The following is a 144179-nucleotide window of genomic DNA, read 5'->3' as shown; positions in this document are numbered from 1 at the left end:
CTAATACCTCTCTTATCTCCATGACTAACCCTCCTCACGTCTCTTTATCACCTCGCACCGCTAGGGCAAACGATTCGAGTACGCGGAACGCTATTCCTGATCTGAAACCACGCTCCAAACTACATGTAGGAGCTTTTAACGTCCGAACACTGCCAAATAGGACAGCAGGCTTCCTTAGCTAGGACTTTAGAATCCCGCCTCATCGATGTGTGCTGCGTCTCGGAAACGCGCATACAGGATCCGAGTAGCGTCATTCACTTGATCTCGCCATGCCAAAACAAAGAACCGACTCGATTCACACTTCGCGTATCTGGAAGCCCTGATTCTGCTTCCCGTGGCCTCGCCGGCGTAGGTATAGCATTGAGTCCTAGGGCAGAACTAGCTCTCTTAGACTGGATTCCAGTAGACAGTCGTTTGTGCGCTGTCCGACTGAACGGAACAGTAAGGACTCGGAAAGATAGGGACACTCGTCGTTATCTCTTCGTCGTCTCTGCCTATTCTCCCACTGACTGCAGCGCAGATGATGTATAAGATGAGTTTTACAGAAAGCTCTCCGACCTCCGGAAAGATAACCGCCTGTTCCTTGCAAATACTAACTTTAAGCATAAGCAAAAACATCTTTTAACATGGCGACCCCCTAATTCGTCCCAACGTTGAACCCAAATAGATCAAATCACTATCAGCCACCGATGAAGGGGCTCGATAGAAGACTGTCGCTCATTCTGGAGCACATACTTAGATTCAGATCATGTTCTAGTGCGAGCGCGTATACGTCTGCGTCTTACTGGACGTAGGAAAGACACTGCAAATAAACCTCTTGGGGCCATACTTAATGATAGTCAAGCTAAGAGTATATTTCAGGGACAACTAGGAAAACAGTTAGGCAGCCATGTATGTGATGCCCACCCCGATACAGCATGGAATGATATCCGAAAAGCTGTGGAAACAGCAGTGATATCTGCTAGTACGGTAACCCGTAAGGTTAGGGAGCAACACTGGATCTCAGCAGCATCTATCGCACTAATAGATGCTCGGAAACTCATTCCATCTGGCTCTGAACATAATGAAGAGCGGAGTCAGCTTAAGCGCAAGCTGATAAGAAGCCTACGCAATGATGGTGAACAGTGGTGGGTAGCGAAGGCAAGAGAGATGGAGAAGGCAGTGGCAATAGGTAATAGCAGACAACTGTTAAGACTTGTTAAGGAAACCGGTATTAGGAACCCGACTGTTAGCGAAAATATCTCCGAAAAAGAGGGACATATTATACATTTTAAATTCAGGAGATTGGATCGATGGACAGAACACTTTGAGGTTCAGTTCAACTAGCCTTCAGCCACACTTCTGTTTCCCACGATCTCTAGTCAACCTGAATGGCAAGTTAATGTAGGTCCTCCGACTCTATATAAAGTTGAAAAAGCAATAGGAAATCTGAAGTGTGGGAGAGCAGCAGGCCCTGACAGGTTTACTCCTGAGATTTTTAAGGATGGTGGTTCAATATTAGCAGTGAGATTAACTGAGGTCTTAGGTAGAATCTGGGAACTGGACGTAATCCCGTCTGAATGGTCTCAACCACTGATTGTGCCAGTCTATAAGAAAGGACAAATGTCCTCTTGTGACAATCACAGAGGAATCAGTTTGACAAATATAGTGTCTAAAATATTAACTTCAATAATACTTCGACGCCTAACTGAAGCTCGTGAAGAGCAGGCTGGTTTTCGACCTGGACGTGGTTGTATAGATCAGATATTCACACTACATCAGGTTCTAGAACACAGACACACATTCAGACGCCCCACAATGGTAATATTTCTCGACCTTAAGGCGGAATTCGACTCTGTTGATCGTAAGGTTCTATGGCAGTGTTTGTCATTGAAAGGAGTACCAAAGAAGTACATTAACCTTGTAAAGGCTCTCTACTCGAACACAACTGGTCGAGTGAGAGCTTATGGCGAACTGTCATCAGAATTGAACACCTCAAGTGGTGTTCGTCAGGGTTGTTCACTCTCTCCATTCTTGTTTAACTTTGTCGTTGACGTGCTTTTAGAGATAACACCTTCCTCATCTAAATTTCTAGGGGTTGAACTTCTACCAGGAGATTCCCTTTTTGACCTAGAATATGCTGATGACACAGTTCTATTTTGTGAAGACGCTGACAAAATGCAGAGTCTTCTGCCCACTATAAGCAACAATGCAAGCATGTTCGGGATGCGATTCTCCCTCTCGAAATGAAAAATATTACTCCAGGATTGGGTAGCATCGACACCCGAACTAATGATAGGGAGTGAAGCAGTTGAGCGTGTCGACCGCTTCAATTATCTTGGAAGTCTCATCAGCCCTTGTGGTCTGGTGTGTGACGAAATCTCAGCACGGACACAAAAGGCTCGACTAGCTTTTGCCAACCTGCGTCATTTATGGCGTGGGCGAAATATCCATCTACCAACCGAAGGACGGGTTTACTGTGCAGTAGTTCATTCCGTCCTACTTTATTGCAGTGAAACATGGCCGGTAAGAGTAGAGGACATTCATAGGTTACTAGTATTTGATCATAGGCGTCTTCGAAACATTGCTTGTATATTCTGGGACTATCGAGTAAGTAACGCAGTTGTAAGGAAACGGGTACTAGGTAAGGATGGCAAACCAATTGATGAAGTAATGAAACTTCATCAGTTGAGATGGCTGGGACACGTGTTACGTATGTCCAACGACCAACCGCCCCGACGAGCGATATTTTGTGGTGTAGGAGTAGGTTGGAAGAAAGCTAGGGGAGGTCAGACCAAAACATGGCACAAACCTATGAAGTCACTGACAAGTGGACTGAGCCATATTTATAGGTGTAGACTACCTGGTTGGGATCTGAGAGACGATAGCAACCGATGGTTAGAGACCCTGAATGACATGACTCAAAATCGTTTGCAATGGTGCAGGTGCATCCACTCTTTATGTTCTCCCAAATTCTAATCTTCTGAATTTATCATGTCCCTTTTCTTTTCCTCTTTCCAAACTTATTTCACTGGATTATACTCGTTGAATAACATCTTTAAATCATAATCTTTCCGATTACTGCTTATACTCTTACTACCTCTACCACTGTGGGGTTTGAATCGACAACTGCATCTCTGTGTTAAGGTAAAGGGCAACTCGAACCGATGTGTGTACGTACGAAGTTCTACGTTGTTACTGACTGACTGACTGGAGTAGAAGTAAATCAGTTGAGTTTCGACTATTTAATAGAAGAAATTGGACAACTACACCAGTCTTTACACGAATGATATGACTGTCGAGTCACATTTACTAGTGTTTTAATTTGTTATCTCATTACATACCAGAACTGTGTGTAAGAAAATTTCATTACAGAAGTTTCAATAGTAGTTGTAAATAATAATTGAAAATCCTTAATCAACCTAACTAAACAGATTTTTAACTATATACCAAATCGGACATTGTTAAAGCGTTTCTGTTATAGAAATATGTGTTAATGTCTAAATTCAACCAATCCACGAAATTGAGCAACATATCCGTCATTGTCTTCAATGAGTTACTATCTCACGACACACCTGCTTGAACTCCACTGGTCGCTACTTCTCACTAGAACTCCAGGAAATACCTCTTGAAGCCAGTCACTAATGAGCATATGTTGATTCATAACAGAAGGGTTTTTTTGTGGATATTATAGTAATTTCATTGGTTGAGATCATGAGTCAGTTGAAGCTAGACCATCATGGAAAACCTGGATGGTCGTTTCGTCTTAATGTGGGACTCCTCAGCCGATAGTTAGAACAAAATAATCAAAATAAAATTCACTATTCTGTATAATTTAAGAATATAATGTCATTATTCGAAAAAAATTTCTAAATAGTATTATTCCAAATCAATAATACGAAAGAGCAAATACAATTGCTCTCAAACTAATCATGAAAGCATTTACACCAATCATGTATTGCCGGTAGTGTTGAAAATCACTGTGCTCTTAATATTTTTTTCCGTACGTTGTAAACAATATGCTTCAATGAATATTTTCTTAATGTGTTTATGGGCATGTGAGTACGCTTATAGATGTAGGCATTCACCCAAGCATAATAGAATTTTTTTTAGTTTTTACCCATATGCATTAGTGACTATTGTTTTTGGACAAATTTCATATAGTTGTTTAGAAAAAGCAGTGAGGTAAGGTGATGGAAGAGATTAAGTTTAGTCAACAACTCGAAGAAGCTTCTATTATGTTGAAAAAAAATTAGAGTTTGAATAAAATTTCGTAAGAACTTTAAAGTTTCGAAGCTGATTGTATTCTTATTATTTCATGTAACTGACGCCAAGTATAATAATAATAATCCAACTTTATATACATGTCTTTACATTTATGTGTAAAGTTCCACACATAAATTAAGTTGTTATTTTATTTGGAGTGCTTTATTTTAGAAAACAACCGTTATCTGATTAATAGATAATCCCCACTCAGCTTTACTATTGTTATGTAATGTTATAGTACTTGCTTATGTAGTATAGGGAAGGAGGGTTAAATAACCATTCAATTATTCTTGAGTAGGTTTTGGTTGATTCCTAGAATTTATCTTCATATATGAAATCCCTGATAATCAATATTATATATGTATATATTCCAGGAATTACTTGTTTGATTGTCCGTTCAAATTCTTTTTTACTCAAGTCATAATTAATATAAATACTGTTTATCTGACCAAAATAGAACAAATAGGAAGTAATAAGGCAAATTTTTCTTTAGACAGTCTGAAAAAATGAACAAACTGAAAGAGTATTTCCTGTTATTTACCTTTCATCATGACTTTGCTATAGTATGTTTCTTTTAAATGATAGTATAATCCATACCAAACACTTAGTGGTGTTTCATATAACCACATTACAAATATAAACTGGATTATAACATTATTGTGTAATGTTGTAACTGGTCGCATAGATTTTTATGTATGTGGTTGTAACACGATTCAAAGTCATTGAAACTAATTAAACTTTTAGTGATGGTTGATTGAAGAAAGTGCGAATGATTTTTTCGGAGGAATAATTAAACAAATGAGGAAAGTAATAAAGAATGGTCAACGAAGTGATTACGAAACAATCTTAATGATATCGATGATAATAATAATAATAATAATATTTGATAATGAGACTATAATAGTATCTAAAAGTATTAATTAGTAAACCAGTTGAAACATGGAATTATGGAGTTTATAAATTATGTAATAACTAGTGAAAAAATTTAGATTTCCTTTATTACAAACTGAATATGAGTAAACCGAACACTTCAATAGCGTGCGAAAGATGTACACATGGGCCATACAGTAAATTTGATGGAATTTAATAGATGACTCTTGAGACCTTGTTTCAGTTCACTTGATCACCTAAGTTAATCAAGTGTGGAGTTATGGAGCTCTTATTTATACTTTAAGAGACCAGATAGACTGGTGAGCTGATGAACTTACCTAATTGTAACTATACTGTAACTATCTTTACAAGAGCAGTTGAATTGGTAAATTAAGTTCCAGGTAGTTTATCATTATTCCTGGTTTTTATTTGTTAGATTGTGAAATGAATGTTAATGAAATAAAAGCAATCTATTGGAAAATTATCTGTTACATATAAGTAATGTAGAATTCAGCATGATTATTTATCACTTCGCTGACTTTGCAGATAATTACATAGTGTTAGTATAACCTACATACGCAAAATAAAAACATATATATCATCGTAATTAGATTGATTTACAGAATTATTTTCACCGAATTCACAGCTCATAATACTATTTCATTTTGTTGACAGAATATTATATTTCTATGCCAAGAATGTTTAAAGTTTATGTCATACTAAAGTCCACAGAGGAGAAAATAAACTATTTCTCTGAAATCTTTCATTATTTAATTTTATCAACATTACTGAGATCTTAAGCTGTTAAAATTTAGTGCAGAGTTCGGGTAACCGAGATATCATTGGTGGGCTAATGGCATAATAGTCAAAGTATGCGACTTTCAAGGATTAGATCCCAGGTACGAATTTCATCCCATATATTTCAAGCTAGGAAACCGAATTTTACACTAGCTGTCATACAAACAGTGTTTCTTGAAATTGAATAAACAGACGTGTACCTGGTAAACGGATTGTATTTATACATTATTGAAATTTGACTTTTTTAAAATCTCAGTAATTATAATTATATGTCATTGTCCCTTTGAGTCAACTTTATTAACTTTAGTGAACTGACTTTTTATTTTTATAAATATATAAGTAAAAATCAATCGGCTTGGTGGTATTTACTGCAGTAATAAAGCCGTAAGTCATGATCAACTGACTTTAAACGTGTGTAGAGTGAGAAAGTCGTCACCAATAACTGGATGTTCGTCACGTTGTATCATAAAACGACTGAAGTTATAAACTTGTAGTTCTAAGAGTTGGGTGTTTGCATAGAGATCAGAAGATATGACTTCGACCGCTAGCGGGGTCGTACTTGGACATTAATTAGTAACGCTGCATTCGGATGGGGCGATTCTTTAATCCTCCATGGTTTTAAACTGTATCCTAATTGGTGTCAAACATCTAAAAAGTGAAGTTAATTTCATATACCCTCTTCATCTAAAAAGGATAAGTGCTTTTTATGAAGTAGACTTCAGTGAATCCCTCAACAATGGTACCAAGTAGACAAATTCATCTCTTTGTGCTATTGAGGTATGGCAATGTGAACCCGTTTACATATATTCTTGGTTCTATATTGGTTTTGATTACCTAACTGAATGACTACTACTGATAACATTAACAGCAATAATAGTTTTAATGATATTATGGTGAATGAAAAAGTCGAGTGGAAAGAACCGATTTCGTAAGGCATGAAAACCATACATCATATAGTTCACTTGCACGTCTTCCATCAGTTGTCTCCTACAAACATCATCGTTCCTTCATTTCTGTTGTTATTAGAATTTCTGTTTGTATACACTTCTGTTCTCTTCAATTCAATTTTCTCAACCTTCTGCTGTCAGGCATTCCACTTCTGATTGGTGTTACATACTACTTATGTCAACAGTTACAAGTAGCATACACCACAGTATGAGTATTTAACAAAAATGTTTTATTGATGACAGAGTAAATAGAATAAAAAAAGAAACCGGTTGGTGCCAGTTTCTTAATCCTAGTGGTGAGCAACGTGGTATACGTATAGATTGGTTTAAGGTTTTGAGTATCTTAATCTACTGAATCGTACGAATGGCTGTAACTTTCTAATTTAAGCATTTATACGATCCGATCACTGAAAAATGCAAATAAATGGAATCGAGGAATTTTAGGAAGTATTTTGGGCATCTCTTAATTTTTTAAGGGATTCAGACATAAATACTGAGGTTTTTTCATAATAAACTAAGTGAAAATAATTTGTCATAATAAGTTACACAGAAAGTATGCAAAATGTTCAGTAGTTTCCAGAGTGTATAAATCATTTTCATGCGAGCTTGACCCAGCAGATTGATTCTAATGCAATTTTTGAAATCGTGTTGGCACATATGTTATAATACACAACATTAGTTTATTAACTATGAACTGACTCATAGAAAGATTTGCTATTTTTTACTGAATCAGGAATTACTAGACAAATGTTTCATTCTAGAATGGGTCTCCTCATTAGTGCTCACTCACAACCCTACCAGGGTCCAAATCCAGCACTTTAGACCCCGCGTCGGTGACTGGGTTTGTAGACAGCTGATTCAGTATTCGGTGATTTACACTTCTAACTCCAACCAATTCTGTATGTTTTACAGCGATTATCTACTTTTGATTGTTTAGATTTATCTTATGTTAGACATGTGGAAATTCTACTGGTCATAGGCTCTCATTAAAACTACAGGAATTAGTTCTGGAAGTGAATCACTAGTAAATGCATGATGACTGCTATTATAAGATGTATTCAGTTAAGATTAAAAAAGGTTTTGAATAGTTGCACACAGCAATAAATAACACATTTATTCAATATTTTACCAACATTTTACCAAGAAGTGTTCGCATATGAAAAGCTCCATTTAATCGATTCACATCAATATATATATATATATATATATATATATATATACATCATCCTATATAAATGTGATTATGTTTATTTCCAACTGTCTTTCTCCATATTTACCTCCAGGTAAACATACAACATAAGAACACTTGAAACACCAACGATAAGTAAACCAAATGGACTGTTCATCATAAAATTAAATTTTTTTCTAAAAAAAATGAGGAAATAGTGTTTGTCCGGAATTGTGTTTTATTTTTTTTACGTAGAGGTAGTCGGCTTATTTTAAATTAAAAATAAATGTTAAGAAGAAACGGAATTAGAAGAAAAAACACAACCGATTTCAGCCTGAAAAACTATTTGATTTCTAACATACATATAGATCTATCTTGTGAAATAAATCAAGCGTAAAAATAAGAAAGAAGATGATTGATTTTTTGTTGGTAAATTTGAAAGATCACAATTTACCACATTTTTATCATGATATATATATATTTGTCACAGTTTGGGTTTTGATTATAACAATTACTCAAACTATAAGTGAATATATCTAAGAAAATAATACAATGACAGTATGGGTGTATCAAAAAGAATAGACGAGAAGAATTAATCATTGGTGATGGTGGTGATGATAAAGAAAAGGATTTTCACAGGGAAGTAGTTGTATGTATGTGTGTGTGTGGGTGGGTGGTTTATTTGTTTAAGGCTCTGGTTTGTGTTGTTGTATGATGTAGGAAAGAATTGTAATTCAATTAAAAAGACAGATAAATTACGATACTTTCTTATTAAACATAAACAGAGTTCAATTATGAAGCAAGTGATGATATGAAATTGTGCTATCAATAAAACAATTTACCTTCTTAAATAAATACTGATATTCGTTTTAACCAATTTCTTTTTTTAAAATAGAAAAACACATCTGAAATAATCTTATTTCGTTCACAATAGACGACACTTATATTCTATGGTTTTTATCAATCATAACTGATGAGTATCTGTCAATTTTGATAGAACATTGTTTTTCATCTGAAATCTTTGTCTTTTATTATTTAAACTAATAATCTTATGAAATTAAGTCAATTTGAGAATTGAAAATTTTGTATCAATTAACCATTAACATTTACTAACAGGTTAATCCGAAGCTGACTACACTTAATCAACTATATTTCATTTCATTCATCAAGTTGAATTGAATAAAGCTTTTAAGGTTATCTACAATATCCCATCAAATTTGCTACATGGTTTACGAGTGCACCTCTTGTACATTGCGGAAGCCATCGCAATCCATGTTCACAAACCTGATCTTTGCATTCAAAAGAGATTCGTACAACCACTTTCTCTGCCCTGGCCATCAGTATAAGATTTCCTTCAAAAGAACTATTTTTCATACTTCCACTTTTTTAAAAAATTTTCTAAACTTTTGTAATTTTGTTTCTGTTGCTTTTGAACTTTATACATTCTCAACATTCATCTCTTGATTCTTACGTAACTACTATCCTATTGACCATCCATTAAAAAATTCTGTTCCTTCTCTTTTCATATATTACGCAACGTAGCGACTTCTTGATATATTTCATCTTATTTATTGTTTTATGTACAGTGTTCTAAGTCTGTTATTACTATTGTTTAGGATGAACAAATGAATAAATGAGTATACTTTAACTATAGAAATGATGTTAATGACTAAAATACTTCACAACTGATAGTTGAAGTAAAAAGTTTTACTTTCATTTTAAAAATCTACTGTAATCAAATGGGAAATTACATTTTTGACTAAACCAATGGAATAAGATTTATTCATTTGTTTTGCGGTCTCCCTTCAGCTGTTTACAACTTATAAACAATATTATTACTTACAACTAATGTATATACTTTATATTACATTATTGAAGATTAATAGAATAATGATTACGAGTATGGAGGAATTATAAAGTTATACTGAGATCATCACTACTGTAAAGTTAAAATAAAATCGATGTACTTAATAGGACATAGTTACAAGTCTCTCACTATTCTTGTAACTTGTATTTTTCATTAATCAATTAGGCAATAGCTTATTTCACATTTTCTATGATAAATTCCCTTTCATTCTTTGGTCATTTTTGAGTTTCACTGATCTTATTTTGTTAATCTACCCAATTTTATGGTTGTTCTAACGTAAATATGACACTCGTTTCTATCCCTTAGAAACATTTTTCCATGTTTTAAAATTTGTAATGTAGAATTTACATATTTAGTAACATATAAATATTCACCCAGTTTACTTTATAATCCTTCCTTACCGATCATTATCATTCTACTAATCTTGAATGATATAATGTAAGGTATTTACATTAGTTGTATGTAATATTATTGTTTCTAGATTATAATCAGCTGAATAGATGCTGGGAATTAAATGAATGTATCTTATTCTATTACGCTTTTAGTACTTGCTTTGTTCAAATTTGTCGATGCTAAAAAGCTTATGTAATTGTTTCTTTTTTTATTGATTCAAAACAGGGAATTCGAAGATTCATCCATGTAAATAAAGTTTGACTGTCAATAAATTTAAGCTAATATTAACTCATTCAACAATGATCAGTTTTTTAATAGTGGATTTTAAACTCAGATTAAATTAGTTAAATGATCTGTTTTCGATTGGAGTAAGTTTTAGTGAAGAATAATTAGATCAGGGCAAATCCCGATCTAAACGGCTAAATGTTGTGCATCCTATGTGTATTTATTTCACTTGTGAAAACCTTTGATTCAAATCGAAATTTTTCAACGATCGTATTTAAAAACATGGAAGATTGTTTCATTTTATTTCATGTATATTCTCTGTATTACAATTGTAAATGTATGGCTTTATATTTAATGCATGGAAAACTATTTGTATATTTTGGATTTATTGTATCAATATAAACTATTGCCTTTTACTTTCATTTCAGCTTCAGTACTTCATATTTTCAATGACACAGTAAACAAGGTTTCTCTTTAGCTCATTTCTATGTAATATAATCGTACTGAAATTCGCACTGTAATATTTTAAGCGTAGGTATGCAGTTTTTAATCCGATTTGTTTTCGACGTTTCCTTATTGAGCACTCTTCAATTTTATTACTTATCTGAATTCATTCCACTTTCTGTATCAATTAAGAAACTGCCTTGATTTCCTCATGTTCTCTGTCACCAGTTACCGATAGATTACATTATTGGATGCACGTGAATTAAATAAATTTATTAGGCTCTCCGATATTTCTTTACAATAATCTCTCCGATAGATTCACATGCTAACTAACCAGTTTATTAAATTTCTAAAAAGGACTCCGACAATAAGGTACCTGTAGGTTAGGTGTAAGCTTATTAAGTGAATTTAAGGTGTTTTGTATTGAAAAATATTACAGACATTTTGGAATCCAGTTTTTATTATGCCAGACCGAGAATGAAACCGACTTATCAAAAGTTTGGTAATTTGAAAAGTTAATTTGACGTAATAATTTTAAATAACAACATTTTGAATAATCGATTTAGACCAGCTCTAGAAACGATCTCACATATACCACATTTGTCACTACTGAGTGATCAACTAATTATATATATCGTAATTATAGTCAAATAATCATTGTGAAATGACAAATTTGAAAGTGTACACAATTACATTTAGAATCACTGATTTTTCATTATACTGTACACTTCGTTTAATCGAAAAGCGACAACTGCTAAATTATTCAAAGTTAAAAATCGTGAATTAATTGAAGATAGACATTAAATCCATCGAATGCCGGCTTAGTAATCTACAGTTTGAGTGTTTGCGCAAGATCGAAGGTCATGGGTTTGAGTCTCACGTGCTGGGTAGTAGATGCGCACTACAGAAAAGTTTCATACTAGAGTACAACGACCGATCAATGCTTTCAGGTATTTAATAATGGTTTAACATTGATCAGTACATAATTTCAATGAGACTCAACAATCTTCACCGCCCTATACTAGTAGTAGTATCATCTTACAATAAAATTATTTAAGTACCATATAAATAGCACAAAATTCTTTCCATAAGATTCTTCTTAAGTGTTTATATCTGTTTTAATATAATGACAAGCGGAAAGTATGAATAAATTGCGGGAAAAAACAAAAACATTAAAATTTAACTATTCAAAAATTAACTGACTGTTAATACACATTTAAAAGAGTAAAATTTCTATTTGAAGAAGCCATTTATCTTCATTTATCTTAATACATTTAACCATGTTGATAAAAATATTTAATTTTATTTATTTGTTTTTTTTCTTCATGAAAGTTTAGATAAAAAAGATTTTCCCTTTTGTCATCGTATAATTTTAAACATTTTGGTATTTAACTTAATTTATATATGACAGATAATATAAAGCTAAGCGGCAGTCACTAGTTTCTAGGTAATTTTTGTTGTTGTTGTTGTTGTTTTTCTTTGTGAATACATTATACATGAAATCAATTAGGACTAGTTATTACTTTCAATGTCTTTTAATTAGTTCTTTTTAGGTTTTATTCAAATATAATTCATATTTCATGAATTACGAAACAATCATATAAATACTAATTCAATATTTTTGTATATCATATATTATCAGAAGGGGTTTTGTGGAGCAGATGATGATAAGCCGTTACCAATGGAATTCAACCAGGTCTGTTGTGAGATATCAACTCGCCGAAGACTATGATGTACGGTGGCGCAACTTCGTGGATTCGTTGAAGTTAGATATTAAAATCGTTGGATACGGGCTCAGTGGTCTAGTTGGTTAAGCTCTTGGCGTGAGACTGATAGATCCTGGGTTCGAATCACGCGGGGTGCGGGATCGTGGATGCGCACTGTTGAGGAGTCCTATACTAGGACGAAACGGCCGTCCAGTGATTCCAGGTTTTCTATGGTGGTATAGCTTTAATTGAATCATGATTTCAATCAGTGAAATATCATATATTATTTAATCGGATTACAATTTACAAAATATTAAGGTTTAATGGCACATTAAATAAAAGCAAATTATTTTAAAAGTTGTATATGTATATATTTAAGTCTGAGTTTTTCTTTTTATTTGAATGCTTCATCTAAATGTGCCTTAATTTCAATGCTGATTTTTTTACTCTTAAACCTATTACTTTAGATACTATTATTCTACTAGATCTTGATAGTCGCTAACCTGTTTCATAGGTATAAGTGTAAATTTAAAGTTTCAAATTTTCCCTCTGTTAATATTGAGGATGATAACTGATCACTCCCTATTAGTATATGTCCTTCTTAAGTGAATTAGATCAATAGTTCATTTGGTTATAAGTTTTATGAAATGGGTATTTTGGACTTCATTTCTAGTCATAATCCAAATATGCCAAATATATATAATTAGTAGTTAAACCGAGAAAAAACTAACTAGAGTGCACGTACTAAGATAGACACTAATTATGCACTGTTCTTAATACCAATAAGGAGAAAATTCAAACACTTACATGTACTAAATATCTATTAGTGTAGAGCAGTTTTGGAACATCTGGACATATGCAAACGGTTTACCATTTTGGTCAATTTAGTTTTCTATTGTTTTGTTTTATGATCGGTACTCATCTTTTCTTGTTAATTCTGTCAAGTTGCATCCTTGAATAAGATTTTGTAAAACACTGTGTTGTATAGTGCTTTTTTTTCACTCGATGAGTTCATTTTCTTCATTACTGTTTACTGATTTCTTCTTAAAGTGAAATAGTTTTACGAATATATCAACAGTTCTTCTACATTCATTAAATTTAATTCAAAGATAAATATTTAAAATAGAATTTTTAAACTTTTAATTGTTTAAAATGTCTTCTAAACTTAATTGTGTAAAGAAAAAGTATTATTTCATTCACAGGTGTTAACTACTAATGACTTTTATGTTGGTAAACATAGAGACAAATCAGACCAGGAAGGAACATATCAACCTATAATAACAATATTATTGATTTGAACCAGATTAAGAGATCGTTGCGTAAACAACTATAATCTAAAATTGTAAGTTTATATGACTGAAGATAAATTGAACTAAGACAGACACTTGTTTTTATAAATTTCACTGAATCATGAAGTTAATACGATCCGAAATTGTACATTCTATATTCCATTTGAATTTCATTTCTTTTTCATTTTCTCATTGATACAGTGCTTTTTCTATGTTCATTTTTCCCATCCCATTAAGTTCTTGTTTTGAATCAAATGTGATAACCTAGAACAGAGCACTGAGTTATACTTTGTTCACATTTAAATATCTATATATGACTGAGGATTTCTTAGAAATACAATAAGGTTAATCATTTGTTTTTAGGGTTATGTAATAACTTTCAAGTTGAATTTTAATTAGGTAAATTTATTTTAACATTGTTTATATTACAACTTTTTTCTCCTGGGAACTATTTGATTCTTAATTGTGATTATATGATTTATATATTTATATAACTTGATTATCTTAAATAAATCAGCTTTTACTGAACTTTCATCAAGTCACATAGAAGTTCATACTAAACAACAATTTTTCTTTACCTAAATTCAATCAAATATAGACTTTAATTATCATTTCACTTACTTTCCATGTATAAATAATGTATTTTATTCAGAAGTCGTTATTCTTATATACAGTTTTCTCTATACAGATTTATTTAAGAATGATAAGTTCTAAGAGTAAATGTTCTAGGTGAATTATTGTTTATAAGAAATAAATGAAGTTGATAAGTTAAACTTAAAAAAGAACACATTAACTTTGGATCATGTATTGAGCTTATGAAATCAATATGTGGTGCGTGCTACTTATATTGATATAGGTAGTATATGACCTGAGTCAGGAATGTAATGTCTGTCAGCAGAAGATGGGGGAGATCAAGAAAGGAAGAGTGGGAATAGAAAGCAATTAGTGTGGAAATGCAAGAACAACGAGGTTCGAGACAATTATTGAACAGTTTGCAAATTAAGTATTATAGTATGGTTTTTCTAGTTTGCCAAGTAACTCTGTAATTCGGTTGTCCCGACGGGTGTTCTTGTTCACTGCAAATATATGAGATATGATATTAATTAAACAAATAAACTTTTACATTATTTAGAGACAAATTAGTTTATTCAGTTTAAGGTAACATGAAAGGAATCATGGTTTAAAGAACTCATTGAAATTGTTTCCTAATATAATGTTAAGTAACACATTTTGTAATTTTCGTTGAGAAATAAAAATAAATTTGACCTATTATGTTTTGTAATAAGTTGCCAAAAAAATTTTTATAATCATCATTTCAATGAAGTTTTTTCTTATAGTAGTCAGATAATATTAACTACCGTAGAACACACTACGTTGGGAATAGGAAGTAGACATGAAAAAAGATGAATAGCAACTAGAAAGAACAGGAAAGAATTGCCCTAGATAAGGTTGAATAAAGAGTGCTGGTGGGCGGTCTATGCTCTTCTACGAGAGGTAACAACTGTAAGTAAGTAAGCAAGTAAGTCAGTAAGTAGTATTGATCAATAATAAGTAAGTGTAAATAGAATTGTCTTTTTTTACTTTTAGAAACAAATCATAAAAAAAAAGTGAACTTGTGAACTAGGATTTATTTAAGAAAAAACATATAAATCATTTTAATCTTCCAAGTTGGCTTAAATAAATAGTTTTATTAAAAGACCATTATTTGAACGAAGAATATGCTTTAAACGATGTATTTTGCCCTTAACCTGGCCATTTTTTCGGATTATTAATTTGGATATATAATTGTAGAACCTGAAGAGAATTTATCGAAAAGAATATTCTTTGCTCAAATTGTAGATTTTTAATATGACGGGGACATTTAAACGATTAAATAGTTTTATTCTTTATAATATAGTAGACAATTGAAAAAAGAACAAGAACAACAACTGGAAAATATAACCCCAACATTTCAATCAATTATGAAGTGAAAATGAATATTGAATCCATTAGAAAAGTAAATATCAATAATTTATATTGAGTAATACAACATAAATTTTATAAATTAATCAACATACATTTTCTGCTTGAATGATACATGCAGAAACCTTTTTTTTCCTCTCTTGTTTTTATTAATATAAAATTTAACTTTAGATTTGTCAGTATAATTTACGTTCAATTTCAGTTATTCTATGCTTCATTGAATAAATATAATGCTTAGTAAACAAATTAATCAGAATTAAATTTATAACATATTGTGAACAAACAAAAACAATGGAGATTGTTTTCTATTTATATGAAGAATCATATAATAAATAACTGTTTATTTTTCATTATTTACTGAATAATCTAAAAGATATAACTTGTGTTACTGAACATGAACTTAATGTTGTCAGTTGTTAAAGTTGAACAGAATAAGTTGAAAAAGTGTAGTTCAGTAATGATGGATAGTGGTTAGCAACTGAATCCAGGACGGGTGTTTTATCTTATTTGGGACTCGTCAGTTGGATGTATCTGAATATTAGAGTTGATGTTCACTCTGGAACTTTAATCTAGTATCGTTCGCTTCAAACGTCATCGCGTTATCTACTTAACTACTGATTTTTGATAAGCACTTGCTTGTATAATGGGGTGAAGTTTAAATTCACTTGGTATTGTTTACTTGAATCTTCCCATTGATTTTCAGTTAATTGAGTTCTGTTTTCTACAAACTTCATTATGTATAGTTATTTTATTACTACTGACCTTATGGAAATGAAAATGCAAGTAATAACTGACATAATTCTTCCTTCTGCAAGAAATGAAATGAAAATTACAGGTGTACATGTGGGTAAAAGTAATTATGGTTTCTAAAGGAGATATCCTTTAAAATGAATAATTCAGAAAAGTAGATTGATAAAATTTCGATTCTAAACTACTTATTATCACACTAGATTGCAGTTATTGCTAGTTGTAGAGAACATACTTGACTATCATTATGAAAATCTAGTTAGCATAATAATGGATTTAAACAGGAATAATAAAAAAACATTTTATTTTAATTATATAGTCATTTATAACTTTTACTTCGCTAGATCTTATTATACTCATTTTCAACACATTGCTAGTGTCTTACTACAATATTATCGTATTATTGTACTTGAAACAATGCATATATACTTCCATATACATCGCTCTTCTAAAACAATTCAGACTATAAATTCATTATTAATATAATACCATTAGCAGCTAGCTCATTCAAACAGGGAAGAAATCATCAGTACTAGATTACTATCTCTTTAGTAGTCGAACACTGAAACTTAAGGTTTTCAATTTTGTTTAGATACGGTGTTGTTTTCTTTAAATAACACTGCGTTTAAGAAGCTGTTATAGAATTTTCATTCACATGAATGTATCTTCTTTTCGAAAAGTATTTCATCCTTTATGAATTATTTTTAATTGTTTAAATTTCAGATTATTGATTGGCCGGATATCTACTGGTTTAACATTGCATACAACATAATTATTTGTAAATATATGCATACACATTGAGTGATGATACATTACAATATTGTCTAAAAAAAGAACAGTCTGTCTATTATTTTCAGTCGAGTTCGACTGTGTTTGTTGTACAGGCAGTTACTCACTGAAGACAATGGTGGACGGTTGCACAATTTTGTGGATTGGTTGAAGTTAGACATTAACACCACTGGATATCGGCCATCTCAGTGGTCTATAGGTTAGGCGTTTGTACAAGACCGACGGTCTTGCGTTCAAATCATGCAAGCGGTATTGTAGATGCTCACTACTGAGAAGTCTTACACTAGGATGAAACGGCATCCAGTGCTTCCGAGTTTTTCATGGTGATATAACTTATATTGACCCATGAATTGAACTCTTAAATAATTATTACAATCCACAAAAATTTCATTCTGATAATATATTCAAGTTGTTTCATAACTGACAACAATAATGATATGATGGAAAGAAAAGTTAATTTTCGATTGATTTACTACTATTAGTTTTGTTAAACATTACTTCCGTTCTGATTCAATTAGGATGATCATTCTGTGTATTATTCGGTTTTCTTTTGTCGCATGATATTTTATTCTGTATAATATACAGTATTCTTGTATTCCATTAACATGAACTGTGCTCTATATGTGATTTGTTATAACTGAGTATTTTTATGTATGTGATTTCATCCTAATTATTAATCAAAGCGTGTGTACAATCAATATATGAGTGTATTTTCTGCCAGGGTCGTCGTGTTTTGGGGTTAATAAATCATCACTTATACCAGTCTTTGTGTTCTTACTTTCGCTTCGTGGGAATTGCAGAAGTCCCTCGTTCCGAGTATAAGTGATAAGCGTTTCCGACATAGCAATCAGCGACGACCAGATACAAAAAGTAGCATTATAAGAGCCAAGACAATCAGTATTCAACTGACAAGTTATAACAAATAATAACATTGGTAACAATAGTCAATACTATTAATTACATCTATTAATAATATATTCAAGAAAAATAAGAAATCCTATTCATGGGGGTTATTTTGTTTGTTTGTTTTTTCTCTTGACAATAGACTCTTAAATAAATGTTTCCATCAAAACAGACTATTAATAAACCATAGATTTGTGAGTTGTCATTACTTTTAACTAATTAACTAACTACCCGTCATTTAATTGTTATTAGTATAGTTACCAATTAAGTAACACAAACATTAACATATCTATAAGAGTTATAACAGTAAGCTAATTTATGTGATTCATATTTACTTTTTAAAATATGTAAAAAAATGTTTAAATATGAATGGGAGATTTAAAATTAATATCAGACGGGTTTTGTGGATATTATAGTAATTTCAACGGTTAAGATCATGAATCAATTGAAGCTAGACCACCATGGAAAACCTGGAAGCGCGCAGAACCAGTAGGTCCTGGGTTTCAATCTCTCAGGGGGCGAGGTCGTGAATGTGCACTGCTGAGGAGTCCTACAATAGGACGAAATGGCCGTCCAGTGCTTCCAGGTTTTCTATGGTGATCTAGCTTCAATTGATTCATGATCTTAACCACTGAACTTTGAACTTGTTTAAATTCATTGAACTCATTTATTATGTCATACTATTTCAATGAATAATGTAAATTATTTAAGAAATTCAAGGTATAGTTAAATTTAATTTTAATAAATTGAAAAGGAAAAAATAATAATAAACGAATGATTTAATCACAGTAACCACGAAAATAGTAAATAAATTATAACAGTATGGAGTCTTGGTTGATTTTTTCTCCTCTCTCTCTCTGTGTGTGTTTGTTTGTTTTGAAAGCTAAAACTTGAACCACACACACACACACAGACATACATAAACATAAACATCAATATCTCAATTAAAATTTGGAAGAAAATAAACTTTCAATTAGTGCATGAATGAATTATTTATGATAGTTGAATTTATATAAAAATAAATATATAGTAGCCTGATCTAATTCATTAATGATCTAACATTAAATTGATGATTTCCAGTTTATGCAACAATACATTTTAATGAAAAATAAAATTTATTTAGGTATCATTTATGTTTATACATTGTTCAAGTTTATTTTGACAGTGTACAATGAATGGAAACAATAATAATAATAACAACAACAATAAGAATCCTATCTGAATAATAATAATTACCCATTTAGACTATGTATTAGATTAATTTGTAAATTACGTTTATTTACCAAATATTTGCAAATAGTTTAATAGTTATGGAAGTTGTCATTGATTTAAAGGAAGTTTAATGTTATATGTCTTATTCTATTGTAATGAACAAGAATACAAATGGAAACAATCGAATGTATTTGAATACAAAATTACAGGACATCGTAGTAAAATCTGAAAACTATATAATAAATATTTTCTTTACAAAATGTCAATCAATCATTTCAAACTTTAATGTTCTTTTATTTCCAAACCAATCATTTATTGTTCTCATTTTATTTTCTTCGATCTTCTTAACCTTCTGCTGCTAGATATTTCACTTGATTGATGATACATACTACTTATATGTATAGACAGAACTAGCACATATCACCAAATAAATTGGAAAGGTTAGTGTTGTTTATTTTTTCTGAAGTAATTAATATATATTCACATCAAATAGAAATAAATTTTGTAAACAGTTAAAAATGTTCTTTTGAATATCATTATTTTTGTACTCTGTTACTTTAAACTAAGGTATTCTAATTTTTCTCTTCATATTCAAAATGATTAATCCTAAACAACATACAGTATAAGCATATTATTATTATTAATTTATGTATTAAGTTTTGGTTTGAATACTTTTATCAGACGGCACATTGAGTAGCATTTAAAGTAAAAAGCTTATATTGAAATTTAAATTGGTATTGTAGTGAACAAGAACACGGGTGGGGACAATCGAATGTATATAGCACAGAAATTACAGACTATCTCAATAAAATCTGAATACCATATAGTAAATCGTCTATTTGCAAAATATTAATGCATCATATCAAAATGGACTGTTTCTGTTGCAAACACCGATTCATTGTCTCCCATTCCATTGTTCATGCGTTTTCTTACAAATTTCATTGTTCTCGCTCTTCTTTTCTTGATCTTCTACTCATCTTCTGCTGCCAGACATTACGTTTTAACTCGCGTCATATACTACTTATATCTATATAAGTAGCACGCACCACAGTATGATTTCGTAATCAATAAAATAATTGCTATAGTCTACCTGATTTAATAAATAAAATCAATTATTTACTTTTAAAACTTTTTCTCTTTTATAAAATCAATTAAAGGACACTGATTATTGAGCATTTATATTATTAAAATATTTAACTTTTCTATAATCATTTATTTAGTTCATGTTCATGGAATCATAAACTTTATATACATCATTGTATTTAATAAAAAAATATTTATTTAATAGATGATTTATTAAAAATTAATTAACATCATTTAAACGTTGATTAAGCTATTTCGTTCCGGAAATCAAAACCAAAAAGGATATGATTTACTATGAGCAATATATATATAATTACAGGAGAAATGATACACGGTAAATATATAATGATTTAGTTATGATGTATTCTTTGAACAAAGATTAAATAATTAAGCTGATATTATTTTATTAAACAATATTATCAGTATGAACGTCCAATAAAAGTTAACTATTAATATTTGTCTGCCGGCTCAGTGGTCTAGTTGGTTAAGCGCTTGGCGTGAGACTGATAGGTCCTGGGTTCGGATCACTCGGGGTGCGGGATCGTGAATGCGCACTGCTGAGGAGTCCCATACTAGAACGAAACAGCCGTCCAGTGATTCCAGGTTTTCCATGGTGATCTAGCTTCAACTGACTCATGATTTCAATATGTGAACTTTCTAAAATCACAAACCTTTTCTGATATTAATATTTGTGTTTGTTGGACGATTCAACTTGTTCAGTAGGTAAAGAAATTTTTATAAGATTATTGAAGTTTGTACTGATGATCATGTCTTAAAAGTAAATGAAATTGCATAACTCCTATTGTTAAAAAATGTAGTAGACAGAAGGAATGTAAGTTTATCGAGAGATTACAAAGTATTTATGAAATATACGTTAATAACCTTTAATCGTCCATTTGTATTTTTTGGTGTATTTTGAAATTTGAATACTGTTCTCATCTGGTCTTTCATTGTTCTGTTGATGTCGTGCTTTTGCTGTTCTGAAACTCTTTACTCCTTCAAACAATTTCGAGGTCACGTTTCGCAACATACAAATTATTAGCAATCCTGTAAGTAGCATCTACTACATTATGTAATTCTTTTTAACGAAATGTGGATTAATTTAAGTCATTTTAGACACCAGTTTATAGTAATGTTGACAATTGTTTATCATAAGATACTGCACCAAATTTTGTATTAACTAATAGAAAACTCAACCATGTTGTTCTTTATACATGTTTTTTTCAATGCTGTTTTTAGTTTCAAGGAACACTTATGAATGGAAAAAAAAACATTCTTCCTAATGTACTTCATGAAATCTTGATTAAAATAACTAGTGTGCAATTTTGTTTTTGTCTGTTTTTTTACAGGAAATTCAATCTTGACAACCAATTCACATAATGTAAAATCAAACAATCCATATTGAAAGTGTTTATCACTATTGGTCAGTATAATACACTTTAACTACTTAACATTATTTCAATATTTTATTTTATTACGATCAACTTAGATTAAATATAATGTCCAGAAATAGAGCATTATCAAATTGAACTTATCATTTTAATTAAACATGAGGTGAAATGAAAAAGCGTATCATTAATGGTTTTATACAAACTTGTCATGTGTTTTTCTCGTTTTGGATGAGATAAAATGAGAATAAAATTTAGAATATAACTAAATATATTCGTAAACATTTTTAATAGCGATGAAAACTTTCTGTCTATATTTAATAAATGCATTGTAGTTTATGTCACTAACATCTGTTGAATAATCAAATAAAAAACAGTTATGGTTGGTTGAGTGTTTTAGCAGAATGAATAAGAAAATAAGAAATGGTATACCTAAACTGTTAAACTGACATATATATATATATATATAATACTGTGTAGATAATTGATTTTATTGTTCTAGATTACTATTAGGTATGTAAAGCAATTTTTATTGTTAAGTAGGAAAAATAACTCCGCTTGTAGCCCTTCTTGGGTTACTACAGGTCATAATAAGCCTGGATAAAGGAGGAGAGTTAGGCATGGGGTATGTAACCTCATCTCGTAGGAAACAAACTTGCTACAAAGGGTCAGCTAGTAAGCAGAAATATAGTAAATAGTATGTTAAAGGAATTTTAAAATGTCTCGGTTAATTTAAAATTGGTCTATATAGATTTCCTTTAAGTCCTAGAAGATGTCAGTTATTCAACTGGTTGATCATAGTGTTATTTATAGAATAACTCTTTTGATACAGTGAGAAATAGTATAACTTAAAATCGATTGACAAAAACATATGAACCACTTCTCAAATAGCAATCAAGGTGAAATATCGGGATAATGTAGTGAACTAAGACTTGGTGAAGACAACCGATCCATTGTTAAATACAAATATGTAAATATGAAAACCATGCATTAACTACTTTATTTTCACATCTTACATCACTTGTCTTTTACAAAGTTCATCGTTCCTCCATTCTTGTAGTGATTACAATTATTCACTTTACATTCTTGTTATCCTCAGTTTGATATACTTAACCTTCTTCTGATAGTTATTCCATTGACGTTTGGTGTTACATACTACTTATGTTGACAGATAAGTAGCATACACCACAATACGCCATAATAAATCCATTATAATAATAGTGGTTTCATTATCATGATTGAGTTATAATATAGTTATATGTATCACAACTTATAGTTTTCGTATTAGAGAGGAAAAGCGTAAAATTAGTAAGGGTTATCAATGGGTGAGGGTTGGTTAATTGATAAACTTCATAGCAAGCATCAATATTTTGTACATAGATCTTTATATTTGTCTTACTATGACAGTATAACGTCTGATGAAGTAATTAATTTTTGTTCACCCATTCTCACCACTGAATGTCAAGTACTTTTTTCAACAAGATTAAAATATTTATGGATATAAAAGTAGACATTATTACGAAATGAATGTACAAACAAACAAACAAAAACCTACTTGAAAACATGAAGAATTGAAAATAAACTTTTTAACATTTTAGGAACTTCATAGTGGTTAGAGTATCTCAAAACAGAATAGCTGTCTGATTTGATGATTTTCTGACTTAGTCTGTACATCACGGAGAATTGAACATACTATTTCTTATCATGTTTAATTTGATCTATCCATTCCAAACATTCATTATAGTCAGCAATAATAAACCGGGTCTGTTGTAAGATAGTAACTCACTGAAGACAATAGTGGATGTGTCACTCAATTTTGTGGATTGGTTGAAGTTAAACATTACCATCGGTGGGTGCCGGCTCAATGGTCTAGTGGTGAAGCGCTCACGCACGAGACTGATATGTCCTTGATTCAAATCTCGGGGAGCGGGACCGCGGATGCGCATTGCTGAGGAGTCCCACAATAGGACGAAACGGCCGTCCAGTGCTTCCAGGTTTCCAACGGTGATCTAACATCAATTGGTTCATGATCTCAATCAAAAATTTAATAATCTCCACAACCCATATACTGGTTATTTAATTCAGTTGAAATTATTTAAAACAATCTATAGCAATAAATTACATTAAATTTATTGGAATTTAAAATGTTCTTTGATTGTTCACTGACAAATTTACAATTAAATGTATGAATATTTTTTCATAAAATTACACTTATCATTTTGTAATCAAATGAAATGGTCTATTGTCGTGATAAACAATAATAAACTTATAAACATTTAGAAATCAATCATATAACTAGGTAAGTTTAATAGAATTATTTATATGTTATATCGTGATAAATGGTTATAATTGTAATAGAATTTAATTTTGGACTACAGTAATTATGAATTAGGAACGATATAGATTATTTCTAATACAAATGGATTATGTTATATACTTGATTGTATGGTATTTGACAGACAACAGTGCAATATTAATTCAAAGTGATGGCAATGAGAAGGATGGGAGGTTGTAGTACATAAGAAACTTAATGTTTAATAAAAACAAATTAAAATGGAATAACTATATAAACGGTGACCAGGATGATCTTGAAACACAGAGAAATTAACAAATTAAAATGACAACGAAAGTTTACTAAAAGCTATTTCCTGTAGTTATATGGTTAGATAATTTCTTTTTGGGGAAGATTGTACATTTTAGGATTCACTATAACTGGTTAAATTATATACACAAAAGAAAACCCAAAAAGAAATGTTGTTAATGAACAATATAAAGTGGGGAAATCGCACAAAAAGTTGGTTCATTTACAGTTTAGTTGTATTTTTACCAGATGCACAATTCATAAAAAGAAACAAATTTATAACTGTGAACGTTTGCATTTTTTGTCATTCTTGTATAAACTAATCTAATCAAGTACTTCTTTGAAAAAGTTCAGGTAGATATAAGGGAACTGATCAAAGCACTCGTTCTTAAAATATAAACACAGTGGTTTATAAATCCATACATAGGTAACATCAAAGCCTGTTTTTACATTCATTTAGAATAAAAAACAGGTTTACATTCTAAATTTGTACACACAGAAGGGGGGTGGTCAAAAAGTGAAATCTTGAATAAGAAGTTTATAACAGGCATCTGAGAGATTTATCTTACAATTAAGATTATATTCAGTCAGGTTAAATTCATAGATTTATATAGACTTCAAAGTTATAAACACGTATTCATACCACATTAATTATTTCTGGTAGGTCATATATACTTGAAGACACATATAAAGGCCTAAGAAATAAAGCTGTGTGGTTGAAGATAATGAAGTGAGCACCTAAAGACTACTTGTTCAGTTAAAACAGTATTCTCTGACAAATGTGCAGGGTGGAAATGAATGCTGAACTGTAGATAAACATAAATTAGGAGTAAGTAACAGAGTTGAACTTAAAGCTAACTTCAAAAAACTATTTACGGTACATTCTTTAGTAATATGGTTTATTTGACTTTTAATTACAAAAGGAAAATAAAATTACTTTCAGGATCTTTATAATTTATATGAAAACACTGATATCATAAAAGAGAATTTATGAGTTGTTCAAATCTTTTTAAGTAAATTGTCAAACGAAAGTATAAGTTATATTGATGGAACTGGATATAAATGTTCCAATATTTATTATATATAAGTGATATAAGATTTCTTCCACATACAGTAAGCTACACAGCATATTTGTAAATGTGTAACAAACAAGTATAAACACTTGATTTACTTACCCACTCATTTACAACAACAAAAAAGGTTTATTTTCTAAATTACCGGTAACCATTTGGTGATTAACTGATATAAGTTTCTTTTCTCTTTTCGTTTTTCTTTTTCTTTCTTTTGAATAAACGCCAACTTCAAATTTGATCAGTAAATTATTTTTGTTTTTCATTTCAATTTTATAAATATGTAAATTAGAGAAATTCACTCAATGAATGAAACAAAACGGAGACACCTATTTAAACGAAACTACAACTAATTTATTTTGTGGTTATTGTATATTCATTTTTTAATTTATAATATGTCATATTAGTTATAGGACACAATGAGTAGATGAAAATGTATAGTGAATAGTTGCTTTTGTAAGAAGAATAGTATTATATTTTATTTATTTGATCTTTCCCCAGGACAGTATAATGAAAACTAACATATAAAAAGTGAAATTTCTAGATGTGATCTTTGAACAGCCTTTTCATTTGATCTATTATTAAATGAATGATGATAGCCAAGATTGTATGTGTTATTAAAATGTAACTGAGGAATATTAGAGTTTATTTATGTTAAACTGAATCTCTATTATAAAACAGGAGAAAGTTTGCAAGGATTGACTTTATTGAAGAAAACAAACGATTTTATCTTTTTATTTATCTTTGATACAATTGGTTTTATATTGGTCAAAGAGAGACAAAATTCTGATGATTCATTGAACAATGTAAAGCTTTAACTAAAAACATTGCGATCAAATAACTCAAGAGGAAAAATAACAAAGACACGGGCACATTATTTATTCCTACTGAATGTGTATTGGGATACTTTGCACTTAATTGGGAAATGTATTAGTCAATGATTAGATATAAGTGAATAAAATTGAAGTTAAGTAATATTGAGTATTTTATGATGTAGAAACGTAATAACAAAGGATACTTGGGGGAATTCGGCCTAGAAAACACATTTTCACTGATAAACTTGCTACTAAGACTCAAATCAGATCAATAAATTTCTGGGGGCAGTTTACAATGATTGATGAAATCAGCAGTATATCGTAAACTGTTATTCACTAATTTATGCTGATAACAGACATTTTCCTTCAAAATACTTTTTACACAAATTAAGCTTTTCATAAATAATGCTTTTCAAATAATTGATTGACTTTCTTTCGTCTTGCCTCATTTTTTTTTCTTTAAAGATTTAACATAAATTTAAGTGTTGTAGAATAATGAAGTTTAATACGATTCTCCTATTTTCTTAATTGAAGTAGTACCCATAAAAGTGCTTTTATTTTTATCTCTTATGGTAGTAGTAGTAGTGTAGTGAACGAGAATCTCTTAGTAAAATCTGAGAATCATACAGTAAATACTTCATTTGCAAAATGTCCATCAGTTAACGCAGACTTGATTGTTCCTTCATTTTTATGTCAATCACTCTCTGTTCTCGTTCTCTTCTCTTCAATGTCCTCAATCTTCTGCCTCCAGGCATTTCACTTTCGATTGGTGATATTTGGTGGTCGGTATTCGATATAATCCTTAAACTTCGTATACAGCTCGTCTTGATAACCGTTCTATATAACGTCCCAACGGTATATTAATCAGAAGGCAAATACGAAGTGTTGATTACGTTTATTGCGAGATCACACATATATATACCAATGTACAGATGCGTTAAACAAGCATAGAAGAGTTGTGCCGAAAGGCAAGCAAGCGACCGAGCGAGTGAGCGAATATGAGTAAGCGAATATAATCAAGCGACCGAGAGGGAGAGCCAGAGCAAGAGCGAGACGACAATGTGTGTGTTGAATATGAATAACATGGACATATATATACCTAGTGACATGAATGAGTAATCGAATCAAATAAGCAATTAGTAGTAAGACTAGCAGAGTGAATAAATGCGTAGGCCGTAAGCAATATTCAAGCATACGTATTTCAAACAAGCACAAAATAATAAGGGTACAATAAGTTGTTATAATGCGTATGACTTTGTCCGCTAAATGAGTTAGCAAAAGGGCTTAACTGAGTTAAATGAGAATAAACTCAATTGCACCTGAGTCACTATAGATAGATACTATTTGCATCTGTCGACATCAGTAACACACTACAGCAGGAGTAGTTGTTGTGGTAACAAAAGTAGTTGTAGAAATAATCATGGCTCCCTCACTAAACATTGTAATTTTCTAAGAAGTAAATAAACTAGTTCATGAAAGTTCATTTTATCCTTAACTGAATATTGAATCTATTTTTTGTTCTGTAAACAAAAGAGAAGAATGTACACGATGGTGCATAAAATGTAAAAAAATAAATTTTAATTGATTTTTAATAAAGAAAAATATCTCACAGCTATAAACTAAATATCACAAAGGTAAGTTATGTATTGGTCAACATATTGAAAGATTTCACAGAATGTAACTTCAATTGTACCTTGACGACAATGTCACATTATTTTCTAATTGTGTGTTTGTATTAGTTTCACTTTTTCTATGACCATTAAGAATTGTCTAAAATAGCTAATGAAAAAAAACAAATATTCCCATAGAATAAAAGGACAAAATATCAATCATCAACATAATGGTTTTTGTTTTCAGTGTTAACATTTTTGTTTTAGTTTTACAATCGTATTCAGATATAACATTTATGTGGTAATGAAACAATAAACTAACTGTAAGCAAAATTCCTTATGAAAACAAAAATTCAACCATATAGCCATGATTGGGTAATGGAAGTGACAGGTCTTAAAAATATGAAGATAAGGAATGTAATAAGTTGTTTAAATGAATGATAGAATAAATTCAAATGAATGATGTGTAAAATTGTAATGTAAACTGATGTCTAATAAAAATATGTGAAAGCTGAAAGTAGCACTACCATGATAAAAAATTGTTTTAAACGAAATAATCATCCAATAAGTTTAAATTCAATGAAAATCGAAATCTTAGACATTCTGTTTCTGTATAGGTGATTGGGAACTGAAAATATTGATTATACTGGTCAAACATTTAGAAAAAACAGGTAGTATAATACAGACCTAGCCATGCTTTAAACAAGATGGTCATTTGTAAATGTACATAATAAAGGATCGGAAATGTAATAATTTTAAATTATTTCAGGGGGAACTTGGATTTTATACTAAAACCTTTCATGCAATATTTTATTAAATAGATTGGAAAGTGGTTCGAGATGATTTTTACTGGCAGATTTATCCTCTATCTTATCAGGCAGTTTTATTCCTTACAGCTTAGTTAAGGGTTTTAAGCATATTTATGTGAGGTAGTAAAATGCGACTAATCTTGTAGACCGAAATTTGATTAGTATGTATTGAATCCTAATTTCCTACATCTTATAAAAGATTGTAATTAAGTCATGGTAAATCCGGGTCTTAACGTCATCTGCAGCTCTTCTAGGGTTATTACCCGTCCCGAATGAGGAGATACAACTTGATGGTTATCGGAGTAAGTGAAACCCGTAGGAATGAAGCTGGACAAAAAATTGCCTTCGAGAGAGGTGTTGTTGTACTATAGTCATGAAGATGAAAATGCATCGCGCACACAAGAATTTTCACTGATGCTGTTCAAAGACCCATTAAAGTCACTTACGGTATGGGAATCCCATGGACCCAGGACCACCAAGCATCCTTGAAAACACAGAAAGAGGGATCACAGTAGATGATATCTAATGTTATGCATCCACCAATGATAGCAATGAAGTTGTTAAAGACCAGTCTTACGAGAGACTGCAATCGATCATAGCGAAGTGCTCAGGAAACGACCTGACCATCCTGATGGGAGAACTAAACGCTAAAAAGGGAATCGACAACACCGGATATGAAGGTATCATGGGACGGCATGGACTGACCAATGGAAAGGGAAGAAAATGACGATAAATTTGCAAACCTATGTGCCTTCGCTAAAATGGTTATAGGTGGCACAATATTCCCTGACGAACGCATACACAGAACTACATGGGTCTCACCGAACCACACTACTCAGAACCAGATACATGATATTTGCTCCACTAACAGTTTCAGAAGGTCAATGGAAGGTGTGAGAGCCAGGAGAGAACATGACATAGCTTCAGAACACCATCTGGTGGTGGCGAAGATAAACCTGAATCTAAAGAAACACTGGACAACTGGAGGAACAGCATTACAACGGTTCGATTTAGCCTTCCTTCGAGATACTAACAAAGTGAACGAATTCAAAGAAGGTCTCAAAAACAGGTTCCGAGCCTCACAAGATCTATTCAAAGAAGATGAAACTAATATCAGGGGTAACCACATACAATATCAAAGAAGCACCAACTTCAACGTGTCAGGAGGTTTTGAGCCTCAAGAGGCATCATCATAAGGAAAGGGTCTCTATCGAGACGCTGGACAAAATTCAGAAAAGGAAGAACAAGGAGACAGTAATTAACAACAGCCAAAGAAGAATAGAGAAAGTTAAGCCACAAGCTGAATACACTAAAGCAAACAAGAAGTTGAAGAGGAGCATTAGAACTGACGAACAGTAATACCTGGAAGACCTAGCAACGACAGCGGAAAAAGTCGCAACAGAAGGAATTATGAGACGACTATGTGACTTAACAAAAAAGCTAGCAAGGAAATATGGTAAACCAGAGAGGCCAGTCAGGGACAAAGTACGCAAGCCAATCACTGAGATTCAAGAACTGAAGAACATATGAGTAGAACACATTGAGGAACTCTCGAAAGGACCAGCTTCAATGAAATCACCAGATATTGAAACAGCGTACACAGACCTTCCTATCATTGTTAATTCACCAACGATCGAGGAAGTCAGGATGGTCATCAGACAAATCAGGAGTGGGATAGCAGTACGGCCTGACAATGCACCACCTGAGGCATTGAAGTCACATGTAAAATCAACTGCAAAAATGCTCCACTTTCTACTCAAAAAGAGTAGTTGATTAGTTTAGAAAATCGTCAGTATCATCCGGAATTCATACTATAGACTACACTGTAAAGTCTTGCATGAAGGACAGCTGACGGATGTATTTCATTTGAAGATTGGTGTCAGGCAAGGCTGCATACTCCCACCTCTTCTCTTTCATCTGGGTCATTTGGGTTCTGAAGACCTTCAGATTTCAGGAAAGCACGGAACACAGTGGAGAACTTTGATAAAGCCAAACGATTCGGACTTTGCATATGACCTAGCCCTTCTATCCAGCACACACCAACAAGTACAGGTCAAAACAACTAGTTTAGCAGAAGCATCTACATCAGTAGGTCCCAACATATAAAGGGAAAAAGCAAGATCCTCAAATACAATATGTAGAGCACTGACCCAATCACGCTCGATGGAGAAACTCTGGAAGACGTGGAAACTATCACGTACCTGGATAGCATCATCAATGAACAAGGAGGATCTGACGCAGACGTAAAAGCAAGGATTTGTACAACAAGGGCAGCATTCCTACAATTGAAGAACATATGGAACTTGAAACAACTGGTCAGCTGAATGTTCATTTTCACTTTCGGATTTGAATTTTTAATTAAACTAATCGTAACAATGGATATTTAGACAAACTGAATATTGACTCAAAAATCCTTCTTAATACAAATATTTAAAGCTACTTTGTATATTACATACAACATTAAATTAAAATACGATTGCATTTCAAAAACTTTGACAATAATCTAATTGTTGCCTATCAATGACAGGTAAAAAGGAAAGATTAAAAACAGAATATATAAAAGATCACTATCAAAATTCGTCGATATGAGGTGTTGCATTAAGGTAGTTTTTTGAAATGACCACACTTTTGATTAATGGATTTGCTTTCTTGTCCGGTATGAAAAACACTGGATACCCAAATATCCGTATAGTATTCTAATTAAATAAACCTGTCTATATTTCTACCATCATTCGGCAATATAATCTAATTCAATTTTACACATACACTCGTTATCGCTGGCTTAATGAATGCTATCAGTCATCTATCAACCATATATGGGGATTTCTTATGTTAATAGAATTTGTCTTGCCAAATGAGAAACAAACTTAACAAGATTCATTTAGTTAATTAGTATTACACACTTCTATACAAGTATACATCACATCTCTTTTTTGTGTTTGAAGTGAGTAGACAAAATCTTCCAGTAGTTTGTTATAAAACTACGATTTATTCGTATTTCTCTTTTTAAAACTAGAAGTGGGAAATGAATTCTGAGATGTACTCTGTTAAGTGACTAAAAGATAATCATTTAGTTATTCGTGAGACTGTACAACACATACTGTACAAATGACTAATAGGTCGAATTACCTCAAAGAATTAAATAAAAAGCGACAATAGTTAAAATTACACATATCTCTTTATCTAAATTATACACAGAATGAGTAATAATTCTATCCGTATTGTCTATTCTTCAATAGTGCTATAAGATGTTGTGAAAATATCTTATGAGATGATGGAGAAGATTTGTAGCTCAGGTCAATAATTTAGGTAGAAACATCTTATCGATTGATTATTGACAGTTTTTAGTGTCATAGTTTATTATTATTATGAATTTTTAATAGATACTATCCAAATCCAATATTCTCTATAAAAAAGATTCCGACTCCACAGTCTACTCGTCATAAATTTCGTCAAACAACAAAAGAAAATGATAAATCCACTTCCCAATAAGTAGTTAATAAATGATAAATTCTCATAGATGTAAAAAAATTCTGTTATGATTACTTAGTATAGATAAAGTATGTTGGGTATATTCGCCTATAAAATAATTTATAGTTGTGTATTATCAGAATAGAAATCATTTTTATGTATAGAACATAATGGCGAATAAAATCCCTTCAATATTAGCCAAACATTATTTACATTTAATAAGTTGAATAATTATTGGATCTCATACAAGTCGTAGACTTAAACGTAAACAAGTACTTACTTACGCCCGTTACTCCTCGTGGAGTAGCATAGGCTGCCCACCAGCACTCTTTATTTAACCCTGTCCTGAGCAATCCTTTCTAGTTCTTCCTAGTTGTTATTCATCCTTCTCATGTCTGCTTCTATTTACCGATGTAATGTGTTCTTAGGCCCTCCACTTTTCTGTTTCCCTTCAAGATTCCAAGTTAGGGCTTGTCTGGTGATGTAGTTCGGTGATTTCCGTAATGTATGTCCTATCCATTTCCATCGTATTTTCCTAATTTTCTTTTCAGCTGAAAGCTGGTTTGTTCTCTGCCACAGTAGTCTGTTACTGATGGTATCCGGCTAATGAATGTTGAATATCTTGTATAGACAAGTATTTATAAGCACTTACATCTTCTTGATGATGGTTGTAGTAGTTCTCCAAATTAAAAAAAAAAACGCCAACCAGATTCAACAAATTAAACATAAACACGTAGACACCTTAAAGTAAGTTATTTGTTACATCCGAAAATACTGTATTTCACCGTCTTACATATACATATATAGATCCTATTAAGAAACACGTAATATTAGAACTTTTGCTGTTCTGATCGTTTCAATGACCACACAATTAGATTATGGTGTTAATCTAGGGATAGATTGTTTTTTTCTTCACTATTCACCAAGAATTTTGATTTCACGTTTAAATTGTGTTGAATAAAACAATACTGTATTCAATATTAGATTGTTTTAGTGTTACGTTAAGATACAGTTTTCATATACATAAAGAGTATAAACAATTCATATCATATAAATATGTATCCTTTGTGTATTTTTTCTTCTTAAATTTAAAATAAATAAAGTATATAAACTTGAATAGTTCTAATAACGTTTAATTTAATACTATAATAAAGAATATCATAAGATTACTATGATCATTGCATGATCGGTTCGTTGAAATGATTTGAAGTGTGTGGTCGCGTGACAATAACTCATATAGATCGAATCAATGAAATTGAATCCATAGAATGAAATTATATCAAGTTACAGATTTGTTTTAAAAAAGCCAACAAAATTTAATTATTTTTTTAAAAATTTATTTGATAAACCTCTTTACTTACAAAAACATTGAATGAATCAAAAGTCATTGAAAACATTAATATGATTATTGGATAAAGATTATTAAGGTTATCAACTATCTTATAATAGTAGGTTTAGAATATTTTCTTAATTCATGCTCGAAATCAATATAGAAAAGTGAATATTATAATATTACGAACTCTAGTAAAATGATATGTCCCCAAATGCTCTGGTACGGCCGAGAGCGGGGAGAGACAACCCCTACTCTGGAAAAGCTCTCACATGACCACGTGCATACAACCATTGCCAGAGAAGTCCTACTCACTGCTTTCTCGCAGCAGGGGTGTTGTTTACAAAATTGAGAGGAAGAAGAGTGATTGTTCGGCGCTTTGACCAGGTTGGTGGACACGGAGAGTTCATCTAGGGGAGTTCGAAAACCCTGATTTCAAACCAATGGTGCACATGGGCTCCAGTATCCTAAAGGAGCAAATGGCGTATGAATCAATCGTTGGTCACCGGTTACCACGGGACTGCATCTTCTGACATTACTTCACTGCCTTTTGTATCAGACCTTTAGGTCGAAGGCTACGGGTGTGGCCCTCTAAGAACACCATCTGCTTCGGTTTGGGCAGCTGGACAGTATTTTGGCTCTCACACAGATCAAATGATTTGTGTGACGCATACCTATTTGTTGCCTTCTTGTACCTATGTTTATGTGTTTAAATGAAATAAATAAGCAAAGTGATGTTGAAGAAGCTTAAAATCTGAAAATATGTCATTGTGTTTATTCAGATATATTTATACAAGTTTCTTTAAGTAACAAATCCAAAATTTTAATTTGCAAACCTTTTAAATTATGCTTTTGAAAAAAGAATTATTTGAAAAATACTTAAGTGTAAATGGTAGTGGTTGTTTGTAGTTTCTAAAATCTCTTTTAAAAACTGAATTTCTTCGCCGATCGCCATATGATCAACATCCAATGTGTTAGAACTAGTCTCAATCTTAAATATTTTGTACAGTTTGACAACTGTTCATTATTTTTTGCTATCATATTTATTGTACAATGTATATTAGAAAAAACTCTAAATTTCCTGATAAGAATAAGCAATCAATATTAGCACAGACGACATTTTATAGGTAAATTAGACGAATAGTTTTTGAAATATAAATAATCAAGTCTAATTCAATCTCACCTTATTACTTTAGTAATTATATCTATAGAGCAGTGGGTCACTGAATTACTAATGTATTTTGGATATAGTCATAAGAAGGACCTAACATACATGACATTAATCACTACACAGTAATCAACCATTTGTAAATATAGTCATAATACTTAGCCCCTAATATATTAAAACAATTTATACCACATAAATGAATTAATTTGATTCATATTTTTGCCTTGGTAAGTTTTCTTTTCATCTAAAATGAATTGTTAATAAACGAATAGCTCATTAGGTGTATTTTACCCTGACATTTGACAAAATTACTAATTTTATTATTGAAAATATAATAGATCGTACAGAATTTTAAAAAACTTGAATTTATGAGGGAGTTAGAAAGATTAAATTATAAGTACAATTTTCTAGCACATGGAAGTGCAATATATATAATGATGATCAATCACAGATATATTAGTATTCTTCAGCGTTATATTCATAAAAATGATTTGGTAAATCAGTGATGAACTCAAAAAATCTACTATGAAGGTTTTATTTATTTCAACAAGTATTAATAAAAATGTACTATACTTGGAAAGAGCTGGAAAGAATTGTCCTGGATAAGGTTGGATGGAGAGTGTTGGTGGGTGGCTTATGCTCCTCCACGAGGAGTAACAGACGTAAGTAATTATGTATGTAAGTACTTGGCAACATAATCTGTAGGTAGGTTAACTAGTGAGTAGACTTACTTCCATGTTGATAGACATTTGAGTATATCTAAAATTGTTTATGAGAGTTAAATGGTACTTTCATATATTTGTAGAACTAACTATTAAAGTATTATAAATACTCTATTACAATTTTATTTTCATTTCCATTATCATCTTATTATAAACAATTCTTTGATGAATAATTCATTTCTTAATTTACAATTATGTTAATATTTACAATTTGTATATACCCGAAGAGTAACCAATAAAATACAATAAATTCATTATACTTTATAAGTACTATTGTGATGCGTGCTACTTATATTGATATGAGTAGTATATGACGTGAGTCAGGAATGTAATTTCTGGTAGCAGAGGATGAGGAAGATCAAGAAAGGAAGAGAGAGAATAGAAAGCAATTAATATGGAAATGCAAGAACATCGAAGTTCGAGACAATTATTGAACAGTTTGCAAATTAAGTACTATAGTATGATTTTTCTATTTTACCAAGTAACTCTGTAATTTTGTGCTAAATATAATTCGGTTGTCCTCATCTGTGTTCTCCCTCACTACACTATCATCCTTGATGTATTGAAATTTGTGAACGGAACATATTCTACAGAAGAATAAGAGATAAAGTATTGACTATACAAACAAAATATTCAATTTTATTCAAATTCAAAGTAATTTATTCTTTAAACATATTGGTTGATCGACTTTCCTTTTTTAAAATCTCATTTATATTATTTTTATTGATTTATAAACAGAGATAATTTTCTTCAATATAACTTACTAAAAGAGATATGATATATAAGAACGTTCGTCCAAATTTTAACGAATAGTTTCACGATATTTGGGCGCCGAGTTAATGGGAGTCATTAACGAGGAAGAATGTATTTGTAAAATCTCAGCGAAAGAATTTGAAGTAAATCCAACGTTTCGTCTGGCAATCTGGTCCAAGCTATTTCAAGGGAAATATAATCAAACGACAAAATTATCGAATATAAATAGGTACATGGTTCTCTGGTTTACTGTATACTGAATAAGTCATCCAATCAAGGTTAACAATGTTTAAAGTATGTATTTACATTAGTGTGTAAGAGACATGTGATGTGAAACGAGAAGTATTAAGATAACAGATTATGTGTATACATAAGTGATGTTGTATTCCATCTCTCCTATTAATACTGTTTGGATTAACCCATATATGTAGGGCTTCGGCTGTTAGTCGTTCTTTCTTTACACACAGTTGAAAGAAACTTCTCACATCACTTATGTATACACACAATCTGTTATCTTAATACTTCTCGTTTCACATCACATGTCTCTTACACACTAATGTAAATACATACTTTAAACATTGTTAACCTTGATTGGATGACTTATTCAGTATACAGTAAACCAGAGAACCATGTACCTATTTATATTCGATAATTTTGTCGTTTGATTATATTTCCCTTGAAATAGCTTGGACCAGATTGCCAGACGAAACGTTGGATTTACTTCAAATTCTTTCGCTGAGATTTTACAAATACATTCTTCCTCTTTGAGGTATGATATAGATTATAATGGCGTCTATAAACTTAATCATCTCAATATACATCAAAAAGACTATTTACATTTATTCAACATTGGTTATGTAATATGTTTCTAATGGCATATTATCTAATATTGTAGTCAAAATATTGAGTATATGATTTAAATAATCTATTTCCTGTATATTTATTGAACTACTCAGTAAACCATTTTCCAATCCCTTTTTTAGTGAAAAAAATGAAAGAAAACTATTAAGAAATTCCAATGTTCATATTCATAAATGTAGCACAAATATCACTGATATGGAATGTTCTAACGATCAAACAGTTGCTTTCTATGTCGTTTTAAAGTTATTTTACACCGGATATTTATTAAAAGTTTTATACCATAAGTAATTAAGCTCAAAATCAATATTCCAATCTCTTCATTGATAAGGGTTATACAATGATTTATTTACTGCACACTTTTATCTGAACTATTATGACGTTGAGATGGTGGAGAAGATTTGTAGCTCAGGTGGATGATTTTGGTGGAGTTTTGTTCTCTGAGCTGGATGGTTTGGTCGTGGAGCTTTCATCGTTCTTCTGTCCGTAACTACGGACACTCATTCGATTGGGAAAATGTAGAAATCTTCGACAGAGGAAACTCTAAAAACACCAGAGAATTTTTAGAAGCCTGGCACTCAGGTCAATCAACAATCAATAAACATATTGAAATCAATCCATGTTATCAACCAATCAGGAAAATCATGCATAAATATAGGAACGAAAATCAAACCAATGGGAGACACAACCAAAACAAAGACGTAAACAATGATAAATTTAAGGTCAACAAGAACCAATCAACATCGAGGTGCACAGAACAAGCTGTGAAACACATATGGAGAAATTCGAACACTCCACTTCTATCTGAAGTTTATGCTGATGATGTCGTTCAGAAGAACGATGAAAGCTCCATGACCAAACCATCCAGCTCAGAGAACAAAACCCCACCAAAAATATTATGAAGTCTTCATAATATTATTGTACATATATTTTTGGCTGTGATTTAACCAATCACTGTAAAAGATTCATAGAATTTTCAATGTAATTTTAGGTTGATTAAATGCATTCACATGTTGATTTCATATTTCGAGTTTTATTCACATTTTATTATCTTTTATATCATCCGTAATCTGCGGTACCTAGTAAGTAACTGTTACATTGGCATTGTACATCTTTTTATATTATTAATAATCTATACGATGTGTACTCTTCTGAAATTCTTAAACTTGTATATAACTAGCAAACGAACTATTGTCTCCAAATGTGAATTTTCTTATCAATATAACATAAGAAATCCAAGGCCTTTGTCATAACTAACAAAGTAGTATGATTATTCTAACAGGTCATTTCTATGTATTAGCAAAATATTTATTGTATATAATTGAGATATACAAAAGTGAATAAATACATTGAACGAAACAGAAAAGTTAGAAAAATGAATAACCATCAGATCTTTTGGTGATAAATATTTTCCTTTGGTAATATGTACAGTAGAATATATGATTTATTAAGTAGAAATTAGTCATGGTCATTTGGTGTGTGTACTCGTGTTATTCGCATCTAAACAGCAAGACTTGAAATTAATTCATCTAAACTAAATGTTTTTGGTACCCTGTACGAACTTTTGTTGTTAAAGGAGATAATTAACATATCTTTGGTAGTATCTATTGCTTTATTTATAGTACACAGCTGAATCACTTGGCTTTTTTTCTCAAAATAAAGGGATTTAGTTTTTCTTGGGAAATATCAAGTTATCATTTAGTTGAATTCACGGTATTTTAGACTTGGAAAGGTTAATAAATTTCTTTAAATACTCACAATGAGCTTCAAGATTATGACTATTATCTATATTTAACAGGATGTTAGAAACTAGTTATTTGTTAGTTCGAATTATATCTCACAATCTGAAAGAAACTCACGAGGATTAAAATGAATGACAACATCATTCTTTGGAATTTCATCTTCTGTTCATATATATGAATATCTGAACATTTTAGTTCAAGTTTATTAGGAATAGTTTTCAATTTACACCAGTTTTTAATAGCAATTTTATGTAAAGATCTGGAACTCAAAAAGAATAAATGATCAATATTTCTCTGTTTGACCCATATCATTAAAATGTAGTTGTAGCAAACTAGTGATTGATCAAGCAATCACGACTAGAGTATAAACTGAAGTGTTATGTGTAACGTTAGACAATATCAATGAATGATGCCAAGAAATATAACCTGCCAATAAGATACTCGCTTTTTATTTGACTTTTTTTATTCTAATGAATTTTTGATGTAAAGTGTTACTTCCAGTATAAGCTTTAGGTTTCCAGTATAGGTCAAGTAATGCAATGTTCAGTCAAAGAATTAGGTTGCACTGTGCTCACTTAATAGGCTTTATGTAGTAGTTTATTTTGTGAAAAACATAAAGAACATTGTGGTACTTTCGAAAACTGAATAATTTTACTGTATAAAAATGCATAAATTTCTCATTGGTCAAATTTCACGAAGTCGATGTTAATGTGGATTAATATTTTTCAATGTTTTAGTAAAGCTAGTTATATCGTTCACATAGAACATACAAATTTCAGTGTTAAACTGTCGTATTATATAGCTAATCATAAGATACAAAAACGTTCTATAGCAGCTACAGATCAATTGTAATAATAAAGTCATGATAGCGGAGTTCTTTAGATTTCCATCTTATTTACCGTGAAAGAATTAGATATTTATTTATTCATAAATGCGTTAAAGATTATCTTCTATTTTCAATCTTGATTCTAATCATCTTCAATTTTTACTCACTTTTTATGTAGTTATATATGCATCATTATCACGCAAAGCCAACTACAATCTTACGCTCTCTGGATCTTTGATGTGAATTTTCTATTTATTCTACAAATACTTTTCAATATAATGTTATGCATTTATTCTCTCATCTGACATCTGCTTATGGAAGTGAGTTTTCGCAGACATAGTTTGTTATGTAACAGAAACCTATTGTATATGCGTATATCGCTATTCATAAAAAAGGGCGTTTAAAATTACGACTATACACCTTCTCTTTATTATTTCAACTATACAATTAACTCTTGTCAAAAATGCTAATAAATTTAAACTATTGAATATCTCATAGTTATAGTGATTATCTTCACTTACTTCTAAAGTTTCTAACTCACTATTATAGTTTGTTAGACTGTTCCAAGAAAAAAAGTTCATAAACAAAATGATAACAAAACAATCATCCATTATTACTTTGGTTTCAATAGTTTATGTGTGTAATTATAACTATTATCTGAATATTAAACAAATATCCGCCAAAAAAAAAATAATACCTTAGAAACTAATGAAAATACTAAAACATATCAAGTGGATAAAGTATATATATTTTTTTGAAGAAAATATATCACCATTCAAAATAAATTTATTTACATTTGTTGTATATATATGTATATATATGCAGAGAAAGGTGTATTTGGAAAGAATAACCATTTGTGAACATTTTGTTGTATTATGTATAAGTATATACCAATGTAATTTTTTAATTATTCCATATTTTTTACTTATCATACATGCAGAGAAGCTAAAAAGAACAAATTTAAGATCACATGCATTAAGGAGAGAGAGAGAGAGAGGAGGGAAAAACAGGGTACAAGTGCAAATAGTCAATTTGAAATTTTATAGTTTAGACTAACTTATAGTAAAACACAATCATACAGAATATTTTATCCTAACATTTTGTTTTTCTTCTAAAAAAAAACAAAAAAACAAACACAAAGAGGATTACCAAAGATGAAATGTATATATTCCTTATTTATCAAGAGTAAAATGTTTGACGGTTTTTAGATGTATTATTTACTTCCGAGTGTATTTATACAAGTATACTTCATATAACTTACTTCTTTCTTTGTATTTTTAAATTTAGAAATACATAATAAATTTTGTGTCAATTAAAAAAAAAATTTCTTTGTTAATATTTTAATGGTTGTTGCTATGGTGGTGGTTACGGTGATGTGTTAGTCTAGTTGTTTGTTTTTTTTAGGGGGGGGGCTATTTTTGATATTGATTTCTTCAATATTTGTTGGTTGGCCAACACTCTTTCTGTCTTCTACTTATGTCTTTTTTTTAATAGAAAAAAAGCGTCAGAAAATATTTAGAATTTATCATATAAACCCACGAAGGAATCTTAAAGTATTTATATAATGTATATATCTACATCTATAATAAACTTGTATAACGATTTAAGCAGTTTCAACTAAACCAGTTGATTAAGTATTCTGATAGATTTCTTTTTTTGCTTTAGAATCTATTTATAGATAGAAAATGAGACTAATTTGTGTTTACATTTAATGTTTTCACACAATTTGAAAAACGTTAAAAGTATAAAAGTGGGGATGTATAATTTTCCGCTTCTTCTTTCACGTTTAGTGACAATGAATAATTCAAATAGAACGTTTTATTGCCAAATGAGTAAGGAATTGTGTATTTATGTTCAGATGTTGATTCTTCATAACATGATCCAGGAAAGTTGAATATGAGGTAATTTCTTGATAAAAGAAAATATTTTCCTTAAATTACTATGAAAAGACGTTTGTAATTACTACATATATGAACTAGATTTGACTTTTGAGAAATATTGAAACGAAAATATTTAACAAAATGTTATTATGATTACAAAATAACAAATGCATTCAAGAAAATCCTATTTATACTGTTAGTTGAAGTTCTGGATTTGATAAAGGATTTGATTTTTGTTTAGACTGAATATTGACTGATTGGTTTAATGCATGGTTACTAGCTAATGGAGGTAAACCAATACTTAAACCATTTCTTACCAATCGATGTTGTTTCGATGCTGAATCATAATTATTTTCTGATGTATTATAATCTGTTGTAGACTGTCCTCTTAAATCAATTCTTAGTGGTGTTTGAATTATGTTTGATGACTGATCGTCTAGTTGATTAAAACCATTATGATCAAAATTGTTATTTGAATGCGTCAATTCATGGTTATTTTCCGAATGTGGGTATAAACCTGAAGCACTTGAATTCATTTTAGCGGAAGATTCACTGTATTTTGAGAGACCTGATGGCATATTTGTTGTGTAATTTTTACGTAATGTGACGGTAGATGAGGGCATCTGTGGACTTCTAGGTGGAGGTACGGGAGGTAAACTGTGTTCACCTCGTGAATGTTCCATTTGCTGTTGTTCTAGCGTTAATGGCGTTATTTTCTGAGGTGATGTATGCTCTGGATGATAAGTCATCCCGGGACCATTGTTATTTCCATACTGAGCTACTGGTTGAATGATTGTATTATCAGAAACTATATAACATGCACATGAACCGCCTGGTGTTGGATTTTGACATGCGATTGAATGGAGTTTAGTCAAACTTCCTGTGTTATCTAAACTCGGATTTCTGTAATAGCCAATTCTGCTGCTTGGACGATATCCAGAGTACGTGTTATACTGATATGTGCCGTGCTGTCCAGGTATGTTCATGCCATCTGCAGTCAAATGTAAAATGGAATTTGGTAATTTTATTAGAATATATATATACTTGAAAGTAGATAAATAAACATACAAGGAGTTACTAAGCAAGAGCTGGTTGTCTCAAGTCCTAAATATGATCGTAAATGTTTGTATTAGGAGTTTAATTACTCTTCTTTAAACGACAACTTTCATATAATAACATGTGCGATCAGTCAATGAGGATATCCAGTACAGTGTATTAATACTTCAAATCAGATAGGCTACATTCTATCACTCAAAACACAGCACTAAATCTCTAGTACGGATATTTACTAGTTGAAGTAAAAATATTCAATCTTCTGTTGTATATTTTAGTGTATTTACTTATGTAAGTACATTTCAGCTGTGTTATATATCTGAAGATTATCAAGATTAATCGCATGAACAAAAATACTATTTTTCCATATAAAAATAAGCATCATAAACAGTTCATCGTTAGACGCTCTAGTCAACTTCTAGTTTTTCTTCGTATTAGTTTCTTAAGAATTTCTGTATTGTTTCAAATAAAATATCTAATAATGAAGATGATACTTACTGTAAATAGAAGTTCTATCATATCGGATATTTTTACTGACAGTATTTCCTTTAAATTTAATTTTTAAGCCATTAAGAAACAAAGTTTAGTCTTTGCTATTTACTACACTACATGGTTTTCAGGTAAATAATATATACATACTATTGTGGTGTATGCTAATGATGTCGACTGATATGAGTTGTATTTAGCATCAATCGGAAGTGAAATGCCTGCTGGCAGAAGATTAAGAAGATCAAAGCAAAAAGAACGAGAACAAAGAATGTTTAGTGTCGAAACGAAAAAAAAAAAACAATGAAGTTTGAAACGACTGATTTACAGTTTTCAAATGAAGTATTTACTATATAATTCTCAGATTTTACTAACATGTTCTGTAATTTTTTATTCAAATACATTCGATTGTCCTCACTTGTTTTCTTGTTCACTAAACTATAAGTTAGTTAACCACTTTCTTATTTCACTGTAAACAGTAGAATACATATGTACATAATATATACTTATTTTAGTTATTTTGTTTACTGTAACTAGGTTATTTGTTATTAAATAAAAAATAAATAAATAATTTAATGTTAGTCCAAAAATACAAATGTTCTTATCTCATTATGAAATCATTATTACTTACAATAGGAAATAATTTGATTTATCTAAGTTAATCAGTTACTAGAAGTATTCCTATGTTCTAGTTGTTAACAATTCCTTGTTTTTTCTTTTTTTTTGTTTTTTTATTTTATTTTCACTAATCAAATGAATGTATTACATAAAAATAGAAAAAGAATGACTGATTTAATTGAATTGACTTTTGAAATTATAGCGCACAATATAAACACCTTTTCTTCTAAGAAATTTCTTTCTTAGAAGGAGTGTTTTTCTTTCTTTCTTTATTGAAACTAACAACAGCGAAAGTGACTGTCACTTGTTCATTCATCTTCTTTTTTTTTTGTTGGTATAAAATCTGTTCACCATTTCAAGTGATAAAATAAATAAGAACTAAATGGAAAGATGGAACACTTTGATTGTTTCTTTTTCTTTTTTGTTGTTGAGCTGTTCAAGTGCCTAGAAAACCGTTAAAATTACTTTTACTTATTTTCATTTATTTATTTTTCATTAAATAAGGTTGAAAAACCTGGCTTTAGTTCAAAATTGCTTTCGCTTTCATTATCAAGTGAGTGTTGGTTAATGTGAGATCCATGCAGCATAAATACACATTGATATTATTAGTATTATATAGAACCACTACTTGTTCAAATGTATATAACATCAAAATAACAAATATTTCGTACAAGTAATTAATTCCTTAACTAGTGAAACATTTATCATATTCATGTAATTTGGGCCAGGATGAGTCTATAAAATACAAATGTGCACATATTTAGTAAGTATACAAATTACAATGAAGAACTGAATTGTCATTTGTTCAGACCATCTCATCGTCAAGTTTCAAAAAAGATTGTATTTTCAGTGATAATCATTGCTAGGATCGACTAAGTTGATAACTACTTCATGTTTAATATATATATTTATACATTTGTAAGTATATTTCTACTGTTTATGTAAAGAATTATGTTTTATTGCGTATTAAGGCGGCAAAACGCTTTATTTTTTCAAGTTTTAAATTAATCACGGTATACACAATGGATTATTTACTGATTTATAAAACAAACGTAATTAAGCTTATCCAATCAAGAGAATCATTATTGATTAATAATGTTTGTTAAATGATAACAAGAAATAAACTGATTACTTACTAAGATTTGTGAAATACTATCATTTGAATAAATCTCAAAAATAACAAAATGGTAAACAAAGTTTTCAGTCTTCATGAAATACGGTTACATAATTCTAATGAGAAAAGTGATGAAACAATCAGGCTATGTGGTTTGTGCTACTTATATTGATATAAGTAGTATGTGTCGCGAGTTAAAGAACGTAATGTATGGCAGTAGAAGATGGGGGAAGATCAAGAAAGGAAGAACGGGAACACAATGCAATTTGTAAGAAAACGCATGAACCATGAAATGTGAGACAATGGATTGATGATTGCAACAGCAACAGTCCATTTTGATATGATGCATTAATATTTTGCAAATTAACGATTTACTATTTGGTTTTTCTATTTTACCGAGTAACTCTGTAACTCTGATTGTCCCCTCCTGTGTTCTGTTCACTACTATACTATACTTAGAGGATTTTATATCGCTTTTTTAAAAAAAATGAGATATATTTATGACACTTCATATTGTTATTGGTTCAGCATAACTATTAATCTCCTGAACGCATTATTTCTTATTTAATTCATATAAAGTTATACAGAAAAACAGTGTTCGACTAAATATTTGATAGAGTTGACAATTGTATTATTATTTCCCTCACTCTATCTGATCCATATTTGTTCTAATCATTAATCTTATAATTTCAGTTCACATATAAACTTATTCAAGTTAACGTTGTATATTAATCATATCAACATTATGGATTTTGTTTTATTTCAAAATCTTTAATTCTTATGTTATGAGTTTAAACTATGTATTTTGCCTCAAACCTAGTTACATAGTAGATTAATAATATGATTGTAAAACTTAGCTAGACATTATTGAAAAGAATATTCTTCATTCATATATTAAAATATCAAATGAATGTTCAATTTTGTGTGATACGTTTCCCAAATACAGTGTTTAAAAGTAAAATGAGTTTTAATAGCTTACAATGTATGCTACTGATGTTAAATTTAACAAATCAGTTTTAAAAATCAAAAATAACTACTTACTTCGATAATTATCTGATAATAAAAATTGATTGCCTTCTTCAGATGGACCTCTGCCTGAATCTCCACTGTCAGCATCTAAATGAGGTTCATAAGCGATTGCACAACCAGGTGGAGCGGCAAATACACTTTGCCCAACTGAACCACGTGTTCGTGTTAAAGTCTGAAATATATGTAGGAAATAATATAGGAAATTTAAATACTAGCAATGTTTAATCAAAGACAAATATAATTTCATTAGTCTGTATACATTTATTTTTTGCCTCAATTTACACTATTTGGCTCGGCTGACATATAAATATCTCTACATCTTTTAAGAAGAATATTCATTCCTACTAGGGAATAAACAAATTATGAAATGGAATGCTGACAACACAATAGTCTAACCGTTTTATCAGATTCTATGTCTAATTGTAAAATTAAGCATTTAACACAAGAGTGAGTAAAACTTTCACAAGTCAATCTAGATGGCAACTGAAAGAAAACTAAAATATGGATGTTCTGAAAAATTATTTTCATCATTTTAAACAGTTATTATTGAATTTTAAAAAGATATTTTAATTACAACGAATACAATTTAACAAGTAGTTCAGTTGATAACCTGTCACCTCATGATCGAGGTCTAAATGAAGAAAATAGTCCCTTATATTTCCGATATTAGACAATTTTTTGCAATGATCACATCACTTTTTGTGTCATTTTGGGTAAAATTAGTTTCTAAGTTCACCTAACCGTTCATTCCACGAATACGCGAAATGAAACACATTAACTAGAAAAAATATTAAAATAAATGTGATATTAACCATACTTACTCTCAGTTTTGTTCAGTATAATATTAAAGCGACTCTCCTATAATCAATTGCGATTATGGTCAACTTTCGTTAAACCCTTTTGTTAACTTACTTAACAGACAATGTTATTCAAACAGTAAAAATTTGCATATTTCTTTGTACTATCATGATCACTATCATGTCGGGTACAAAAAGTTTATGCTTGATCACATGAGAGCCTACGTATATAACTCTCTCAAGCTTAAATATCTCTCGACGAGTTATTCTCTTTCCCATTTATGTAAGTGCTTCACCATGTAAGTGCTTGAATCCTATTAATAGCCTTTATCTCACCAACCTGCGGCTTATTTGATTTCACCATAAATTTGCTTGTATTCGCTCGCATACATACATTCACCTCTATGCTTCAATTTGGCACGGTGTGCATATAGCTTTGTGATCTGTGCTATCTGCTAATAAACTGTAGTCACTGCTTCTTATTACCATCTGATTTCAAACAACATTAGGATTTATATAATAATAGCTATCAACGTGATTGATTAACAAACTAACCCACTACTATATTATTCCGTACAGATTAATTACTTACTTACGCATGTTACTCCCAATGGAGCATAGGCCACCGACCAACTTTCTACAACCCACTCTGTCCCGGGCCTTCCTTTCTACCTCTATCCAATTTTTGTTCATTCTTCTCATGTCCATCTCCATTTCTCGACGTAATATGTTCTTTGGTATTCCTCTCCTCCTCCTTTGGCCTCCACGATTCCACGTGAGGGCTCACCTTGTGACAGAGTTGGGTGCTTTCCTCAATGTGTGTTCTATCCACTTCCAGCGTTTCTTCCTGATTTCTTCTCTCCCATAGTAGGTTGTTGCTAATAGTGTCCGGTCAACGGATCCGAAGTATTTTGCCTACACAAAAGTTAATAAACACTCGTATCTTCTAGATGATGGCTTTCGTAGTTCTCCATGTTTCCACCCTATATAGTAGAACTGTTTTGACATTTGTATTGAAAATCCTGACCCCTGTGTTGGTTGATAGTTGTTTTGAGTTCCAAATATTCTTCAGTTGTAAGTATGCTGCTCTTGCTTTACCGATCCGCCTCTTCACATCTGCATCAGATCCACCATGTTCACCAATGATACTGCACAGATATGTAAATGATTTTACATCTTTCAAATCTTCTCCGTCAATTGTGATTGGATTGGTGCATGTTGTGTTGTATCGGAGAATCTTGCTTTGCCCTTTGTGTATATTGAGACGTACTGTTGCTGAGGCTACTGCTACACTGGTCGTTTTCTCGTGCATTTGTTGATGCGTTTGGGATAGAAGATCCAGATCGTCTGCGAAGTCTAGATCGTCCAGCTGCATCCTATCTGTCCACTGTATCCCGTGCTTCCCTTCAGATGTTGAAGTCTTCATGATCCAGTCGATCACCAGGAGAAAGAGAAAGTGTGAGTGTAAGCAACCTTGTCTCAAACCGGTATTCCTTACAGACACTTAAAAAATTTAAGACACTACATGATGATTATTTAAATTATTCTTTGAAATTCGCTTAAGAAAAAGCATTTTTGAATTTTGACTCAAGCAAACATTATTCTTCTCTTATTCACTTAAATAGTTTGTCTATCAAAAGGTGAGGGGAAAAAAACAACTTTTTTTTACACAATAAATCAAATTAGATCAATTTAGAATTGTTCTTTCCCTATTTTTTTTTATTAGTTGAAGTTAAAATAGACGTAGAATATTCATAAAACTCATTTCCTAGAGGAAAGAAAAGAAAAGAAAATACTATGAAATAAACAATGTTAAATATTACATGATTGATGGATAAATAAGTAATCGAACTTTTGAACTTAATCAATTTGTATTTTTGAAGAAAAAAAAAGAAAGAAAAACAAAGAGAAAATGAATAAATAAAATAAATGAACAAATGTTGAAATAAATAAACTTATTCATGAAGTTGTTTACAATATTGATTATTTCATTAAATATTGTAATCTAATATAACTAGAAGGATATATTTTAATGATTTCTATTAAAACAATGATTGATCAATGAACTCTTGATTGATAATGTTGAATTTCTTATTGAGAATTCGAACAGGATAGACTTATTAATGTATCTTACTATTTAAGTAAATGTTTACTCTATAATTTTATTTATTAACAATGAATTCTCGATTTATTTACACTATTTTTTTCAGAAGGGGTTTTGTGGAGATTCTAGTGAGAAGCCGTGACCAGTGAAGTTCAGTCAGGTCTGTTGTGAGATATCAGCTCACTGAAGACAATGGTGTACGGTGGCGCAATTTCGTAGATTAGTTGAAGTTAGACATTAACACCGTTGTATGCCGGCTCAGTTGTCTAATGGTTGAGTACTCGCGCACGAGACTGATAGGTCCTGGGTTCGGATCTCGCGGGGGGGGGCAATGTTGTGGATGCGCACTGCTGAGAAGTCTCATACTTGGACGAAACGGTCGTCCAGTGTTTGAGGGTTTTCCATGGTGGTCTAGCTTTAACTGACTCATGACTTTAACTTTTCTCATTTGTTTTTTTTCCTGTATTTTTAAAATAACGTAATGTATAGATGAAATCAAGTCATACAACATAAGAGAAAAACACAGAATGTAGTTATTAATAACAAAGAAAAGAAATACTATGGCCAAGGAAGTTGTTGGTTTATTCTAAGAAAAAAACTGTGAATAATTTTGTTTATTTGTAGTAATGAAAAAAACGTGATTACTAAAGTAATTCTTTTTTTGGATGAAGAGGTATTTTGTGATATAAATCTCATTGATTTGTAATGAAATAAATGTTGAACACTGAGCCCTGTTTAACCACAAAGAACTGTGAATATTGAAACTATATCCAGTATTTTGGACCTATTGTGAACAATAAATAGTGGTTTAGTGGCATGGAATATAACTCCAATTGGATTGTATGATTGATCGTTATTGAGATATACATTTCGGTGAAGAAGGCGTATGAGCCAACTCCATTTAGTTAAGCGTTAATCAATATTTGTCATACAATAATAAGACATATGATGAGTAGGATATGATGTACACACACATAAAAACGGTCAAGGTCGATAAGTGAATAATTAAAAAGGTCAAAACGTGACGAAAAAGATAGATAAATTGACCCGTCCAGAAGCTATAATAAGTTATATGGGTTTACCGTAGTAACCAACACTAGAGGAGATATGTTTAACCTTCTATATTTCTTTTTGTGAATAAATAACATGGTGACCAGCTAACAGCCAGAACCAGTCTACTTATTCTTCAGTGTTTATTGAATTCTGTTGCTTAATTTGCATTTTGACCAATAATGTAAAAAGATTAGAACCAAAGTAGTCTTTTTTAATGATCGAATTAGTTGAGATCTCAGATATCTTATTGATGATAGTCAGTTAAAACAAATTAAAAGTTTAATGTTTTCCGTTTCTTATCTTCAATAACACTTTCGTGAATTTGTATGTATATTTTAATCACAATAGTTTTGAGTTTTTAACTAGCGCTTCGTATCTAAAATTTCTCAGTGTTACCAAAAGGTTACTTGGTACCTTTTATCCTAAAGATTTATAATAAAAAAAATCTAGTGCCTATATCAACACTATACCATTTTTTAAAACAAGTCGGGGGGTGATTCTGTAAACTTTTTATCGCTAGTGCATTTTATGTTGATGAACGGTAGACAACAACAGAGAGAGGTATTGGTTTGTTTATCCACCTCACATCGGATACCATACACGAAGCATATAGTCACTTAATGACAATATTAAATAGAACTAATAACAGTGATTCTAATAATGGAGACAGTTTACCGGTCATGTAAATGTTTTGATGTTGTTCGGCTCTCTAAAATAGGTAAGTTCACTGTAGAGCTATATTCGAAAAAAATGCTTAAACTTTAAGCTTGTAGAATGCAAAACCCATCAAAAATTTCAATCTGTTAGATGTCGTCCCGATGTGAATCTACTACACTTTCTGTTCTGTAATTTGCAACTGAACTGAATCAGTTGTTAGTCCCTTTTAAATGTTTAAGACTCTACGATGACTTTATTAGATAAACTTAAATGAATTGATACAATTAAAAGAATCAGTAGTACAAAACAATATGAATAAAAAAATTATTAAAATTGTTCATTCCAAAACCTGAGTTTCCATCGAATTGCGGAAATGTTTAGTTATGTGATGCATACCGATCAAAGAATGACTAGTCACTACATTTTTAAAACAATCCGAGGTCACGTTAGAAACATTAAGGTGCGTGCTACTTATATTGATATTAGTAGTATATGACGTGAGTCAGGAATGTAATGTCTGGTAGCAGAAGATGGGGAAGATCAAGAAAGGAAAAGCGGTAATAGAAAGCAATTAATATGGAAATGCAAGAACAACGAAGTTCGAGACAATTATTGAACATTTTGCAAATTAAGTACTATAGTATGATTTTTCTAGTTCACCAAGTAACTCTGTAATTTATTTGCTAAGTATAATCCGGTTGTAGAATAAATTAACCAGACAACAAAGCAATATGTATCAAACTTTGAAATAGATAAATTGTTCATTTTACTAACTATTTTTGATTTTGTTATTTCCTATTACTGAGTATAAAACTAGTTTCTAAAAGCGTTTCTGGCTTCTTAACTATAGATTTTGTAGGAGAAACGTTAGTTGATAACCACTGAATTTACGTAGTTATTCACAGAAAAACGTACAGCAATCTATCACAGTTGTTTTTCGATTCATAGTTTTGCTAGAGAAATAAATGTTTAACCTACATGCAATATAAATTTTAAATTTATGTATATTTAAACATTGCTAACTCAAATTCATTTTGCATTATCTGTTTGAATCTTCCCATTTATGTTAGGGACTGCAATCGATAAGCCTCTTATTGGCATATGTGCAGGTATATCCAGCTAACGACTTCCAAATAGAACGAAACACGCGTCCTGGATTCCACTGTTTGCCACAGTCCATCTTTTCTTATAATTACTAATTCAACATTTGGTCATTTTTACATTAACTCTCAATATTAACGATAGTAATGACACTAACGAAAGAAGTACTTTGTGCTCTGTCAATAAGAAGTACAATTTATTAGTTAAGAATTATAGAATTCTATTATCAAATTCTGCAACGTCCAAAAAGGGATCTCTATACTCCTTTTGATATATAGTTTGGATATAAGGTAAAGTTTTTCGCTTACGATAAGTCAAGAAACATACTTCAAATGAGATAAAACTCTATACATTAGTGTCTTTCAACAAGTACAGCAAGTACTATTAAGCCATCAAGTTGATACCTAGTGGCTAATATTGTAAGGCTTGAATCCATTTTTAATGACTCAACAATTATCGAAAGTCGTCAGTGGATATGAGTCTCACTCTGACATATTTGATTCCAACAGTTACATTTCCCCCATAGAATATACAGAAACTAACCTAAAAGCTAGTTACTGATCAACACACTATTATCGGTTAGTTATATGATTAGAGGAAATATGTTTAAAATATAAAATACAAGGTAGAAAAAATCAGTGAGAATACCACTCTTAAAAATAAAATTTAAAATACGATTGGCAAAACGAGTTTATCCAACCATTAATTCTCTGTTTCTCAGCGCTTCAACTACGACACACTCTTATGTAGACACTTTCGAATTAGTCTTATGTAAATGGAAGATATTTATAGTCACTTTTTATAAGACTCCTGGAATGTATTTTTTGCAGGCATTTAATAAATCAATCCTACTTGCGCATAATAATTATTCCTGTTCATTGCTGGTTTCTGGTCAATACAATTAGAAATAATCAGATGGATTACATATTTTTTGTTTTGTGATGAAGCAATGTTCTCTTTAAATCGTACTTTTGTTTGTGTGTTTTCTCTCACTAGATGACGATTTAAATCTTCATTTAGACATGAAGCCATGACAGTTATCTCTGGTTATTATGGTTATGTAGATATTTTTTAAGAATCAGAAGTGTAGTATATCTACAAATCACACTAAATTTGAATACTGAAATGTGCCATTTTACCCTTGTTCCGTTCGGGGAAAAATAAATTAAGATGGACCTGTCCCTAATTGAAACTACAAGTTAAGGTCAGTTGAACGTTTTAAACTCATAATTTTATGCAGTTAGAAACTAAATATTCGTGAAAAGTTAAGGCTGTGATTTAGACCATTTTCTTCAATTAAACTGCTAGTACACAGTTTGATAGTTGTAGAGATACAGCGATTTCTTTTATTTCCATGGTTCTTAAACTTCTGCATAAAGTACCGACTATACCTTCCAAAATAGTCACTTTTTCTCTCATTAACCAAAATGGTACTAAATGTTTTGAAACCCATTTAAAGGAAGTATATTCTGTAAAGAATTAGCTTGTTAAAATCGACTGTGTTATGGCTGACGAATGTACTATTCCGTTCCATTATATTGATGAATTATGGCTGAGAAATAAGTGGTAGTTGACCTTGATTGAAAATAACAGTATGCACAAAATGACCACTTTACACGATAAATGAAAATCAAATTAAATATTAAGTAAACAACCAACTTTATAGAAACGCAAACTACTTACTCCAAATGTATGCATATGATTTCGAGAAGGATAATCTGAACCTGTTGTCGTAAGGTCAACTGGTACTGGTGTCATTGAACCTCCTAAGGACCCTATTATATTTGGGGTTGTTTGGGCTTGTGGTACATAAATCAAACTTGCTGTGTCACTTGGTGACATGACAGCTCCATATCCCATAACTCCTCCATGCCCGTAAAGCGCTGTAAACATTTGACCGTCTTCCATGATTGAGTTTCCCCCATTGGCTTGCCCAGGTATAAAATGATTTGCACCGTAAGTCACTACAGGTGAAGACCAACCACTGTTCATATTTGTAGACATATTTTCTTTAGCAACATCCATTGAGAAGCTTGTGGTTGCATTTCCGGGAGAAACCCCACCATCAGTTCCAGCGACGTTACGAGCCAAAGTGTATCTTGTCGGTCGCCGACGAACACAAACTATTCCAATAATTAGAAACAGCGATATAATGGCCGTCACAGTTATCATAGCTAAAATTATTGTGACGTTTAGTGTGCCATCCCCGCCAAAACTCAGAAATCCGATGCCTTCACTCGGATCGATGAAAACGTTGATAGTTAACCATGCATCTGTATGGGAACGGGGAGTTCCCTGGTCTTCTGCACGCAAGTGCAGATTTATTGTTCCGGATGTCAAAGCTTGAGCAACCCAAATTTCACCAGTTGTTCCGTTTAAATACAAAGGACCAGCACGATATCCTTTCAAGTCATCTGGGTTTGAGGATAGCTTTTGTCCAGGTTTTACTGTTTTTGCTAAGCTTGATTTAGGAGGATTGAGGACATTAAGCAGACCATCCTCCAAAGTAACACCATCGATTGTTTCACCGCGAGGTCCAAGAAACAGATACTCAACTTTTCCGGCTTCGAAAGAGTCGGCATCCTCTGCTCTAAGTCTGCCAGCTAAACTTCCAGGTTTCATTCCAGTGGTTAGATTAATTGTTCTATCCACAGGTGTGGGGAAAACCCAAACAGGAGCATTGTCATTCGCATCTTGTACGTTTACTCTTAACATCGTTGTACTTGCAAGTGGCTGAGCTCCACGATCGCGAACTCCAATTTTAAGTATATATACAGGTACTGTTTCTCTATCTAGCTCAACTAACGTTTCAATTACTCCATTTGACGTAATTCGGAATATAGGCTGATCAACCACATGACGTGTCATTCCGGCTTCACTATTGAGATTTGATCCCGGTCTATCAATGAAATGTTCAAAACTAGTCAACATATTTGGTGAGGATCCAATAAATTGATTTCGCCTTGGTGACTTCGTAAGAGCATATGTGGCCAACAAAGAAAACTGAACTCTTCCATTATCGCCCTGAAAAAAAATCGAAGAGATATCTTCAGTATGGTAATCAGATCTGTGAACAATGATAAAAGATGTCGAAATTATATTATTTTGTGGATTTACTCTGAAAAGTTATTGATCGTAATTATGAACTTCAAAGTGATCTACTGTCTTCTAAATTAATGTACGGTTAATCTAGCTACCTATGACTGAAGTGAGAAGGTGACAGTGAACACTCTACTTACCTGATGCTGGTATGCTTTTTACAAAATGTTAAGTAAATTTTATAAAAAGAAAAGGACTTTTCATAGGTTATGCAAATGATCAATTGCAGTATACTTTTGGGTTTATTTCACTAGTCTGATAAAACTGAAAGAAACGAGAGTTGTTGTAGTTGAAATTTCTTTTTTTCATAATATTTTGCCTGACTTGTGAGATATTTTCATTCAATTATGGTAAATTGAACAAAATCTGATGTTAGAATTAATCAAAACTATTCATCCATTAACCTTCAACTGACAATTTGTAGAAGACAGCCTAATCAATAAAGCATATTAATCAAACAGTGTCAAATATCTGGATTTGTAGGTATTATTACTCAGGTTTGACTTGATAATTTCGAATAAAGTGGCTAAGACTGAGTCACAAAACGTCAGAAAATCTAATATTTTTCGCTCGTTGCGATATTACATATACATTCGTAAATAAACTTTTAGTGTCCGAATCCCAAAACAAGGTTTCAGACTGTTATGCTATTGCTTAAAGAGTGAATTAAATACTAATTTTTTGACAACTTCTGTACATCTTCTAAGGAAAAACCAATTGAAAGATAAGTAATTATTTAAAGAACAATGAAATAGAACTTGTTAATTACTTGGTCCGGATCTCTAGCTTCTAATCTTTGGCTTAACTGTGTAAAACGTGGGGCATTTTCCATGATTGTGAAAGCAAATTTTTCATTATCGCCTTGAGATGCTTCAGCTGATCTTACTGGAGGATTAGTGAAGACAGGAGCATTATCATTCTCATCTAATATTTCTATAGATACTGTTGTTGTAGCTGTAAACATTGGTGCTGAAACTGAATCCGTTACCAAAACAACTAATGTCACACTTCCAATTTTCTCTCGATCTAATGGAATCTGAAAGAAAAAATGTTGATTTGAACTTTAGTTTTTTCCCATTTGATGATGATCAACATCATGAAATATAGCATCTGAAGAGATAATTCAATGTGTTGTCATTTCGCTTTACCGGCAAACTTTAACTTTAGAAACCAATGGGTATAAGAAGAAACCGAATAGTGATATGGCTTAGATATATTCCGAATGCTGATTGAAGTTGTTTTCATTCACGTGAGAAAAACTTGTCTTTTTTTGTATTTATTATTATCAATGTCTTTATTCAATATTATATTTTGGTACAATATAGAATTCTCAGCACAGGGTATTTCAACAAGTTACTCAACAACAACAAAAACACAATAACAAATACCAAAAAAATAATAAAAAAACGGTTTCTTTAAAAAAACCGAAAAACTGTACAACTTTTAAAATTAAAGACATGTTAAGAATGCAGGTTATTGACTAGGTTAACTCTAACAACCTGTTCGTCACAGAGTATATTTTCTAGGTAAGGCATAATAGAACTTTTATACTTTTGCTTGCATGCATGGATTTTAATGTAATTACGTCTCGTTCTACCAGAAAATATACAAGGAGAAAGATAGAGTGAAGGGGATGGCTAGTATCTGAAAAGATAACACCTGCCAGGAGTTTGCATGACTTTGGATGTCTATCCACAATCATATTACTTATGACCTCGAAAGATTCACCACACATCTTGCTAACTGCCTTCGGCACTCTTCGCAATATAGCAAAGTCTCTTCTCAAAAGCCCTGGAAAGAATAGTGGGGAACAGTAAAGAATAATGGGTAATATGCAAGAATTGACAAATTGTAAGAGTAAATGACGAGTAATCCCGAGAGCAGGCAATCTCTTTATGTAGTAAGTCGGACGGAAAACGTTCTTCGATTATAATAAAACGTGAGAAGACCAAGACAGATCAGAGGAAAAGGTAACACCAAGATAATTGACCTTCGACACTGTGTTTATCAAAGAGTCTCCAATGACACAAGCATTATGGGATCTCAAAATGGTGTTTAGATTCCGTTCATGTCTCATGCTAAAGTTAACAGCTTGACATTTTGACGGATTAAGTATGAGACCATTAACAACAAACCAACAATCAATACGGGACAAAAACTCATTCATTTCTATGGGATGTAAAGAGGAAGAGATAGACATACATACAGTGAGATCATCCGCATATTTCACAAAAGTGTTTTCTGTGGAAGATGGTAGATCATGCAGAAAAAAAAGAGAAAAGAATAGGTGGAAGAACAGCTCCTTGTGGTACACCTTCATGAGACAGTAGAGACTCTGAACACTTTCCCCAAACACAGTGTACTGTTCCCTTCCAGAGAGGTAGAAACATAGCCAGTTGGTTATCCAGCTGTCAGCGTTGACGCTGATTAACTTGTTAAGTAAACATTGTCTTGGTATAGAATCAAAAGCTGAAGTGGGTAGTATCTATAGATGATTTTTTATGATTTGTGACATTTTCTCCAGAATTCTAATAGATTTTCGTGTAAATTTACGCTTATCAGCAAATCAGAAGATTTAACGGAAGAGAATCGTGATTGTTGAGTACTCATTTTATTTTTATACCATAACTACATATAACGAATAACCGGGATTATGTAACATTACACTATGGCAGCTTAAATATTTGAACTGTGAACAGTATGCTGAATCTTAAAAAAACTCAAAAATTATGATTAAGTTAATTAATAAATTAAAGTATATAGCAGTCATTGGTCAACAATATTTAAAGGAAGAGTAAAATAAATGAGCCTCTTTGCCTTTTCACAGATAGTTATTTTGAAATTTAGCTCTAAACATGAACAGATTAACTCACTCAAGTTTTAGAATTCTTCATCGTATCTGTAAACTGTCACTCTCAATGTGATAAGAAAGATTCAAATAAATTTTCACCGATGCTTAAGCGAATTTTATGAATAAACCTGTAAAAATTGAACTTGTTAAGATTAATATTTTTGGATTACCATTATTATTTACCAGCCATTTACTTAACCAACCAACTAATTCAGAACTAAAGGTTTATGTACTCATTTTTGAAACACACTACTTGTGTAAGCGCTAATGATATTACTAGGCTACCCAAACCTAATTAAATTAGGCTAGGATTAAATGTGTTATCTACTGGTTGAAACCTAAGTACTTTAGCCAATGTGTCACCCCTCTAATAAATACCTTAAAAGTAGGCTTGCAATAAGTTACAGCTTGGTCTACAATACAGAGTGTAGTGGGTTTTCATATGCATAGTACGAAATAAAAGTGGGTCTTTTATATTTTTTATTTGAAGCACGATTTCAGATATGTTCTTCATTTACAAAACAGAATACGAATTATGCTAATAAAAATCTATCACTATATGACGTAATGTACGAAGAGGATTCAAAATTCTCATAAGTAGATAGTGAATTTACATTTTTACTTTTCATAAGGTCATATATATATATGGCTCTAATGTTGGTTGGTGCGACTTGGTCATGGAGACGTTTGCACTAATAAAGTTCACTTTATATCTGAATAAAAATCAACATGTACAAAATTGTTTTATAATAAACACTTAGTCATGTAAACAATTTTGTTACACAAGGGATTCAGTAGTGTTGAAGATGATTTGTAGTTGTAGAATACAATGTCATCGTTAAATATTGCAGACTGGTTCATGAATAAATTATAAAACCTAGTAGAATTAGAGTTTTTAGTTTCTGCAACAAATAAGACTGTTTGTCGTATAATAAAAAGTTCCGTTCTGTCATCCAACAACCCATAACTTGTCATTTATAAATGAAATAAAACAGTAAGTATTTATCACTTCAAATCTCTAAACATTTTTTTCATTGTAAAATATACATTCAACAACATAAGAAATTAAATGATCACTATTTTATGATAATTACTGAAAAACCGTACTGTTTTTACTATAGAGATTTGGAACATATTCGACTGATTGATTGATTGATTGAAATATCTAACATGTCAAATAATGATTTATATTTCATTTTACTGGATAAGAATGAATAAAACTAATCAATGCATCATATAGACAAATTACAGAGAGCACACCTAAGTGGCATTCTAGATACATCTAAGTTTATTTACATAGTAAATAGAAAGGCTGATCTGTATTAGGAAATCGGGCGCTTAAACCATGAGATTAAAATTGCTTTATGCCTTTCTTTTTAAGAACCATTTCTATCTTCTTATACACAATCTTTCTTTTATACATAACTACCATTAAAATAACTAGTTCTATGAGTTTGATGTTTATTTTATGGTGCTAATGAGATGTGATAACTAGGACTGATGCATTTATGTGCCTAGTCCTACGTTGTAGTTGACTGGTTACATAGTAGACATAAACATTGATCAGTAAAACAACATTGGACACTATGACATGGGTGCTCAATCGGAAATTGTATAAAACATCTTAGTTTATCAAACAATTAGTCAATATCAGAAAAAAATAACCAAATGAACTCTTATTGGGATATACATATTTTGTAAAGACAATTAAACACTTAAATGAGCAAAAAACCTGATTGCATCAAATTACATTTGTCTGCACTACATTGTATATTATATCGAATTATTATATAAGTAAATAGGTGAAGTATGTTTAAAGTGATTCAGGAAATCAATTCACTTTCAATAGTTTAAAACGACTTCTCATATATTTACTTAGTAAAAAAAATAGTAAAATTTCATAATTGCGGTTATTTATTTATGTTTATATCGTTTTATTGATTTGAAGTTTACTAAAGTGTACTGAAGCTCATATGGATATCAAACACTTGTCTATTTCAAACATCTTCAAGTTATTGTGGCAAAGCATTTGTTTGTTTAAATAGTATTAAAGTATTATAATGTCATTCATTATACTCTTTGAGATGGTGAAGAGAAGATTTGTCGCTCAGGTCATTAAATCATAAACATAAGGATTGTAATTATTTCAGTGTATAATAACGCTTAAAATCATTTCGTATTATTTATTTGAATCTTCATTTTGATGTTTAGGTCTGGAATTGGTCAGTTTCTTAGTGGCATATGTGTATCCTGTGCAGACTAGCCAGATTTTAACTTCGCTCCATTACACAAGCTCGAGGCCATCAGAAATCAGTAACTGACTGGTTAGCATGATAGCGTTTGAAGCGAGCGGTACTGGATTCAAGTCCCCAAGTGAACATCAACTCTGAGATACAGGTGTATCCAGCTGACGAGTCCCAAATAGAACGAAACACAAGTCCTGCATTCCACTACTAGCTACCATCTATCTTTGCGTATAATAACACTATTATCAAATATAAAAGACAAGGGTTATTCAGAATTGTCAATTTTTAATTTAATGAATGTGATATGTTGAAAATACTTTATACTTAACAATATCAAATGTGATCTGACAAATTTTACATTTACATTTTAAAACACTTTTTTGCCTTTTTTTGATTACTGTAGTTTATCAAACATACAAAACTTTGAGATCATTGGATTTCCTTAATCATAAATCAAGATATTCAGGGAATTATCAACAAATTCAAATGACTATAGACTATCATTCTATTTGAAATCATAACAGTTTGGTTTCTAAAAAACATGAAATAATTTTTCAATGAAAAGAGTAAACAATCATCGCAATTTGGATTGTTTCTTTTTTTTGCACTAACATATAATGATAACTACTATCAATGGCTAATGAACAATTCATTTCAACCTTGTATTGTATTCAATGTTCTTTTCCAAATGGTTTATCATCATTATTTACAGAAAGAAAAGAAAAAGAAAATTTAATCCCTGAAACATTGTTCATTTAATAGTTCAATCATTAAAGTAATCTGTCATTTATTACAGAGACAAAACATTTCTGTTATATATATATATATCAAATGACCTAATAAATGAATTTAATCCCTTGTTTATTGACTTTCATATATGTTGATTATCATATTTAACTATGAATGAAAGTTCAATTGCTTTTCTGTACATAATTGTTTAACTCGTGTTTCTTTTTTTTCTCTCGTTCGCTTATCATAATTATATTTATAGGACTTAATTTACTATAAAATAAAAAATAAAAAAAACAGTTTATGTAACTTTCATTTCTAATATTAGAATATGTAATCATAGAGATATATTCTTCAGGAAGTAATAATAAACTTGAAGGATACAAATATGATCGGTGTGGTGGTGGTGGGGGGTTAGGGAGGAAAGGGAAAAACTTATAACAGGATAACATAAAAATCCAATTAAACAATATAGATTCTGTTTGTGTGTGTGTTTGTTTTTAGTTCAATAAATTTAAAGCTTAATAATATAGAGTAAATTAATACAGTTAAGCCTTTAGGCAAATTAACCAATTTAAGAAATAAATGAAGCTTATATTTTCATTTATTATTTTCATGATATTAAGATCAGTTTTAGAAAAAAATGTTTGTTTTTTTTAAATAAAGGAACTATGAATAAAAGATTGAAGAGAAGAAAAACAAAATGTAATTGGGATCATTCAAGGTCTAAATAATAATGTAGGTCATTAATATTTATCAACTAGTAAAGGTTTGATTACATTCAGTAAATAAAAATGTTTTACTTTCTAAATTTATTTGACTAATAAAGAATAACGGTTCTTTTTTTATTCTAAATGATGATTTATTTTATAATAGTAGATGTGTACTACTGATGAGTCGCACAGTAGGATGAAACAAGTGTTCGATGTTTTCAGGTTTTCCATAGTGACCTAGCTTCAATTAATTCATGAATTCCATTTTGATTATGCTATTTTTATTTATAATTTTAAGGATATCTACATTGAAATAGAATATCACTATTATAAGCTGTGGATTTAATATTCCTTGTTACAAGAAATTTTAATAAGTTACTTGAGATTTGATAGTTAGGGGTGGCCAAATTAAAATGTGGCATCAGTCTGTAAACTCACTTACTTCTAGTCTCAGCCATGTTGATAGATGCAGATTACTTGATTGGGGTCCAACCCACTATCATAACCTATGTTTCGAGACCTTGGGTGATATGACTCAGAATCGATCACATTGGCGTACGTGTCTGCATTATCTGTCCTCCCTTAAACTGCCAGATTAAAATCGCTTCATATCTCTCTTCCTACAAAGTAATTCTTTATTCCTGTACTATATTCTTATACACAATCTTTGTTTGATATATTACCACCTTTGAAGTAACTACTTCTATGAATTCAGTGTTCATGTTGTTGTGTTGATGAGGTATGGCGACTTGAACCAATGCATATATGTGCCTATTCCTATGTTGTAGCTGACTGACTGACATAAAAAACATCTTTGAAAGCTAGAATAAAACTTTAGATTTATATACTGTTTAGTGATAGAGTACTCCTTCTATTAACCTAGATCATGTTCGGTGATTCGATCACTTAAGTGGAAACACTGACGGTGGGATAATATTGTGTTTAGAAAAAATGCTATTTGAAAGTGTTTATAACTATCTTAAAAAGTTTGGTATGTATTCTTCTGATGAATTGTTGAGTAAAATCCACGATGAACAGTTTAATCATTTAATAATATTTATAAGTATCTTTCTAAGTAATTAATTTTCGAAGGTTGTATTATGTCATACAGAAGAAATGTTGATTAATCAGAGAGAAATCAACAATGTAAATATAAATAATATTTTGTTTAAAATCTAATTTTGTGGTGTAGGAGTAGCTTGGAAGAAAGCTAGGGAGTCACTGACAAGTAGACTGAGTCATGTTGGTAGGTGTAGACTACCTGGTTAGGGACCGCGAGATGATAGCGACCGATGGTTAGAGACCCTGAATGATATGGCTCAAAATCGTTCGCAACGGCGCAAGTGCACCCACTCTTCGTATTCCCCCAAATTCTAATCTTCTGAATTCTTCATGTCCCTTTTTTCCTCTTTCCAAATTTATTTCACTGGATTATACTCCTTGAATAACATCTTCAAACGCTAATGTTTCCGATTAATGTTTATACTCTTACTACCTCTACCACTACGGGATTTGAATCGACAACTGCATCTCTGTGCTAATGTGGTATGGTAACTCGAACTGATTTACGTACGTACGAAGTTCTACGTTGTTACTGACTGATTGACTGACTAATTTTATTATCAAACAAAGATTCAAACTGAATGTTAAATATTTTTATCTTTCAATATATTTAACAGATAATTTGTTAATGGATATAATAAGTAAACAGTTTCAAACTATGACTGTTCAGTAACCAATAACCGATGAAAAATAATTATTTTTTCTTAAGAAATGTAAAAATTGTCAGAATGTAAATACAGCTGTTTATTTACAAATTTTTATCTTCGTTTACAATGATCAAGGAAAAAAACAGAGAAAAGAAGAAACCAATGCTTACACCTGTAGCGGAATGTATGTTTTCTATCCAAAAAACCTAATTCATTCGCACACCGTGAGAATGTAAACACCAACAAACATAGTTATCTATCTATCTATCGCTGTAACGATGTATTAATGAAAAAATCTTCAGCTAAACCTTATGTAATGAATGTTGAATTATCATTGTAACATAATCGACTATCAAAATAGTGAAGAATCTAATTAATTCAATGCAATAAATGGATCTATATTTTATAATAATCAATACTCGGTCAAGTTTAGATGTAGTTTTGATCTAACGTTATGCAGTTTCATATTGAAATATACTTCTTTTTTTCTTTTAATTCACATAAATTAAAAACCGATAGTAAGCGGAAGTTATTTACTAACCTAAAATGTAAATTATTTTGAAACATTTGTAATTGATGATGGATAGTGGCTAGCACTGGAATCCAGGACGCACAGTATGCACATATGCCGATAACAGACTGATCAATTGAAGTCTTAAACCTCAACGGGAAGATACAAGCCAAATAATACCAAGTGAATTTGTAGTTGATATTTAATATTAGTTTGCTTTCGTTTTTGTTTTTTTCATTTCAAACACTAAGTTTCTTGTTTACAATTTATTTAGATTTTTGTTTCTTGTTTCATTATTTTAAATCATATTCATTAGTTTCCTGTAATGTAATGAAACAGTTTATTAGGCTTAATAATTTTAGCCTTTCTTTATTAAAGAACGTTGCATCATTTTCTTCTCAGCTCATTAAAGTCATCTAATAATATTAACGATTATATTGTATAGATGATCAGAGAATATGTTATCTTATATGTTAAAGAAAAGGAAATTACTTAATTATGCTGATTTAATTAAATTTAATTTTGGAATGTAAACTATTTTAATCGGTATACTTCTATTGTAAGTATAACTCATATATATATATATATATATATATATATATATATATATATATAAATGTATTCCTTTTCTATATTAAGATTCATAAAGTACAATCTTGTAAATTCTTATGTGAAACAAATTGTAGTAACATATTTACATAAAGTTTTATGGTGAATTCATATTCTACATTCTCCTGTAGCATTATTTTATTTGAATAGTGATGAAAATCGAATCCTTAGCATATACATATTTAAAAGGAGATTTGTGGATATTATAGTAATTTCAATAGTTAAGACCATGAGCCAATTCGAGCTAGACCACCATAAAAAACCTGAAAGCACTGAATGGTCGTTTCGTCTTATTGTGGAACTTCTCAGCAATGCGCATCCACAATCCTGCCTCGCGAGATTCTAACCCAGGACCTATCAGTCTTGCGCACTAGCGCTTAACCAATAGACCACTGTAATATCCACAAAAACCCTTTCTGATATTAATCAACATATGCTCAATAGTGACTGGATTCAATAGGTATTTCCTGGAGTTCTAGTGAGAAGCAGTGACCAGTGGAGTTCGACCGGGTCATTTGTGAGATAGTAACTCACTGATGACAGTGTAAATGTATTGCAGTTCCAGTCCACAAAGAAACAGAAAACAAATCGGGCAGTATACTGAATCCATCTGTTCCATATGGTCCTCATCATTCTGCAATAAAAGTGTCTGACGAATCTTATTGTCGAGATTCCCTTTTACCAGAAAACATGACAGATGCATCAAATGGTCAGAAATCTAATACAATTTTGATAGATGCTGTTTATTTTAGTGATCTATTATCCACTAATGAAATTTTGAAGAGCTGTGATGAATATGTTTCACAAGAATCAAACCTTGATAGCCTCATATCTAGTGTCGCTGATCCTCATCATCTAGTCAGTTCTAGTGGACCCTCTACTCAACGCGGGAAGTATGCTTTAAATTGAATCAGACTAACTGTTACTTGGGTATATGAGGACCCAATATTATTTCGCGGGGGAGGACGCACGCGGAAATTTTCAAATCCGGATATCAACTCCGGATCTTCAAAAAAAGGGGAGGTGTTGGGATATTCGGAAAAATGTACCAATAATTATCATGTTCAGTTTAATGGTGTCCTTGGACGTCAAATGGACATTCCCTATTGGTCGATATTTGTTTCGCTCGTTAAACATTGTACAAATGTTGTTTTCTATTTTATGGTACGATGTGGTTTGTTTGATTGGTATATTTTTCTGCACATCCTAACATGAAGTTAGACATTAACACCGCTGGAAGCCGACCAGCTCAGTAGTCTAGCGGTTAAGCGCTGGTGCGCGAGACTGATATGTCCTGGTTTCGAATCTCGCGAGGTGCGGGATCGTGGATGCGCACTGCTGAGAAGTCCCACAATATGATGAAACGGCCGTCCGATGCTTCCAGGTTTTCCATAGTGGTCTAGCTTCAATTGACTCATGATCTCAATGGTTGAGATATATATTTTCATTGTTTTTAAATTTTTTATTAGAATACATAGCTTGAAGTGTTGTCCTCATAGTATTTCTCATACACTTAAATGTATATCATTAGTATAAATTTGGTTTTGAGGTAATAACCAGCATTCGATATAAACATACTATTGTATTACATTTGTCAGTCAGATGGTATAATATTACATTGATACATCTTACTTCTCAAGAATCTTGTAGAATATACTTATGACAAAATAAACTGTATATCATAAAAGTCATAAGTAAAAAAACTAATATTGTCTGGTCTAAAATCGGGTTCAATTGAAAGAGTGTTACAATGTAGCAACAACGTAGATCACTTGGACCTTTACATTAACAAACCAGTTCATCGCAATCACGAACTATTTCATTCAAAATGTTAGTCTTGAAAAGTATACTGAACGTGACCCATGAATAATTCCATCCAGTTAAAATAAATGTAGACTTATTAGGAATGACCATTATCAAAAATCCACGAAATACAAACTAATTTCAGGTTATGTTTAAAACTCCTTTATAGTCAGAAAAATGATCAACCTGTATTATAGAATTTTGTCAAGATAGGTAGATACAGCCAGTCATTATTAAGTATAAGATAGTGATTTCATACTAATTGTGATTACTTATAAAGCTCCATATGCAAGCTGGAGGAAATCGTTGTTCAGGTTCGTTTCTTCTGGTATTGCAGTCAATCAGTTCATCATTAAATTATTGTGAACACGGATGAACTCTTAAAGAGGTGACATTTTTCTACTAACCTTTAATCTAAAAGCAATCGACATTGTTTTAGTTAGTTAATGAGCTCCAACAGGATTATTTCAATTCGTGATCTAGTTTTCGTTTAATATATATTTATAAAGACCGTGGTAGTTAATCCGAACTAATTCTTTCTTTCTGTACTATATCCTTATTGCAATCTTTCTTTTATATATTACTACTTCTGAATTAACTACTTTTATGGATCCGGTGTCCATCTTGTTATGGTAATGAGGTATGACAACTTGGACCGATTCATATATGTGCCTGGTCCTACGTTGTAGCCGACTGACTGATAGTTAATCCTCTTCAGAGTATTCATTATATTTATGAAGTGTATTATAATGCTTTACTCACAAAAATGAAATAAAGAAATTCTAATGGCTATTCACTATCATTATTTACAGCTTACTTTTTAACAGTCTTATCTATATACGTGTTTGTTTAAAATAATAGAGTTGATAAATCTGTCATTCACGGTTGAATGAGTATACTATATATATATATATTGTTGTAGCTACCCATATATTCATAAACCATTACTGTTGATTACTAATTTAGATTCATATATTATAATATTAGAAATGCAAATTTCATTTACATCCTTTCCCATTTATTTTGTTCATTTACAGTTTTATGCCAAACATAGAATCAGAAACAATTTAGTCTTACGCTTCAGTTCATTTGTATTTATTTAATTTGAAAATGAATTTAATGTAAAATTGTAATGTAAATAATAATAATAATAATAATAATAAACATCATTACAAGAGTCATTTATATTTATGCATAAGTAAAGCAAATAAAGATGGAATATAATTTACAAAATAATATTGACTTAAATATTATGGGAAACTTATAAATGAGTAAATAATTTTAATTTTCTGATTATATATATCTCTATTCATTAATTAATGTCTTATAGTCAACATTATAGTAATTTAATGGATTACAATGTTATCAATTTTTCTACTATGATATAGTTCAGATAGTTTATTATAGAATATTTATGTACAGAATGAATAGAAGTTTGTCAAGTGCACTATCCAATTGTTGTTAATAGTAAAAGTTTATATTTTAGTCATGACTTCGTAGGAAAGCGAAAGACCTACATAACGCGTATTATGATTTCCAGTAGATCAATAGATTTGTATTATCAACCAAGACTAGTTACTAGGTAATTAGTTTATATAACGTATCAGTTTTATATGAGGATGTTAATGATCCGTCAGTCAGTCAGTCAGCTACAACGCAGGAATAGGCACATATATGCATTGGTTCAAGTCGCCATACCTCATCAACACAACAACATGAACACTGAATTCATAGAAGTAGTTACTTCAAAGGTGGTAATATATCAAACAAAGATTGTGTATAAGAATATAGTACAGGAATAAAGAATTACTTTGTAGGAAGAGAGATATGAAACGATTTTAATCTGGTACTTTAAGGGACGACAGATAATGTAGACACGTACGCCAATGTGATCGATTCTGAGTCATATCACCCAAGGTCTCGAAACATAGGATACGGTAGTCGGTTGGACCCCAATCAAGTAATCTGCATCTATCAACATGGCTGAGACTAGAAGTAAGTGGGTTTACAGACTGATGCCATATTTTAATTCGGCCACCTTTAACTTTCTTCCATCCGTCTCCAATAGTAGTCGTGGTAATCGGTGTTCAGGTATGCGTAAAACGTGGCCAAACCATCTCAATCGATGAGGTTGTAAATCTTCATCGATTGACTTACCAGCATTCCCTCATACCCTACATCTAACCTCACTATTACTTACCCGGTGATCCCAGAAGATGGGACGAAAATTTCCAGGACAACTGTGGCCAACTACTAGTAGCTCACGAATATCTTCTACCCTTAGTGGCCACGTTTCGCAGCCGTAAAGGAAACCAACGTACTGCCACTGACGTAAAAATAATGAATTTCGGAAGATTGTCAAAATGTCTTTTATTAGTACTGACCTACGTAACATTTAGTTCCAAGTTTTCAATAAATCACCGAGGTTTTATATAAAATTTATACTTTTCTCTTTGTGTTCATTTTCAAAATATGAACTTCTCTCTTCAAATATAAATGTCCCAATACCTAGTGAAACAAACTCATTCTAAATCATCTCTTTATATGAATTACTTCACCTGTAAATTTTCTAGACTCTGGAATAACCTACCACAATCTATGCGCACGATAAAATCACTCCCATTATTTGTTCGCTGCATCGATGCATACTGCTCCTCTGAAAATGCATTGAATGGTTTAGCGCCTTTGAGTGTATCTCATTCCACAAGTGATATTTTAGGAACCTTAAATGTTTAGCCATCTTTATTAGTGAATTCCCTTAGTAAAACCGCCCACTTGCTGTCAATATGTTAACACCGCCCCTAGCAACTTTAACTAATTTGAATAACATAACCAGTATATCACTATGTCACATGACACACGCATTTAGGTAGACCGGATTGATATATTTTGGTAATTACTTTTTTGTTGTTCCGCGCTCTCTGTTTTCGTTTTAATTTCTCTAGTTGTAGATAATTATCATTATTTCGATCTGGCACACGAATTGACCTTAATTACACTGTTCATAAATCAACAGGCTGTCCATTTAAGAAATATTAAAAATTCCCGGCTGATGCACTGGATTGCTGTAATATATATACTACTTAAACAACTACTGAAACAGTATACTTAAAACTTTCTCCTATCACATGTCTGTTCTGTACATCTAATGTTACTATTTATATCAAATTGATCATGCCTGTAAACTGGCGTGAATTCTGTAATTATTATTTTTTTTTTCAAAATATAAATTATTAATATAATTTACTTACCTAATTACGCCTGTTACTCCCAATGGAGCATAGGCCACCGACCAACTTTCTACAACCCACTCTGTCCCGGGCCTTCCTTTCTACCTCTATCCAATTTTTGTTCATTCTTCTCATGTCTATCTCCATTTCTCGACGTAATATGTTCTTTGGTATTCCTCTCCTCCTCCTTTGGCCTTCACGATTCCACGTGAGGGCTCACCTTGTGACAGAGTTGGGTGCTTTCCTCAATGTGTGTTCTATCCACTTCCAGCGTTTCTTCCTCCGATGCGATCTGTTTTGTTCTCTCCCATAGTAGGTTGTTGCTAATAGTGTCCGGTCAACGGATCCGAAGTATTTTGCCTACACAAAAGTTAATAAACACTCGTATCTTCTAGATGATGGCTTTCGTAGTTCTCCATGTTTCCACCCTATATAGTAGAACTGTTTTGACATTTGTACTGAAAATCCTGACCTCTGTGTTGGTTGATAGTTGTTTTGAGTTCCAAATATTCTTCAGTTGTAAGTATGCTGCTCTTGCTTTACCGATCCGCCTCTTCACATCTGCATCAGATCCACCATGTTCACCAATGATACTGCACAGATATGTAAATGATTTTACATCTTTCAAATCTTCTCCGTCAATTGTGATTGGATTGGTGCATGTTGTGTTGTATCGGAGAATCTTGCTTTGCCCTTTGTGTATATTGAGACGTACTGTTGCTGAGGCTACTGCTACACTGGTCGTTTTCTCGTGCATTTGTTGATGCGTTTGGGATAGAAGATCCAGATCGTCTGCGAAGTCTAGATCGTCCAGCTGCATCCTATCTGTCCACTGTATCCCGTGCTTCCCTTCAGATGTTGAAGTCTTCATAATCCAGTCGATCACCAGGAGAAAGAGAAAGTGTGAGTGTAAGCAACCTTGCCTCACACCGATCTTTATCTCGAACAATTCTGTCAGCTATTGTGCATGCACGATTTCACATTTTAATCCCTCATAGAAATTCCATATGATACTGACTATCTTCTCAGATACACTGTAGTGCCTATATAACTAATAAACACTTAACTTGTTTATCTAAGCTTTATGTGATAATCGATATTCACTGCAATCGACTGACTTAACACTTAAATAATTTTAAAAATGTCTATTTTGATAACTAAATTGATTTTTCTTCATCTCCGATCGGTAACGATGCTTTAATTTTAACTAATCCAGAAACAGATTTTTTTCCATAAATATATAAAAGTCAATAATTGAATTAATTTATAATCAGCATATAGAACAATGCAAATGTTTTTTGACTAATAATAGCAAATCATAACAAAAGTTACATTTCAATATAAAAATGTAAAACAACTAAAATTTTGTGATCCTTTTTTGTTTGGATAAGTTGATTTGTTAGTTAGTAATATTTTGTTGTTTGTTTAACTTGTGATAATTAGACACTTTAAATCAGTAGGTTGTTTCAATTTATGAGTGGATTTGAAATGGATCGATATCCTTTGAAATACCATTCTATAATTATTATTCAATGTTACCAACTACTTTATCTTTGATCTTCAAATTAGGTAAGGTAAAATGTTATACACTTAACAGTATAGCGTTTAATTCATAATAGCATCATGAATATCTATTACAAAATGATTTGATATTGTACTCTTTAGGTGCATCTTGGTTTACAATCATCATTGATGAAACCAACTATAGATATAATGAATCTCATATTTAAACTGTTTTAAATCTCTATTGAACATGTATCATTTGAGGTTAACAAGTTATCTTGTCTGAAATTCAACTAACTAACAACATCTGTTTCTTTTACTTGGTATAGTTTTTTCAACTTATGGATTCATTACATTTATTAATGTTCATTCTTTTAAGAAAAAAAACTGGTTTACCTTTTTTATTCCATCTCTGTAAGCTAGAAATAAATGCTAAACAAACTACATTTTTTAGTGAAGCGTAGTGAAATGATGATGTGATTGGACAATGATAATATATATATATGTATATACAGTACAGTGTAGAATATGTTAATTTACTATACTATTTTAGCAATGATTTTACATTATGCAACATTTCTTGCTTATATAATTTCATTTAATAAAGAATTCAATTAATAACACTTGTTAACTATATTTTATTATATATGTATGTAGATAAGTGAGTGAGAGAATGGTATGATTGTCGAAAATGTAGCTTATTATATTAACATTCATATAAATAGACATTCATAGACATAAACAATAATCATTCTCATCTGCATAAAATACAATTTAGTTTTAAAGATGTTTTGTTTTTAATTTATTTTATTTTGATCAGAAGGGGTTTTTGTTAATATTATAGTTGAGATCATGAGTCAATTGAAGTTAAATCACCATGGAAAACCTAGAAGTATTGGACAAACGTTTTGTCCTATTTTAAGACTCCTTAACAGTGCGTATCCACGATCCCGCCTCGTGAGATACGGACTCAGTAGCTTTTTTATTTTTGTTAAAAACAATTATATTCAATTGAATAAAAACACCTTAATTTTAAAATAAACAGTCATTAATGAGATAGTGAAGATGATTTATAATACAGGTAGATAATTTTGATGACTTTTCTTTCTCTGATAATGTTTAGATGAACGATGAAAGTTCCACGATCAAATCATCCAACTTAAAGAACAAAACTTCAACGAAAACAGTTATTAATAGATAAAATTTTATGTTTAAATTTTAAAAAAGAACATGATAGTCAATGACACATTACAAGGTTTATCCATTTCATTGTAGACGATAAAAATGTTTTTATGATAGAGACTAGAAGTAACCAAAACAATTAGACAGGACAGTAATAATTAACTGTATATGCTATAAAAATTAAGATATGTTGAAGAATAAAGGTTTTAGTAAACGGAATACACCCATTAAGACAGTAAATAGGAAAGATTAGTTCAGTGAAGAGGTCTCTTTTCGACGAATTCATTTTCAAATCTGTATAATCGCAAATATATATATATATATACTTATTTTAACAGGATGATAATAATACTGATAATAAACTTCTGAGACATCCTTTCCTAATGATAATTTCTCTATCTATCTTTTGATGAATACTTAAGCCATTAACACTCAAATGATTATTAAACTTTCCTTGTTTTAAAATTTTTTATTACGTTTGTTTATTTAAAATCATTGTCACCATGTCTAACAGAAGTTTATTATCAGTATTACTATCATCTTGTAAAAAATAAGTATATATATTTGCGATTGTACAGATTTGAAAATGAATTGATCGAAAAGAGACCTCTTCACTGAACTAATCTTTCTTATTTAATAAATATGTCGGCTGATTTAGGATTTCCCCATAGTGTCATAGATAAATATTACAATTGAGGTACATATGTACTAACAAATAAGAAGAAAATTTGAAATATCTATTAGAATAATATAGACGAATAGTCGTCAAGATTAGAACGAATAGTTTGACAGGAATCGGGCGCCGAGTAATGAGAAGTCATTATATGTGAAAATGATATTTGAAATAATCTCAGCGACTGAAATTTAAATAATTCCAACGTTTCGTCCAGATAACTTGCCTGAACTTCTTCAGGGTAATAATCAAGTCCAGACAAGTTAGCTGGACGAAACGTTGGAATGATTTAAATTTCAATCGCTGTGATTATTTCAAATATCATTTTCACATATATTAGAATAATAGTTCCCTTCTTATTCTAAGTAATTTTCTACTCATTATTACAAATCACAGATATTTATGTGGTGAATTTGATTGTTATAATCAGGAACAAAAATTACGAATTGAAGTCCCAGTAACTAGAATAGGTATCTTTCAAATACACATAGAAACGTAGTAAATTTGAAAATTTTGATTTCGGTCTTGATGTTTATTATGTATCATGATTTTAAATGAAAAGTAAAAAAAATTACTACGTATTTTATACGACAGGAATATGCATAGATTGAATAGTGCATCATTTTATTCAGGTTTACACAATTATAGTTAATAAAAGGTCTGTTACATTTCATACAGTGGACATCAACGAACAAATAGAAGCTTACTTAACACAAAATATCATGATTAAAATTCTTATGAAATTCCTGCACCGACAACACTAATAATCCTAGTAGTAGGTCAATAATTAAAAAAAGACAATAAGATTTAAAATATCAGAAATCTAATTATTCAGAAATAGAAAGGGATAGTTCTTTTCATAATACTAATGACCTGATGAAATACTGACCTCTTTTAATCTAATATCCTTGTATGTTTATGCATGTGTATATGAAAATGTGAATGTCGGTAGTCTATGAGTTGACTTCTTATATTTTGGCATTCATATTCACGAACACACATATATAATAGAGATATTATTCTATTCGCTAAAGTAAATTATCATAAAGCAAATTTTATATCCATTCATCACCATCTTTTGATAATCGTATGGATTATTATTATTATTGTCCTTATTATTTCATGATATTATTAAATAATTCTCTAAGGTTTCCAATTCTTCCTCTTTCGTTTTCTTCATCATGAACAAACCTCTCTCTTTATATATATATATATCTTTAATAGGATTTTCATAGCTATTTCAATGACCTTATAAAATATGATTAATAATTTTCGGATGGATTGAATACATTTTAGAGATTTCTGGGAGAAGAAGAGATGAATACCGATTCGTCAGTCATTTTCAAATGACGAGATGTTATAATTCACCTTTTGATAACTGCTTATATTTGAGAGGTCTATCTAGTTAATTAAATCTGTATACATCAGCTTTATAAAGTAATGATAATAGTTCAATCATGAATTTTACAAAGTATTAATCCATTTTTTGAAATTATACATTTTGTCGATAACAGATGGTTTACAAACTCCGAGTGAATAGTCACAATTTAGATCTTTATTTAGTCAACACTAAGTTATAATAATTTTTATGAAATAGTTAAAAATACTTACTCTTTCATCTACTTTGAAAAATTATAAACACAGTAAATGTTTAGCCATGAATTTGCTTTCATAATCTCCTTACTACCTGTTATATCTCGACGAGACTTATGAATGGTAACTTTTGAGAACTATTGATGGATTAATGCTAAACATAAGTAACTAAACTATGCATATTCATGTTCCTTTTATTATACGCTTTATTTTGATTCATAGACTATTATTATACGATTTACCGTTCTTGAGTTATGCTCAGTCTACTAATTACAGTCTCCCACAATCCCAGTCACTTTTGACTAGCTGTTGTAAGAATGTGATTTTCTATTTTATGGTGTGATGTGGTCTGTTTTGCTTTGTCTATAGACCGAGTATGTTTGAAATATATGATTTATATCACAGAGGCTGAGATTGGTGTTCTGGACTCAACAGGCAGGGCTAGGCAGGAAGAAGGGCCGACAATGACCCTAGACTGCTCGTACGGGTTTTATGTATCACTTCTCCAATTGGCGGTATCATTACGTTATATATTAATAAGGCACAAGTCCACAAGATATAACACTACCATTTATTTAATTTCATTTATAGAACTAAAGTGATAGAGTTTACGGATTTATACTATCTAAATTAAGTCTAACAGTTATTTATGAGCAGTACAATAATAAAGTCGTTGGTTTTTGTTTTACATATGATTTATAAGAAAGTAAGTTATTTAGATTTTTTATGAATCTAATCAGTAACTTTTTCATTTAGGTTTCGTTTATGTTTAAGAATTGTCATGGACTTAAAGAAATGCTTAAATCTCCTAAGCATATTTTTTAAGAAAGCATAAACAAAAGTATTCAGTTAATAATCTGAGATTGTACACCAGCTATTCTCCGTACTATTCACAATTCATATCTAGTAAATTTGAAAACTAGGAATATTAACCGCGTTAACCCAACTACGCAGTGACGATTAATTGGCAAGAAGTAATTATTAGAAATCCATCAAAAGCAACAGAATCAATGTTTTCAATCAACAAAAGTCTACCCTTTTCTTAGAAATCTCATAATCATATGAATTGTGGATATTGCGTCCAACAACTGGGGAACAAACGTAACCGTCTAAAAGACTAGTGAATGTCCAAGATCGACCCTCATTCAGTGGTTTGTCTCGGTACCAATGGACTAGTTGTTATGTTTTTAAATTAAGCAGTGAATTTCAGCTGCATATATTGACTATAAAAACAGAAGTTTTGTATTAACGATAGACGGAAATTCAAGTAATCAATTCAGCAAAATATATAAGTCTTATCTCTAAAAACATCGTTAAATAAATTACATTTATGTTTTCCACTTATCTAAAGTTGTATGCCTGTTTAGCCTATTACTTGTTATTTTACACACACTGAAATCGTTAGTAGTTCATTTGAATCCACTGACAGTTGATTAATCCCAAGTGATTTTTCGTATATGTATATCCATTTGTAAGAGTTATAGTGAGGAAGATAAAGAAAGTAGGGAGGAAGAAAACAATATATATTCGTTTTCGCACATTGTAAAATCTCTGTTTGATGGGGATATTACGTTTTATCTTTAGATTTTCACATTTGAAATTTATACACAACCATGGATGCTGACCAAAAATTCATGACAGTCTTAACCTCTGCATTTTTATGTCGATAAATCATTCAAACAACCAATCAACTAATATTCATTATGATAATACACTAAACACAAGCATACATTCGGTTATGTGTTTAACCTTAAAAAGTTTACGATGAAATTATATAGATATTGTACATATTAAAATAAAGTATGCATATATATAGACTTACACAGTATACACTATGTGTTCATCTACACTTACCTTTTATGTAAAGTTGGAATACAAATGAAAAATCAATATAGAAACAACATAAATCATTTTCACTCATTTTAATAGTAAGCACAATTTCACTATACTATAAAAAAATTTTTTTTCAATTTTAATTCTTAACAAAGATTAGTAACAGTTCCAGTTAGATTGTGGTAGAGATTTGAAAAAGGTAAATACCATACAATATAATCATCACCACCAACATCAATACAATTGTAAACTGTATTACAACTACTGTGTATATTCTCGTATTATGACAGTGAAGTTATATTAGTAATTTTGATAAATTAAATTAACATTTTATACACAAATTGACATCTGTTTATCTAAAGTTAAAAGCATTCAGCCTGTTCAATTTTTGTCAAAACTTATTGATTTTTTTTTGTTGCTAAAAGGTTGATGTATTTAGTTGGATTTGTTGTTGTATAATAAGAAAAATCATGTGAAAAGTAGGAAAATGTGCTCCTGAAAATACACAATGGTACCTTGAACACTGTCAATTTATGTCCATGATTTGGAACTTTATTTATTTAATTTTAAAGAACTATTTTTTCGATTGAGTTTTAAAAATTATCGAAGTTTGTCAATTCAGGACTTCTTAAAGTATAGGGAGTTTGTGAAGATGACTGAGTTTTTAAAGTTTACATAATGGACTGATTTTAATTAGATAATCACTGGAAACTAAAAAGCAGCTATTTCAGCTGCTTCATTCCAGTACGGGATTATTCTTGAGTGTAAATTCACGACATTACAGGCAATCGAACCTAAGAACTTCGGCCTCCCTGCAGGTGCTTGACAGTTATGTGAAAGAGCAAATGTTCAGTGCTTTATATTTTTAAATTAAACCAATTTACGATACTGCACAATCACTTTCCACGCCTGTCTAATGGCTCTTGTTTTTTCAATGACTGTGTAACTAACAGTGGTTTTTAGTGCGAACTGTAAAATTCAGCAACTTCAGAAACTGACTTTGTAGATAATAATTATGGAATTAAAAATTAGAAAAGAAGTAGAATACTCATTTACAAACTAATACATAGCATGCCGATATTCATCATAGTATACAGAACACTCAATTGTGAAATAACGTGCTCGACATCAGACTTGATATTACAATAATTTCTCCGGGCTGAATACAGTCGATTTTGTAAAGAAGAATTATTCACTCTCTTGTTAACGGACAGCAATATAATGAAATTGAAGTATATGCCCTTACTTTCATTAATTAGTTATAAAAGTTATGTTATTTTATTTGAATGGTCACATAACATCATAATTCAGTTAGTGTTATCATTATGCAGGCGGTTCAACTTCTATAGCGCTTTGAATTGGTGAATTATTTAAATACATCTCATCAGTTGACCTGAGGGCATAATCTTCTGTAATCAGCAAAGCTTTTGTTCAGTTAACTTGAAATAATACAACGCATATATAAACGGTTTTCATTTAGTAGTAATATTATTTAATAAGATTTATACATCATGGGTTCTTTTAATAAGTCAAAGAAGAACCGAATATTATGAAATCGTCTTATCTCATGGTTTCCATAAAGCGCAAAAAATCTGGGGACTTATTAATTCGTTTGTAATTTTTTCTGTTCTGTTATATGTAAATTTCCCAACAACTGCGTAAATAAAATTCAAGGTTAATTCAATCATTCGTAAAATTCCAAATGACAAAAGTAATATCTTCGTCTATTTCTGAATTCACTTGGTATTATTTACTTGAATCTTCCGATTGATGTTTAAGACTGCAATTGATCAGTTTCTTATTCGTATATGTACATACTGTGCGGATTGCCTCGATATTGCCTTAATTCACAAGCATTATAAACAAAGATGGAGAGTGGCTAGCAGTGGATTTCAGGATAGGCGTTTGAAGCGAACGGTAGTGGGTTGGAGTGCCAGAGTGAAAATCAACTCTGGGATGAAGTTATATCCAGCTGACGAATCGCAATTAGGACAAAACACACGTCGTGGATTCCACTGCTAGTCACTATCCATCTCTGTTTGTCTATTTCTGCTTGTTTTTTTATTCCAAAAATAAATAATCAATCTTGCTTTCAAAGAGAGATGTACTAGTAGTCACTTCCTATTCGATTAGAATCAATAAAATGACAGAATATCAATAAAATATGATAGATTGCCGAAATTGAATAGTATTTAATAGTCTGTTCCAGTATATTTTTAATGTGTAGGAAGACTTGCTATTTGTCAAGTGAAATAGGGTTTGTTTTCTTTGCATGCCGATGAATAGAAGAGTCCTTAAGTAATGGTTAATTGTATTCTGAAAACAATGAACGCTTAGTCATCACGTCATATAACTGATCTTTATTTGAAGTCACGTCTAACATTTACAATCTCAAAATTTAGGATTTATGCATTAAAAGTGATCTTAATATCCATTTAAGGAATGTCATTACTACTTACAAATTACTTAAATAATAATATGAAAAATGTTAAAATGAAATCATTCCATGTTAGTGACATCGAGATGAAATGTTCATATTTCATACTAGAAGAAATAAAAGGTAATCGGGGTAAAATATTAAATCAAACTTGACAACTGGTTTGGTAAAATGTCTTTACTGTTAAAACAAAACGTCTGACAAGTTATATGAAAAACAAAAGTAAAATTCTATAAAGGAAGAGTTTAGACCATCCATGACTGATGCCGATAAATCCTTGAAAGCTTTTAAATGTGTTAACTTTAAATGGAACAGATTTTTAATTCTTCAACCAGTGTCACCTGAATGTTTTCTGTCAAAATAATATCGAGTTGGCCAGGCAATGTATTGATAATGCTGACTGTCTAGTGATGACGATGGTTCAATATATATACTAGATGAATGAAAGAAATCAAACGATTTCGAAAAAATCAAGGTCAAACTTCAGACGTTGATTAGCGAATATTGAACGTATATATATCAACTATGAGACTGCCTACCAATCTATACATACCGATATAATGCTATAACGGTGACTCCATGATTCTGATTAAAGCAAACCACTTTCATGAATGGTTTCATCATATATATAGGCTGCAAAATGTTTCCTTTGACCACATTCAATGAGTATCACTGAGATCTAAATGCATCTTTTAACCTTAATTTCAATAACTAAAATTTGAAATGAGAAAAAATGAATTTTCACTTCTTCTGGATAACCTGAAGCTGATTATTCAACGTATTGTTGTGCAGTGTTGTGTTTGCTTCTTTTAATTATATTTAAGAGTGTAAATCATGTTTTACAAACTATTTGAGCGTATTAACATCTACTGAAGTAAGAACATAAAAGGTTCATCTTCCAAGTATTTAGAAAATAATAATTTATTTATAATTATTGTCAGTCATCTGATGTCATGCTCTCTATATCCACAGGTTCGAAGAATAGTTGTGTTCCTATTTTTACTGAAACTGATGTCCGAAAATGTCTCCAGTTGCTTGATTCATCTCAGTGTTCGGTACCAGATGGAATACTAAACCTTCTTTTTAAAAAGATGTCCTGACGTTCCATGTTATCCATTTACGAGTATCTTTAACAGATCCTTCTCAAATAATCTCATACCGAAAATGTAGAGAATGATAAAGATAATCCCTATACCTAAGAAAGTATCTAACGATAAGAATGCGAAATTTAGACCGATAGCAATAACTTTACCTTTCTTCAAAACAATGGAAAAGTTATTATTACTTCTATTTGAACTTGCAACAAAAGAGCACATTGATCCGTATCAGTTTGCCTACAAGTGCAAAAGAAGCGCCTTAGATGCCTTTGCTGTTATGCATCACAATATAGTATTCAACTTGAAAAAGGGTAAGAAGTATGTTCGATGAGCTTTTCTGGACTGTACTTCGGCGTTTGATCATATCTCAAGACACCTTTTGAGAAAAAACTTTGCCGTGTTGTGGACAGTGCTGAAGGCAGTTGACACGGTGTGTAGTGAATCATTTGAGGACATTATTAATATGGTCATGGACAAACATTTAATGTCTTACAAACTCCTGACAGGTGTTATTTTATCAACTACTTCCATCCCCTTCATCCATATCTCACTCATTGTATATCTTTTGGTGGAACAGTAAAATGTATGCGCGCAAGCAAAGGTATAAAGTTTCTATGGTACCCTACCTTCGGAATATACTCTGTGACAGAAAAGTTGTTAAAGTTAACCTAGTCAATAACCCGTATTCTTAAACATGCCTCTAATTAGAATGTTGTACAGATTTAGATATTTTTTCATCCTATCTCCTATTTTTCGTTGTTTTTTGTAAAAGAAACTTATTGAAACACCTCGTGCTGAGAATTCTAGATTGTATCAAAATATAATATTGAATAATGCCATTAATAATAATAATACATAGGTTAAATATCTACTAATTATGACTAAGAAGATAGCTCAATACTTTTAACATAATTCGAGATTCTTCCAAAGTTCAAGACTGTTCTGTGTAACAATGACAATGATAGTATCTAATCAATATTCACGGATATCCAGAGTAAAGTACACTGTTTAACAATGATATTCAGACAGTTTTATAGTTTAGTAATTTCGTTTTAATAACGTTTGGAATGATTTGGTGATCTATCATATTAGCTAAGTGTTTAAACGATATTAAAACTAATTTTAAATTTAATCAATTTTGGTGACAGATTGGATTGTTGTGTTTACTTTCATTTTAATATCATTGTTAATCAATATACTACTTATAATCAACATAACTATACTTGAATGATTTTAATCAATAATCATTTGTTTATATTTTCTATCTCTATTTATTTATACGATAAATTCAATTTCAAATGTCAAATAAGTCACCGATATTCGTTAAAGTATGTTATTCATAACGTTCATTTAAATAAATACATAAAATCATTTCCATTTGAAGTGGTCAGTGACCTTAAAGTATCATCAATTTTTAAGGAAATGAAATATTGAGTAAAAATTTTGAAGCAAAATATTTATAGTCATGAAAAGACATGCATACGAATTTAAAACCACTAATAGTTACAGTTAACAATCTATCAGTGTAAATGTAAAGAAACTGTGGAGAGACTATAATTTATGAACGAATCAATTGGATTTAGATTTCGGCTAGAAATTCATTCACCCATTTGGCTAAATAGAATCCTGGCATTATAACTGATGTTAGTTCGTGATGAAAACCCTAAATCTAAGTCCTAACCCTAACCATCAACTATAAATCGTAATCCTTATTTTCCAAACTGTTTTATAACCCTCATTTGGCCCTAGTAAGTAGGTAGACACTGTCAAGGTCACTCAAGAGTCGTCCATAAATTATAGTCTTACCGAAACTGTTTCTACTATGGTGTAAGTAACGTAGAGGATTGATTTACCCTTTTTTTAGAGAAATTACTTAATTGGCCAAAACTGAACATTGTTTACCCACTTAAGCCTTAAATATAAATGATATTTGTGGTTATTTCATATCCCATTTCATTTTGCACATTACTCTTGATATGCTTTAAGTAAGGGATATATAACGGAATAATTGGGGGTCTGTTTGTCTTAACGATGTATTTTCTATAGCGAATTGTTCATAGCTAAAACTTAGTAGCCCTTTCAGATATAATAAAATAACAAATTTCACTCATCTATTAAGTACGGGTATACGTAATTGGTCTTAAGTCAAAGTTTGAGTATGAGAGCTAGTGTTTCTATCCATCTTAAATTAAAGTATTCGATTTCACACTATAAACTATTTTTATTTTAAATTTAGTGCTACAACTGCTAAGTTAAAACTTAAACTATTTAGCATAGTCAATAAGGACTATACATTGTAACCCTCAAAATACAGTAGATAAGAGAAGCGATTTTGAAAGCTTTCAATAATATCTTACATTCATCATGATAATTGTATTATTGAAATGATTAAAACAATATTCAAATTTCTATTCATTATGAATAAAAATGGGATATCTGTAACTTAAGTTCTTCATTAAAAATAACTAGTTTTTATTTGTGAACTAACTATTTAGGACGGATATAAACAATAATAGTTTATGGAAAACCAAGTCAGAGTTTTAAAAAAATTGTCGACAATTTGTTATTAACCTTTAAAAATACACCTTGTTACTCGCTGACAACAATAAACAGAAAGAAAATGTTTACTCTTCATAAGATTTATCCAGTAAAAAAAGTTTTCTTCTAATTGGAAGTCTTCTAAAGAAGTTGTTCGCATAGTAATTTATGTAGAAAAATAGCTTATTGAGTCGACTTACTAAATTTTTTACTTAGCATGAAGTGTATAGAATGTGACTTGGTTATGTTTTCTAATCTTTTAAAGTAGATTCGAAAAATTCGAAACCAGTTTCATATAACTGGTGTTTCGAATAACAATTTTGTCATGTATGTTACTTGTTTAAAAATTATGTAGCAGAACAGTTTAATTGATTCATAAAAACTACTCTTTAATAACTTTCGTTAACCCGTCATATTTAGAAGAATACTGATCATGTAAGCTCATTAACTGATGCGCCACTAGAATTGTATCACAGTTGATATGATAATCACCAATCAAACGATAGAAAGGACTAACCGTCACTTCTAGCTAATATTCGAATATTTTTGGATTACAATAGTTGAGATCATGAGTCAACTGAAGCTAGACCATCATAGAAAGCCTACAAGCACTGGACGACCGTTTCGTCACATTGTGGGACTCCTCAGACGTGCGCATCCATGCTCCCGCCTCATGGGACTCAAAACCAGAACATATCAGTCTCGCGCGCCAGCGCTTAACCACTAGACTACCGAGTTGGTCAGCATCCAACGGTATTAATGTTTATTAATGTTTAACTAATCCACGAAATTGAGCAACACATCCACCATTATCATCAGTGAATTACTATGTCACAACTGACCCGGTTGAACTTCACTGGTCACTACTTCTCACTAGAACTCTAGGAAATACCTCTTGAAGCCGGTCACTGGTGAGCATATGTTGATTAGTATCAGAAGTCGAGTTAATTCCAGGTCATACCATTAATGTCGTCTAGTTTTTCGAAACAAAATTATCTGATGATAATACTATTGTAGGTAACTTACTTATAAAAAAACCATTCATACTAGGGTTTTAGGTTATACATAATTTTACTAAGTAGGGGTTAAGCTTTTAAATAATTTAATTTACAAATTTGTATTTGTGAATATATACGAACAATTAGACATAATAATCAACGGCTATAATTCTTGTTATATAATCCATATTTGAATATTGTAATTTCATGTTTATAATGATAACATAATGAAAACCTAATCAAAATGACTTGATCAAATCTTACAATTTAGAATGTTGTTAAGAAAATACTTGAACTTAGCTTTATATCCATCATTATTTTACTCTTTTAATGGTATTATTGACGTAAACGATATAAGTGAAGGAATTAAACACAGAGAAATCATATCATTTACAACTTCATTGTTCACAAATAATCGTGTACTCACTATCGTCTACTCAATATATCCTACTGATAAGCATGGGTAGTTTTTCTTTTTTAAAATACTACTTACTGATTTACAGTATCTATTTATTAAAAATAAATTTTTTTCTTTACATAATTTATATTTAATTTCCGGTGTTTTTTTTTCTGTGACGTTTTGTCAACAAATTACAGTAATAGGAAACTGATAGGGGGGGGAAAGACAATTCATCAGGCAAGCGTATTTTTTGTTACTCATTGTAATATATAAATAAACGTTACGGATTATTACAGTACATTAAATATTTTTTTTATACTCTACAATAAAAAATACAAATTAGATAAAAGAGGAACAAAGGTGGAAATATGAAATTTTGTAACTAACTACTCAAAATGTAGTAATTTTCAATGTGTTACATTTAATTTATTCGTTTAAAGATCCTCATCATTGGGAATCTTTAAACGATTAAAATGTTGTAAACAACCTATTACGTTGAAGGTGTTTAATAAGTTCCTGAAGTATAACGTAAAGTTCACTGAAACGAAAACTACTATTAAATTTAATCTACTCCCAAAACTTTCTTTTTTATTTTAAAGCAATGTAACTTAAAAATGAATATTCCCCATAAGTAGATAATAATAAAACGAATAGAGATGTAAACGTTTATATACAATTACATTTGTCAGCTTAATATTTTATATTCAGTGATTACCTTTTTCAGTATTAGCTTGCTGGATGTAATCTAAAACATACCTGAAATAAGCATGTATAAGCATCTCTTTTTCCTTAGGCTAAAAAAACTGGGTAAAATGTGTCAAATAGATCGTAGAGTAGACTTTACAACAATGATCATATCAAAACTCTGGAATAATTCACTGCAAGAAAGAAATTTTAAATAAAATTTACTTTTTCTTCATAAAAAACTAACAATTCCTCCAATATCCTTTTTGTAATTCACAACTTGATATGACGATCTATAAAATGAATTACATGTTATCTATACAAATCTTGCATATAATAAACCCTTGGACAAACAGTATTTAGAATGAATGGGATGAATGAACTTTCATTTATTCAAATACAGTTTTTTTAATGAATCGATATATCAGAAGGGGTTTGTGGAAATGTTAGAAATTTCACAGATTGGAATCATGAGTCAATTGAAGCTAGACCACTATCGGAAGCCTACAAGCACTGGACAGCCATTTCGTCATATTGTGGGACTCCTCAGCAGTGCGCATCCACGATCCCGCCCCCGCGAGATTCGAACCCAGGACCTATCAGTCTCGCGCCAGGCGCTTAACCAACTAGACCACTGAGCCGGCATCCAACGGTGTTAATGTCTAACTTCAACCAATCCACGAAGTTGCGCCACCGTATACCATTGTCTTCAGTGAGCTGATATCTCACAACAGACCTGGTTGAACTCCATTGGTAATGACTTCTCACTAGAACTCCAGGAGTATCTCTTGAAGTCAGTCACTAGTGAGCAGATGATTATTATCAGAAGGGGTTTGTGGAGATTTTAGAATCGATATATATCTTCAAAACGATTGATTTTCAAATCATGACCTTCTTTATATGATGTAATCAAATGAATTGTCTATATTTATTAGATCCATAAAATTTTCAACTTTAAATAATGATTGAAAAATAAAACATGATATATGAGAATAGATGATAATTAGCATTTATCTACAATTTGATTATTACCATAAAAAGAAAAAAAACGAAAGTTATTTAATATTGACTTTATCAAGTCCCATGAATGAAGTGTATAGAATGCAAAAGAAAAAACTAATAAAATTACTTTAACTGATTAGATTTCAAACTATGAAATTATATTAATGTTACCTTACTTTGACCTGGTCACGCAAAACACTTTGTGACTATTAATGTATATTATGAAATAGTTTTTTTCTGAATGAAGATGTTTTTTTCTTCATATTGTTATATATTATCGTTTGACTCAAAGTTCAGGTTCATTTTGATAATCTCATTGATGAAAATTATCCTTTATTTTTTTATTAAAGACTTTTATGTTATTCACTATTAAGATAAACTTCAATAATACGTTAACTAACTTGGTAACAATTCTAACATGATAAAATAAGACAATTTCAATATATCCTTAAATATTACATGAAAGTATACTGGATGTTTTAACAAAATCATGAACCGAATAATATAAGACCACCAATGAAAACCTGGGAACATTGGACGGCCGGTTCGTTCTAGTATTGAACTCATTGGCAGAGCGTACCCACGGTTCCGGACGTGGAGTTCGAACTCAGGGCCTTCGGTTTCTTGTGTGAATGCTTAACCTCTAGACTACCGAGCTGGCGGGCATCCAAAAATGCTATTATCTAACTTCAACTAATCTTCGATGTCTTTTAGTACTAAACATACTATATATTTAAGCTGTTTTTACATTTTTTTAAGCATAGCAATTGTTGTTCAGCAGAATAACAAATATGCAAATAATATTTCCCTTATTAATAAAAATATTGTACACCATAATTAAAAACCTTTTTTCTCAAATCATCGTTCTTTCTGAACATAAATGCTACATTAATATCATCTACTATTCTATAAACAAAAGAAGTTATGTAATCAGTTTAGGTGTGTCTCATTTAAAATAGAATAAATAATGCCGAATGCAAATTTCTATAGTTTACTTCATTTTTAATTTCTATATTTTATCTTGTCAAATAAACGGCAGGTATAATACAAATATTATTATTAACAAGTTAATAACAACAATTATTGAACTTGAAAGTATATTGTCAAATCAATTGAACAATGAAAATGGACACACACAAAAAAAACAATTTACCATTGTAACCATAGTTACTAAAAATGAAAAACAGTAGATACATAATCTGTATTCTGAGATAATAAAAAAAAATTAAAGTGCAAAACTTCAAACTTGAAAATTGTTCCGTTTATTTGAATTTATACCTGCCTCAAACGTTTATTATTCCCTAATGATTCATCCTGATTCTTTTTTTTTTAAAAAAATTTAATATCATTTCTGAACTAAAGTTTATCTTGGTTACTTATACTGTTTATATACATTTTATGCGACTGGATTATTATTATGAAACATTAGAATATGTAGAAACATATGGAATTTCAAAAGAAGAAAATTTGCTATGAATAAAAAGAAGAGAATAAAATCATTCAGAAATTGAATGATTTTATTTATATGGGCTTCAATTTGTTTACTCTACTCATATAATGAACTATTTACCATAATAAGTTTTCTTTTCTTTTTTACGCCGTATGTAAAAAATGAATTTTGGTTGAATAAAAACGAAATGTTGTTTACGTTTCATATTGTTGTTGTTGTTTGTTTTGTTTCGTTTTTACGTTGAATTTCAATGTTTACATTGGTTGATATTTCTTTTCTCAGTTGAATGATACGACTAAATGTTATACATTGTATTTGTGAGTTATTATGCTTTTACATATTAAACACTTTTAAGCTCTTATTTATTATTATTATTCCTACTTAATGTAGATAAAATAGTCAAGTTATTTATTTTAATAGAAAGAATAAACGATTAAGAAGAAAACGTTAAATGGCTATCAATAAGCTATACAAAGAATAACAGTAAACTGATTAAAACAATTGTTTGAGGATGATTTTGAGTAGGAAGTAGAATGAGCCATTATTAGTTGTTTTGTTGATGGGAGAATTTGAACTATGTTGTTTTTGTTGTTGTTGTTGTTGTAAAAATTGAGATAGTAACTCACTGATGACAATTGTGAATGTGTTGCTCAATTTTGTGAATTAGTTGAAGTTAGACATTACTACCGTTGGTTGCCGACCAGCTCAGTAGTCTAGTGGTTGGGCGTTCACTCGCCAGACTGATATGTTCTGGTTTCGAATCACATGAGACGGGGGCGTGGATATGCACCACCACAATATGACGAAACGGCCGTTCAGTGCTTCCAGGTTTTCCATAGTGGTCTAGCTTCAATTGTCTCATGATCTCAACTATTGAACTTACTAAAATTTCCACAAAACCGCTTCTAAAATTGAGATAAATTAATGATGAGTTTCTGTTTGATATTTTTACGCCCTAATTCATTACATACCTAAGGTCATTTGATCAAGGACTATTTGGACTATAAAATGAAATCTTATGACAACCAGTTAAAAAGGAGTATGTACTTAATGAACGCACGATTTGATCATCATCATTTATAAGTAAAGTAGAATAACATTAATTAATAAAGGTTTCATGTATGATTACTTTTTCTTATTAAGGATTATACAAACCTTTGATAATAATAAAGTTGTGTTACGGAAAAAGAATCAAATAATTAAAATTATTTTTTTCTGATGTATTATATTGTTTTATGCATTTAGTACATCCTAATTATTTTTGTGTTATTAATCAATGATGGTAAAATATGTCACTGATAAATCTAAATATTTAGATTGTTATCCAAAGAATAAAGGGTGTTAAGTGAACAACGTACATGTTATCGAATGTTCAGTGGGACTATAATTCATTGACAACATTTGAGCGATACTAAGGTAACTTTGAGAATGTTCACCTAGTTATTAGTGTTAAATGAACGTTATTAACCAGTGTGAGGAATTAGAATCATGATCTACGGTTGATGATTGGAGTTAAGAATTAGATTTATGGTTTTTATCACGAATTGACAACAGTTTAAATGCTAAAACTCTACTTAACAAAATGATTGAATGAATTTTGCGTTAAAATTCAAGACCAGTTAATTTGAATCTGATTGATTCGTTCATGAATTACAGTTTCATTGACCATTACGTAAAACATTGAAGTGATAACCGTTTCTCAAGATCATCATCGAAGCTAGCTAGGATGCACTTTCTGTCCTATCTACGACTGAGTGTAGGCCACTCGAGCATTAATTTTTTTAAAATCATTCACACTTTCATCTCATTTGTAAAGGAACACAGATAGTTTTTCTGGACTAATATCTTCTTACATGTTTCTTTGCCTGTTTATGTTCATGATAACCGAAGATAAAGAGCTGTAGGTCTAACTAATATTTATGCTGAACACCGTGAATCTTAGTAAACTTATATAAATCATTAGCTTATTTTCATTCATTTTAATTATTATCAGAGAAATTTTAATGTTTCAAAATATTTTGATCTTTTGTCTAAGATGGTTTATTAGAAAAACTACATGAAAAGTCAGATCATGAATCTTCCAGTGAAGTAAAATATGCTTCTTGAATTTCGCCATAAATCACTGATAATCATTTATTAAATAATGAAATAACTTACTCTGCCTGTAGCTCTCTTAGAGTTACTGCCAGTCCCAAGCACGGGTAAAGGAGGAACGTTGGACATGAAGTCGGTAACCTTATCCCGTAGAAGAAAACTCGCCAAACAGATTGAAGAAATTAAACCATTTACTTACTTACTGGTGGGCGGCCTATGCTCCTCGATGAGGGGTAACAGGCGTAAGTAAGTAATAAATAACTTACGTCTAATGACCTTCTTCAATCAATTTTTCCACATATTATATCAGCTGCCACTTAGGTACAATTACATTAAGTGGTAATCTGCATTCTGATCTAATGGTTTATTTCAATGTTTCAGTAGTTTAATTCATATCAAGCCATTACGAATGACTTGAAGCATTTTAATTTATAACATATGGTTTTGATATCATTTACCATTATTTCAATCTCACGCTTTAGTTAATTTCCATAATTCATTCTAAATTAAAATCAACAAGTTCACTTGGTATTGTTTAAGTGAATCTTCCAATTGATGTTTAAGACAGCAATTGATCAGTTTCTTATTCGCATATGTGCATATGTGCGGATTGCCTCGACATTGTCTTAATTCATAAGCATTATAAACAAAGATGGATAGTGGCCAGCAGTGGAATCCAGGAGGCGTATATCATTCTATTTGGGACTTGTCACCTGAATGTACCTGCATCTCAGAATTGATACTCACTCTGGGACTTTAACCCAGTACCTTTCGATCCAAACGCCATCGCATTACCCACTTAGCTACATCAGCTCTGAGGTGCAGATACATCCATCTGACGAGTCCCAAATAGGACGTAAGGCATGTCCTGGATTGCACTGCTAGCCACTATCCTCTGTAAAAAAACAAATTGTTTTCTTTTACTGATGTTACCTTAATTTACAAGCACCTACATTATTTACGTAAGACAAACGTAAACTCTGTCAAATAAGCTTTTACAGTGACACAAATTAGAGTGTTTTCCTACTTAACAAAATATTACATTGAATACATAAACAACTATTTAAAAAAACAATAACAGTATTGAGTAAATAATCAGTGAAGATCAACACCTTCTTTAATAAAGAGAACAGAAGGAAGTCTCAATTGTTGTCGTAGTTTCAGATTTTACAATGAATGAATGGTCAATTTATAATCCATGTTCTTTTTCTATAAATTAAACCTATTGTTTTCTTATGGAAAAAATACTATTAAGACAAACCTATAAACATATAAGCAAGTTTCATTTAATCATTCATAGAAGACAATTGTAAAATATACAATTACTCAATTGAATTGATTGATGAGATGATATAAAAGAGAAAGAAAAATGAAGAAGTGAATTGTTACAAAAGTTATCATACATTTATCATTTCTTTCTTTATATAACAGAAGCTACCATTCGTTTTTACTATAAACTTAGGAAAAAACAACAACAAACAAATAACTGTCAATCAGTATATAGTCAATTGGTTTTTTTTACTGTTTGCTATGTGTCGTTTTTTTGTCACTTAAAATGCATAACTTTTCTATGTAACACTTAGATAGTGTTCATCGCTTTTGAATTTTAACACGTCTAATATTGAAGTGTATCATCATTGTTGTTAATCTATACGTAGTCATAACTTTTACTTCAAGTGATTTTTCTAAAGAAGCCATAGATATGGTTGCATTTACTAAGTAGTATAAACATAAATATAAGTAGTAGTAGTAGTAGTAGTAGTAGTAGTAGTAGTAGTAGTAGTAGTAGTTATAGTAGTAGTGTGATGTACGATACAAGAAAGATATAAAATTGATGTATTGAATGTATGATTTTCATATTTCACAAAGTTACTACGTGATTTTGCTCAGAAAATCAATCGGTTTTCCCCGCCAAGTCTTCCTTTTCTACAGAGGTAGTAGTAGTAGTAGTAGTAGTAGTAGTAGTAATAGTAGTAGTAGTAGTAACACGAAGTAGTCAAAGAAAAGACGATCAAATAGACCAAAAATAGAATTTACTTTCAACAAAATATTTAAAAAAAACACAACACATTCATAATTGATAGTTGATGTTCATTTGCAGCTTTTTCAAGATCTTTTTTTCGTCATGGTAACAATTAATATAAATGAGATTGTTGTTTTGTTATTCATTATTGTTATGTGGGCGTTTTATTTTATTTCCTGACAAATATCAACTATTCAGACAAACATCATTAGTAAATTAATTACACTAGTTTTTTTTGTTGTTAAATTCCTTATTTTATTATTGAATCTGATCTAACAAGTAATCCTATTTATATACATTGACCATTAAAGTAATACGGTGTAATTATATTCTTTTATCCATGAATTAATTATAATTAATTTTAGAAAATTTATCTTAATTATAATTCATTGAGAAGTAATGGATACTGAATAACATTACTGTTTTGGTTATGAATTTAATGGACTCACTAAGATCAATACAACTGGTGATTAACTTTATGACAAACTGCTCGAGGTAAGTAGGATACCTGAGGAATTGAGTGTATGATCACATTAGAACTTAAATTGGCTAGAAGTGAAGATGTAATCAATGGATTGGGAACAATCAGTATTAAGTTATTTTCAGTTCGATAATATCTGTTAGTCGTCCAAATGTTTATAAAATCTTCTTCTACTTACAGAGTAAGTAATGAAAGTTATTATATGATTGTAAGAATTTTCTGACATAGTAAACATCACAGGACAAAACTCTTTCAAATATATCAGTGCTTCAGGTTCTGAGCTGTGAGTGAGTTCATCTATTCATATATTAATTGACTAAATATAATATGTCATGAGTGATTATTAACTAGATGCACAATAATAAAAGTCATTCAATAAAAGACAACTAGCTATTCGATTCGAAATAATTTACTAAAGTATTAGGTAAAGTAGCTAGTGACAGAAAATGAAAAAGTATTTAACTAAATTACGTTAAAATAATAATAGCGAAACTGTGTTTTTATATAAAATGAATTATCATCCATTTGTCTTAAAACATACTATTTGGTTGGAGTTCAGAATGATACAGTTACATCTAGGGTTTGTCAGAAGTGATAAATATGCAGACGCTGTGGTAGTGAATGACTGCACCTTCAGAAAAGAGGAAGTTATTAATGAGATATAAAGATAAACGGAATATCCTGTAAAGGAGTGTAGGTAGAGCTTACATTAAAAGAATAAGGTTTTTATAAAACAGTCGATATTCGGATGTGCTCAGTGCAAGATTTTCCTTAACCTAACACTGAACAGTGGTGACGTAGAGTGATTGATCAACTCATTTTCTCAACTTATGAGAACTTACGGAAATTCTTGAATATTTTATGATCTAGTTTGAAATATCCTGGTGAGATGATGATGTTAATGCAGTACAGTGTGATTTAAAGTTAACAATCAATTACTTTGTCAAGTACAATGAGAATTGTTGTACAATTTTCTTATATGCATGAAAGGAAATTGATTATCGTAACTTTTAATCAAGTGGGATACTTTTGTTGAACTATTTCGCTTGTTTCCTTTAGCTTGATGAAATATCAATCGAATTCAGTGTATAATCAATCATGATATAAGGAGGCAATAAACTAATCCCACTGACAATTAGTCCCTTGCATTCAACAAAGCTTAATCAATTAAAACATTAAAATGCCTTTAATATATTTGGAGAGAACTACTGTATATTCGTAAACTGAAGTGAAACTAACTTTCAGCTCTCTATAGTTTTCTGTAATTATCTAGCCGGAGTCATTTTGAGATGAAAATGATTTTCACAATTCTTTATTTATTGATAATGCTAACTTTGAAATGATTTATATTACTCAACAGAAGTTTTCTTAATAACTGACCATAGGTAATTAGCAGGGGGTTCGTAACAGAAAAAGGTGTAAAACAAATTTATTTAACTTTGATTAAAATTGAAGTAGTCTAGACTAGGTGAACTCAATTTCTTATTTGTGTTTCACTTCACATTCATCTGTCTGCTGTAGTTCATGTTGGTTTTATTGATGATAAAAGTTATATAAAACTTCTATTTTTCTCTACGGGGCATACTTAGAAACATAAATTTGGTGAATTACGGAGTGAAAACAAACATTAATGAACTTGATCTTTCTAATTGTTATTCAAACTTAATTAAGTAATCACAGTACGGAGAACTCAATGTGAGGTCAACAATACAACAACGATTTCTACCAAAACCATAAATTTGAGTTGTTAAGTCTTCCCATGTTTTTTACATGAGGAAGACCATTGTCTTTACATACGAAGTGGAGTTATATTTGGTTTATTATTCATGATCTGCCAATGTCGATAATCGATGGCTTGAACATATTTTGTATCACGAAGTGGATTAAGCCAGACAGATGCGGATAACCAAGATGCGCTGAATATCTGTTTCTTACTCGTATATGACTTTCAAATGTTCGTACTGATAACCCAACAACGGATTAAACTCTAGAAAGTGTTCACTCTGTGAGACCTAATAATCAAACAAACTCAACAATCCCCACAACCCCTCAATCAGAACTATCATGTGCTTACTGGTAACTAACTTTGAGAGGACATTTCCGTAATGCTTTCAAGAAACCGTGACCAGTAAAGCTAATACGTGTAAGGCAGTGACCGACGTAAGACAAACGACGTTGGTCATGGAAAGTCGTAGATTGACTTAATTTAGATAGTACCATTTTTGGATGCCGACTCAATGGTCTAAAGATTACGCTTTCGCGCGAGACAGGTGCTGGATTCAACACTCCGTGTTGTGGAAGCACACCACCGAAGAGTCTTTTCTTGGACGAAACGGCCTTCTAGTGGTTCCAGATTTTCACTAGTGCTTTCAACCTGATCGGTTCATGATTTTAATGAGACTCAACAATCTTTACAGCCCTTTACATAAAATGTACATAAACATATCATCATTATTGACCTAACTGCTTGTTTTGCTTACTTCCTAACTCTATCACCACCTTTAGACATCAGAATTACAATCTCGTATATTCTAGTCATTGTCACTCATAATAAAAATGATAAAAGTATATTTGTCTTTTTCAGAATACACGAAAGAATATTTCAAACTGTCTAATCTCAATTTTTCTTACAAAATATCAATTCAAAATGAAAGTTTATATGGTTTGTATCATTGAAATCATTTTCAACAAAATACGAAGTTTCGTCAAATGTGCTTGCATTCTGATTCATTATTGCACTGTTATGCTTTTTCTTCTGTTTTGCATGAAATTGACCTTCACTACTCATACCATAGAAATATTAAATTAATTAGAAACCTTAAGAAAATACTATTTTAATATCAAAATACATTGCGAAATAATAATAATTAGAATCAGTACTTCTTACTGAGTTCAACTAATTTACTTAATTTAAATACTGGACGGCCGTTTCGTCATATTGTGGGACTCTTCTGCAGTGCGCATTCACGACCCCACATCGCAGGATTCGAAACCAGGACATGTCAGTCTCGCTCGTGAACGCTCAACCACTAGACTACTGAGTTGGCCGGTATCCAACCGTGTTAATGTCTAACTTCAACTAATCTACAAAATTGAGCAACACATTCACCATTGTCATCAGTGAGTTACCATCTCACAACTGACCCGGTCGAACTCCACTGGTCACTGCTTCTCATTAGAACTCGAGGATATACCTCTTGAATCCAGTCATTAGTGAGCATATGTTGATTAATGTCAGAAGGTGTTTTGTGGATATTGTAGTAGTTTCAATAGTTGAAATCATGAGCCACTCGGAGCTAGACCACCATGGAAAACCTTCAATCACTGAACGGCCGTTTCATCCTAGTACGGGACTTCTCAGCAGTGCTTATCCACAATCCAGCCAGCTGGATTCGAATCTGGGATCCCCTATATCGTGTGTGAGAGCTTAACTTTTATACCACTGAGCCAGCACCCAACGGTTCAAATCCCGCAGGCGGGATTGTAGATATGCACTGCTAATGAGTCCTATACTAAAAGCTTCCAGGTTTTCTATATAGTTTAACTTTAATTGATACATGAATTCAACTATCAAATTACTACAATCTCCACAAAAACCCTACTTTCTAATAATTTACTTAACATGAAAAAATAAGAAAATACTTCGAATTTTCTCTTCTATATATATATATATATATATATATATATATATATATATATATTCTTTTCTTTTCTTAGGTATTATTAATATATGAATGTTTAAACCGGGAATGAGAAAAAGTCAGTGTGTTATAGAATATTCTAATATATATCTATTTTCTTTTTTTTAAAAAACAGATAATATCTCAAGTGAATAAAAATGTGTGTATAAATATCTCTGACTAGTTTTTCCATTGTTACTAGGATAAATGTAATAAGAACATTATTTATACTATCATCAATAATAACTTGAACTAATATAAAAATCTCTAATGAAATTATTATTTTTTTTTGTGAAACAATTTTCATTTGCATAAGTTATTTAATTAAGAGTGACGAACAGCTATAGAGTGTAGAAGAATGAAAAAGGGGTAATTAAGTACAAGCAAATATGTTTTTATTTTTCGCTTGATGATTTAGTTTTATATCATAATGATTCATAACATATAAAAATTATCAAAATGGATTTTGTGGAGATTTTAGAAATTTCACTGATTGAAATCATGAATCAGTTGAAGCTAGACCACCATAGAAAACCTGGAAGCATTGGACGGCAATTTCGTCCTAGTATGGGACTCCTCACCGTTTGATGCCGGCTCAGTGGTCTAGTTGGTTAAGCGCCTGGCGTGAGACTGATAGGTCCTGGGTTCTAATCTCGCGGGGGGCGGGATCGTGGATGCGTACTGCTTAGGAGTCCCACAATATGACGAAATGGCTGTCCAGTGCTTGTAGGCTTTCCATAGTGGTCTAGCTTCAATTGACTCATGATTTCAACCAGTGAAATATGAAAATTAGTTTCATATAATCGTAGAATATCGGGTAAAGAGACAACAACAAGAAAAAAAGAAAACTTTATCCTATAGTGAATTAGTTAAACATTTAGCAAACTGATTTGTTGATGTGATCAATCTTCAGTGAAATATTATATTCAAAAGTGTATCTTGTAAACTTATGCAGACTTAAATATCGAAGTTCTTATAAAGCATGATATACAGTCAAGATATTTAAATATATTATTCCTTTTCGACGAAATCATTTACTTCAACTGTACATTCGTATATATAGTTATATGGTAAATGGATGTTTATAGGATTTCATTGAACAGAAAATTTTCTTCGCTGGATTCTCTTTTTCTTATTCAATGAGATTATAGACTATTTTATTCCATTATTCCATTTTAATTCTGTTTTATTAAGGGAAACGCATAATCAACACTCAGGAATGATATTAACATTAGTATTTGTATAAGTAGTAAAAAATGTAATAGTCTAATTTAACTTGAGTACCAATATTGTATCATTCTCAAAGCAAAATAATTGACAAAACTTAGCATATATTGCGAAAGAGGAAAAGAAAATTGACAATTCTATAATCTAGTCTATTTTAAATAAAACTTCTAGAAAATATAACAGTCTAGTTGCATTCTCTTTTTATTTCTTTTAAAGATCATCAGAACTATTATCCTAGAATCAGTAAAGTGGACAGTTAAAACATTACAAACATCATAAAATGTTATGTTTCATATGTGATATAGTATATAAAACGAATGGAACTAATAACAGACAACAACGATAATAATATGTTACATTTCAGTGAAAATTGACCCAGTTACATGAAAATAGTATAAATTATTTTGTGTATCACCATGTCAAGTTTCTAGTATTATCTATATCGATTGATTTAAACGGTAGCATATGGAACGAATACCTTTAAATTTGTGATATATTTTTTTTCCACTTGACCTATTACTCTTAGACAATCAGTATTTCACGCTTATCCAATTGTATTCTAATATGATAAGAATGTCGAATTAAATCAATAATCAGATATTAGTAATTTTCCTTAAAAACTGGATATGTATATATATAAGGAATATGAAACAGACAATGTCAGTAAATTAATCTAACGCTATAGTGGAGAAGGAAGTATATTGTAAACTTACAAAATAGATTTTTACTCTAAAAAATGAACAAAATACGTCAAATGTAATTTCTGTTACATTTTCTATTATAGAAAGGACAACAGAATATTGACTGGATTTTTTAGTTCGTTGAAATGACTTAAGACTAATAAATCAAGTGATTAACATTGACACAATTGAATTTTACTATGTGAAGCGAATTCTGAAATGTATATGGTCTATTTTTCGTATTTAGTTTTCTGTTATCATTCATGTACAATATGAAATGACATTCTTCTTTTTCGATCTCTGTGTAATAAATATTTTCACTGCGGAACATTACAGTAGGTAGAATGGAAATAGTAAAGATTCATAGTAGGAAATTATAATCAGTTGTATTTCTTAGTCACATTATTCATCTGTATAATTGAAAGACAAAAGGAACATTTACATCTACTCAAATATGAAGACAGTTCTATTGTATAGTGCGGGAACTTGGAGAACTACGAAAGCCTTTATCTAAAAGATACAAGTGTTTATTAACATTTGTCTACTCAAAATACTTCGAATCCGTTGGCCAGATACTATAAACAACAACCTACTATGAGAGAGAACAAACCAGATCTCAATGGAGGAAGAAATCAGGTAGAAGCGCTGGAAGTGGATAAGACACACATTAAGGAAAGCACCTAGTTGTGTCACAAAGTGATCCCTCACCTGGAACCCTCAGGGCCAAAGGAGAAGAGGCATACCAAAAAAGACATTACGCCGTACAATAGGGACAGATATGAAAAGAATGAACAACAATTGAAGAGATTTAGAAAGGAAGGCCCAAGACAGAGTGGATTGGAGAATGGTGGTTGACAACCTATGCCCCGTTGGGGGGGGCGTAACAGGCTAAATAAATAAATAAGTAAAAATCAGTGCAGAGAGAAATTTACGTTGACATGTTAACAAGTAATTCTTTAACCAAACAAACACATACTTATAGACGTGTTATTTTTGAATACTGTTTAAGTAGTTTAACGCAACGAAATCGATCTGAGAAAGATCTTATTAGTAACTATTTTTACGTGCCATATTTCTTTAAAAAATGTAAGATATTCTTTAAGATTTTGTTTGTTTAGGTGTTAGCACAAAATTGTAATATTAAGCTATTTCATAGACGTATATTGGAAAAGACAGTGATACATTATTCGAAATAACATTTACATTCAAGAGGCCACGTAATATATATGTATTAGAAAGTTGATATATTATCGATACCCATTAAAAACTGATAAAATGTACGTTGACAATTATTCAAGCTTTACAGTTCATTTTTGTTGATTGTACAAACACAATTATACTATTTCGATAATGTAATTAGAAGACGATGATTATCAGAACTAGGTGATATATTAGCGCAATACATTTCGAACAATCTGATCACACATATACTTGTTAAAAGCATTTATATATAAAAATAAAAGGCCAACTAGACTAGAAACGGGGCAAGAGTGTTAGTTTTTCTTCAATTTATTTTTAAGGTAACTCATCAATTTTAAAATAGAATGATGAAATATTTGAAATAATTCATTTCCATTTTTGAATTATGTAAATCAAGCAACTTGAAACATTTCAAATCAAAAACAAATTGCAAATTATCAAATAGGTATCACTACCAAGGTTTGATTTGATAATTTCGAATCAATTGAGCATTGGGTAGATTGTTATTCCCTGAAGAGGTGACTTACACTAAGCCACGAAACGTCAGAAAACCTAATTTTTCTACTCATTGGGATATTACAAATATACTATAAATTCTGTAAAAATAAATATTTATATTTTGATCATTAAAGTTATACTAAACTTATTTAACATCATTCCAACAGGACTATCACAACCATCGTCGAAATATACAAATATTGATTAACTATTTTCTATTCGAAATACTTTGGATTTGTTGGCCATATACTATCAGCAACAATCTATTGTGAGAGAGAACAAACCAGATCCCAACGGAAGAAGAAATTAGGAAGAAGCGCTGGAAGTGGATAAGACACACATTGAGAAAATTACCCAACTGCGTCCGTCAGTTGAAATCCTCAAGATCAAAGGAGAAGAGAAAAACTGAAAAACGCACAGCACCGAGAATTGAAGGTAGATGTTAAAAGGATTAATAGTATCTGAAAACAATTGGAAAGAATTGTCTACGACAAAGTGGATAGAGAATGCTGGTGAGTGGCCTATGCTCCTTCATGAGGGGTAACAGGCGTAAGTAAGTGTATAATATTCATTGCCTAACGATGTTAAGTTTGAAGTTTTTTTTGTTGATGAAAGTATTTTGATGGTCAAATGGTAAGTATAAACTGTTATAAAGGCCGTAAAACATTTCTCGTAATAAGAACTATTATTGTATTAAGTCTATCATTTTTAGTTTCATATTTATGTCTTACTGTTAAACAAAAAAATGTAATGAAAAATATTTGATGGACAAGATTAAATGCATTATCCCATTCCCTTTTTTCTTCATTTAATTGTATAATGATATACTTTAGTCGTCAGGTTTAAGAAATATTTCAGAAAGAATTGTTTTAAGGTTGCAGTCAACGAAATTAGAGCGTGTTATGGTTGAAACTTAGTGTACATTACATTGTTTTGTTTTCGAAATTCAGAATAAGTGTTTATTATGCAATAGACCATTCGTATTAGTTTATTTTCGACAATATCTAAGAGTATGCCATTGAATATCTACGGTTAGTTTTCATACCCTTATCACTATTGCAAATAGAATATCAGAATCTTACACAACAAATCAAAGATATAAAGAAATCCTTAGTTAAACCTTTATAAAGATGGCAAATAAACAGGTCTTTCTCGATGAAAGTGGAAGATTTGCAAAAATAATTTAATTTTCGAAAATTCTGATTTATAAACCCACTTTGTTTAAAAAAAGCTGATAACGTGGCTTATAAACGCTCACAATGGAAAAGATGTATCGTAGATGCGCACTGCTGAGGAGTCCCATACTAGGATGAAACGGCCGTCCAGTGCTTCCAGGTTTTCCATGGTAGTCTAGCTTCAATTGACTCATGATTTCAATCTGTGAAATATTCCTTTTCTGTCATTCCCTAGATCTTAAGTTTTGAAATTATATTACATCTTTTATTTGGTAAATACACATGATCTATGATTAATTCTTTTTTCTGAAGCTGATACAATAACTACTTATAGAAGTTTGGTATTCAATTTAATAATTTTTAAACTGTACTTTTATTGTAGGGCTAGTTCGATCAAATTATATTTGTTTAGGTTCCAATTTTTCTATGATTGACTAAATGATGCAACCAATGAAAATCAAAGAACACTGAACTAACTCTCTTCAATCCTAGTTTCCTAACTCATTAACGATGATTATTTTCATTCTTTACTGAAGCTAATAATTCTAAATGCTGTTAAATTAATTTCTTATAGTATTTTCTTCATATAGGGATGAATATTAAAGAGGGAGAATGTATTTGTAACATCTTAGCGAATGGATTTGAAGTAAATTCAATGTTTTGTCTGGTAATCTGGTCCAAGCTTTTTCATGGAAATATATTTCCAGACGAAACGTTGGATTTACTTCAAATTCATTCGCTGGGATTTTACAAATACATTCTTCCTCTTTAATGTCTCACATTAACTCGGCGCTCAAATACTGTGAAACTATCCGATCAAATTTAGGGACAAATATGTTTGTAAAATATTCAATCTATCATCATCCTCATCGAATTTTCAATCCGGACTACATAAATAGAGATAACAAAAAAAAGTACCATAATGTGCTAAAATCTGATTAATATTCTCAGATCATTTTCAGAACTGAATATAAAACAAAGAAATCCTATCAAAACTGTAGATAAGTGTGGATGTTTCTGTTAGGCAAACATTATAAATTAGAAAAAGAGATTTTAATCACACACACATATATATACAAAACTACAATTTAACAAGAATGATGGATCTTTAAAAGGAGGAAATTAGACATCAACTGTTCCAAAGGAGAAAAACTTTGAATAAACTAAGGTCAAAACATTTTTTGTTGTTAATTTTTCATACACTTTTTTATTAGTAAACAAAATTCCAACTCATAAACATAATCTGTAAATAGTTAAAATGAATAACCAATTTTATTATCCTCATGATCTAAACTATTGAAACTACTACAATACGAATCAACATATGCTCGCTAGTGACTGGATTCAAGATGTATATCCTGAAGTTCTAATGAGAAGTAGTGACCAGTGGAGTTCAACCGAGTCAATTGTGAGATGGTAACTCACTGATGACAATGGTGGATATGTTGCTCAATTTTGTGGATTAGTTGAAGTTAGACATTAACACGGTTGGATACCGGCCAACTCAGTAGTCTAGTGGTTGAGCGTTCACGAGCGAGACTGACATGTCCTGGTTTCGAATCCTGCGATGTGGGGTCGTGAATGCGCACTGCAGAAGAGTCCCACAATATGACGAAACAGCCATCCAGTGCTTCCAGGTTTTCCATAGTGGTCTAGCTTCAATTAACTCGTGATCTCAACTATTGAAATATTCTTTTTTATTAAGAAAATTTTAAAAAACGTTTTGAAATGACTTACTTGACTTGTTCGTATTATTCCAGTTTGTGATTCAATAATAAAATGTTTATAAACTCCATCGTCTGTTTGTGTACTATCAGATTTATGTAAATCTTTTCCCTCTTCATTAAATGATAATGTTGAAGTAGGTGCAAATTTATAACTTAAAATAGCAGCTCTATCTCTATCTAATGCTGTAGTTGTAAGAATATCCATTCCTGGTGGTGCATTTTCTGGTACTCGACTAACATAAACACGACGTGAAAATTCCGGTTGAAATTCATTAACATCCATTATTTGTACTGTAATCACTCTAGCTGAAGTTAGTTGTTGTGGTTTACCATAATCATGACAAACAACTGTTGTACGTACAGTTGATTCACTTTCATAATCAAATACTTTCGCAGTACGTAATGAATAAATTCCTGGAGTACTAGGAGTAAGTATAAAATTTTGGGTGGTCTTTTCACCGTTTGATAATATGTTACTATTCGTATCATTTAACGAACATGATACTTTAGAATTATCACCAGTATCATCATCACGAACAGTTAAAACTGCTATTTGACTTGGTGGAGAATTCTCTAAGATACTTAATTCGTCACCGGGTTTTGGTTCATTGAAATTGTTATGATCTGATTCACCTGTTTTTGACTCAATTCCTTTATTTTGATCGATTGAGCCAGTAACTAGTGCTGCTCCTGCAGCCACAGCATGAATTGATGGTGGGAAATTATTCACATCTTCCACAGTAAATGTGATGTCAGCAGTTGAATTCTCATCTCCACTGCATGCTCTATTTACTGCATCACATGCAATAATTTTGAATTCATAGCTATCACGTATATTTGCTGCTAACGGTCTTTTTAGTTTAATTTCACCGGTATCTCGAACAAGCTCAAATGTTTCAGTTAAATCGGAATCAATTTTTCCATGAAAACTGTACATAACCCTGCCTCTTTCTCCTGAATCAATATCAGTAGCGTTCAGTTGTAATACTACAGTACCAACTGGAATATTTTCAATTAATCGTTTATTAAATCGGGTGTTTGCTAAACGTGGGCTATTGTCATTTTCGTCAAGAATTTGGATTTCTAGTGTTTGTCGTGTACATGCACCAGGATCACATGCTTCTAAGCTTGCCTTATATTCAGATACTTGTTCTCTATCAAGTGGACGTAATAATTCTAAACGAACTGTAGGGAGTCCAGATAAATCTAGTTTAAATGTGCCTGTAGGTTCGACAAGAGTATAACGTTGTATCTGATTTTCAGGGTCAATATCTGCATCTGTCGCTGCATTAATACTTATTAATGTGCCCACAGCAGTAGCTTCAGATAAAGTAACTGTCTGACTTTGTGCATTGAATGTTGGTCTATTGTCATTTTGATCTTGAATTTCCACTTTCAATAAAACACTAGCGGCAAATTCTCCCGCAGCTTTATTTGTTACAAAAATACTAGCTTTTAATTCACATGTAATCACACCACAACAAAGTTTAAATTCCGGACATAGTCGTTCTCTATCAACTAAACGTCCAACACGTATTTCACCACTTGTTGGTGTGACTGTAAAAAATGTACTATCAGTTAAAAAATGCATTTGTGATCGTAAATTAACGGGTAAACTTGATATAACTGAACCAATACGTGTAGATGGTGCAATTTCTTCACGCATACGAAGACGTAATTCAATTTCATCTACCGCTAGACATTTTCTTGATAATAGTAAAACCCAATGAAAAATACATAAAATGAACGTTAACTGATAGTAACGGCAGTATAAATAATTCATTATTTAATCAGTAAACTTTGATATAGTTGGAGTTTGATTTAGAAGAGGTTAATAATATTAATTATCCACAATTTCATGTTTATAGAAATCCATAATGATAAAGTAATTCTTGTAGTATATACAGCAATCGTAGTGGTTAGATACAGATTAACTCAAGAAATATATATATGTTTCTCTTCTTTTTTTAAATTATGTATTCATTAATTCAAAGCACCTATCCATGATGAAAATTATAAATTGTAAAGTATAAACCATCATATGTGGTCAAAGAATCTTCGAATTGTGAGCGATAAAGGCACATATTATACATAGATATACATATATATACATATATATTTGTGTATTAATGCAGTTTGACTATTATACAGACAGACCATTTGAAAGTTCCCCTATTGTGCATACTGAAACAAAGTGTTGATTTGTGCAGTTAGTCTAGTAATTCAGACTTTAAAACATCTTTTTTTTTAAAAAAAAGTGTATGTATATGCATACGTACATATAAACATCCGGTATTCATTTAGAAATAGTATGTTCAATGAAAACTTTGTATAATCCTTTTAAAACTGAAATATGTGTATACAAAATGAAAAATAATAAAAACAAGTCGGTCTAAGTTATACACCATGAACTCATGTAAATATATAAATAGAAAGGAAAAAACCCTGTTCTATGCCAATGTAAAATGTTAATCCAATTTATGATAATGCTTTTATATGAAGCATCAAGTGAAAAATATATATATACAAAATAATAATAATAACAATGATAACTAGTATAGTGAGTGTATTGAAATGAGAAGAACTGAGGTTTCTATGCGTGAAATTGGTTCAATGACCTTGAAAGGATTTTTAAAATTATAAACAGTTACAATTGGGAAACAATCTGTAAATAGACATGTGTTGTTGGGTAGAGAAATATATATATATAAGGATAGATATAAGGACATATAAACCTAACCAATAATATTAAAATGATAGGAACCCACAAATGATGATCATATTATTGTCTACTAATCTGAAACATGTGGAGATGTTATCTAGGTAATTTTACTTTGTCAATTATTCTACTTCTTATTATTTAACTATAAGATATATTTCATTATATTTTGAAAATAAAATCTAAGGTGTTAGAATGGATTGAATTTCATAGATACTATCAACTTCTGTTGGCATGAATAAACCATGGAATGAATGAGTATAGACTAAATTTAAACGAATAAGCTGATAACGAGGAATATTTCAACTAGCTCAAACAAATATATAGGTTGAAATATATCTTCTTCAAATAGTTGGATCATTCATTTTCTACAGATAACTAACTATTCGTAGACAAACTTACTGTGAAACTTCAGTTGACGATAAATAGCAATAAGGAAGAAATAAAAATATAATATTTTGATTGAGATCACGAACCGATTAATGTTAGACCACCACTGAAAACCTGGAAGCACTGGACGGCTGTTTCATCCTATTGTGAGACTCCGTACGATCTTTTTCACACACTAATATACGAATGTTTGCTTATTTACTAACAATTTAATAATAACTTAGTTTTATCTACAACAAATTCATGGCTCAACAGGATCCTGTTGTTACATAATATGTTTTCAAGTGTACATCTTGATAGTATTTATCAGATTTCTATTAACCAGTTAATTTGGTGTCTCTTCGTACAGCATATGTATATACAAGGTGGAAGTTGAAAGTAGCTAAGAGGACACCAAAAACCCAGGTTTCGTTTTGTTTGGCACTCGTTAGTAATATTTACCTATAATTTCAAGGGGAATGATGACCTCTAGAAGATTCGACTACTGACCACATAGTATATATATATATATATATATATATATATATATAACATTTGACAGCATATATTCATTTGTAGCTGAATTATCGCCAAGGGTTCGCTGGTTTATGTTGATATTTTGCTTATGAAAATTTATATAAAACCATCAGTCCTGAGAATTATACTTTTGCTCACAAACTGAATGAGATTGTTCATTCCTATTTCCAACTACTACAAGTTATATTTCCACAATGATCTAAGTTTGTTTGTTTCTAATATCTTGAAATACTTATCGATCAACCCAATCTCGTATTCTACAGAAAGATAGATCATAGAAGCTACATAAAAGCTCATAAAAGATAAACACAAAAAAATACTAACCACTTTTTCTCTTTATAATTAATACTATTTCTGAGATTCGTACCATTATTTTAAATAAAGCTAAGTTAATAATTCATTTTTCATCTCTTGAGAAATAATTTAAATGGGAACATAGTAATAGTTGATGAACGAAGAAAATTTCCTTACATATATTGATTAATTTGCCATCTAAAAACGTTTATGATATCCGTATGCTTGAGTGAAACTTTTTTTTCATTTGTTGACGTATATTGTTTCTTTGTAATGTCCATAATATTATAACGTAATTGTCTAAAGGCCTGATAAATTGTACATTATCATGTGCTTCCGTCAAGTAATAAAGTTATGCCATAATTTTACAACTTAGTTCTATAATATACAAATCAATAAAATGTGGTCAAATCAATGGTGAATGGAAAAAGTTTGTTTAGACATTAATAAAAAAAAGGTAACATTATGTCAGATTTAAACTTAAACACCTAATGGTAAGAAAGTGAAAGGAGATCATAACAATGACAATAAATAAAATGTTAATCACTACAATGTACTACTTTTGTGGTGAATTTAAGCCGTAACTCAATGGTATATGTGTAGTGAGCAGAACACGGGTGGGGACAATCGAATGTATTTAGCACAAAATTACAGAGTTACTTGGTAAAATAGAAAAACCATATAGTAAATCATTAGTTTGCAAAATATCAATCCATCATATCAAACCGAACTGTTCCTGTTGCAATCATCAATTCATTGTCTCACATTTCATTGTTTATGCGTTTTCTTACAAATTGCATTGTGTTCCCGCTCTTCCTTTCTTGATCTTCCCCCATCTTCTGATCAATATAAGTAGCACGCACCACATATGTATCTAACGATACACTAACTCATAAATTTGCTCAAACATACTATATTAGTTAGAATGGACCAATGTATAAAAACTAAGAAAATACAATGAACACATATGATCTTAATTTATTAGAATATGTAAATAGAGTTAACAGTTTTATTTACTCTGAAGAAGTAGTATACATTACGTCACAAGACGTCAGAAATATATTTTTTCTACTCATTATGATATAATAAAAATATATTTGAATAGTTGAGATTATGAATTAATTGAAGCTAGACCACCATGGAAAACTTGGAAGCACTGGATGCCTTCAATTGAATCATGATCTCAACTATTATAATTGTTATAATATACACAGAACTCCTTCTGATAAAAATATATTTATTGATAATGTTAATAGTTGTATTCAAAACATTCATCATTTTTATGAATACCCTCAAAATAAATTTGGTGTTCTTTTCAGTCTTAAAAGCTGATAATTTCTTGATCTATCAAGTGTGAATTTTAACTGAAGTTACTGGAAATTTTAGTATTATAACAAATTCTGGCCTTCAAATGCACACATTGTTTACTGTTGAAGTACACAAAATTGGTTAGTTAAAAACGGGCACTTCAATGGTCTAGTACCATTCCATTATATGTTTAATATCGCTTCCGTCAAAAAAGCTCCTTTGTGCACTTAAAACTCCACAACGTTGCACACCCGATAGAATTAATATCTAGCTTTATTAAGTAACGAAAGCAAATCTTGTAATAGACGAAAGGTATCATGAAACAGTCAAGTAGAGGTCCTCTGCTTTGACGAGATTATCTAGATGACAAATATAAGATAGTTAATAGATGTTCCATTCTTTAATTGACTGATTATAGAAATCAGTTCAGTTTACCTTGTTGTAAAATAATTTCCCATAAAGAACAATTAGGAACATGGAATAGTGAACATCTGTACTGATCTCAGTTTTCATATGGACAGCTCAACCAGTCATCGAATCATAAAATTTCTTAGTGTTAACCTTACCTTTAAACCCATTAAATTAGGAACCAATGGTACAGATTCGGAATTTCAACCGATTCCATGATGCACTGTAAATTATGATTAACCTTTGTCATCAGTGATAATTACATCACTTCCAACATAGTTGAATACTAAAATTTATGACTTCTCAGGAGAACATTTGAAATTATTCTCTAAGCTAATTATCAGTATGAGGTTGAGGAGATTGTTAAGTTTTTGATTGAGATCATGAATCAAGTGGTGTTAGGCCACCATTGAAAACCTGGAAGCACTAGACGGCGTTTCGTCGTAACATGGAACTCCTCAGCATTGCGCCCTCGCGATCTCGCTCTCGGTATTCAAACCTAAGACCTTCGGTTTTGCGTGCACATGCTTAAACTCTAGACAGCTGAGTCGATATTTAACGGTGTTATTATCTAACTTCAATCAATCAATTGATCTCAATCGAAAATTCAACTATCTCCACAACCTCATACTGATAATCACCATGTGCTCACTAGTGACTAGCATCGTGAGGGAATTCTCGAAAATCTATTGAGAAGCCGTGACCAGTGGAGTTAATCCATGTCAGGTAGACACAGGTATCTATCTCAGACAATGGAAGACGGTCATGAGATTTCGTGGATTGCTTGAAGTTAGACATTAACATCATCGGATGCCGGCCAGCTCAGTGGTCTTGAAGTTAAGCATTTTCGTGTGAAACCACGGTTCTTGGTTCGAACCCCACACTCGGGATCATGAGTGCATAATGTTGAGAAACCCCATACTAGGACGAGACGGCCGTCCATTGTTTTCATGTTTTTAATGGTAACTTAACATCAATCGATTCATAATCTCTATAAACTAATTCTTAATAGATAGATGAATAATTATCTAGCCGAAATCGTTTCGTGATCAAATGCATTAATTTATAAAATAATTAAACAAGATTAATGATAATAATGCTAGACGATCATATTCCATTGACATTAAATATTTATTTTCAGATGTTTTAAATGAACAGAGCATTATTATTTAATTGATCGAAAATTATTTCTTATGTATTGCTAATTAATACATAATTAATTTGTTATTATAATAAATCAATGATACCATTAAGAATATTCACTTAATCACCATAATCATTATGCTGATGGAGTTTTGTTCTCTAAGCTGAGTGATTTGGTCGTGGAGCTTTCGTAGTTCTTCTGAACGACATCAACAAGCTCAGAGAACAAAACTCCGTCAAAATCATCCACCTCAGCTACAAATCTCCTCCACCATCTCATAATCATTATGTGTTCGATAAATATACATGAAAATTGAATAAAGTTTTTTTTCTATTTATTCCGATCTGTTTTTACATGAGATACCATTATTACATAAGGTAGGAGTGTTTATCCATCATACCAAAAAAACCCAGACAGAATTCACTTTTATATGTCAGTTGGTATTTAGAAAGATTGGTCATAAATACATATTCCTGAAATTATATAACATAATTAGTGAATGTAACACTTGACAGATTTCAATATTTCAATTCATTCAAAAACTTTTGATAAATTAGTATTTAATTAGTTAATAATTATGATAATAAATAGTCATATTTTTATAGGATCATAATCATGTACAAAGATGTCCTATCCACATTTTATATAATGTGGACAGGACATATATTAAGGAAAGCACCCAACTGTGTCACAAGGCAAGCTGTCACATGGAATCCCCAAGGTTAGATGAGAAAAGGAAGACTAAAGAATACACTACATCGAGAAATGGAGACAAACATGAGAAGACTGAACAACAATTGGATAGAACTAGAAAGGAAGGCCCAAGAGAAAGTGGGTTGGAGAATGCCGGTCGGCGGCCTATGCTCCAATGGAGGTAACAGGTGTTATTAATCAATATATATATGAAATAAGTTGAATACTTCAGATTTTCATATATTTAAATACTCAATAACCAGTATGTTCATCAAATTTTAGATTATATCAAGGATAGTATAAATGTAACTGAATAATCAAAATATGTGAATCAGCTAGTAGTTAGTTAACTTAATTTATAGTTTACTCCTCTCTCTACTTACTTACTTACCACTACCAGGGTGCTTGGTACCTGTGTGGTTGCGCCACAGGATTGATCTGTACTATTCAGATTGTAGCGTTAAAGCCAATATAGTGTCTGGTTCTCCTGTGAAGCGGGATTAAGCTGTAATGTTCGGGTTATAAAATTTAAGTCTGGGAGTTGTCTGGCTCTCTTGTTTGGGTTGTCATGTGAAGGTTTGTATGGTGTCTGATTGTTCTAAAGATTAATGTAAAATTACCGTGGCCCACAACAGTATATTATATAACTAAAACTTCTCTCTTTACAATGGTAATTTTTGTTTCTGAAATGTTAAATTGCATTTTGTCAATAAAGAATATACGTAATAGATTTCACAATTATCATTTAACAAATTGATCTCATTAAATTAAATATCTATTTGTAACATAATTTAGAACCATATAAAAGATTTAAGATTTAAAAAGTTTTACATAGTTTCTCATAGTTTACGCTTGAAGGCTTAAAAGCCTATTTATATTCTCTGCTTCATTAATCATTCATCTAATATATTAGTAAAGAACAATTTTATATCGTTTTCTTCTTTTACTCATATGGTTGTTGTTGTTTTTTTTTATTATTATTTTATAACTAATCTACATTTTGCTTTAAGTCAATTTATTTAGAGTTTATTTTATATGCCTAATTGATTCTTTAATTCATCTGATGATTTAACCATAAATGTTACATAACTTTTTTTAACTATGAAAATTATCCATTTAAAAGTAAAAAGTCATTGTTTTTATAAAGTTTTGTTCTTTGAGCTGAATGGTTTGATCATTAAGCTTTCATTGTTCTTCTGAATGACATCATCAACACAAACGATTATAATTTGTATTTTAGCTGGATGATGATGATGATGATGATGATGTTGTTGTTGTTGTTGTTCATTAACCATCTTTATGTATAAATGGTTTCTATGAAGGGAATTTGTGAAATAAGGTTAATTATTATTAAGTATTTCAGCTCATAGATTACGAAATGAAGTTTATATTAGTTGTGGGTTTTTTTAATACGAACGAAGTATATATAATGGTATGGGTACTCATTTTATGAAAATTTTATTCATTATATAACTGAAGGATGAAGTTACTTACTTATGCCCGTTACCCCTCATGGAGGAGCATAGACCACCCAACTGAAAACTAAAGGAAAATATCTGATTAGTTTTGTAAAGGAAATAAGGAATTTACTAACCCTTGTCGTTTTACATTAGGCGGTCAATTTTTGAAAAGCAACTTTAATTTCTGTACTTAAATGAAGTATTGGAGAGAAAACATTTAGCTTCAGATGATAAGTTGTCGCTTCGTGAAAAAAAAACTGACGACTTAATGTAGGAGATATCATCATCATGTTATATGGATGTAAGTTTCATCATTGTTTTTATTTTTTGATTGAGATCATGAACCGATTGATGTTAGACCACCACCTTTGGAAACCTGAAAGCACTGGACGGCCGTTTCGTCCTATTTTTATTATCTTAATAATTTTATTAGCTGATTAACATTATTTAAGTATTAATTAAAGAAATACGAGACAGGGGTATCTGATCTCAATAATTTCAGTATCAACATAACATAATGTATATATATCGTAATTTAGGCTACCGATAAACAATAAATAGTACATCAATATGAACTGGAAGTAAGTCATGGGAGAACAATTAGTTAACAATAGGGAAACGTTAACCTGTTTAAAATAATATTCTTGTAGTATAAATCAATATAAGATAATATGCTGGCTTTTAAAATTCAGGAATTCACTAGTTTGTATCTTCTATTGATACAACAGCTCTATACACGTTTTAAGAATTTGAAAAACTTGGTGATTTATAATAGTAATTAGATAACATTTACAAAGATGTGTAGCAAAATATCAGACAATCCATCCACACTCAGTTAGTTTGAATGTACTTTACGGTTGTTACATATTCACTTAAGACCGTTAGGTTTCAAATTTTATTGTCAATGTACATAAGAAATCTATTATTTATTATTACTATTCTAATAAACTTCAGACAACATCTGCTTGATTGCTTGCTATACAAAAATCAGGTAAAAATATTGTATCAATGAGACTTTGGAAATTCCACTTGTATCAATAAATCCAAGTTTTACATTTTCAGATTAATCCACGCATTATAAAGTTATGATTGGATGTATATCATCGGAAAATTTCTATCAATGATACGCTTAGAAAAAGATTCGAAAGCATCTTCGATTTTGGATTAACCTTGCCTAAGCTGGACGAAGTCAAATATATGTAAACAGAAGAGAGCTTTATGTTCATGGATCTTGTGCATACCATGAAAGTATAAATACATTAGAAAAAAATCGCTTCAGAAAACTCAGAGAAATAGAATAAATTTTCATTCGAAACTCTTAACGATTTTTTTCCATATTTCATTGTCCCTTAGGTATTTTGATCTGGCATAACAACATGTAACTTCAATTAGCTAAAGGTAGCGATTTATATTCCTTCATCTGAATTCGTCAGTCTTATTGCCAGCTCATCTAACTGGGCTTTATGGTTCTTCATTAATATTTATCTCTGTACTTTCAGGACTCCACGAACTTAGCCTTTAAAAATTTGAGCCACCATCCAATAGATTCCACGTGTAGCTTTACTCTATGTTTAGTATTGACTGATCATCTTCAATCGCTTGTGATAGATAACTGTCTCACGCCTAACATGGTCATGGTTTTTCACCAAAGATCCTGATATCCCTCGGAGTTGGTTATTAGTGAGGACATAATTATTGTTAGTATGAAAAGTCTGTTGAGATAATTGAATCTTCATAGTTCCCACAATTTCTTGCTATATACTATTCAAAGATGTCTATTTTATTAAGCTTTGACCCACTAGTTATGGTAGTATATATATATATATATATATATATATATATATATATATATATAATTATTCTATTTACTACAGTACCTGCAACTTTATTATAAATTCGTGCTTTTTACTTAATTAATCACGTAATCAGTCACACATTCTCTTGAATAGTTTATTACTTTTCATACATCACAATAGTGGAAACATTGTTGTCTATTGGTAATTTTGAATATATTTACAATTGAAATATGCTCGAATTCCACCTACAAAAATTATGATAGAACAGACAAGTAAATAATAAAACGCAGAGCTAACTCTCATCACACAGTTTCGTAGTATTATTGCTTAGTTCATTCACATGTGAACATATATATTTTAGATCAAAAGGGATTGAAGTAAAACATCAGTTCAATGCTTATGCTTTAAGAAATTTTAAGTGATTTCATAAGGAACTATGACGATCTAGATGCATTATTGTTTTATGAGACAAACACTAAATAATCTTATGTATAGACATAAAGTGTACTTATAGTTGACGATGCACAATGAACTAACATTACTCGTTGGATTATAGGTATGTCTTGCTGTTGACAGTACCTTCCGCCGACAGTAGATATCAAATTAAAAAAGCAGAAACAAGATACTTACTGATGAGTAAGACATCGTGAAAGAATACAGATACCATTATTTAACCGTTAAATTTCGATTTTTATTTAATCCAGTTTCTTTATTAAACTTGTAAATACACAGTCACGGAATTCAGACAGATTTAAATAAATTAATTAGCCCTACATTCTCCACTCCTTTTATGTCAAATAACCATTAATTATAAAATTATTAGCTATGCAAACATGATTCCATGAAAAAGAGCATGTCAACTAAGTTGATTTTGTAAACTTTCTGGTAATAATAAAACAAAAAACTTTCGTTTTAACTCAATAGTTAACTATGAAAAGAGTAAGAATTGGTTACTATCGTGATAAAATTCAAATAAGGATACTGAGCGATATACTTTTGAACTTTATTTCAGAAAATCTTTACATACTCTTCATCATTAACTGGTTAATTTAAGAAAATATGTTGGAAATATACATTCATGTAAAATTGATATTAAATTTCCATCAATTTCCTTTAAGCTAAGATTCGTAATCTTTAATAACAAATTTTCATTCTGTACATCATTTAATTGATTATTTTACTAAACAGTATTGAATGAGTCAGCCAAATTATATGCATAAATTCTCCCAATGATTAGAAATTCAGTTAAATGGAGAAAATAAATGAAAAGGAAACTAGTTCACATACTGTATGAAAATGCTTATACTGTTAGTTTCCCCAGACTTCCCATTATTAAGTTAGTTTTACCAACCAATTCAACGAATGATTATCTTCATATTTTTATATCAAGTTGGGAGTAAAAATGTAACTACAACTATGGTCATCAATACGAATAACAAACCTGAACAGTAACAAATGGAACAGTTGTTAGATTTTCATCATCCCTAATTGGGATACATAGTTGATTAGCAAAAACATACTTATTTTCATTAAAATATTGAGTGAGAGTTTTTTTTATCTGGTTTGTGATAGAAACGAAAACGAATATATAAAATAAGTGATTTTCAACAACAGTCGACGTTGTACGACTGGATAATTCAAGTTATATCACTTACTCCATTTAATTTGATAATATATCTGTTTAAACATTTAAGCCTGATTATAGTATGTTGAATAAACCACTTAACCGAACCCATCATTCTACAAGTCCTCTAAAGTAGGATAAAGGACAGAAAAAGAGGTTACAAATTGCTTATATACTTATACATTGCCTTTGATCATCCTTGTGAATCTCTCGGTGTTCTGAAATCCAAATGGTCATCTCGTCTAGTCATCAAGTGTTCTGTCTACACCATGCCTTTGATGTGCTGAAACTATTCACTTCATCTGACAACTATGAAAATTTTGAGGCCACGTAGCGCTGCATACTACTTACAAGCAGCCTTGTGAGTAGCATTCACTACACTGGGGAACCTTTATTCTTCTTGAATTTCGTTACTAAATTTTAAAGATATATCTATGATCATTCCCCTTTCCTAAACTTTGTGTTGGCTTAGTTACAATTATGTTGGAAAAAAACTAAAAATAATCAAACTCATATAGGCGTCATCCTAAAAATCCCAGGATTGTTAGTCTTGACTGTACATAAATGTGCTCAAACGTCTTTGTTGACGTTCGTATAGTTATCGTAACATATGATTGACAAGTGTAAGTAACACACCTACGAATCTATTTCTTCTTTATCTTATAAATTTTGTTTCTTAATAACGTTCCTTACTTCTTATCTTCCTAATCTATTTTCCCTTTTTGAAATACTACACTTCTATAGTCACCATTCATACAGTTACTTCGACTACTTTAATTTTAATCTCTCAGATACAAGGTCTAGCAACCTGTATAGACCAATGATTGTGTTGGATACTATGACGTCTACAAATGACTAACTGGTTGATTTTAATAATACCGGGTAGCAGAAAAATATTATGATATGACTGTAAAGTAATTTTTGGTATAACTTATGAACTATTCTACTTGCCGTGATAGGTTTCCTTATTACATAGATCATGAAAACACTTGTCAGTTATGTTTAGCAGTAAAGACAAATAATCATTATTATAATTACATGATTGCTACTGTTAAATATTTAATTGATTATTAGTCACTGCTATGGTGCTCTGAAACAATGAATGTGTATTGCATTTGTTATTTAATGAAATGAGTCTCAAAATGAAAATTCATGCAACTAAAGCTAGTCATTTTAATTCAATACAAATCAGATTACTGTGTCATAACATTTATAGGTATAAATGGTGTAGCTGAACAAAGCATACAAAACAGTCCATTTTCATAGATTCAAAACAATTGTTGTGAAAGGATAAAAGGTTTTCAAAAATTGTGGATAAACCGTTCTTGCAGTTTGTACGGGTTAGTGTCCGTTTACATTTGAGGAATTAAATATTATAAAAATTCGTCTCCGTTGCCCAAGCTAGTGAATTTCTGTGGTCAATCGCTCAGCAAATAGCGTGTCAACGGATTAAAATGGAAAATACAAGGTTCGTTTCACGAATTGATTATCAGCTTTAGAATGCGAGTATATCAAGTTGACGAATCCCAAATAGAACAATAACAACGTCTTGGATTCCACTGCTAACTACTATTTAACCTTGTTTAAAAATTAAATGAATAGTATCGTATTTACAGTAACAACATTTTTGTGGTTTAAAAACTGACTGCCATATATTTTTGATGTAGTGGCGGGAGAACAAATCTCAATAGATAACAGAATACTCTATCCTAACCGGAAACTCAAACATTGAAAAACTTATTAATAAATGTCATTTTTATAATTATCTTTGGATCAGAAATTATTCAATATAGATAATGATGATTATCATTAACAGAATTGTTATTAACCTTAATATATACCAACGATAGGATTGAAATTGTATTGAATTCAATTATACTATAATAATTTAGTTGGCATGAATTTTGATACCATTCACTAGTTCAAAACATATTACGTGTTTAACCATATTGACCAAGAGAATAAGAAGCTATCAAGTTATGTTTCTTGAAACAGTACTGTAGTAACCGGAGTAACAATATCAATTGTATGGGTACCGATAAATGATTGTAATCTGTTCAATAACATTTTTATCTTTCTTGTTTATCTACATGTTCAAGGTTACACAAACGCTATGAAAACAAACGATGGATGCCGGCTCAGTGGTCTAGTTGGTTAAGCACCTAGCGCAAGACTGATAGGTCCTGGGTTCGAATCACGCGGGGTGCGAGATCGTGGATGCGCACTGCTGATGAGTCCCATATTAGGACGAAACGGCCGTCCAGTGCTTCCAGGTTTTTCATGGTGGTCTAGCTTCAATTGACTCGTGATTTCAATCAGACAAATGAAATAATCAAAATCTATGAAATTAAAAAAAAATTAAAAAAATAAATTATGTAATAAGGTATATGAAATAAATTAAGCGTTGTTTTCAATAACAATCCCTGTCATTTAGATAAAGTATAATTATTTACGGAAAAGAAAATATTTTCTAAATCTTTTGTTTTCATTAGTCTAAAGTTTATTTTGTTACGTCATGAACCTAAAAAATTCTGATTAAATGATGAGATCAAAAAAATAAAATAAAATAAAGAAATAGAGTAAATGGAAATTTAAGATAAATATCAGTGTAAGGAGGTTATCACCATCAACATTGAATTGTCCAAAGAAACTCTTGTTTAGGCATTTGAATAGAAAGTGTTATGTTGATTGAATTATACTCAATTCGAGTATAGTATATATTACAATACTATGAATATTTAAAGTACAATAATACTAGTGTGGTGCGTACTACGTATATTGATATAAGCAGTATATGACGCGAGTCAGGAATGTAATGTCTGGTAGTAGAAGATGAGGAAGATCAAGAAAGGAAGAGCGGGAATAGAAAGCAATTAGTATGGAAATGCAATAACAATGAAGTTCGAGACAATTACTGAACATTTTACAGATTAAGTATTATAGTATGATTTTTCTATTTTACCAAGTAACTCTGTAATTTTGTGCTAAATATAATCCGGTTGTCCTCACCTGTGTTCTCCTTCACTACACTAGTTGCTATATCATTTCTAAAATTTATCTACTTTTGAAATGGGTAACATCCGATAAATAGAATTGTTCAATATAGACATTTTTCACAGTTTGTTGAGTAACATTTCAAAATCTACGTCTATTTTTTTCTTAATTGGTTTTTTTATTGTAATACTGAACGATATTATCGCCACTTACTTTATATATATAAATGGTCTGTCTAATTTTATACGTGCTAAATCAGTTTATTTTGTATTACCGATTATTATAATGTTCAGTTGATGTTAGATTTGTAAACTTTTAGTGGTCTCGGGATCTGACTTCAGTTATATCGTATGAATGGTTGTTGTCGAAATATATATATCGTCTATCCTCACATAAACTAATCGAATTAATGCGCTTCAGTGTATAACGGAATTAAATAAGTCAAATACGAGAATAAATTTTCGAATACGTATATTTTGTACACTCGTTGATCGGGACAGACAATCAGAGAGACGCAGCGAAGGAAGCGAAGCGAAACGAAAGGAGGCGTAGTGGAAAAGGTGCGTGAGTCAACTCGATCCAATCAACTGTGAATCGATATTTATAGCCGGATAGAAATAAGTTACAGACATATGATGAATAGGGTAAGATGTACACACACATACTCATAAAAACAGTCTGGGTTAATAAGTGAATAATTGAGAAAGTCAAAACGTGACTCAAGAATAATGGATAAATTGGCCTGTCAAAAGCTAGAATAAGTTATGTGGGCTTAACATAGTAACCGACACTACAGACTGGCTTTGAACATGGTCATATGGAAACAAAATACGATATTTAAGCCAAAAGTGTATTGACCAGGTTTCGTTTCTGGGGCAATTTCCATATTAATGAAAATAATAAAAAAAATTCAATCGACATATTTGTCAAGAGTATGAAAATAAGTCCACATGTTCAATGAAATAAGGTGTAATCCAACTACTTAAATAAAGTATCTTTTAGAGGACAATACATCAGAATCAAGCACTTTCGATTTTATTTGAAGATCTGATACCATAGTGCATATAGAAGTAGTTGCATAAATAATAAGTGATAAATATCTGTAAACAAAGACCTTAAAATAATTTTTAAGTCATGAGTAGTATTACATCAATCTTTCAAATTTCTTCTTTTTATAGGTGTACATATGCTGTAAATGTACTCTGATTAATTATTGAGTAATAACTGACTTCATATTTATTGAATTATTAATGCCAATTAAATTCCACTAAATAACTCAGTGCTAGAGTCACCATTTATAACGCTGGGGAGCTTGCAAAAAGAATCAGTTACATCAGGATTCCAGATACACCTTACTGATGATTTAGATGGATAAATTCTTTCTACCTATCCCTTGCCTCTCATTGTTACATAAATAATAAGATATTCAATTATCAAATTTGCAAAATATAATTTACACGATGTAAAGATGTAGAAAATGTTAATTTTGAAGCATAAAATAGAACATAGTCTCTACTATCCAATGAAACAGTTTGCTCACCAAAACCACTTAATTATGTTGACAAGCATATAATAATGTAACAACTTTAACAGCCTTCTGTTCTGTGTTCTGATTGAAGATATAAGAAACTAATTTATCCTAAAATATCAATAAAAAGAAGAACTTAATCTACATGAGAAGGAACTGATCAATTTAAATCCTAAACATCAATGAAAATGAATTAATCTATGTGATATTGAGTTTAATTTCATGTACTAAATAAATGTTTCTGAAAGCTAGTTAATAACTTTTTTTCAAAAGTTTGTCAAAGTAAACCATTAGAAAGCTTGGCTAATCACTGGTGAATTCGTACATACACAAGCTTATTCTGTTGATTGTATAGTGATAATTTTTCGCGGATAATAATGTATTTACATATCATGATTCTTAATAATTGGTAGAAAACCTTAGAATTATATTTTACACAACATGTTAATGATCGTATACCTTAAATGGAACTTACACTTCCGGAACTAGTCTAAATTAAACCAACTTATATTATGATCAGAGGTGCTACTAATGAGAATAAAGAAACTTGACTGATCTCATATATCCCTTTAAAATAAAATATATAGATAAATTAATAGACAGTTTGGTAGAAACAACTACTAGACATTAAACATTACCATTACAATATTACATTGTCATAGTTGTAGTGTGTATACAGATTAACTGATATAAAATTTTCGCCGATTTGCCGATGATTGTTATCATGACTTATCTAGAAAAGTAAAGCACCTGTTACATCAAATCATTTAAATGATAAGTGGAATTTTACCCCAAAAAGAATTTCTTCTCACTTGTTCTATTTATTAATCCCTATGAATTAGCAGTTATTTTTTGCATATTATTCTTTATCATAAAATTTCACTTCCAAATAGTATCTTTATTTAATTTATTTAACAAAAGATTAAAATTTAGATATACTATTGTAAAGAAAACATTCAGAACAATTGAACAGTTACGCTTATTTGCCGTATTCTTTTTAAATGTCTAAACTAAAATAGGATTATATCATGACTATTGAATCTCTGTATCATGTATCTCATAGTATACATTTTCACTTTCCATCCATTTATTACAATTGATACCTGTTACTAAAAGCAAACTAAATTACTGTAAATCACAACTAACCAAACCATAGAAGAACCGTGATAATGATGTTAATATGGTCATTTAGATATTCACCATTTCTACTACACGGTCTGTAATATTCATGAATTTAATGTAGTAAAGCTACATCAATTTACTCTACTTAGTACAACTATTCTTCTGGTGAGATTGAACAATAAGATAAACGTGAATTGTTAATCGATAAGTAAATCTGATTGGCAGATCTTAATCTAATAGATTCTCAAAGGATCTGTGACACTCGTATCTAATAGTTATTCATATTTTGATGGAGTTTTGTTCTCTGAGCTGAGCAAAGTGGAAGAAAATTGGTACACCTAATGATAACGGATGCACACTACAGGATCCGCAAACACGACCAAACCATCCAGCTCAAAGAACAAAACTCCATCAAAATCATCCATCTGAGCTACAAATCTTCTCCACCATCTCAAATTGTTCATATTTTAGATGAATTTTAATCATGATAATTGTGTAAAGTATTTTGAACATAAATATGACAATATATTTTAAGAAGGAAAAAAACACAACAAAATGTATTAACTAGATAATCTGTCTTTGGATATGCTGACATTATGAATTAATAACAGTTATTTCAGTGTTGTAATCATATATCGCATGAACAAACACTAATCCTATTAGTTTAATCAATCAGTTCAACAATCCATGAATTCGTTCAATTTTTCTGTCTTGTAATAAAACGAAATTGCTTCAGTGAATAAATAAAAAAGGAAGGTAACAAACAAACCAAAATATTTATTTCTTGAAATACCTTCACTTTTTTCTTTAAACTTAAAATTATGATTTGTAAAACAAAATCCTGATATTCTTAATGAATTCAACTCATTTTTCTTTAACATTTTTACAACTTTAGAATAACTGGTTTAATAATTGAATTCATGAGTCAATTGAAGCTAGACCACCATGGAAAACCTGGAAGCATCAGACGGTCGTTCTATCCCAGTATGGGACTCCTCAACAATGCGTATCCACGATCCCGTTCCACAAGATTCGAACGGTCTCACGTGTGAACGCTTAATCTCCTGACCACTAAGCTGGCTGGCATCCAACGGTGTTAATGTCTAACTGCAACCAATCCACAAAACTGCCCTACTGTCCATCATTGTTTTAACTAGTTTATTGTTATGATAAATTTTTAAGATAATCTATTTTCTTCCTTTTCTTTCATTTCGTATTTATTAGGAAAGATTATTATTCTTATACTAATAGAAAATTGAATTTTTGATTCTGTTTTCTTGTTCTCCTATTAGTTTTATTTTATTTAATTTTTTTTTCATTTTATGGTACAATGTTAGATTAAATTATGGCGCCTTTCAGAAGTTAAACAAAACAACAAAAAAAAAACATAAATAAATTGATTCAACAAATTTATTTTCGATACAATTACCAAATATGAATATCTAGTTATCCTATTTTTATTTCATACCTAAATTTAAAACTAGTAAAAATAGGACTGAGAATCAAATTGTTATTAAGTTATTTCATTGGATTATTTTACTTCACTGTTGATATATATATATAGTAAACTGATACAATAAATATTCGTAGTGCATAGATCATAAAGTGACTTTGATTGTATCATAAATTTATTTAAGAATAAAATAAATGTCTGTTATACAAAAGAATTTTGAAATATTACAATTCATGAAATATTTAACAAAATGAATATTCTAGATCAAATGTTACACATTTTGACATTCTTTATAAAAACTTGATCATTAACATTTTGTGATGTTCATTTTAAATGAGGTCTTCAAATGCCATGGTACGACTGAGAGTGGGGAGAGTCAGCTTTCACTCTTGAAGTGCTCTCACAAGGCCACGCTTATACAGCCAGTACCAAGGAATTCCTACTCACTGCCTTTTCGTGGCGGAGGTATTGTTTATCACATTGAGAGGACGAAAAGTGAATGTCCGGCTCTTTAACCGGGTTGGTGGATACGGAGGACCTACCAAGGGGAGTTGGAAAATCTTAATTCCAAACCTATGATGCACATAGGCTGCAGTATCCTGAGGGAACAAATGGCGTATGAACCAATCGTCGGTCATCGGCTACCATGGGGCTGCATCTCTTGATGTCGCTCTACTGCCTTATGGATCAGACCTTTAGGTCGAAGGCTCCGGGTTTAGCGCCCTAAGAAAACCATCTGCTTCGATTTGAACACCCTGGCAGTACCATAACTCACACACAAATCAAGTGACCTGTATTACGCATGTGTATTCGGTGCTCTTTTGCATCAATATTTATGTATTCAAATAAACAAAATCTTTTAAAGGAGTTGAAAGTGTAATAATATTGGGAAAACTTTCTCAAGTATATCTTAGCCAAATATTTTAAACACATAATTATGCATATTATGATTGCATTTAGAGATATTTACTAATGTATTGAGAACATAGCTAAATAAATAAAATAACATAATTGTATAACTAATCAGTTTTAATAGGGATGTAATTAATGAAGTGAATGTTGGTACTATTATTGAACACTAGGGTAAAGTCAATTAGTATTACCAAAAGAACTGATGCTAATTATAAAAAGTATCTATCAACGAGGCGATTGGCATAGATCTTTTTGAAAGTTGAATTACGAATGTAGCGATAATGATAAGAGAATAAATTAATTTTGTATAATAAATAAAATGTGAAAGACTGTAGGGCCAGCGAAATGCCACTAAGCCCTAGCCAAATCATCCGGTGGTTGGGTCATTGAATAACGAGCAAATCATCGATCCTCGTCAAGGTCAGGGGCAACCAACGCGCATCAGTTAGTCGTATGCCATGGACTGGCCCATGCGGCAGTGGTCTAACAATGAACAAAGTCAATACGAGGAATGATTTCAAGCTACAAAAAATTACCATTTTAATATCCACGCATAAAAGCCATGGTAACTGTGAAGTATTCTGTCTATGTTAACCTTATGAAAAAATTAGAAAACATCATTCAAGAGACTATGATTCTTTTGTAGAAAGAAAAACTATATATATATATATATATATATATATATATATATATATATATATAATTCATTATTATAAAATGCTTTATTCCCAGAGGTACTTACTATTCAATAGGATTCCTTGATGAATTGTTGAGTAGTCAAAAAGTTATATATATATTCATGAGTTATGAAATGATGGCACTTTTGTATAAATGTCAATAAACTGCTCATTATAAACAAACATCCATTTAAACAAGTAGCATTGCATTTTTTCTGCAGAATAGGGTATTTAATATGGTTTTAAAAAATACTCATTATTTAACCCCCTTTCTCTCACATATTAAGTTTATTAGACCATTAGCAACTAAATGAGAAAGAATAGAAAGAAATTTTTTATATATCAACAATTCATGATATCAGATGTTATAATCTAATAGATAGACTTGGGTCAATTTTTGTTTTTACATTATTATGTATTCCGTAAAACAACAACATTCATTTTATATCAAGTGAATCGTTTCATTTCCTTTGATATTCACTGTTAAGAACAAAAAGCCGAAACCGCCCAAACCACAAATGATTTCAGTAGAAAAGAAAACTTTATACATGAACATCGACTTTATGGGTGACAGAGCCATATACGTCTTAAAGAGGAGAATTTCTGATTCTTTAAAAAGAACATTAAGTATTTATTGAAATACTATAAAATTCGGTATTCACTTATGTTATTCACTGTATAGTCTGAGTAAATAATCGAACTAAGAATGTATAATGAATACAAGTAAATGAATTTCGACTAAACTATTCATACAAAAATAAATGATTGTATTTGAAGTGTCATACTAGCATTTTGGATTGAGATCATGAATCAATCAATGTTAGATCACCATTCAAAACCTAAAAGCACTGAACGGCCGTTTCGTTCTAGCATAGGACTTCTCAACAGTGCGTATCCACGATCCCGCGTGCGGAATTCGAACCTATTACCGGTTTCTCGCGCGGACGCTTAACATCTAGACCACTGAGCTGGCATCCACCTGGTTTAATGTTCAACTCCTACCAATCCACAAAGTTGCGCGACCATCTTCCATTGTCTGAGGTAGATACCTGTATCTGTCTGTCTCTACTAATGTTATCTATCGCTTTTGAGATTCTGTATGCGGGATAACAGTGATTAAGTTACTTTTACATCTAAATTATGGGACATTTATTTTAAAACGGTTGTATAGCTTTGATAATTGTTTCTATATTAACTACTACCGTAGCTGAACGTATATTATTCTAGTTTGATAAATATTTTAGATAACCTTTATTATTAATATAAAATTCTTAATACATTTTGGCTGAAACCTGTCGGGCAGTTACAAACCTCTTATTATGGATATTGGTGTGAACTGCATTGAATCACTTCTACTACAGATCTGATAAATTTTATTCAAGTCGATAAAACAACCCATAACTGTTCACTCTTAAAATTCATCTTTAATCCATACAAATTTGTGGAATCGGATTTAGAACATAAAGTAAAAAAGTAGCCCAGAGACAATCGATAATCAGATAGAACTAAACAAAAGTTTTTTAGTACTTTGAATATTGTCCTTAACTCATAAGTAATTATTTTCTTCTAGATAGGTTTATTGAATTCTGTCTAATGGACAGTAAAGTGTAGATAAACTAATGAAGTAAGGCGCTTGACTACCTACAATATCTTTTCAAACTGATTCATTTTTAAATAACTATAAACCATAAAATTCTGACTCAGTGATAAAGGGATATCGTTCTTTCTATAAAACTTGAAAGTATTATCTTTAATATGTTGTTAAGTCATGTGAACATAATCCCTAAAGCTCCTGAAAAATAAAAATAAAACCCTATTTCCTATACTTTCTTGATTTTACTCTTCGACTTTTTGATAGATATTGTTTCATAATAGATTTACCCTTTCATTTCATCAATATTTTGTAAACAAAATCGGTTTAACAAACTTTGTATTTCAAATATAATTGAAAACAATCATTCACTTAAATGTATACATCCTTGGTAAATTGATATTTCATTTCTAAATACAAATGGTCTTAAATTGTTATTATTTATTAATAACTGATTAATGATTTCCATTTTAACTTCGTAAAGGGTTCTATCTAAAAAAATCATTGTTGTGTTATTTTACACCCATATCATTCCATAGAAATTATCATGCTTTTTTACCAAGGAAATATTACATAAACATTTTCTGTTAATGCACATATAGGAAAATGATTTCAATAGAATTAGTTAATAAGCATACACAAAGGGAAAAGCATGATTCTCCCACACAACACAGCATGCAACAATCCAATCACAATTGACGGAGACGATTTGGAAGATGTAAAAACATTTAAATATATGTGCAGCATCATTGATGAACATGGTGGATCTGATGCAGATGTGAAGGCGCGGATCAGCAAAGCAAGAGAAGCATATTTACAACTGAGGAACATCTGGAACTCAAAACAACAAGGTCAGAATTTTCAATACAAATGTTAAGATAGTTCTACTGTATGGAGCGGAAACCTGGAGAACTACGAAAGCCATCATCCAGAAAATACAGGTGTTTATTAACAGTTGTCTACGCGAAATAATTCGGATCCGTTTGCCAGACACTATCAACAACAACCTACTATGGGAGAGAACAAATCAGATCCCAGCGGAGGAAGAAATCAGGAAGAAGCGCTGGAAGTGGATAGGACACACATTGAGGAAAGCACCCAACTGTGTCACAAGGCAAGCTCTCACATGGAATCCTGAAGGTCAAAGGAGGAGTAGAGAAAGACTAATGAACACATTACGCCGAGGGATAGAGACAAACGTTAGAAGGATGAACAACAATTGGATAGAGGTAGAAAGGAGATCCCATGACAGAGTGGGTTGGAGAATGTTGGTTGGCGGCCTATGCTCCATTGGGAGTAACAGGTGTAAGTAAGTAAGAATTAGTTAAAATGTCTACAATAAAGAGAAATTGATTTCCAGTGTATTTTATTTCGCCTATTATTTGGCATTTTATGCAATATATAGGTTGGTTAAATGAAAGACGTTAAGATTAAGTAAAATCTATATGAAATAATATGTATAAAGTTTAAATCGCGCCGGATAATGGATGCTACTAACGAAATATGCGTTAAGAAGTGTCAAAGGTTATCAAATGCTTTTATGTGCTTCTAAGGACTGATAAACATTTACAAACTAATCTTAGATGCGTGCTTCTCAAGAGTCCCGCACTAGGACAAAGTAGCTGTTTAGAAGTTCTAATGATACCTTAATTGATGGTAACGTGATGAAAATCGTCTAAAAAATGGACCAACAGTTATATGTCTCTTCTATCATGTTATAGACATAATTTGTTTTACTTACGGGTTACCTTGTTTTATTAAAAGGGTTTGGAACCCAAGAGTCTGTAATTATTTAACTTTGAATATGTAAAAATTGGAATTTCTAAATAAGCATAAACATTTTTTCGAAGTGTTTGTGCATGTAATTTGCTATTACATTTATGTTATTTGATTGTATTATTACACTTATTACAGAGGTTAAATTTACTCAGTAATTCGGATTAATTCAAAATAAGACTGTGAAAAGAGCTTAAGATGAAGATATATGCGATCTGGATAGTTTTACTTTGAATATAATGTATATTCCATCTACCTAATGAAAGTTTAAATGAGGCTATTCTGCACTGTAGACATCTGAAGTACATGAAATTCATTACTATTTAAATATTGTAATTTAATTATTGAAGTTAAAGATCTCTAGTTTTTCACAATCGACTGATCACTGGGTGGTGATCAATGTCATGTGTGTCAGGTCCTTATTACTGAAGATCGAACGCTATCGACCATATTGCAATATGGCCACCAGTGGCCACCACCCGGGTCCAGGGTTTCCTGTCGACTACCTCCAACCACCATCTAATCTCTAGTTGTTCCCTTGGAACTCTGAAATGATCAGTTTAATGGTATTATATAAGTATTTTTGTAAGGAGGCCTTAATGTTGACATTTTGATATTAACTGCTTTTCTTTGTTGACGATCAATACTTGGATAAATGAAGTGTATAGAGAGTATAGAGACGAGCTTAAATCAGCCATGATAAGCTTTTTACCAGTTCTTAGCCAACCAAAAAAGCAGCTTTGTTAATAAATTGTTTATCAAAAGAACAATAATATTGCAATGCGCAGATAGATTTTTTCATAAGCAGTGAATTAATGTCTTTTAAAGGCTTTTTTAGTCTGAAAAAAAAGGAAAACAGTGTCACGTAAATTCATCGTATGAAACGTAACACCTGTTTTCTTGAACCCTAGAAAGACATTGAAGGATTTTTAGAAGTCCACAAACTGATTATGGGTTGGGAATTAATGTTAAGATTTAGGATTATGATCTAGGGTAAAGAGTTAATTTTACACGTTTTATTACGAACTGATATCAGCTACAGTACATAAACAATTTGAAGTCATCTGGATCAGTAGTCCAGAGTTAGGGATTTAAGATCAGAGGATGAAGGTTCAGGTCAAGATCAATTATTTGCGGTTAGGATTTAAGAATACTGTTTGTTCGCAAGTTGTATGTATGTTATGTTGCAAAAATGTAACATTTGACATGTATAACGCATTACTTATACTCTCTGGCTAAAACGTTGAATTTTGCTTTTATTTTTAATGATCTGAGAGCTATACTTAGCACTAAAAACCTAACGATTGTTTCCTAGACTTTGATTGCTTCATCCCTTGTAATACATGTCCACCAAATTTGTTTATCAAAATGAAACCAGAATACGAAAATTCGGAGGGGGGATATTATAGTAATTTCAGTAGTTAAGATCATGAGACAATTGAAACGGAATCGTGGATGTGCACTGCTGAGGAGTCCCACAGTGCTTCCAGGTTTTTCATGGTAGTCTAGCCTCAACTGACTCATGATCCCAACTATTGAAATTACTATAATATTTACAAAACCTTTTCTGATACAATTCTTTAATTGTTAATAGTTGAGCTATTCAATAATGTCTAATGCTTTTTTTGGTACAATTGATAATTTAGAAAATATTATTGAAGACTAAGTACTGTAAATAATGTAGTTTTCTGATTTGTTAAGATTGATCATTAAAATTTAAGTATATTAGGAATTCGACTAAGAATGAAATCCAAGTTATGTGTTATATTCTATTGAGGAATTAAGCATAAAAATATTTATTCTCCACGTTTGATTACCGGCAAATTCTTTAAATAGTTTTATATTTTACGAGTTATATATATATATATATATAACTAATACGACTTTTTTAAGCAAAGATGGATAGTGTCTAGCAGTGGAATCCAGGACGTACGTTTTGTTTTATTTAGGACTCGTCAGCTGGATGTACCTGCATCGCAGAGTTGATGTTCACTCCTGGACTCAAACCCATTACTGGTTGCTTCAAACGCCATCGAAAATGTTTTGTACTTGTATTTGTGTATTGAAAAAAAAGGGTTTTATTGTAGTGTCAGAAATTCACTTTACCCAACAAAAAATATGAAATTAAAATAGTTATTTTTTTATTTGTAATCAGTGAATTACGATGGATCACTATAAAAGTCATCCGTGTTGTGTAGGAGAATTTTATATTTATGTTAAAATATTCCTCAAATGCTTCGATTTCTAGTATTTTCCAGTTTAAGCTAACAACTGATTTAAAAAATAAATTGTCAAGGATCATAATTTAACCTTGATATTCAGAATCTTAGTAAGTCAGCATTTATACACTTTGTCAGATAAGCTACAAAATGATATACATAATGTAATTTGAGTTAGAGAAAAGATATACTGCATAAATTGATGATTAAAAGATAATATATGATACTTATGTCTTCATTCTACTTATTATGTAAGATGTCAGAATAATTAATCAACGAATAACTTGTAAATCACTAGCATATATATATTACTTACCTTACTTACGCCTGTTACTCCTCGTGAAGGAATATAGGCAGCTCACCAGCCAGTCTCCATCCAACCCTGTCCTGGGCAATCCTTTCCAGCTCCTTCCAGTTCCTATTCATCCTTTCCATATCTGATTCTATTTCCCAACGTAATGTTTTCTTTGGCCTTCCTCTTTTCCGCCTTCCTTCAGGATTCCAAGTTAAAGCTTGCCTCAAGATGAAGTTTGACGATTTGTGTAGTGTATGTCCTATCCATTTCCATCGTATTTTCCTAATTTCCTCTTCAGCTGGAAATTGGTTTGTTTTCTCCCACAAAAGGCTGTTGCTGATGGTATCAGGCCAATGGATGTTGAATATCTTATGTAGACAACTATTTATAAATACTTGTACGGTTTTGGTGATGGTTGTAGTAGTTCTCCAAGTTTCAGCTCCGTACAGTAGAACTGTCTTCACGTTCGTATTGAAGGTTCTGATTTTGATATTGGTTGAAAGTTGTTTTGAGTTCCATATTTACTTCAATTGTAAGAATGCAACCCTTGCTTTGCCAATCCTCGTCTTTACGTTTGCATCTGATCCTCCTTGTTCATCGATGATGCTGTTCTCCGTGTTGTATTTCAGGACCTTGGTTTTCCCCTTGTGTATGTTGAGGCCTACTGATGCAGAGACTGCTGCCACACTGGCTGTCTTTATCTGCGTTTGTTCGTGTGTATGCAATAGGAGGGCTAGGTCATCTGCGAAGTCCAAATAGTCTAATTGGTTCTGAGCTGTCCACTGTATGCCGTGTTTTGCCTCAGATGTCGAGGTCTTCATTATCCGGTCGACCACCAGAAGAAAGAGGATGGGGGAGAGTAGACAGCCTTGTCTGACTTCGGTCCTTACTTGGAATGCATCTGTCATCTGTCCTCCATGCACGACCTTGCACTGTAGTGCGTCGTATGAGTTCCGGATAATGTTGACAATCTTCTCAGGAACTCCGTAGTGTCGAAGAAGTTTCCATAATGTTCTCCTATATATATATATTAGACTCGAGTTGTCAACTGTTTTAGATAAAACATGATAACTTGTCAGTTGTCCTTTATTTTTTACATCCATCATAAAACATTTTGTGAATTTAGTCAAAACTATAATTGATATCCTCTTTCTGATAACTAATAATAATAATAATAATAATAATAATAATAATAATAATAATAATAATAATAGGTGAATTAGTCATTTTGAATAAGGAACATAATGATCAGAGAAAAGAGTCTGATTTATGACAGTTATTTTGATAAAAGATTGATAATATGCAATTAAGTGACAATTAAGTAATTTATTACTGACTTATTTACTTACGCCTGTTACTCCCAATGGAGCATAGGCCGCCAACCAACATTCTCCAACCCACTCTGTCATGGGATCTCCTTTCTACCTCTATCCAATTGTTGTTCATCCTTCTAACGTTTGTCTCTATCCCTCGGCGTAATGTGTTCATTAGTCTTTCTCTACTCCTCCTTTGACCTTCAGGATTCCATGTGAGAGCTTGCCTTGTGACACAGTTGGGTGCTTTCCTCAATGTGTGTCCTATCCACTTCCAGCGCTTCTTCCTGATTTCTTCCTCCGCTGGGATCTGATTTGTTCTCTCCCATAGTAGGTTGTTGTTGATAGTGTCTGGCAAACGGATCCGAATTATTTCGCGTAGAACACTGTTAATAAACACCTGTATTTTCTGGATGATGGCTTTCGTAGTTCTCCAGGTTTCCGCTCCATACAGTAGAACTATCTTGACATTTGTATTGAAAATTCTGACCTTGTTGTTTTGAGTTCCAGATGTTCCTCAGTTGTAAATATGCTTCTCTTGCTTTGCTGATCCGCGCCTTCACATCTGCATCAGATCCACCATGTTCATCAATGATGCTGCACATATATTTAAATGTTTTTACATCTTCCAAATCGTCTCCGTCAATTGTGATTGGATTGTTGCATGCTGTGTTGTGTGGGAGAATCTTATTTTTCCCTTTGTGTATATTGAGACCTATTGCTGCTGAGGCTGCTGCCACACTGTTCGTCTTCTCCTGCATCTGTTGTTGCGTTTGGGATAGAAGGGCCAGATCGTCTGCGAAGGCTAGTTCGCCCAACTGCATCCTAGATGTCCACTGTATCCTGTGTTTCCCTCTAGATGTTGACGTCTTCATGATCCAGTCGATCACCAGGAGAAAGAGAAATGGTGAGAGTAAGAAACCTTGCCTGACACCGGTCTTCACTTCGAACGACTTTACTCAACTGTCCTCCATGCACGATTTTGCAGTGTAATCCATCATATGAACTCTGAATGATATTGACTATCTTCTGAGGCACGCCGTAGTGTCGAAGAAGTTTCCATAGTGTTGTCCTGTCCACGCTGTCAAATGCTTTTTCGTAGTCAATGAAGTTGATGTAGAGTGATGAATTCCATTCAATTGATTGTTCCACAATGATCCGTAGAGTTGCGATTTGGTCTGTACACTATCTATCCTTACGGAATCCTGCCTGTTAGTCACGAAGTTGGGCGTCTACGGAGTCCTTCATCCTGTTTAACAATACCCTGTTGAAGACTTTTCCTGGTATTGAGAGAAGAGTGATGCCCCTGTAGTTATCACACTTGCTGAGATCGCCTTTCTTCGGTATTTTGATAAGAAGTCCTTCTTTCCAGTCTTTTGATACTTGTTCCTCATCCCAAATCTTATTGAAGAAAATGTGGAGTATCCTTGCAGTTGCTGCTACGTCTGCTTTTAGTGCTTCTGCTGGGATGTTGTCCGGTCCTGCTGCTTTGCCACTCTTGATTTGTCTGATGGCCATGCTGATTTCTTCAATTGTTGGTGGGTCAACATTGATTGGGCGGTCGGTGGGTGCTGCTTCGATGTTCGGTGGGTTTAGTGGAGCTGGTCGATTCAAGAGTTCTTTGAAGTGTTCTACCCACCTGTTTTGTTGCTCTTCAATGTTGGTGATTACCTCGCCTTCCTTGCCTTTCACTGGTCGTTCTGGTTTACGGTGATTTCCAGAGAGTTTCTTTGTTTGCATACAATTGAATCATGTTTCCTTCTATTGCAGCCGTTTCCGCCGTCATTGCTAAGTCATCCACATATTTACGTTTGTCAGTTCTGATGCTCCTCTTCAATTGCTTGTTCACCCCTGTGTATTCAGCTTGTGCCTTGGTTTTTTCTGCTCTTGTTCGACTGGTATTGATTGCTGCCTTCTTGTTCCTCCTTTCTTGAATCTTATCCAGTGTATCAACAGTGATCCATTCCTTGTGATGGTGCTTCTTGTGACCCAGGACCTCATGACATGTTGAAGTGATTGCCTCTTTGATCCCCTTCCAGTTGCTCTCCACAGTAGTTCCTTCTCCATTGAGTAGATCATGAAAGGCCTGAAACTTGTTACTGAGGACTATCTTGAATTTGTTGAGTTTGTTAGTATCCTGAAGAAAGCCCGTATTGAACTTTTGTGATACTGTCTGCCCCGTTGTCCAGTGCTTCTTGAGTTTCAATTTCATCTTGGCGACCAGCAAGTGATGATCTGATGCTATATCAGCTCCTCTCTTGGTTCTCACGTCCTCTATAGTCCTCCTGAACTTTTTGTTGATGCAAATATGGTCGATTTGGTTTTGCGTGGTGTGATCCGGTGAAGTCCATGTAGTTTTGTGTATGCGTTTATGTGGGAATATGGTGCCGCCTATGACCAGTTTATTGAAGGCACATAGGTTTGCAAATCTCTCACCATTTTCGTTTCTTTCTCCCAGTCCGTGTCGTCCCATGATGTCTTCATATCCAGTGTTATCCGTTCCAACCTTGGCATTGAAATCTCCCATCAGAATGGTCAGGTCCTTTGTTGGGCACTTCTCGATGATTGACTGCAGCCTATTGTAGAATTGATCTTTAGCGTCTTCATTGTAATCGTTGGTAGGCGCATAGCATTGGATGATGTTCATTGAAATGCCTTCTTTCTTTGTTTTAAACGACGCTTTGATGATCCTTGGTCCATGAGATTCCCATCCTATAAGTGCATTTTGTGCTTGTTTGGACAGCATCAATGCAACTCCTTGTGTATGTGGTGCATTTTCTTCTTCATGGCCGGAGTATAACAGAAGCTCTCCTGAAGTTAGTCGTTGTTGTCCAACTTGCATCCAATGTGTTTCACTGATCCCAAGCACCTCAAGGTTGTATCTTCTCATTTCTGCAGCAATTTGGAAGGCTCTCCCGGTGTCCCACATTGTACGAACATTCCATGTACCTAAATAAATGGTTGCTCTGGTTGTCAGAAGGGGCATTGGCCTAGTGGCTTCCGAAGGAACTCGGCTTTCACCATGAGGCGTCATAGTTCTTCTAAATGAAGATCTTCTGACTCCCAGGGCAGAGTTTAAAAGGTTTGAGTAATTTTTTCTGGTTAGCGTTTTTTTAGCGAGTTAGTTTTCTACGGGATGGGGACGCTAACCCCATGCTCAACCCTCCTCCTTTATCCGGTCTTGAGACCGGCAGTAGCCCCTGGAGGGACTCTAGGCGAAGTTAAGTAAATTATACAAAATAAAAAAGAAACAATATAAGATAAAAGATAAAACATTGTGAATACTAAAACATAATCTAAGAAATATGATTGAATTATTTTTTACTGGTTAAAGGATTTGTAAACTTCATTTATTTTACTTACATTATCAATTTCTAATTGTTCTTAGTATATTTTGTTTGTTTAAATGTATTCAATTTAATAGTTTAAAGATTCCTATCATATTAAAAGACGAATATTTGAACGAAGATTATCCTTTTCGGTAAATTCTCTTCAAGTTCTACAATTCATATATCCAAATTAATAATCTGAAAAAAAGTGACCAGGTTAAGGGAAAAGTGGATCGTTTAAAGTTAAAGTATGTGAATTTAGGATTGTGATAAACAAAATACAATAAAATTGTTAATGTTGATATGACTCATATAGAATGTTAACTTGAATCTGCGTATATGTTAAGTGAAATTTAAGATCTATGAACAGAATAAATAAGGGTCAGATAGGGTAAGAGAAATAATAGTGCAATTACCATTCGGTCAAATGTTTAGTGGAAGGCTATATTGTGTGAAAAATTAGTAAGAAGTAATAAGGTGGGATAAATGCGAAGTGAATGAATCATGTATAGGAGAGATTAATAATGATGTTTAACCAGTAATAATAATAATAATAATAATAATAATAATAATAATAATAATAATAATATAAAGATTTGTGAATAAAGATAACAGAGACATTTAAAATTGACTACGACCTTTCGTAGTCAATTCAATTTAGATAAGAAAGTATGTTCTCATTTATTATTATTATTATTATTGAAAATCTATTGACTATTAGATCATACAGTCCATGTAGTGAATTGGTTAGTTGCACTTCAAGTTAGTGTTGTAGGAAAAACCGCTGGAAAATAGTGACCCGTGAATAAAATCACTGTCATTCTGAAACTTCATAGAAATGTACACAGATAAATCAATATCATATCTAAATCAGAATACTTAAATGTCATGAGGAATACTACACTGGCGTACTTAGTTACTCCTGTTACCCCTTGTGAAGGAATATAGGCCGCGAACCAGCATTCCACATTCAACTCTGTCCTGGACAATCCTTTTCAGTTTTTTCCAGTTGCTATTCGTACTTCTCATGTCCGCTTCCATTTCCTGACATAGTACGTACTTTGACCTTCCTCTTTTCCATTACCCTTCAGGATTCCAAGTTAGCACCTGCCTCATAATGCAGTTTAGTGATATCGGTAATGTATTTTCCTCTTCAGCTGGCAGTTACTTTGTTCTGTCCCATAGTGGGCTGTTGCTGATGGTATCCGACCAATGGATATTCAGTATCTTGCGTAGACAACTATTTATAAATACTTGCATGGTTTTGATGATGGTTGTGGTAGTTCTCGAAGTCTCATCTCCGTACTGTAGAACTGTGTTGACGTTCGTATTAAAGATTATGACTTTGAGGTTGGTTGACAATTGTTTCGAGTTACATATGTCCTTCACTTGTAGGAGTGCTGCCCTTATTGTGCCAATCCTCGCCTTTACGTCTGCATCAGATCATCCTTTTTCATCGATGATGCTGCTCAGATAGGTAATTGAAAGTTTCCTGCTCTTTCCGAGTTTCTCCATTAAGTGTGATTGGGTTGGTGTTATAACATGTTGTATTTGAGGATCTTGCTTTTTGTTTGTGTATATTGAGGTCTACTGATGTAGAGGCTACTGCTGCTGGTACACTAGTTCCACGGTGACTGTAGATAAAAAAATATTTTACTTCAGTAATTTTACTATAATTGGAATATTCCTTTGGTTAGGATAACATAAATATGTTTTTGAAGTATATTTTGTTTTAACGTACGGTGGTTACAACCGTTTTTATATATCTTATTGAAAATAGTTTAAAATCTGTCACTATTATGATAAGAATGATTATGTACTCGTATGTCTAAACGTGATAAATATTTTCTATTGTTGAAAAACTGTAGCTTTCACATGCTCATAGGGTATTATTAACATTGTTATCTAAGCAGTTAATGAAGAGATATTAATACGAAAACAGTATGAATCTACCCTGCTAACAATTACCTCAACAAATGCATGGAAGGTTAAGTAAAAACAAAGAAATATAAAAGAAAATTTCATGTGACAACCCAATGAATATAGAAGTATATCGTAAACATATTGATGATCTCACAGGTATTCAGTGTTTGACAACGCTTCTACCAGTAACACCTTCTAATATATTTCGTTCCCACCAAGAGAAATCAAAAGACAGAGTCGAGGAGACCGGAAGAGTATATTTGGCGATGACCAATATATCGGAATTCTCTGATCTAATCTGGCTAGCGATTGCGGTTGATGTTGAGCACGGCGTTACCACACGTGATCTGGTGCGGATGCCTGACCGAGCGCCTTCAGCTAGATGAGTCCACTAAAACATATGGTCAGCATCCAATGTCGAAAACTTACAGAGCTATTTATTTTAGGGATTTATTTACCGCTACAGATCACTCCCCCCTAGTGGGGCAGTGACGACCCTAAGACGTGGCCAGCCAGAAGTTTAAACCCAACGAGTTTGTCGTTGGTAAACACTCTTCTGATAGCTTACTAAATTTAGCAGCGTCTGGTCGTCTTTCCTTACTATATGGGACGGAGGTTCAACATAGTAAAAAAAGAAAATGTACAATGAAAATTTCGGATCCTCATAAACGTCATCGTTCTTTTCCAGCCGTCCTGGAAAAGAAAAAATAGAATGTAAGTGCATGTCGAAATACACTCGTATGTGTGTAAAAGCACAATGTCAGAGAAAAAAATGGAAAGTAAACTCATGAACACGTAATAACGTTAAAAAAAATTGTTTTTTTTTGTTTTGTTTTTTTTAAATAGAAGTAAAAATATATAAGCATATTAAAATTGTTTTTTTTTAAAAAAATAATATAAAATGTCGAGAAGTGCCTTACGTGCAATAGTCGTTTAAATGTTCTGGAAATCTCACCCTTCTTCCAGAACGCGTCGTTTTAAGTTTATTTTCGGATACTGTCGAAGTATCTTCGTGTGTGTTGGTTGTCGGATGAGGTATTATAAGTGTCGGAGTCGTGTCGTTCGATTGTACCGAAGGAAAATCCACGTAGATAGGATTTCCTTCTAAATACGCTGCTTTTAAGCGATCGATGCTGATGCTATCGTTGGTTCCGTTCTTATCGACTATATAGTACTTAGATTCACGTTGAAGAACTTTGAAGGGTCCTTCGTATGCTGATTCGAATGGTCGTCGATGCGAGTCTCGACGAACGAAAACGTGTGTACTATATCGTAAGTCAGGTTGAACGAAAACATCAGTTGATTGAGGTCGAGTGAAAGCAGGTTTAACTGAACGCATTGCGTTTGTAAGCCTGTTCGTGTAGGAGGTTAGATCCATGTTCATTGAAGAGGATGAAGGATCCACGAATTCTCCTGGAAGTCGAAGTGTCGTTCCATAAACGAGTTGAGACGCAGTGTATCCAATGTCAGCTTTCACTGCATTGCGGATACCTAGTAAGACGAGTAGAAGAGCGTCGGTCCATTGTGAAACGTTTGCTGCTGATAGCGAAGCTTTCAGTTGTCGGTGAAAACGTTCTACCAACCCGTTTGCTTGTGGATGGTAGGCGGTCGTTCGGAAGCGAGTGATTCCTAAAAGTGTGGTCAGACGACGGAAAAGATCGGATTCAAACTGACGTCCGCGGTCTGTAGTGATGGTTGAAGGGCAGCCAAAGTTTGCTACCCATCGTTCGACGAAGGTGCGAGCCACTGTTTCAGCAGTGATGTCCTTGATAGGTACTGCTTCTGGCCATCGAGTGAAACGGTCTACGCAGGTTAAGAGATAAGAGTATCCATTTGAATCTGGTAAAGGTCCTACCAAATCCAGATGGACATGGTCGAAACGGGCATCGGGAGTTTTAAACGAGCCTAAGGGACATTTATTGTCTGATAACCCTAGATTTTTGGCAGCTTACACAGGAGCGTGCCCACTCCCTCACGTCTTTATTCATTCCAGGCCAGCAAAACCGTTCTGCTATAAGCTTGATGGTTGCACGAACACCTGGATGCGAAAGTTTGTGCAATGTGTTGAAGACATTGCGTCGATAATGTTTCGGCACGATTGGGCGATCCCTACCTGTGGATGTGTCACAAAGTAAGGTTTCTTTACCTGTTCCCATCTGTTTGATGCGTAGTTTAAGTGTTGTGGACGATAACTGGTGCTGAAGATCACTGTCTTCTTTTTGAAGCTCGGCGAGTTTAAGAAGGTCGATTCCTTGGAAACTGTTCAAGGAAGTTATGCGAGATTAGGCGTCTGCAACTACATTGTTTGCTCCAGAAATGTGTTGAATGTCTGAAGTAAACTGCGAAATGTAGTCCAGTTGTCGAGACTCACGGGGAGAGTACTTGTCAGAAGGAGAGCTTAACGAGAAAGTGAGCGGTTTATGGTCCGTGAAAAGAGTGAATTCACGACCTTCGATGTAGTGTTGGAAATGCCGTACAGCACAATACATAGCTAGGAGTTCCCTACCGAATGTGCTGTACCTCGATTCGGTGTCTAGCAACCTTCTAGAGAAAAATGCCAAGGGTTGCCAGGAGTTGTTAACCCATTGTTGTAAGACGCCTCCGATTGCCGAGTCCGATGCGTCTACTGCGATGCTAATGGGTGCTCGGGTGTCCTGATGTGCGAGCATTGTTGCTTTAGCAATCAGTTCCTTAACTGTGGAGAATGCTTTTCGTGCGGTGTCGTCCAAATTAATGGATTTCGCATTTCCACGAAGTTGGTCGGTCAGAGGTTTCATAAGTAATGCGCATTTGGGTATGAAACGTCTATAGAAACTTACGAGGCCGTTGAACGTGCGTAATTGCTTGACGGTGGTCGGTTCTGGGTAATCCAGAATGGCCGCCACTTTGGTCCTAAGAGGTCGAATGCCTTGAGCATCGATAGTGTGTCCCAGAAAGTCTAATGAGTCGGTTCCGAATTGGCATTTCTGAACGTTTACAGTAATGCCATGTTTTTGAAGTCGTTCGAAAACAAGATCCAGATGCTTGAGATGTGTTTCTCTGTCCGGACTTGCGATTAGACAGTCATCAACATACGCGTGTACGAAGTTGAGACCTCGAACAACGTCGTCTATGAATCTTTGGAATGTTTGAGCAGCATTCCTTAGACCGAAAGGCATTCGCAAAAATTCATAGAGTCCGAAAGGAGTTATGATAGCTGTTTTCGGTATGTCGTCAGTAGCCATAGGGATTTGGTTATACGCTTTAACCAAGTCGATTTTCGAAAAGACAGTTGTACCTTTCAAGGTAGCTGTCAAATCGTGAATGTGAGGCAACGGGTAACGATCGGGAATGGTTTTCGCGTTCAATCGCCGATAGTCACCAGTTGGACGCCAATCGTTGCTGTCCTTTTTAGGGACCATGTGCAACGGAGATGCATATGGGCTACTTGACGGTCGTATGATTCCTAAGTCCATCATGTGATCGAATTCGTTTTTCGCTAACCTTAGCTTTTCAGGAGCTAGTCGTCGTGCTTTAGAGAATACAGGTGGTCCTGTAGTCGTGATGTGATGTGTAACGTTGCTGGTTACACACGGTAGTTTCGGTTGAGTTTGTTGTATCCCAGGGTACTTATCGAGTAGTGGTTGATAGAGTGGGTCTATCATATGTTTAACTGTGACTGGGGATACTCTACAACCAGTAAAAGAAGTTACGCAAACGGACAAATTAGTGTTCCCGTCTACTAGCCTCCGTTTGCGCGTATCGATGATCAGATTGTGGTGTTGTAGAAGGTCCATACCAATGATTGGTATAGAAACATCTGCAACAACGAAAAACCAGTGTATGGGTTTGCGTAAACCCACGTTAAGGTAAACGTACCTTTTGCCATACGTAGCGATCGGTTTTCCATTTGCCGCCTGTAAGTTTAGGGTCGATTCGTGTAGTCGGTCGTTAGGATTTGCTGGGAGAACGCTAACTTCTGCGCCAGTGTCGACGAGGTAGCGAACTCTCGTTGTCACATCTGTGACGAATAACAGACGGCTTTGTTCGCCGGCTACGGTTGCCGTTAACGCGTGCCGGCTTGGAAGTTTCCCGAATTGTTTTTCGAATCAGTCGGTTTCGTGTTGGGAAAATTGCAGGGTTTTCTGCAATTTCTGGAAAACTTTCCATACTGGTTATGATACCAACACCAGTCGGGGTTATCTGTCTCTCGTGGTCTAGAGACAGATCGCTTACGAGAAATGCTTCTACGTGGTATGCGCGATCTCTTACGGTCGGTACGAAGACTAAGATAACGCGTGAGTGTGTGACATAAGTCGGTTATATCATTCTGAGTCGTGTGAGGCTTTTCTTTGACTGAAAATACCTCGGTAGTAGAAGGTTTCGTAATTTCTAGAATGCGGTCGGCAGATACAGCTAGTTCGTCTAAGGCGTTGTTCTGGAACGAGACCAGAACTGCTTGCACCTGTTGGGGAAGTTTTGACAAGAAGAGTTGTTTGAATAGACCTTCGTCGAAAGTTCTTAGGCCTATAACCTCTCTCATCCGTTGCAACATGTCTGTCGCAGAACCGTGTTGCAGGTCGATGTTATTGAAGAGTTGATCTAACCTTTGTCGATCGGTTAGATCTCCTCGTTTGAGAATCGAGCGTTTTAAGATTTCGTAAGGATCGGAAACATCACTAGTAAACATACTAGGTGTTACGTACCTGTTGAATTCGCGCGGTAGTGCCTTGACTACTGCGAGGAATTGTGCACGTGTGTCGATCACGCCGTGCTCGGAGAAGTCGGCTTCTGCGTAGCAAAACCAGGCTTCGATGTTGTCGGGCCAGAAAGGCATCAGTTGAAACGAAGGTGGGGACAAAGTCTTAAGCTTGAGTACTTTAGGGGTCTGTTCAGTCATGATGAAGTATGAAGTACGATAATGAACGAGGGGAAAAAATATATATATCCAAGAAAAAACACGAAGAAAAAATCACAATGTTTAAAAAAAAATAATAAATGAGGCAATGATATATAAAAAATCCCAAAAAGGAACAGACTCACAGTTGCAATTAGGTGTACCAGATCACGTCGGGTTCACCAATGATGATGTCACAGGTATTCAGTGTTTGACAACGCTTCTACCAGTAACACCTTCTAATATATTTCGTTCCCACCAAGAGAAATCAAAAGACAGAGTCGAGGAGACCGGAAGAGTATATTTGGCGATGACCAATATATCGGAATTCTCTGATCTAATCTGGCTAGCGATTGCGGTTGATGTTGAGCACGGCGTTACCACACGTGATCTGGTGCGGATGCCTGACCGAGCGCCTTCAGCTAGATGAGTCCACTAAAACATATGGTCAGCATCCAATGTCGAAAACTTACAGAGCTATTTATTTTAGGGATTTATTTACCGCTACAATATAATAGTCTAGTGAGAAAAAAAAGATATAAATTCATTAAGGTTTTGACAGAAAAATAGTATTATCTCCATTTTTTGTCGTAATGGAGTCTAGATGAATATTTCTGGATAGAAGTTACGCTACTTTAAAATATATTGGTAGTTAATTACTGATCTAGGTACAAAGCAATTAGTATGTAATTACCGGAATTTAACTTATATCCTTTACAAATAAACCATTTAGAAACTTTTCATCATTTCATAATTTATAATATATACCAATACAAATTAATCAGGAAATTCTTCAACTGGAAACAAAGGATAAATTGTACGATCATTATTTAAACCTGATATATAGTTACCCCAGGTGACGGAACTGAAGTAATTAGAGTGGATTTAAAATCATTACTTATATGCTGAAAAATGCACTATGCATGACTCCTTTGTTCTTCATCTTAGTTTTCTTAAACTTATTAGTAAAAGTAGCTTATTATGATTCTTGTAACAAGTGAAATCACAAAATTGAATGTGAATCATATCGTTATATATATATATATATATATATATATATATATATATATCCCAGCCTTGAACTTAAATTCTAGAAAACCTGGGAATATTACAAGATAGTTCGGAACAAAATGGTGAGGGTAGAAATTCAAATTCAAATCTAATGCTTGCAATTCGAGCGTTATAATCATAGTCTTTTTTTCTTCAAAAATGTAGTAAATGAAAAAGATCATGCATCAGGAGTGAATTTAAATAACCATTGTAAACCATAAGAAACTTGGTAGCTGTTTTAGCCTAGTATGAGACTCTTCATGAGCAAGAACTCATCACTCTATATGTCAAAAAAACTTCAAATATCATTTTATTTTTTCATTTTAACAGGAAACAAATAAATGTAATTCTCTGATCAAACTATGAACACGAATTTTCACACGATTTAAAAACTCATGTGTACATGACTTATGGGTGTTAATGTTATCAGAGTTATTATGACCAAATATATTTTGCACAAAGAAGTCGTCCTATAATATTGTTATCTACAACAATTTACCAGAAAAAAAAAACATCGCTTCAGAAATTATGAACAACGAGAAGCATATCATTCATTAGATTATATGTTGCCTTACTAATTCCATAATGCATCTGCAAATAGGGTGATAAAATGCTAAACAACGCTTTGGATACTTTAAGAATAGTCGATATATTTTAGGTAAGCCAATCAGCCATGTACAAATTAGAAGTAGTCACTAGTGATGTCAGTGAAATTGTCCTGTTTTGTATAAAAAAAGTCAAAGAGGAAATTCGCAATGAAAAAACAATATAATAGAGAAAATAATACTCTTTGTGGATTGGTTGAAGTTAGACATTAACACTGTTGGATGCGGGCTCAGCGGTCTAGTTGGTTAAGCGCCTGGCGTGAGACTGATAGGTCCTGGGCTCGGATCTTGCGCGGTGTGGGATCGTGGATGCGCACTGCCGAGGAGTACCATACTAGGACGAAACGGCCGTCCAGTGCTTCCAGGTTTTCCATGGTGGTCTAGCTTCAATTGACTCATGATTTCAACCAGTGAAATTTCTAAAATCTCCACAAAACCCATTCTGATAATACTCATTGTGTTAGATATCTATACGTAATAAAGTCAAGTTAAATACAACTGTTCAATTATATATATATATATATATATATATATATATATATATATAGTTTACAATAATGAAATAATACTCATCAAGTGGATACGTTACGTAATAATTACATAATGACAATTCGATTATAAATTAACATTGAGAGAAAGAGAACAATTGACATAGATGAGTGTGAATCACTGGGTTACAATAATAACTATATATACATGCTAGAACAGGTCAGAGGTCAAAAGGAATTAATTCTTACACTTACGTTTCAAAGGTGATGAAATTGCTGGAATAATCATTCACAGAATAAACTCTGCGTTGAAAGTCACCTACCCAGCGGCAAAACTTATGACAGTATGGCAAACGAACTGCTCACTTCAACAAACCAAAATCGACAAACCCTCTTTTCTTAGTAGCTCCAACTGCATCTACCAATTTACATGTACGTGCCTATACCGATGACCAAGGTAGAGTAAGTGGTTGTACAAATTTCTTTTGGATGAAAAGGTTAAATTTGTGAACATGGATACAACAGTTACGACTAAAAATTTGTTCTAGAATTAAATCCTTAATTTATAGAAAGATAAATAATTAATACAACTAAACCGCATCAATTGACTTATTCAAGTTTTCATGAAGATTATCTGAAGTATCCAAGCTTAAAAGTCTAAAATGATGAAAAACATATCCTAATGACTAGTTATTTATCCCGACTACCTGTAATTGAAAGCTTCACAACCTCATTCAAAATAAGGAGGGATTATTGATTTCAATAAATCTATGTATTGAAAAATTGTTTTTTTTCTCTTTTACAACATAGAACATTTGAAAATATGTATATTTACTTTTAATCGCTTTATGTAAACAGGTAGTCGATGTATGAATAAAAATTCTTCCACCTTCATTTATGTCAATATTATCTATAAAGCAAATAATAGGAAAGAAAGTCATCAGAACAAATAAATGAAATATGTGTTAGAAATATTAGATTGATGTTTGTGTTTGCCTATACCTATTTCCCTAATTATATGTAGATTCATGTTAGGGTATGGAAAATTCACAGAAATTATGAAATAGAAACTGTGTATATAACAATGTTTATTATTAGTTTTTTATTGAGTGTTTATTCATTTATCAGTTACACACTTACAAATGTAAACACAGAGAAGTAAACAGTACACCATGACGGTAATCATGATAATATTCCCTATCATATATATATATATATATATATATATATATATATCGCTGTTTATAGTGGAATAACCCTTAGTATTAAGAGTATTATTATTGATAGAAATATAAGTAGTCGTTGTAGTAGGAGGATATGTATCAACAATAGTATCATTGATACCCATGCCAAGGTTAGGGCACTAATTCAGTGTAAAACATGCCAAAAACACTGTTGTTGTGTGGAAATTATTCTTGTCTTTTCCATTTCCCTATTTTGTTGTTTTCTTACTTCACTCTTGTGAACATTTTTGTAAACAGAGTGAAGTAACAGCTGTTAAGACATTTATAACATGATTTTACAAATGTCAAGAAAGTAAGTGTATGCATAGATATATGACTGTAAGTCTGTGTGCCAAAAAAGTGTGTGTACGTGTTCAAAAGATAGATAAAGGAAACAAAAAGATTATAAAAAGGTAGAGAAAAAGATGAAATAGTTTAGGGCTAAATGTAGTGCAGATTTATTATTAGAGAGCTACATTTGTTATATATGTTAATAGTAATATTATTATTCGACCGAACTACAAAAAATTATTTGTTTTCATCTAAGCAAATTTTCAATCTTGGCAAACCATATATTTGTCGGTTTGGAAACAATAACGAAGTCTGTACACTGTTCGTGACTTTTATGATTAAAATTTGTCTGGAAATCCTAGTTTTTTTTTATTATAATTTCTATTCAGAGCTAAAAACAGACCAATAAAAATAATGGGCTAGTTTGTTGATGATGGACTTTTCTTTATCAATAAAATAATTTATGAGTGTACAGAGCATATTTACCATAGTTTTGTTATTATTGATCAGTGTTTATTTTTTTAAACTAACCTGAAATTCCTAAAGTTTTGATGAGAAGAGGTTATTATTAGTGTTTTACAAGTGAAACAATCGTTTTAATCTTCTTAATAATGATCCATAATTGTAAACAAATATAAAGTTTAGATTTCTTATCATGAATACGTGATTATTTCTTGTATTGTGCTGAATTCCTCATATCTTTTAGCTTATGTAAACTTAAATGTAACGTTTCAGGCTTATAAAAGTTCGGATATTATTATAGACCAATTTACATAAGTGTTTGAATAGTATGGGTATTTATAA

General features: G+C 31.8%; 2 protein-coding genes across 4 annotated transcripts in view; one reads left to right on the top strand and one right to left on the bottom strand.

Moving 5' to 3' along the window:
- Nucleotides 1-5588, top strand: part of MS3_00001238 (uncharacterized protein) — a 7159-nt gene extending 1571 nt beyond the window's left edge. The window contains exon 1 of the mRNA XM_051208717.1: nt 1-5588. This exon is cut by the window's left edge and continues 1571 nt beyond it. Within this exon, the coding sequence (XP_051072163.1) occupies nt 2272-2958 (687 nt within the window). The 5' untranslated portion in view covers nt 1-2271 and the 3' untranslated portion in view covers nt 2959-5588.
- Nucleotides 5589-40902: 35314 nt separating this feature from the next.
- Nucleotides 40903-103948, bottom strand: PCDH8_1 (Protocadherin 8; the record flags this gene model as incomplete). 3 transcript variants are annotated; one of them, XM_035732363.2, is made up of 5 exons in its annotated part: nt 40903-42662; nt 45984-46143; nt 53367-54707; nt 55552-55818; nt 101369-103141. In XM_035732363.2, 5 exons carry the CDS (start codon nt 103139-103141, stop codon nt 41860-41862), a joined length of 4344 nt encoding a protein of 1447 aa, XP_035587379.1. In that variant the 3' UTR covers nt 40903-41859. The 3 variants fall into 3 exon arrangements, with proteins under 3 accessions (XP_035587379.1, XP_051072162.1, XP_051072161.1); XM_051212023.1 differs by lacking the exons at nt 40903-42662; nt 45984-46143; nt 53367-54707; nt 55552-55818 and adding an exon at nt 91163-93951 and having other exon boundaries at nt 101369-103948; XM_051212024.1 differs by lacking the exons at nt 40903-42662; nt 45984-46143; nt 53367-54707; nt 55552-55818 and having other exon boundaries at nt 98518-102946; nt 103104-103948.
- Nucleotides 103949-144179: the final 40231 nt, after the last annotated feature.

The sequence above is a fragment of the Schistosoma haematobium genome, chromosome ZW (genome assembly GCF_000699445.3).
Source record: "Schistosoma haematobium chromosome ZW, whole genome shotgun sequence".
NCBI lineage: Eukaryota > Metazoa > Platyhelminthes > Trematoda > Strigeidida > Schistosomatidae > Schistosoma > Schistosoma haematobium.
The sequence above is the reverse complement of the archived record's forward strand: the minus strand, read 5'-3'. Positions and strand labels throughout refer to the sequence as shown.